Source organism: Culex quinquefasciatus, chromosome 1, assembly GCF_015732765.1.
Source record: "Culex quinquefasciatus strain JHB chromosome 1, VPISU_Cqui_1.0_pri_paternal, whole genome shotgun sequence".
Lineage (NCBI taxonomy): Eukaryota > Metazoa > Arthropoda > Insecta > Diptera > Culicidae > Culex > Culex quinquefasciatus.
Window position 1 is genome coordinate 9,145,675 of NC_051861.1, and position 127,823 is coordinate 9,273,497.

The window sequence follows — 127,823 nt, forward strand, 5'->3', positions numbered from 1 at the left end:
TTTGGCTTGAACAGCATGTTGTGCACTTGGAGAAGACTCTGCAGGTGACTTAGTGCCAGGACAGGAAGAATTGATGGAGGAGCATCATTGAAGAGTTCAAGTGTTGCATGGAGCCTGGGTTTCCGGAAAACAGCCTTCAAGCAACGATTTTGTGTAGATTGCAGCGGTTTTAGAGCGGTCTTGGCAGCATTTCCCCAAATCGACACCAGATATTGCAGCTTCGACTAGACGAACGCGTGGTACATGTCAACCAATTGCTTTGTTGGGACGTACTTTGACACCTTCCATAGAAGACCACACGTAGAGCTGAGGCTTCTCTGCAGGCATTTGATGTGAGGGTCCATTTCAGATGTCTATCGAAAATGAGGCCGAGATATTTGAATGTTTCAGCTTCCTCGATCCTTGTGCTGTTCACGATCAGCTCTCTGTAGGGGTCTAACGTCCGGTGAGGGTATGGAACAGCATAAAGTTGGTTTTGACAAGTTTAAGGACAACACGTTCTCAGCGAAGTATCCAAGCAGTTTGTTCAAATCTTCCGTCATTTTTTCAACGATGGAGTCAGCTTCAATACCGACATATGATAGAGAGGTGTCGTCGGCAAACAAGCGAGGCTTCCCATGGAGTTTCAGCTTGTATAAATCGTTGATGTAAACCAGAAAGAGAAGCGGCCCCAGATTACTCCTTGGGGTACCCCGACTGACATCCCTCGGACATCGCTGCATGCTCCATTCGTTACGACGTACTGTTTCCGGTCAGTCAGGTAGTCCTTGATCAGGTCGTTTGATTTCCCCCGAACACCATGGCAGTCCAACTTCTTGAGCAGCACGTCATGGTCGATGGTATCGAACGCTTTACGGAGGTCCAGGAAACAGACACCCACGATTTTGCGTTCATCGAAGGCCTCGTAGATCTCGTCCACGAGCTCGATAGCTGCTGTTAAGGTGCTGGATCCTGTCCGGAACCCGTACTGATGCGTGTATAACAACTTCTTTTGAGAAGGTAATCCGTTATACGTCCCACGAGTTGTTCCAGGATCTTGCTGAGCACCGAGAGTACCGATATCGGCCTGTAGTTGTTGACGTCGGTTTTGCTTCCGGCCTTGTGAATCGGGATAACTCGAGCTGTCTTCAGGCTAGGTGGAAATATGCCAGTCTTGATACAGTCATTGAACACGTCTCGTAGTAGTTGTGAAAACGCTTGGTGATGCGTTTTAATCAGCATTGCTGATAAACCGTCAGGTCCGCAGCTCTTGTTGGTGTCGAGCTCGTTGATTTTGATTACGACCTCACCAGCAGTTGTAGGTCTCAGGAAGATGGAGTCCGGCTTTGGTCTCAGAGTGCCGAACTTGTTGATTTCTCTTCTGCTGCTTATAGTCGAGGCAAGCTGGGGTCCGATTGTGCTGAAGAATTTGTTGAACGCGTTTGCGACAGATGGTCCATCTGCCGTCAGCTGTCCGTCAATCTGAAGTGTGATGTCATCTTTACCTTCCTGCTTCCTACCGATGAGTTGGTTGATGTTGCGCCAGGTTTCTTTTTGCGTTCCGTTGGAGAAAAGCTTCTCGTAATACTGCTTCTTTGCAATTTCTTTTGCTTTTCGAAGTTTTTGAGATATGGGCAAGCAGCTCCTTTTGGTGAGAATCATGTGGTCGTTTCCGACTACCAGCCAGGACGTTCTCTTTGATCTTGAGCAGCTTCCACAGATCAAAGGTCATCCATGGGCAGTCCCCCTTTATTCTGGCTCGACATTCGACTCGTCTAGTGTTCTGCTCTTTAAGACTGTTGTAGATCGTTTGTGTGTACTCTAGGCGTTCATTTGGCGTTCCTGCTTGCATGTTGGTCAGTGCAACCCCGAAGTCCTCGTTCAGCTTCGCGTGGTTAACAATGTTTTTCCAAAGAATCTTGTGCTGAGTTTTGGACTGGAGATTGAACGATGATAACACGATAGAGTGGTCGCCGATGTCAGTGAAGATCGTTTCATTAATCACCCTGGGCTGGAGAGACTCCGAGCAAACAACGTGGTCCAAGATGTTTCCACTGACTGGTCTTGTTGGAATTGTGTTGGTTACTGAAAAGTTATAACAATTCAGTAAGTTAACGTAAGTCTGGGTTTCTCCTGACTCTATCCGGTTAGCAGGAATATTTACGTCACCAACTAAAACCTTTTGGACATTTCCATCGACAAGCCAGGACTCCAACTTTTGAAGAAAGACAGTTGTACTATAGGACGGTGGTCGATAGACGGCATGGATATCGAACGACTCCCCACTGAGCTTCAAACGCAGGTACAGGTGATGAAATCCGTTGTCCTTCTCGTTCAGCAACTCCTCGTAGACCAAAGTATCTCTTACGTAGACAGCAAGACCTCCCCCTAGTGAGCCGTTTCGGCACGAAAAAACACCTTTGAATCCATCAAGAGCACAGCATCCGGTAATCCCATCGGTGAGCCATGTTTCCCCCAGTACCAGGACGTCGATTTTTCCCACATACAAAGCCAGAATCTCTCGAATTCGGTCGAATTTTTCTGGATTTCGTACGCTCCTGACGTTGAGTTGAAGTATTTTTAAGTTAGAACTACTAGTTTTGCAAATATTTTTATTTAAATCAGTTAAAGAATCATAAGATATATTGTGTGTAAAATACATTAAAAAAAGAAAATTCTTAACAAATCAGTTTACAATAAAGTTTCCATCAGTTGCAGTTCGTTTTCTTCGACGAGGGTTCTTGGAAAGACGACGATAATGGACTTCCGTCAGCCGCGCGCTTATTGGTTGTCTTCGACAGAAGTTGAAGTTGACTTTTGCAGGATACTTGCTCCACTTTGGATCCTTCTTGTCGGCGAATTAGAACCTTCCCATCACGTCCTGGCCAAACATATTTCAGGTTCAGAAAAGACTGCATTTCCTTGACTTCTTGCAGCAACTGCCTACCAAATGCTGTCATCTCGTCCCGGATTGTTACTCTGGAGGTTGAGCCGGCAAACACGTTCGCGACTGCTGACGCCAAGAGTACTCCATGGTTCCGCTTTTTCTCGAACAGCTTCTCCTTGTCGTTTTCCGTGTTGAATGTGGCCAGAATTGGTGGGTGGCCTTTGGCTTCCTTTTTAGATACAAGACGCCGAGCCTGCAGGACATCCTTCTCCCCACACACGAACCCCAAAGCGCCACACATAGTACGCACCAATGCCAGCGTGTTCTCGTTTTCGCAGGTTGGGAGACCCATAATTACAACATTCTTCGTCAGACGTGCCCGGTTTACGCGATCCAATTCGAGTTCCAGTTGATCCACTCGTGTAGACAGTTCATGATTCTTTGCGTACAGATCGCTAACGCACTCTTGAACCTTTGAGTTCCCTTGCTTGAGTTCGTGCACCTCCTGTTTGTAGGCTTCCAGATTTGCCTTCAGAACTTCAAATTCCTTCGATATGAAATTCTGCGACTCCTCGATGCTCTTGTTGGTATCAGCAATGACCTTCATCTGCTCCTGCATCTGGACGAGGGCACCCCGTACGTATGCAGTCACCTTGATCGATGCTTGAACCGATTCCGTAAGTGCTCTAATCTCCTTTAGGACCTCCTCGTTGCCGCCTGCTGACTGCATGTTTTTACACTCACTCGAACACAGATAAGGCTTCGCCTTCACAGTGTTGATGGAAAAGCCGAAAATTCTTTTGCACTTGAAGTGTACAAACCGCTTGCAGACGACGCACTCGATCAGCCTTTCGGCATTTACTTCTCGGTTACCGCAAACGTAACAGTAGCGATGATCTCCTTCATCGTCGGACATGGCCTGGGACAGCTAGAAGTGTGCGATAATTGGTGTTACGACGATAAATCCAAAAAGTAAATACGCCCGGAGATTCGGCGCGAGAAGCCTCATGCGCAAGAAGATTATAGCAAGCTATAATTTTACTGACGACGACTTGACTACTACAGAGACGTTCAATGACTGTTTGTTTGTTTCAACAAGGCTTTGTTCAAGACGGCGTTTGCTAGCTCCAAATTTTATCGCTGGTCACAGACGTAAATACCTCGAAAACTCCTCAAAATTTGCGATCCTCCATCTACGAACACGTTGGGACCCCAGCTGCCGCTCCCGGTCGTTGGATGGTGTAAGGCTTGACCACAGCCGGTGAGTTTTTCACGGTAAAATAATCAAATTTAATTTGGGCTTGGAACGAAGCACAGCCGAAGTGTTCTACACACACTGAAATGCCAGTTGGCAGTTTCAGAAAACGGGTACCTCGATATCTCAACATTGCTTCGATCAAATCAGCTCAAAATTTTGGCGAAGACTTGTTAAACCGGTCCCGTGTGCATGACGAAGGCAGATTTTCAAAAAGTTTATTTAAAAAAAAATAAAAATATTTTTCAGTTTTTCATATAAAAAATCGCCAGTTTTTGATTTTTGTATTTTTTTAAAATTTCAAAATTTCAAAATCGGGCTTCGTCATGCACACCGGACATGTCTTGGGAGTCTTCACCCAAAATTTCAGCCAATTTGGTTTATCCCATATCGAGATATCGTGGCACCCGTATATCAACTTGGTGTTCAGAGATAAACGCTCAGAAAGTTAGACAGTTGGCTTTGCGCATGGCAAAATTCTGAGCTGAAATCGTTTCTAACTCAGTTAAATCATGAAATATCTTCATGAAACTTTCAGGAGTGATTGAAAATCATCTTTTAAGTGGATTTAATAAATTTTCTGTAATATGATTTTTTTTTTTGATTTTCTACATGTATGTAACCCCTTAAAGTAAAATACGGGGCAATTTGAACGCATTATTCATGGTTTCAGAACAAAATATGATATTGATCGCGCAAAGCAGTAGGACCCATAGTACGTTGTGTTGATTGATTGCAGGTTCCCAGATGACCAACGGATAGCAGCAGAAATAAAACAATAGCTTGCACTACACTTCAGACCAACCGTCTAGGACGGTGGCTGGATGAAGAAGAGAGTGATCGTCAGATCTTTATTCGTCACAAAGGTTCACATTCGTATTGTTCTTCAGAATGTACACAATAAGGACGTGTCCATAAACTACACACCGTCCCAACAGATATTTTTATGAAAACTGACCAATTTTCTGTAAATCGCATCTCGCGGATTCTAAACGATTTTTGAAAAAAAAAAAGATCGAAATCCGGATGAGGCCTTTTATTGGGACACACTAATGGTCAGTTGCCTTTCCAAACTCACTGTGAATGTCTGGAAAAATCTTATTTTTTCTTGTTTCTATGGCAAGCTTTTTACCCAACTCTCCAGGATGTAACGGATGGTTCAAAAGCCGACCGAGTTGAATACACACGATGAGTGCTGAAAAAATCGAGTTTTACAAAGAGTCAAACACATAAATTTTTTTCTAACGCAATTTGTTTGTACAAATTTCAACGATATCGTTTTGATAGGATTTAACCACTTCAAATAACATTTTATCTACAGAAATAAAATATGTCCATCAAAGTTTATGGAGTTTTGACAAATATTCGGTATTTGTATGTGTGTGTGTGTGTGTGTATGTATGTGTCAAAATTCTTGCCAAGTTTTCTCAGTACTGGCTGAACCGATTTTGATCGAACCAGTTGCATCCGGCTTGGTTTAGGGTCCCATACATCGCTATTGAATTGTTTGAAATTTCGATAAGTAGTTCAAAAGTTCTGTATAAAAATGTGTTTTCACAAATACCCGGATCTCAATTATATGCATGTAAGCGATGTCCGGATCCATCATCCGACCCATCGTTGGTTAGGTAATTGAAAGGCCTTTCCAAAGATTCTAAAACTTTGAAGATCTGGCAACCCTGTCTTGAGTTATGACCACTTAAGTGATATTTATGTTCTTTTTTAAGCCGGATCTCACTTAAATGTATGTAAACTATGTGCGGATCCATCATCCAACCCATCGTTGGTTAGGAAATTGAAAGGCCTTTCCAATGAGTCATAAACATTGAAGAACTGACAACCCTGTATGGAGTTATTACCACATAAGTTATATATTGTTTTCTTTTTTTCTGGATCTAAAAAAAGATGAAACCGATCATATTACCCATTTTTAGTAAAAAGTGAGGAAGGCATCAACACTATGCATGGTGTAATGGTAAAAAAAAAACTGAACGGCACACTTTCAACGCTTGTTCTCGAGTTGATTGGATTCGATGTCACTTCCAAGATCTCCCTTCAACGATGACGACAGTAATGACCAAAACCAGTTCCGCAACTCGAGAATCAAAAGTGTTCCCCGGAAAGACAACTTTGGTGAAATTTACGCGCCGAACATTCCCGTTGGAATTGCGTTCGGGAACGACAAGTCATGATTGCTGATTCGTTTCTGAATTCTTGGAAAAGGCTCACGCTTGCTCACTTTGGTGTGCCAGAGGTGCCAAAAGAGCTCCTCTTTGACCGGAAAGGAGTTTTTTTTGATAACTTTCACGTAAAATTAGTTTTCCAGAAAATTGAATTTTGTCTCCAATATTTCACCTAAACTCAAAGAAACAAATTGATTTTTCGACTAGAAAATAGAAAGATGCAAACAGTAATTTAGGCAACACTGAACTGCAACCTGGGTAGAAAAAAAGTTCAATCTTGATGTCAACTCCAGCGGAAGCTGCATCTACGTCAGATCCGGCTTTGACAATTGCAATTTCTGGAATACCGGTCAGAGCTAATTGGATGTCTTTCGACGTAACTAGAGGGCGGACAAAGGGCTCGTGTTTGATCAGGTTGTGACTTTTTGTTCAAACGTAGCTTTGAACAGTTGGCATGGTTCAAAAGGTTCGACACACAATAAACAGTTACAGTTCTTGGGAATTGATTTCAATTCAATTTTCTCTTCAGTGAAATGAAAGGATTGAATGCCCTCAAATAGAATTCCCACAATAATAAGGTCATCAATGCAAAAATGATCCACATATTTCCTGAACAATTGTCCCTTCATTCCAAGGGAGCAAAGCTCACTGCCAGCGCTCCGGATTTCCCGTAAAACCTACACGAACTTGATCTTTCACTTAGGTCCTACCACAACGTCGAACGGCACGGTGCAGTTGCATCTGCACGGAAATTTCAAAATTGTAAAATTTGAATTATTTTAATAATACCGCATACCAATGGTTCATTTAGAAATTTCATATCTCATGCTTTTTAAAATATATGTTTTTTAAATGTCAACCTTTTCTCGCAAAGAGGTTGACGGCACCATCCCCCCTCCATCCTGGTTGAGTGACTGGATTGCAACGTTTGCTGTCAAAGTTACATAATAATGCACTTACACAGCACACGACAAAGGGAAATGCCTCCCGCACCCAATCTCAGAAGAAGTAGAATGCATTTGTCGACAGCAGCGTCTCTCCTCTGGATGTCGCCGAGTCAACTCAACTCCAGAGGCAAATTGCATTGTTTGACCTCTAGACGAGGGCTTGCTGGAGGAGTTTTTTCCTGCTGTTGTTGCTACGAATTGGGAAAAGGTTGAGCGTGGTTGGTTTGGGAAAATGGCAAAATTGTGTTACGGAAATGCTTTCAGGGTGGTTTTATTGGAGATGACGTTTTTGTAATAACTGGAAGATGTGGTGTTGAAGTAACGTTCGCCTTGTTTGCATTTGTACACAGCAAAAAATCCGATGGTAAAATCGCATGCAAAAGCATGCACATCACCTTCGTCAAAATAAACACTTAATATTACACACTGCATGTACAATTTTTGCAAACACAAAAAAAAAGTTGCAACCGACGAGATTCAAACCCAGCACCAACAGTAAGGACTGGCGCCTTAGCCCACTCGGCCATCAGACCGATGATAAGATGTCTGGATAAACGCATATATGAGCTTGACATTTCGGTCAAGTAGGTTTCCCATACTGATAGGATACATATTTCAGGGCGTAAAATTACATAAAATTGCATAAAATAATGCAATATTTATTTTACACCCAACACTTTTACACGCAGCTGAATTACTACTTTTTTAGCTGTGTATGCATTTATAGACAGTTAAAAAAATAAAGTTGACGATAATGACTTCTGGATATAGCCATGAATATATTCATAAATAATAGCCTTAAAAAAGGTTCAATTTCACCTCACAAATACAAAATTAAAAAAAATTGCATACAAGATACTAATTAGGTGGTTAAACATAACTCATTTTGCTGACGCAAAATCTGTCAGCAATCCCCGATTTAATATAACCATGATTTTGTTTACTGTTTATTTGGATATACACAAATATCACATAGCAGTATACTCAGTTTGCCAGTTTTGCGTTCATTGGAACCACCATTTTTGTAATACAGTCGACTCTCTGGCTGTCGATCTTCTCGATATCAATATTGCTCCAGTTGTCTATAAATTTTCCAGTCCCTTCAAGATAAGATAGGGGAGAGTGGGGAGACTTGATCCCCGGGGAGACTTGATCCCAAGCCTGTATCTCGTCAGCATGTGGGTAAAACAATTAGTTTTGTTCTAGAAAGTTGTGCGAAATTGACTAAAACTCATTGTAGAAAACAAAGAAAAAAATTAAAAAATGTTTGGGTTGAGTTACACACATTTTTCTAAGAAGTGCTGCAAAAAAACTTCCAAGATCTCTTTTTTCTTTGTTTTGATAAGTATAGAAAACACTCAAAAATTATTCAAAAAAATATTTTTTATACATGAATTGTTTGATAAACATATCAACTCCAAACCCCTTACGCATTTGACGTTAAATTTATCGTCATACTATTTTTACAATCAATTGTTTAAAAAAGTGCGTTAAGGGAGACTTGATCCCTGCATTTTTACAGTCACTGGAATCAGCCTCAAGATTAAATAATTTGGCTGGGTTTTCGTACATAGTTTCCTTTAGTATAGTTGTACATAACTAACTGCAGTTTGAACCATTTTTCAAAAGTTTTGTAAACAAAAATTACCAGCTTTTGTAAACATGCTCAATTTTGGTCTAAAAAAGAAAATTTAAGTTTTAAATATTTTACATGCTAAACTTGTTATGTTTTGAACACAAACGTACAGGTTTAATGTGAAATTGCTGTAACTTATAGAAAATTAACAGTTTGGACGAATAAGAAACATTTTGCTTAAGATTTCTTCAAAATGTTGAAAGGGGGATCAAATTACCCCCAACATTTAGAAAATGCCGGTTTAAAATATTTTTTTTAAAACGCTTGGCATGATTCGAAGAGTTTATCTGATGAAATACCCTTATCAGCCAAACATAGTTGAATGTTTAAGCTTTCAATTCATGCAAAAAGATCATAGTTTTGTGAGAAATTGACAGTTACAAAAAAAGGGATCAAGTCTCCCCATTCTCCCCTATAGTTTGATACCTCCCGCTCTCGATGGACCCTTCAATGTCTACAACGAGGGAGTCCACTGTAGTCTGCTTGACGTTACACAAAATGTGCAAATTACTTTTTACTTTTTTACTATTTTTCCTAAAAGCAGTGCACAGTAGGGTGACAAGAAAAAAAGTTTCTTTTTTTTAATCTAGAGAGATACTAAGTAACTGTGCAAATTTTGAGCCAAATTTTGAATGGGATACAACCGCAAAAACGTATGGGGAATCCCACCAAAAATGTGTCGGATCAAAGTCAAGTGTGAAAAATTTTATGACAAACAACTTTGTCCAAGGCCGTAAAACGATCCGAGTTAACCTGGGCGAGTTATTAGTGATTTTAAGAAGATGTTTTTGTATGAGATATTGCACACTTTGCACCAAATTCTCCACCCTTGCAAATCATAACTGCACACAAAATATTTGCACACTGAAAATCATACCCCTTCTCCCCCCGCTCGCCTAGAGTGGTGCGTGTCTTGACTGAGCTTTGTTGCTTTCGACCACTTTAGATCAGTTTCAAAATAGGGTGTGTGTCTTAGATAGTTTTTTTTCTGCTGTAGTTTGAGGTGTGCACTTTGTTGGAGAGCTTTTCACAATTTGCACGATTGTCTAAAAATCTCTGAAATCCGCAATATATTTTAAAACCAACTTTAACCATCTAACCCATAAACCCTAACCGATTTCGCTTAAAATTTTAACATCTTCTTATTTTTGCAGAAAGAATCCAATTAGAGGATATCCCTGAGTTCGATTTTTTTTATTGTCACCCTAATGCACAGTGGTTCAGATCGCAAAATTAAGCAGAAAATGAATTTTCCGAAAAATTGAGAAATTTCGGAGCTTTGTTGTCTTCAGAAGAGTTGTTGCAAATAAAAAGGGGAAACTTTCGGTTTGGTTGAAAATAAGGGTGGTTCACGATTAAAGTGATTTTTAGATTCTTTCTTTTCAGGAATATTTTTGGAATTTTTTTTGTCTTCTAGAAGTTGGTCCACTGTACATTGACAGCTTCGATTTACTAGTCAATTATAAGTTGAACAGAAAAAGATAAACTAACATGTTTGATTGAAATTTACCGGAAATTCGGGTCGATTTTGGGCCATTTTTTTTAAGTCTCAATATCATTGAAGTTATTTTTTATAGACGTTCCTCGTGGGGTCGTACATAATTAATTTCAGCAAAACTTATTGCGAATTTAATTTTCAAAAATGCTTAAAAAGGCCCCAATTTTGTAGGAAAAATAATTTTCCGAGAGTTTTTTTTTTTGATAATTTGATTCCTTTCAAAACTATGTCATAATCTAAAGAAAACTAGTTCAAATTGGTCCTAAAAATTTTACATGGATTCAGTAAGGATGAAGAATGTTCTTGTTTAAAAATGAGTTAGAAACCTATTTTTTTTTTTCAATTTCATTTTTTTTTTTATAAACATAAGAAAAAAATAACAACACTACATCTTATCAAATTAAATAAATTAAGGATGGTTTCAGCGACTTAAAAATTTTGAGAAGAATTCTACTTAAAGACACCATTTTAGATAACTATTTAGTGGTATAAATAATGAAACGGTAAATTTAGCATCAAAAGTAGAAAAACAATGCAAATTTAATGGATTATGATTATTTTCTACAAAATTTAAATAATAATGAAGATCTATCGATGGATTATTCATATGCCATTTACAGTGACATAAACTTTGACATTATAAATCATGGATTTTGTACGAGTATACAATTTTACTAATATATTTTTTGGTTCCTAAAGTAAAATTCCACCTTTTTCAGATAAAAATCATTTCCGTAACAGATTAAGGTGAAGCCGTTATCATTTTCGAAGAAAATTGATCATCACTATAACATATTCTGGATTCAATTCAATTTAACGAATTTCGCCACCAAAATGAATCATTATGTGCCGGTTGTTGCCTTCTTGAAGCCACTGAAAGATTTTTTGATCTAAATCAAATGTGCTTCAAAATTTACATCATTTTGTGGCATAGCCATTGAAGTCCTAGTTAGCAATCATTGATTAATGTCGATTTCCATAACTTTACAAGGAATGGGATAACCGTTACCAAAAGGAATCAGCATGTGTAGGGCACTATTCTAAACAAACTGTTGAAGAAATTTTGTCAAAATATTTAAAGCGACGCAAAATTTATATCTTTGAACGAAAAATCATGACAAGTCTTCACGTTAATGATATTTTATGTAGAAAAAAGAATGAAATATCTAAAGTGTCACATTTCGCGAATCAACAAGGGAGCAATTCTCTACCAAAACTGTAAATGGATTATACTAGTTGGCTCAAACTTTGTAAGGGCCTTTCCTACGACCAAGGAAACTAATTTGTTTGTAAATATTCGAAAATCTGTAACTTTTGAAGGAATTTTCAGATCAAATTGGTGTCTTCGGCAAAGTTTTGAGGAATATTCAGAAAAAAATAGGCACAAGGATAAACAAAAAATGCCGATTTTTATTGACTTTTTCGAAAAAAGATTCACAAAATAAGTAGTTTTTTAATGTTCAAGATTTTTTGATATGTTTAAGGGAACAAAAACCAGCAACTTTTGAACCATAGAGGAGTATGGTTAAAAAATTTGCCAACGAGTATTTCACGCAAACAAATTGTTTGAATAAATGTTTTTTTGAGAAATTGAATTTACAATCGAAAAGTACGTTAAAGTTTTTTTTACAAAGGGCCCGCTTTCAATTTGTAGCCACCGAAAGTTTGATTTCAGCGAATTATTTACAGTTTACAGTACTAGGTCGCCAATTTTGAAAAAAATTAAAGTTCAGAAAATTTGCTTAAATTTGGTTTAAAGAAAAAGAAACAGGAAAATTGGAGTTTTCTTAGTCTCACCCAAACAATCCACCATTTTCTAGTGTCAATATATCAGCAACTAATGGTCTGATTTTCAATGTTAAAATATGAAACATTCGTGAAATTTTTCGATCTTTTCGAAAATAATATCTTGAAAAAATTTGAAGATTTAAGATTTGAAGATTTGTGATATTGTGATTTGAAGATTTAAAATTTAGATTTGATTTAAAAACAAAATTTCATTTTGAAAAAGATTTGAAGATTTGAAAATTTGAAGATTTGAAGATTTGAAGATTTGAAGATTTGAAGATTTAAAGATTTAAAGATTTAAAGATTTAAAGATTTAAAGATTTAAAGATTTAAAGATTTAAAGATTTAAAGATTTGAAGATTTAAAGATTTGAAGATTTGAAGATTTGAAGATTTGAAGATTTGAAGATTTGAAGATTTGAAGATTTGAAGATTTAAAGATTTAAAGATTTGAAGATTTGAAGATTTGAAGATTTGAAGATTTGAAGATTTGAAGATTTGAAGATTTAAAGATTTGAAGATTTAAAGATTTGAAGATTTGAAGATTTGAAGATTTGAAGATTTGAAGATTTGAAGATTTGAAGATTTGAAGATTTGAAGATTTGAAGATTTGAAGATTTGAAGATTTGAAGATTTGAAGATTTGAAGCTTTGAAGATTTGAAGATTTGAAGATTTGAAGATTTGAAGATCTGAAGATTTGAAGATTTGAAGATTTGAAGCTTTGAAGATTTGAAGATTTGAAGATTTGAAGATTTGAAGATTTGAAGATTTGAAGATTTGAAGATTTGAAGATTTGAAGATTTGAAGATTTGAAGCTTTGAAGATTTGAAGATTTGAAGATTTGAAGATTTGAAGATTTGAAGATTTGAAGATTTGAAGATCTGAAGATTTGAAGATTTGAAGATTTGAAGCTTTGAAGATTTGAAGATTTGAAGATTTGAAGATTTGAAGATTTGAAGATTTGAAGATTTGAAGATTTGAAGATTTGAAGATTTGAAGATTTGAAGATTTGAAGATTTGAAGATTTGAAGATTTGAAGATTTGAAGATTTGAAGATATAAAGATTTGAAGATTTGAAGATTTGAAGATTTGCTGATTTGAATATTTGAAGATTTGAAGATTTGAAGATTTGAAGATTTGAAGATTTGAAGATTTGAAGATTTGAAGATTTGAAGATTTGAAGATTTGAAGATTTGAAGATTTGAAGATTTGAAGATTTGAAGATTTGAAGATTTGAAGATTTGAAGATTTGAAGATTTGAAGATTTGAAGATTTGAAGATTTGAAGATTTGAAGATTTGAAGATTTGAAGATTTGAAGATTTGAAGATTTGAAGATTTGAAGATTTGGAAATGTCCATTCTGGGGAATGATATTTTTGGGAGTGGAATCCTAGAGAAACCTCCTTGACAAATTTCACATAATCCACAAAACGTCTCGTCATCCCTGTGGCAATACACATTTCCTCGTTTTGAATCCATCTATCACGTTGAAAAATTGTCAATCCCGATATCGGCCCGTCCATATCGAGCCTAATTGAAGTGTGATTAATTACCTTCATGGGGCACTATCTGTCCCCGGTAGTCGTTCCCCATCAGCACGGCCATCACTGCTGTTTTGCAATGTCCAAGCCCTAGTCCTGGGCATCAACCTGACTTGTCGTTTATCATTTAATTAATTATTGAATCTCTGGCCAGCCAGTGCTGTTCGACATAAATCTCCTTCAAGATGCACTGCAGCTGCAGCTTCCAGAAGTAATCTCTGATCCTTCTAATCGGAGCTGGTGCTTGCGGATGACGTCGATAACGATGATGTCAGACTCAGAACCTGAATGCTCTCGGAAACATCCGGAAGATGGATCTATCCGGTATTACTTAAAGGGGGCCTCTTTCTCTTTGCAATAAATATTGGAAAGATAAACCCCGAACTGCACCATCATCGTCGTCTGGATCTGAACGTTTGGATGAGGGAGAGGAGGACTAATCCTGGCGATATCTTGCCGTACCGGTAATCATCTTCATTACAGTGTAGTGCAGATATGGGAATGTCAGGGTATTACGGTGATGTTGTCGGATATGTGCACTTGACCCCCTAGCATGACTTGCTCAATGTTTGGAAAGGAATGCATTCTTGCGATGTCGATTGCTGTTGAGCAAAAAATAATTTTTGGATCATCCCTAAAGTTTTCCAACCGTCGACGTGCCACCACAGCTAGGATGCTGAAGGGACGACATTTTCAATCACTTTGACTATTACTCTTGGAATGACCGAAGGATGTGAGTAAACTGTGTTCAACCCTGCCCTCAACGATGTAATTGACCATCCCAAACAGTAAGAGAAGAGAAGCTTCTACACCACCAATCACCCAATTGAGGACACACACGAGCTCAATTGAACGACAGCCCGGTGTCCAAGCACTGACAGTCCCAGATACGGAGGAGACCTCAGCCTTTCTTTATTTATCTAGATTACCGACGCATCTGTCTTGTCTTGCCCTGGCCACGGTCAACCGAACCCAGCAGATTCCGGCGGCAACAACGATGTTCAATGTCTTGCCAGGTTGACCTTCCTTCCGGACGTTGTCCGGAAATGGGGTTTTCGCCTGTCTTCCCAGAAGGACAACAACGACGATGATGTCGGTACAAATAAATTTCGTCATAAATCAATTTGTATGGAAACTTTTAATCGCATAATCCGATGATGGATGGAGTCGGACCACGGGACAGGATATTGTGGGCGGTTGAGTACATCCGGAATGAATTCTTGGGGAGGGGGAGGGGGACATGTAGGGTACAGCTGAGGAAATGAGACGCTGAATGGTGTAGCTCAGATTGAAAATAAAACATGAAAAATTGGGTGTAGAGTTGAAATTTATGCGTTGAACTATTACAAAAGTATTTTTCAATTTCTCTCAAGAATTTGCAAAAAATACTTCCACAACTCACGTGCTCTTCATGAAAACGCAAATTTATTCAGCGTCAAGTACTGCTGGCCCCCCTCACAGTCCCAACTGGCACTAATTTCTTTTCCGCTTATTTAGTGTCTACGTGCGGTGGTCAGTCACCTCTCCGCTGATGGTGTTGGGTTGTGCACGTGGCAGCAGACCACTTCTACGTGGCACACACAATTCATCCGGTACTCCACTGTCGAGACCCTTTGTCGGGGGCATTTATCCTACACTTTTTTTTTCTCTGTCCTCGCTCTAGAAAGAAGGAGTGCGATTTGCACTTTACTAGGATTAAAGGACTCTTGGTTGGGACTGGTATTGGATTCCTCAAAGGACAGCTGGTTTCTCGTGAAGACCTAGTTTATGCAAAGGAAGCCGTGGGAAAAGGGGACTTTGCATCTTCAATGCCTAGTAGAAAATTACATTTTGCAGCTTCAAAATTTCATAAATTTTCGTTTGAAAAAGTGATTTTTCTAAAATCTAAAGTAATAAAATCTCATTCAAAAACTCGAAATTTCCCAAATAACTCATTCACACAACGGCACAGCGCAAACACTATATTGAAACTCATTTTTCATTCACCACCTACACCAACCGATGAGAAAAGAGGGAGTTTGAGGGGGCGGGAAAAAGCACAGGAAACGGGAAAGTTTCATTCCTTGCGTCGGCGACTTGCAGGAATTTCTGAATAATTTTCAACTTCACTTGGGGGCGGCACGTGGCAGACTTGGAAGGCGGTTGGAAGGCACTTTTCCAACACTTTTTCTCTCCAGCACGGCACTCTCTGGTGGAAATGAGTTCAACTGGGGCGGTTCGAGAAAAAGGGGATTTTTCTTTAAAATAATGTATCAGTAATGTATGACCTAATATGATTCTAATTTCATAGAATCAATTCAACTCAACTCAACTCAACTCAACTCAACTGAACTCAACTCAACTCAACTCAACTCAACTCAACTGAACTCAACTCAACTCAACTCAACTCAACTCAACTCAACTCAACTCAACTGAACTGAACTGAACTGAACTGAACTGAACTGAACTGCACTGAACTGAACTGAACTGAACTGAACTGAACTGAACTGCACTGAACTGAACTGAACTGAACTGAACTGAACTGAACTGAACTGAACTGAACTGCACTGAACTGAACTGAACTGAACTGAACTGAACTGAACTGAACTGAACTGAACTGAACTGAACTGAACTGAACTGCACTGAACTGAACTGAACTGAACTGAACTGAACTGAACTGAACTGAACTGAACTGAACTGAACTGAACTGAACTGAACTGAACTGAACTGAACTGAACTGAACTGAACTGAACTGAACTGAACTGAACTGAACTGAACTGAACTGAACTGAACTGAACTGAACTGAACTGAACTGAACTGAACTGAACTGAACTGAACTGAACTGAACTGAACTGAACTGAACTGAACTGAACTGAACTGAACTGAACTGAACTGAACTGAACTGAACTGAACTGAACTGAACTGAACTGAACTGAACTGAACTGAACTGAACTGAACTGAACTGAACTGAACTGAACTGAACTGAACTGAACTGAACTGAACTGAACTGAACTGAACTGAACTGAACTGAACTGAACTGAACTGAACTGAACTGAACTGAACTGAACTGAACTGAACTGAACTGAACTGAACTGAACTGAACTGAACTGAACTGAACTGAACTGAACTGAACTGAACTGAACTGAACTGAACTGAACTGAACTGAACTGAACTGAACTGAACTGAACTGAACTGAACTGAACTGAACTGAACTGAACTGAACTGAACTGAACTGAACTGAACTGAACTGAACTGAACTGAACTGAACTGAACTGAACTGAACTGAACTGAACTGAACTGAACTGAACTGAACTGAACTGAACTGAACTGAACTGAACTGAACTGAACTGAACTGAACTGAACTGAACTGAACTGAACTGAACTGAACTGAACTGAACTGAACTGAACTGAACTGAACTGAACTGAACTGAACTGAACTGAACTGAACTGAACTGAACTGAACTGAACTGAACTGAACTGAACTGAACTGAACTGAACTGAACTGAACTGAACTGAACTGAACTGAACTGAACTGAACTGAACTGAACTGAACTGAACTGAACTGAACTGAACTGAACTGAACTGAACTGAACTGAACTGAACTGAACTGAACTGAACTGAACTGAACTGAACTGAACTCAACTCAATTTTTTTAAGTAAAACATCTCAAACATCTTCACCGCCAGCCAACGATTTACTCCAGTTCAGACCGGTCTCTCGCTCGGCACAATGCAATGTGCAGGAACTGCTGTTGTAGAGCATAATTCAAACTACGATGGCATCTGCACACTATTCCCTTTTCCGTCCTGGGGTTTCCTCCCCCACCCCGCACTTCAAGCAAGCAAAGGTGAGCTTTGAGAAACCTCCCCTTCCCCTCCTCCTTCTTCCTCAAACTTCTTCGTGAGTAAATTCGAGTCGGTGCTCGTTTATTAAACATCCATTTTAATTGCAATTAGCTTCTTTTAATGAACAACTTTTGAACTGTTTGGCGCGTGCAAGTTTGCTGGTGAAAAGCTCTCTGCCGACACTTGTTCCTCTTTTCGGAAAGTCAATGCGGTGGTAGACGTCAGTTCGACTGTTATTTGGCAAAAGATGACGGGGGGGGGGGGAATGTTTTCGTTTATTTTCGACGATGACAAACTAGAAGTGGCGCGCCAACTTTTGCCGCACCATAGTTTGGGTTGACTTGTAGTACTTTGGCGTTTGGGGCTGGGTACAAGTTTTGCTCCTTTTTTGGGAACCTGGGGAAATCTAGTGATAATTGTCACCTTGGGACGCGAAAGGAGCCGAGTGGAGGGCTTAGGCTGTTTCCTGGGGGTAGAATTTACTGATTAAATTTGTGCTCTGTTTGTAGCTTTTCCGGTTTGGAAAATTGCGGCGGAAATGAATGCGTAATTGAGCAGAAATTAGCTGTCGAGATGTTTTGAGAGTATATTTTCTCAGAAATTTGACTCATTGGTTGGATATTTCCTCACTTGCGAGAAACCTCATTATATCAATAAACGATAGAAATATAAAAAAAAAAAACAAATTCAAATGCTAGAAATAGGCTTCTTTCAAAAAACTTAATATTGAAAACAAATTTTCATTTTAACTCTCAAGAATTTTCCCAAAATATGGCAAAAGAAAGTAACAAAAAAAATCTATTTGCTGGCATTCAAGGTTTAGGTCACATTCTTGCACATGTTTTTTTTTTACATAAAACGTTGGAGTTCTGACACTCTAGAGCTCTGTACAGACCTTCAAAGTTTGTCATTTTTTTTATGGGCTCGAAGGATTATTCGAAGGTTTAATTGGACTTTGGATAATTGAATTATTAACAATTTTTTGTGTATTTCTTTTTTACTTTCCCAATTAAAATTGAGTTTTGACTACATTTTAATGAAATTTGAGAGGTCGATTGCCTATAAAATTACAAAATGCATTTTTGCCTTCCTCACTGAGGTAAGGCTATAACCCTGCTCTAAAAATGAACTTTTTATTAAAAGCTCGAAGACCCACCTTCATATATACATATCGACTCAGAATCGAAAACTGAACAAATGTCTGTGTGTGTGTATGTGTGTGTGTGTGTGTGTGTGTGTGTGTATGTGTGTGTGTGTGTGTGTGTGTGTGTGTGTGTGTGTGTGTGTGTGTGTGTGTGTGTGTGTGTGTGTGTATGTGTGTGTGTGTATGTATGTATGTGTTCAAAAATCTTGCCAAGTTTTCTCAGCACTGGCTGAACCGATTTTGATCAAACCAGTTGTATTTGACTTGGTTTAGGGTCCCATACATCGCTATTGAATTGTTTGAAGTTTCGATAAGTAGTTCAAAAGTTATGTATAAAAATGTGTTTTCACATATATCCGGATCTCAATTATATGCATGGAAACGATGTCCGGATCCATCATCCGACCCATCGTTGGTTAGGTAATCGAGAGACCTTTCCAACGAGTCCACATAACTGAAGATCTGGCAACCCTGTCTCGAGTTATGACCACTTAAGTGATATTTATGCACTTTTTTGAAGCCGGATCTCACTTAAATGCATGTAAACGATGTCCGCATCCATCATCCGACGCATCGTTGGTTAGATAATCGAGAGACCTTTCCAACGAGTCCACAACATTGAAGATCTGGCAACCCTGTCTCGAGTTATGACCACTTAAGTGATATTGATGTACTTTTTTGAAGCCGGATCTCACTTAAATGTATGTAAACGATGTCCGGATCCATCATCCGACCCATTGTTGGTTAGGTAATCAAAAGACCTTTCCAACGAGTCCACATAATTGAAAATCTGGCAACCCTAATTCGAGTTATGACAACTTAAGTTATATCTGTGTACTTATTTTTCTGGACCTAAAAAATAGCTGAAATATATGTCCAAACCACTCATATTACCCATTGTTGGTAAAAAGTGAGGAAGGCATCAACCACATAGGTGGATTAGGTTAGTTTTTTAATATTTCATCACTGTCATTTTGGCCGTCATCAACAACTAAAAATAAGACCAGCAAATCTCGATTCGATTTTTCCAAGGTTTCCAAGGATTATCGAGTGTAAAAACTAAAAAAATAGCAAAATACTAAAATTTTCAAGAGTCGCAATACGGGTATCGAACGAAGCGAAATTTTTAATGCATTTTCAGTTTATTGAAGTTTTTTTTTTGTAAAATACTTTGATAAAAAAATCATTTTTTTTGAATACTCAAATTTCAAATACATGAATATAAAACGATTTAAAATTTAGTTTGCATTTTCAGTGTTGAAGAATTTTTTCAATGAAAACTAAAATGTTCACAAAATTCCTTATATTTTAGTAATCAAAATTTAACAAAGTACCGTTTATTTTCCTAAAAGAGCAATTCTCTAAGAAATAGATTTTTTTTTTAGAATTTTAATTTTTGTATTTTTTTATCAGACTGAAACTTTTTTGGTGCCTTCGGTATGCCCAAAAGCCATTTTGCTTCATTAGTTTGTTGATATAATTTTCGTTTTCGTTTCCGATCTTTAAAAAAAAAATATTTTCAAAATTTTTAAACCAAAACTAACATTTTAAAAGGGCTTAATATTGAATATTTCGCCCCATTCAAAATGTTAGCCTTGATTCAAAAACTTTGAAAATGTTTTTTTTTCGAAAAGATCGGAAAATTTCACGAATGTTTCATACTTTAACATTGTAAATCGAACCATTAGTTGCTGAGATATCGACGTAAGAAAATGGTGAGTTGTTTGGGTGAGACTTGGAAAACATCAATTTTCATGTTTTTAAACATTTGCATGGCAATGTCTAGAATGTCTAAAATGTCTGTAACAAAAATGTGGGCTTTTAATTTGGTTGATGTGCACCGTTAATAAAAAAAACATTTTTTTAATACTCATATTACAAATACATGAGTATCAACGATTTTAAATTTCGTTTGAATTTTCAGTGTTTTAGAATTTTAAGAATGAAAACTGAATTGTTCACAAAATTCCATATTATTTAAAGTCATATTTTTTTTTAACAAAATAGCGTTTTTTTTGCTTAAGAGTACAAATTCCTGCATTTAAAAAAATACGGATTTTTTTATTTGACAAAAAAAAGCTTATAAAAGTGAAAGCAAGCAAAACAGTGTAAATGGGCCAAAGCCGAAGTGTAAACAAGGTGTCTGTCCTGCTGATGCCAACGGATGTTTACATTTAGAACGAGCAGGACGGACTTTTTATTTACACTTTGGCTTTGGCCCATTTAAATTATTTTGCTTGAAAAAGCATAAAACATTTTGCTTCGTTTGATTCCCATATGTTAAATTATGAAAATTTGAATATTTTTGAAAAATAATATTTTTTTTTTGTAGAAATATGTGTATTTAGCAAAAAAAAAACTCATGCGAATAGGAAAAAGAAAATAATTTTCGGGTTCTCTCATATTCCGCAAATGTCCCCAAGGGGCCACCGGTAACCGGTTCCAGATTGGCCAGTATGGGTCTGCAAACAACGGCATGACCGTAGATTGACATATCTTTCAATTCCATGAAGTTTGATATGTCGGGTGATAGGGTTTCTCTCATATTCCGGAACTGTCCCCAAGGGGCTACCGGTAACCGGTTCCAGAATGGCCAGAATTGGTCAGCGAACAACGGCATGACCGTAGATTGACATATCTTTCAATTCCATGAAGTTTGATATGTCGGATGATAGGGTTTCTCTCATATTCCGGAAGTGTCCCCAAGGGGCTACGGGTAACCGGTTCTAGAATGGCCAGAATTGGTCAGAGAATAACGGTATGACCGTAGATTGACATATCTTTCAATTCCATGAAGTTTGATATGTCGAATGATAGGGTTTCTCTCATATTCCGGGTATGTCCCCAAGGGGCCACCGGGGAACCAGTTACAGAATGGCCAGAATGGATCAGGGAACAACGGCATGACCGTAGATTGACATATCTTTCAATTTCATGAAGTTTGATATGTCGGATGATAGGGTTTCTCTCATATTCCGGAAGTGTCCTCAAGGGGCCACCGGTAACCGGCTCCAGATTGGCCAGAATGGGTCCACGAACAACGGCATGACCGTAGATTGACATATCTTTCAATTCCATGAAGTTTGATATGTCGGATGATAGGGTTAATCTCATATTCCGGGAGTGTCCCCAAGGGGTCACCGGTAACCGGTTCCAGATTGGCCAGGATGGCTCGGCGAACAACGGTATTACCAAAGATGGACATATCTTTCAATTTCATGGAGTTTGATGTGCAACATGATGAGTTTTCACCAAAAAAGTCAAGCTGGCCGTTCATCGGGTACCCGGGAACCGGTTCCAGGTTACCCGGAAGTGGCCACTCACACTCCAGAGTGGTTCTGGCAATCGTGTATTGTGTTTTTAGTAAGTTTTATGGATCAATTTCAACCATCATGAGATTATTGGTATCACATATATGTGAAAAACAGTAAAACATGAACTTTTCGGATGTTCCGGATTTCCGGAACCGGTAGGTCACCTGGCCCTGATATTAATATTTGTGGTCAAAGAACAGGTAAATACCTGTCGAATGCAACCCGGAGCATCCTGATTGGTTGAAATTTGCCGGAGATACTGGTCGTCAATGTTGGGGTTTCAAAACGGTCCTTTTTCGGTTGTAGCCGATTCTCCGGTTTCCCAGGTCGGTTTCAAAAAGGAAACTTTTTTTTTTTTTTAAAGCTTTCATTCAAAAGAACCAGAATCGGTCAAAAACTGGATTTTTGACGATATATTAAAGTTTGAGGTCGAAAAGGAATTGTGTGATTTTTTTTTAATACCAAGGGAAGGTTATTAAAATGCAAAAAGAAAAAGCAAACAAAATTTCAAATTATAAAAAAAATCAAAAATTTACAGTTCTATTGTGAAAATTTAAGATTTTTTACTAAAAACTGTCACAACAGACAAAAGAGAAAAAGCTAACAAAATTTTAAAGTCTTCTGATTCCCATATCTTAAATTGGGGAAATTTAAATATTTTTGAAGAAAAACTTTTTTTCTAAATTTGAGTATTTTACAAAAAAAACTCAAATAAAAGTAAAAAAGTAAATTAAAAAAAAAGTTTTTTTTTAAATTGCAGCTCTTTTGTGAAAATAAGAGTTTTTTTTTAACAAAAAAAAAACTCTAATGAAAGAGAAAAAGCTAACCAAATTTCGAAGTCTTCTGATTCCCGTGTCGTAAATTGAAAAGATTTGTGTATTTTAGAAAAATTTGGTATTTAGTGAAAATTTCAGAATTTTACAAAATAAAGGTAAAATATCGAATTTATCGAATTTATCGATAAACAACCTTGATGTTTTGGTTACAGTTGAAAAACATGGTTTTTGCAATTCCGTCGTGAAACTACTCACTTTTCCTGTCATTCTTGAACGACGAAATAACCTACTTTTCTGTAAAAAAATAACAGAATCGAAAAGCAACACTTTTCAAAATAAATGCTTAAAAGTTCTACTTTTCAGCACTCAAATGGGTGCTGAAAAGTTCTACTTTTCAGCTCTCAAATGGGTGCTGAAAAGTTGAACTTTTCAGCACTTGTTTCGAAAAGTAACACTCTTCAACATTTTTTTGATTTAAACGATTTATTGACAAAATACATGAAAATTTGACTTAAAATTTCATTTGAACCTCGTTGGATAAATGTACGACTCGTGCTGAAAAAATCCTCTTTTTGCAACTTGTTGCATAAACTACAATTATAGCATTCAAAATATTTCTAGAGTTTTTTAATAAGCTTACCGATTTTCCATGTTTTAAGGGCATTTTCAAATATCAAATGTGGGGACTTATTGTTGAAAAAAAAAACCAAATCTGGAGTTTTTTTTTAAAAGGTCCCAAAAAAAAAATTTCAGTTTTTGCTTTTTGGGTGTTTTTTAATACCCCTGACTCAAGGCGGTTTCAAAAACACCCAAAAAGCAAAAGCTGGAAATTTGGTTTATTGGACCTTTAAAAAAAAACTCCAGAAATATCAATTTAAAATTGCTGCTAGCAGCTTGTCAGTAATTCTTAGTATTTGTAAATATTTCTTATTAGTTTTGTGTAGATCAAAGTAGCTATTCTGGGAAATTTGAATTAATCCGTGACATATTTCCAGTAACCCTGGTAATTCCATACAGAATGGTCAGTAATCCTTGATGCTCTGCTTATTTTTGCAGCATTGATCTTTACTTTCACAGTGCCGTAAAGGACCTAATAAGCCTAACCAGCTATTCAAACGAGGTAAGAGTTTTCTAGTACATTGGGAATAATTTGAGCAGGAAAAGGAAAAAAATACAAACAAACCTTCGAAATAGTTTATAGATGGAAGACCGTTAGAGGAAGGAAGCACTTCTATTCATGAATGATTAATTATTGTACTTGTTTTACAATTGACAGTTAAAAAATATTTGCAGTTTTTCATGGGATCTGATCTAACAAAACAAAAAACTTACCATCTTTAACTCCGTTGACCAGCTGACCCAGCATCACCACCATCAGGCAGCCCACCTGGACCGTCACCGTCATCCTGGGGATCATCAAGTTCGCCATCCTCCGAAGCTTTCTGATCTTTCACAAAACACTAACTCTTTTTTCCTCTACTCTCTTTTTTCTTCCTTTTTTCCCCACAACTCACGCTGGCAGATGTTACATTTGCCAGCTGGAAGCTTCTTTTTTTTTTGCTCTCTCTCTCTCTCTCCGCCTTGCCTCCCTCACCTTACTTGGGGGCCGAAAATTTTCCAAACTTTTCCAGCTGTGCTCACGAGGATTACCATAACCTTAACACTTGCGCACGCTCCCACCACCCACCAGCAGCGAAAGGGAGCGAAAAAAGCTTACACATTTCCTCCCCGCCCTCGAACAACTTCTGCCCCCGAAAAGCTCAAACGTCACTCTCACTTTCGGTTCTCCTCCGGGGACACGAGCTTCCGAAGCTACTTTTGTTGCGAAACTTTTGAACCTCTTTTTTTTTTGCTTGGCTTGGCTCCGGAAAATGTCTACCTTTAATACTTTTTTTTCTTTCTTTTTGTTTTACAACAGGTGATTAAACTTCTACCTTTTCTCTTCTCTTACTAGCTTGTACTTGGTGGAAGTATTCGCGTCTATTTCACCGCTTTAGCAACTTTTTTTCCATTGTTGAGAAAACTGTTCCCCCAGGGTTTCCCTCAACTTTTACCGTTGAAGTGGATTATATTATTATAAATTATTCCGACAATACCATCAGTAGCAATTTCACGCTATGCTCAAGTCTCAAGTTCGCTTTTTTTTTTATTTTGAGGGATCTACCAAAGCTGACGATCCGTACAGGGTGGCTGTCGACGATTACGAGCCGCCGCGCCCGGGAGGGTCCACCGAAGTTGCCAGGGCAGTCATTTGCATCCGAGGGCGCCAGAGCCGCCCCTCGACGTCTGCTGCTGGCGTCGCTGGATTCGCAACGGAAAAGTTTTCCATAATACGTAACACCTGTAAATTGATAAACACAGAGCGAGCGGAGAAAAATTACGTTAGAAAAAAAGTTGGGAGCTGCAGAGCGGTATCGTGTTAAAAGGGGGAGCGAGGGGGAAAGGGGGACCAGACTGGCGGGGTCAAAATTTACATGGCGAGAAGTGGTGTTGAAAATTTGTTAATGTTTTGTTTTTTTTTTCGATAAATGTTTAGTGGTAAATTTGTAAAATGAACTTTGAAATCATCAATGGGACTTTAATCGCACCCTTTTAAATAATTTCAATAATTTAGTGTGATTAAGAGGCAGTATTTGTAAATTCTGCTCGGTTTGTTCTAGAGGTCGTATCGAGGTGCTCCGATTTGAATGAAACTTTCAGGGTTTGTTTGTCTATACATGAGATGAACTCATGCCAAATATGAGCCCTCTACGATAAAGGGAAGTGGGGTAAAACGGGCTTTGAAGTTTGAGGTCCAAAAAACATGAAAAATCATAAAATTGCTCGCATTTCCGTGAAATTTCACCAATTCCAACTCTCTTAGATGCATTCGAATGGTCTTTTGAAGCCCTTCAAAATGTGCTATAGACATCCAGGATTGGTTTGACTTTTTCTCATAGCTTTTGCGAATTACTGTAAAAAATTGATTTTTTCAAAACCTTAATATCTTTTTGCAACAGCCTCCAACACCCATACTCCCACAGGTCAAAAGTTAGGAAATTTCATGGACTATAAGCCTACGGTATTAACTTTTTGGCCAATCGCAGTTTTTCTCATAGTTTTACGATTTTTCTGAAACAAACATTTTACAACGTTGGTTTTTGCCCTGTAGACTTCCATAGCGGCACTTTTTGGTCTCAATGTTGCCATATTCGGAATCCTCAGGAAATTTTACATTAGATTGAGATGTTGGAGTTACGAATTTGATTAAGAACATAATTAAATAAAACATTTACGAAAAAAAGTTAGATTTTTCATACTCTGTGTTCAATACGTCAAATGCTGTATCAAGTAGGCAAATACCTGTTTTACCCATAATCCGACAAAATGCTAAATAATATTTTAATTAATTCTAAATGGCATTTTTTCCAATCAAATTCAAAATTCCAACACCTCAATCTAATGTAAAATTTTCTGAGGATTCCGAATATGTCAACATTGAGACCAAAATGTGCCGCTATGGAAGCCTACAGGGCAAAAATCAACGTTGTAAAATGTTTGTTATAGAAAAATCTTAAAACTATGAGAAAAACTGCGATTGGCCAAAAAGTTCATACCGTAGGCTTATAGTCCATGAAATTCCCTAACTTTTGACCTATGGGAGTATGGGTGTTGGAGGCTGTTGCCAAAAGTTATCAAGGTTTTTAAAAAAAAACAATTTTCAACAGTAATTTGCAAAAGCTATGAGAAAAAGTCAAACCAATCCTGGATGTCTATAGCACATTTTGAAAGGCTTCAAAAGACCATTCGAATGCATCTAAGAGATGCATCTAAGATGAAATTTTACGGAAATGGAGCAATTTTAAGATTTTTCATGTTTTTTGGACCTCAAACTTCAATGCCCGTTTTACCCCACTTCCCTCTTTCGTAGAGGGCTCATATTTAGCATGAGTTCATCTCATGTATAGACAAACAAACCCTGAAAGTTTCATCCAAATCGGAGCACCTCGATACGACCTGTTTCACATCGGTGAAAAACTCGCTCTTAATTATTATGTTTACTGTTTTTCGTAGAGTACTGTTTGTTTTTTTTTTCATCAAAGTATAAATATAAATAAATCTGCATTCATGTTAAGTAATATTAAAAGATTAAAATATAAATTAAGTTTCAAATCTCAAGCCAAATATTCCAATTAGAACCAACCAGAACGCAAGACGCTTAAATCTTTGTACCTTAATTTTTCCAAGTTTTACGTATTTTTCCAATCTATGTTCCAAAAATTCTGAATTTGTAAACAGTTTTTAATTACAAAACTTAACGTTACACAAAGCATAGCATCGCATAGCATTGGTGTCTACCCGTAGCTGCTACTTCGTTATTGACCAGGACCCCCAAACATTGCTCCGTGGACCACAGATGAAAAGTAGGAACCAATCATCACCCCTTCGCAATTTTCAAAGGTCCCTATCGTGCTGATCAATACCGACGCCGGCCACGACCAGTGGTAAGACACGGGGAAGTGGATGGGAATGTTAGCCGATACTTGAGTGATGGGACCGCCAAATCGACTGCGTCTCCGACAAAGTATCACATGAGTTTTGAGGGGTTAGTAAGATGGGTATGAGGTCAGGATTCACTGTGGTAGGTGATGCGACCATGAGCAATTTGTTTATCGGTTGAAATTTTAAAATCTTAGGCAGCCGGCTGCGGAAAGATACCTATCTAGGGATTTAAATATAGTATTAATTCGACCGCGATTCTCCAGAAATTCTCCGTCGGCGTGCCTTCCGATCAACGGTGATGTAGGAAGGGCTTCATTCATTAACATTATTTTATATCATAAGCCTTAAAACATATCCGTCGACGTGCCTTCCGATCCTCGATGATATTGGAAGGACTTAATCCAGCAATACGACTTGCTTATCTCAAAAAACAAAAATCGGATCGTTTCTATCGAAAAATATATAAAAAGAACAAAAACTCATCAGCCAACGAACGCGCGAACTAAAAAAAATGAAAAAAGAAGTAGAAGAAATCCAATCACCCCATGCACTCGAACAGCAACACAAAAGAGACGGAAAATAACACGAAAAAAAGGACTGCGCGTCCCCACAAGCACCGCACTACTCAAAACTTAACGTTACACAAAGCATTATACAAAGTTTACAATCGATTGTACAGTTTTTACAATCGATTTGAGTCAAAGTGTCAAAAGTAGTTTTGGTAAAATTTTGTAGTATTATGGAAGCAAACGAACTCAACATGGTTTTAAGACTTATTATTAAAATAATTTGAAACTTTTTATTTGTAAAAAAGCTACGATATCAACAATGAAGCAGATGAAGTTTTATATTTTCTGTATTTTACGTAGTAGGGCTAAAGTTTCGTTGTATTTAGGAAGAAAATACACTCAGAATGTTTTTGAAACTTATTATTTAGATGGTTTGAAACATTTTGACAGAATTTAGCAATGCTTTTACGATGAAGTTTCATCTTCAGGAATGTTTTTTTTCTATATTTTAATTTTTTTTGTAAATTTTTGTATTTTGGAAGAAAACACAATCCGAAGGTGTTTGAAATATATCATTTAAATGATTTGAAACATTTTTACGAAAGAAATCAATGATTTTAGCATGAAGCAGATGAAGTTTTGATGGAAAATTAAAAAAATTCGATTTATGCGTAGTTTTGATAATTTTTATTTAGGAAGAAATAATTTAAACTATGTTGTTTGATAATTTGAAACAATTCCATAACAACAATGATTTAACTATGACGCAGCTGAATTTCTAAAGGAATGTTTTAAACTTTTTGTATTTTACGTAGCTGTTTTTCAGAGAATAAATGAAATTCGAAATCACACAGTAAAAAAATCATGATAATATTTTATCTGGAAAGGGGTACATATTTTATTTCAGAAAAAATGTATAATTTCACCTCTGAAAATGTGTAATTTTACCACTTTTCTGGTATCATGCCAGAGGTAATATTCAACTTCCCAAAATAACATCTTCCAAATACATGACAAAAATATTGGTGTATAATTCCAAGGATTTTGATAACATTTAAGTAAATTTAGTGCTCATGAATTAATTAATTAATTAATTCATTCATTCATCAATTCATTTATTTATTCATTCATTCATTCATTCATTCAATCATTCATTCATTCATTAATTCATTCATTTACTCCAATACTCCAATTTTCCTTCACCGATTTGGGACAAACTTGGAGGGAACGTTCATATATAGATAGTGAACAAAAATCCCAAGTTTGATGCTGATTGGACCATCCCTCTATTATTGGAACCGATTTTCTCCAAAACTTTTGCAACTATTTGAACAAAATACTTTGTACAGGTTGCATTTTATAGAAAACTGTCCAAGGAAGTCAATAAAAATAAAATATTAACCCTTGTATGCCTCCTTATATTATATTTTGACGTTTTAAGTAAAAAAATCAGTTTTGACCAATTCCTTATATTTATATTTTGTTTATTTTATCACAATGGTGTTCCCTAAATAATTTTACATAAAAATCAATGTAGACCTCAAACTAAAATGAACTGTTGGCGAGATACAGCGATTTAACTGAAAAAAGTTTGATTATGCACAGCACTCGGAAGTAACGTCATGATTCGAAATCCGGACACTTAGTACCATATTATTTTCTTTTAAGCTGGCAAAAAATCATGTAACAAGTTGGAAATGTAGAAATATCATCAGGATTTAATATAAACAGTCAGTTTTAAGAGAATGCATGCAAAATATGTCTTTTCTAACAATTTTTCATCAGAATTTCAAAATTAAAATGACTTGTTGTGCTTCGAATCCCGGACACTGTTAAAAGCTGATTCGAAATCCGGACACTTTTGCTTCGAATTCCGGACACTCGATTTTGCTTATGAATCGCACAAATTTGGACTAAAATGTTAGATAATGGCATTCTTTAGGTCTCAAATAAGCTGTTAACATCAAAACAATCGATAGTTTATGTAACAAATTGCTAGAATTTAAGGAAATCAAAAACATAAATTTCTGCTCGGCTTTCCCGGTGCTCCGTGCGCCTATGAAATATTTCCGTTGAAATGTTTCGCAGTTTTGGTAAACATATAATTTTATTTTATTTAAATGTTTTGGCAATAACTATAGCGTTCAAACAAACTTTAAATCAAAGTTGATGTTAGAATTCATCAAAAAACACAGTTTTGACATTCATAATGCGAACTTATATCCAAATAATTGATAAAACAAGTTGAAGTGTCCGGGTTTCGAAGCGTCCGGGAATTCGAATCATGACGTTACATGGTGTACTTTTCAACAATGAGTGATGAATCCCGCATAGTTCGGTTTTTGGATGTGAGAAAATTATTTCGGATTTGAATTCATAGGACAGAGTGCTGGACAACATCAATTTTTTTCAGTGGAATCACTGTTTAGAGCCAATAGTTTATTTTAGTTTGAGGTTTACATTGATTACTGTATAAAATTGCCCGGGGAACACGATGGTGATGAAATAAACAAAATAAAAATATAAGGAATTAGTCAAAACTGGTTTTTTATACATAAAACGTCAAAATATAATATCAGGGGCCATTTAAGGGTTGAAATTTTATTATAATTGAATTCCTTGGACAATTTTCTATAAAATGCAACCTGTAGAAAGACATTTGCTCAAATAGTTGCAAAGTTATGATTAAAAGAAAACAATTTTTTTTAGAAAATCGTTAAAAAAGAGGGTGGTGCCAAAAATAGAGGGTTGGTCCAATAAACACCAAACTTGGGATTTCTGTTAACTTTCGATAGATGAACGTTCTCTCCAAGTTTGGTCTAAATCGGTTAAGGTCGAGTCCAAAAGTGTACCCAGTTGACCTGGAATGACGCATATAGCACCGTTTCTAAAATAAGGAATTTTTAAAGTGAACTTATGTTGGATAATTACAAATTTCAGGCCTGATTCAGTTTATTTAGGAGGTGCTCCTTAAAGAAATATTTTCAATTTGCAAAAATAAGTGAAATTTTGTCTCAATTTTAAACTTGCAAATAAAATAAATTAATAAACAATCTATTTTTTCATGTAACTTTTTTTAAAATTTAAATCATAATATTCAACTTTGATGAGGATACCAAACCGATTAGAAATCTGTTCAGTTTTGTTCCAGATTTAATTAAAAAAAACATTAATAAACCTTACAATGAAGTAATTTAGGTTAACGTAAATATTTTTCAATGGCATAAAATCAGAAACATAATTATAATTTAAATAACAAGCCATAGTTTCAATATTTGAATGAAAAAAAATGTTTTAAAATGCATTTTACCCTAGTTCAGTTGATTTGCAATCATAAAGTTTAAAAACTGTAAAATTTGATGAAAACAAAAATTGTAATGAAAAAAAATCGTTTTTTGCTAAAACTGTATCCAAACGCCGGTTAATGCATTGGAGGAAGGGGGAACAAATGCTTCTTTTATAAAAATTTTACTAGCTCCAATAAAAAATATAAAATTTTAAAATGTACTTTTTTATGATTTTTGAGCGTATCTATCTAATAACACCACGATCCTTTTCGCGCCAACCGTGTTCCATTGGGATTAGCCCCTCCAAAACCAAGTTACAAAATCCCACCAGCGAAAAAAGTAAGAGAAAAAAATTCAAGTCCTAAAACAGCACAAACCTCTCGAGTGGCTGACCGAGAAAAAAAACCAACTTAACTGCTGATCACTTTAACTCCTGGACACGGGAGGCTGAACTTCTTTCGGCACTCACCGAAACTCCCTTGAGGGGGATACCCGAAGAGTTAGCAAGACAGCCAGCGCACAGAAGGTCGATGAAGCAGCAGCAGCAGCGGCACAGATGACAGCCCGAAAAGGTTCACCGCACCCCGAAGGCACACCCGGGTTTGTGTTTGAAGCATTTGCATATTGGCCATATCGGCAATATCTAATTTAATCGATTTTTGCGTTTCTGTGGCCACGAAGGGATGAGCGAAAGTTGGGTAAAAGGATTATTGATTCGGCGAGCTGGGACAGGTTTGAATTTAAATTGCTGTTTTGTGAGCAGAAATGGATTAAGAGATAAGCTTGGGAAGATAAGCGAATGTTAACAAGATGAATGAAAAGAAAAATTCGCAATCGAAAACATGTGACGCAGGAGTAGGAAAATCTACCTCAATCATGTTGAAAGAAGGTGTAACGATACAAATCATTTCCACGCCTTTGAATAAATTACTTAATTAATTGCAAATGGCCCGTCCCCTAATACCTACAAAATAAAACAAGATCCCACGATAGCACGAAACGTAACCGGAAAAGTGATTTCTTTCCAAACAAGAAGAAAATGTGCGCCATTTCAGTCAGAAAAGCTTTTTTCCTCATGAAACAATTGCTAGCACCCAAAAAAAACCCCTCCATCGTTCCAGTGTGACGGTCGCGTGCTCGGGACATGGCGTTATTATAATTTTCTGTTTTATGCATATTTTTTACCCTCCACGTGGACGGCCGTCACCGCCACGGTTGAGAGCAAATTGAATCCATTCCGCAACGGTACGTGAAACAAAACGTGCGAAATGAAACTGTGACTACGTTTCTGCTGGTGCTGGGGAGGGACTCATGTAATGGGTTGTAGAAAAAAAAAATATCTACCTAGTGGGAGGAATGAATATTTACTTTTAGGAAAAAAAATACGGACCAGTTAAGAAAAAAAATGAGTTTTTAAAAACACATTAAAAAAACCAAAATTCAAATTAATTTGATAATAATAAAAAACACAAAAATCCAGACAGCTTCCTAAACAAAAAAAAAATCAACGGAATTCAAAGAAATGGAAAAGATTTGAAGTGGTTGTGAAAAAGTTCAGATCAAGATCTGGCTATCAATTTGAATCTTTTTGGAGAACAAGAGTAGAAGTCCAGAAGCCAAATTCAACGAGATTCAAAAAGGTTCAAAGAGATTCAAAGATATTCGAAAAGATTCAAAGATACTCTAAAAGATTCGAAGAGATTCAAAGAGATTCATAAAATTCAAAGAGATTTTAATTTAAAGTTTATTTTTTATAAAGAGATTTCAAGAGCCTGAAAAAGATTCAAATGGATTCTAAGAGATTTAAAGAAACTAGACATTGTAAGAATATCAGAGACATTCCAAGAGATTTATAGAAATACTTAGCGTTAAAAATTGTTTTAAATATTTAAAAGTGATAGGCTTAAAAAAATCTATTAAAAAAAACTTAAAAAATCAAATAAATTAAAAACGAATAACAAACTTGGATTTGAAGAGATAGCTTCAAAGAAATACTAGAAAAATAGTAAGATTAAATTGGCTTAAATCTTGACTTGAATCTATAAATAGATTTAAGCCAAAATTTTCGAAACGGTAAATTTAGTCTGTACAATCAACAACTGGCATGATACTGCCTCGGATTCGTTCAGCTGCACAGAAAAAAAATCATGATAATTTTACATCTAGGAAGGGGTACATCTTTTCTGTCAGAAAAATGTGTAATTTTACCTCAGAAATTGTGTAATTTTACCTTTGAAAATGTGTAATTTTACCACTTTTCTGGTGAAATGTCACTTTTTCAGTCCAAAATGTGGTAAATCTACATAATAAAATAGTTAATATGCAACCTTCATTGGGTTTTTAGCTATATGCGAGACATTGGCTATAATCATATGAAAAATCATCCAAACTTCATAAAATTACAGTATTTTAGAATCGGGATTGTTTCAGCTTCACAGAAAAAATCATGGTAATATTACATCTGGAAAGGGGTCAATCTTTTATGTCGGCAAAAATGTGTAATTTTACATCTGAAAATGTGTAATTTTACCACTTTTCTGGTGTAATGTCGCATTTTCAGTCTAAATTTAGGTAAAATTACATCATAAAAGAGCTCATATTCAGCCTTCCAAATTTACACAATTTTTTTCAGTGTATCCTTTGCAATTCAAATTTCATGATTTTTTTAAAACAAAAATACGATTTTTTCTGTATTTTTAAAATGTTTTTTCCCGAAAAAATAATAAAAACTATTGTTTCCACTAAACGAATATCAAATGATTGGGATTTTCCATACATTTCAAAAATTATAACACACATATTTTTTAAATACTCAAAGTATTCACAAAACTATTTTTTTTTTTCATAAAAATAAAAATAAAAATTTAAATTATTTTTTTTTCAAATATAGGTATCAAATGATAGAGTTTTTTTCATACATTTCGAAAGTGATAACACATATTTATGAAAATACTCAAAATTTTAACATAACCACGCAGTTTTTGAAAAATATTCAAAATTTATTTTTTTTACAGTATGGGTATCAAATGATCCGGATTTTTTTTATATATATTTCGATAGTTATAATATTTTTCTGTGAAACACTATAAAAATTTAAAAACTACGTAAGTTAAAAAAAAACAAATAATTTAAGTTTTTTACAACATGGGTATCAAATGATCGAGATTTTTCATACGTTTGAAAGGGATAACACATATTCATGAAAATACTCAATTTTTTCACAAAACCGCATAATTTCTGAAAAATATTAATAATTTTCTGTTTTTTACAACATGGGAATCAAATGATCAAAAAAATTTTTATACATTTCGAAAGCTATAGTATTTTTTTGTGAAACACTAAATTTTTTTTAACAAAACTACGTATTTTCTAAAAAAAATTACTAATTACTGAAGTTTTTTACAATGTGGGTATAAAATGATCGAGATTTTTTATACATTTTCAAAGTGATAACACATTCTTATGAAAATAATCAAAATTTACACAAAACCACGTAATTTCACGAAAAATAATCAAAATTTCAGTATTTTGTGATATGGGTATCAAATGATCGGGATTTTTCATACATTTCAAAGGTATTATTATTAATTTGTGAAACACTCATTTTTTTACAAAACTACGTATTTTCTAAGAAAAGACTAATAATTTAGGTTTTTTTGCAATATGGGTATCAACAGATCAGGATATACGTTTTGAAAGTTATAACACAAACTTTTAAAAATACTAAAAAATTTCACATAATTTTGTATTTACCAAAAAAAAACCAAAAAATTCTTTATTTTTATACAATAATTAGGAATTTTCATTTCGATAGGCATAATATTTTTTTGTGAAATACTAAAATTTTTCTCAATACTACGTGTTTTCGCAAAAATACTAAAAATTTAGAAAAAAAAAGTTACGGTACCCATATAATCAAAACTGAAATTTTAGATATATTTTCAATAGCATGTAGTTCTGCGAAAATTTTGAGCATTTTCAAAAGAGATTTGTGAGAAATGTATAAAAACTTCCTAATAATTTTATACCCATTTAAAAAAAAAACAGAAAATTTTGGTATTTTTTCTTAAAGACGTAGTTTTGTGTAAATGTTGTTAGTATCAAAATGAATGAAAAAATCTCCGATCATTTGATAACCATATTGTAAAAAACTGAAATTTTTAGAATTTTTTCTACAATATGTTGTTTTGTGAAAATTTTGAGTATTGTCGAAAAAAATGCTTTCGAATGTTTGGAAAAATTTCGATCGTTTGATACCCATATTGTAAGAAACTGATTTTTTTTTGTATTTTTCCGACAATACGTGGATTTGTGAAAATTTAAGTATGTTCAAAAATATGTGTTATAACTTTCAAAATGTATGAAGAAATCCCGACCATTTGCTACCCATATAGCAAAATCAATTATATTATGTTTAGATGTCTAAAAATTTTCAAAAAAAGTTTCAATTCTATATAAAGCTAGTAATTTTTCACGGCAGAAAATTTAAATTTCGCGGAATGCGAAATTCGCGGAAAACATCAACATTTTATTATTTTTTATACCTGTTTCAAATAAATCCAAAAATGTGTTAATTCAGTAAAATTGCGTACAAGAAAATTACCAAACAAACTTGCACAAATTATTCACGCGCCAAAATTTTTGTGGGCCTGATTTTGTAGATTTTACAGAATTTTCACCTGAATATACGATTAAGCTATTCTAAACTCACTGAAATTTTGTAATTGGTTTTGGCTAGAACTGTCACAAAGCAACGCAACTGGTACGTAAATGTCCAATTTTGAAGCTTTACGGTTCTCTTAAACGGTTGCCCTTTTCAGACTACAGTCTCGATTTGCCCCAGTTGACGGTTTTTTATTAATTCAAGAAAATTATTGAAACATGATCTGAAAAAATATCAAAACATTTAAATATTTTAATGAATTTTCTTCACGTAATTTGGTTCTTGTTATTTTACTAAATTTTACATAAATTTGAAATCAAAATAGCTTTTGATGCTTAATTTTTTATTTCATTCGAGTTTTGAAAGACATTATTCAGATCCTTTTCGAAATTTTCGCAAAAAAATCAGAGAGAAGAAATGGTGCACGTGTCATGATATGCTTGAAAAATATATTATTATTTATAAAATTTTATATGTGCATTCCACGTGTCGTAATTTATTATATTGAACATTTTTTTTTTTTTTCAAGAAATGCCGCTGAATTTTTAAATGCACGTTTTGTTTTTTAAACAGCTGCTACCAAATGGCTTGTGATTTTTTTGAATTGATTAAGCTAACTTAAATTGATTGGAAGCAATTTGTTAATTCAATATTTTGAATTTCACAGCATTCACAAATTTTCACAAACGTGGCTACCGTGAAATCGTGAAAAATCACGAGCTGTGTCAATAGAACCTACATTTTTTTAGAAAGATAAAAGATGTTAAAAAATGCATTTTCAACATATAAAATTCATTAATATAACAATAAAATAGAAGAAGTTAAGTTTTTTTTTGTAAAAAAAAGTAGCTCAAACGAATCTTCAAAAAAGTCAAACTGAAAAAAGGTGCAGTGGTAATGCTACAAAGACTCAAAAACAAGTCTGCTACCAGCCTTTTTCTCAGAACTCACAATTTATCCAATCACAACGCAGCCTTTTTTCCCAAGAAACCCCAAAAATAAAGTTTAAAATTATTCCCACACCAGGTAGCGCGCCACCAGCGACAGTGTTTGGGCTGAAACACGGAGAAACGAGCTAGCAAATTACCTCTCCGACAGTGCGACGTTTTTTTTGTAGTGGTGGTCCCAACCAAACCTCCCTCCGGAGTGGGTGGTAATCCAGGCGGAAAATATGAATTCTCGCTGGAATTGGACTAAAACAAGCTCAGCAAAAAGAGAGAGAGAAAAAAAAGATGAACAGAAAAAGCACCCAGGCGGTCTCTATTTGCATAGGAAAACCGCACCGAAGCAGTCAGTGTCTGGCTAGAAATGGAGCACACACAAAAAATATAACGAGAAAAATGGGTACATTTGCAAGGGCTGCAGCAAAAAAAAAAACAGAGGGGGAAAGCCTGAAACGTTGCACAGTTTTGAGGGAGCGTGTGAAAGTGACACGTGGGACGAACTTGGAGGGGACAAATTTGTTTTTTCGATGTTTTCAATTGTTCAATTTACTCGAGTGTGGAGTGTGGTTTACGTCATGTTGATAAATTTTGTTGAGTCGAGAAGGGCGCAAGTGAAAATAAACTAAATTGATACAAATTTTGCTATTTCTTAAAGCCAATGTATCAGATTGTCAAAGAGACTCTTTGGTATTTAGGATCCTAGAAGGAAATTCGAAGTTCAATCTAAAAGTTTTTTTTCCTGATCTACAATTGTATATGGCACTGTACCTTTTTAAGCATTAAATTAACATTTTTTGAGATTCGACTCCTGAGATCATATTTTGAAAAGTGCGAAGTTCAGATATTCTTTAAAAAAAAAAAAAATGCTGAATTATTTATGTATTCTCCTATTTTTCTTATTATCAATTCTACATTTTGTGTAAGACAAATCCGAAATGGCGATGATTTTTTATTCAGTTTATCACAGTTGACAAGATTGTGATAAAATGCATCAGTTTTACAATTAATCAATTGTTTAAAAATACGAACTTTTTCACGTACGCCCTTCTAAAATAATTCGAGCTAAAATTATTTCAAATGTGCAACTCTCAACCAAAACCGAAGATGGATTTAATTCATATTTTTTATTATCCTTATTTTTTTTTTTTTTTGGTGAGAAGCCATTTTGTGTCATTTTTTTCCCAAACACAAAAATGGAACGTAAATATTTGAAAATCTTTATCATTTGAAGAAATTATATGATCGATTTGGTGTTTTCGGCAATGCTGTAGGTATTGATGAGGACTAGGCTTACAAGCTAAACATGCAATTTTTACGAGGAATCCAAAAATACAAAATTTAACGGAAATTTCGTGGAGCGTAAAAAATGCTAAAATAACCTTTTTGCAATTCCACTGTGAAACTGTAAACTTTTCCTGCCCTTCTGGAGAAACGAAATGGCCTACTTTTCCCTACCAAAAATAACAGAATGGAAAATTAATACCTTTCAATAACAGTGCTGAAAAGTTCTACTTTTCAGCACTGAAATGGGTGCTGAAAAGTTGAACTTTTCAGCACTAGTATCGAAAAGTAACATTTTTCAATATTGTTTTGCTTTGAACGATGAATTTACCAAACACATGAATGTTTGACATAAAATTCCATTAAATTAGCGTTTTTTAGGAATTGCAAAAAATGTTGTAAGCAATTCGTTGCAAAACTTGATTTTTTCAGCACTCGTCGTATTTATCCAACTCTGTAAACCTCGTTGGATAAATGTACAACTCGTGCTGAAAAAATCCTCTTTTTGCAACTTGTTGCATAAACTACTATTTAAATCTTATGTTAAAAAACGAAATGATTTTTGTATTCTCAATTAAATATTAAACATCTATACTAAGTGAATTTTCAAATGAAAATTTTTGAGATATCACGGGACCATTAAAATGTGTTTTTTTTTTTCAAATTTCGTCTATGTATGTTATGTGTCGTGTAATATAACAGAAATGAACTATTTTTTAAAATTTAACTATTGAGCAGTTCTCTCAGATTTCGTTCATTCCATTTTATTTGTATTTTTTAATCCGACTTGTTTGGTGCCTTCGATATACCCAAAGAAGCCATTTTGCATCATTAAATTTTTCATATAATTTTCCATACAAATTTGGCAGCTGTCCAAACAAAAATGATTTATGAAAATTCAAAAATCTGTATCTTTTGAAGGAATTTTTTGATCGTTTTGGTGTCTTCGGCAAAGTTGTAGGTATGGATATGGACTACACTGAAAAAAATGATACAGGGTTAAACAAATTTGGTGATTTTTTATTAAACTTTTTGTCACTAAAACTTGATTTGCAAAAAACACTATTTTTAATTTTTTTTTTATACGTTTTAGAGGACATTAAATGCCAACTTATCAGAAATTCCCAGGTTGTGCAAAAAATCTTTGACCGAGTTATGAATTTTTTAATCAATACTGATTTTTTCTAAAAAAAAATAAAATTGTTTTTCACCAAGACAAACATTTCCAAAAGGGCGTAATATTGAGTTTTAGCCCTTTTAAAATGTTAGTCTTGATTTAAAATTTTTGAAAGTATTTTTTTCGAAAAGATCGAAAAATTTTACGAATGTTTCATATTTTAACATTGTAAATCGAACCATTAGTTGCTGAGATATCGACATTAGAAAATAGTGGGCTGTTAGGGTGAGACTTAGAAAACATCAATTTTCCTGTTTTAAAACACTTGCATGGCAATATCTTAGCAACTAAGGGTCGTATCAACAAAGTTCTACAAAGCAAAATATAGAGAATTTTCTCAGCTTTCCAAAAATATTTTTTTTAAAGTGAGCAAACATGTGCACTTATTTTTAAAAAAATGAAAAACTGCGATTATTTTCAAAAAAGTAACTCAAAAATGGATTTAACTTGAAAACGGTTATCAAAATTTCACTGAAGTACTTTTTGATTGCAAATTTGATTTTACATCGAAAAATGAAGTTGAAAATTTTTTACGACCAATATTTCGATTTTTTGAAAAAATCAGTATTGATTAAAAAAATCATAATTCGGTCAAAGATTTTTTGTACAACTTAGAAATTTCAGAAAAGTTGGAATTTGATGTCCTCTAAAACATATCAAAAAAAAAAAAAAATAGCGTTTTTTTGCAAATCAAGTTTTAGTGACAAAAAGTTTAATAAAAAAATACCAAAAATATTTTTACCGTGTATCATTTTTTTCCAGTGTAGTTCATATCCATACCTACAACTTTGCCGAAGACACCAAATCGATCAAAAAATTCCTCCAAAAGATACAGATTTTTGAATTTTCATACATCATTTTTGTAGGGACAGCTGCCAAATTTGTATGGAAAATTATATGGAGAATTATTATATAATTATGCAAAATGGCTTTTTTGGGCATACCGAAGGCACCAAAAAAGTTTCAGTCAGATTTAAAAATACAAAAATTAAAAATCCAAAAAAAATACCGATTTCGTGGAGAATTGCTCTATTATTTAAAGCATTAAGCAATTTTATTTTGAATAAACCAAGATAAATATTCAAATTCTTCTTCATATATGATACAATTTTAAATAAATTGATATTGCACAAATTTTTTCTTGCACATATATTTTGTTTAACGGAAAAATGGTAAAAAAAAACTTTTTCAAACTGTACATTGAAATTTCTAAAAGTAAAAAATAAGTAAAGCTAAAAGTAACAAGAAATGCAGAAAAATTAGATTTCAGTTAATTGCACTTAAATTTTTACAAAACATTTCAAAGTATTTCGAAAAAATACTCATTTGTCCCTGAAGATGAACAGATAACTAAATATCGAATTTGAAGCATTTTTATTTAATTTTATGAAAAAAAAAGAATCCAAGTACCCAGTTCATTTTTATAATAACATACAATAAATCAATAAACCCTTTTAAAAAAAAATTTCGGAATGTATTAAAAATTTTAAAAAATCCTCAATTTGCCATTATACAGCAATTCCCCACGAAAACAGCATGGAAAAAAACAAAACTGCTCGGATCGGGTTCAAAATTTTTCTGGGGGTTCCGTGGCCGAAATAATTAGACCCGTATTTTTTTGTTTGGCCATTAGGGTGACCTATGCCGTGTTAGGGTGGTCTGAAAAATGGCCATTTTCTTCGATTTTCGCAAAAACCACTTTTTTTTGAAAAATCACAACCCCTCACCATTTCAACCGATTTCAACTGTCTTACACGCAAATGAAAGGTGATAAATTGGCCTTTCAATGAAAAAATAGTAAAAAGTTTGGAAAATCTAGCCTAACATATGAAAAGTGCGTATGAAACTTTAAAATGCCGTTTTGACGGTGTCTAGACCAAAGAACCTATGTCTGAAAATATTTTTATCGGATTCCCCGGACATTTTTACATAACATACTAAAAAATGGGAGGAGTTCATTAACATTACAGGATTCCGAGATATGATTTTTTGAAAATAAAATCCGTGTTTTTCGTCGTGCCACGCGCAAAAACCGTAAAATGACGGAATCGGCAAAAAATCAACTTTTTCACTAAAACTGCGATAACTTTAAAATTTCAGCGATGACCTTTACATGTCTGGGTACCAAAAGTTGCGTCTTTTATTGCGCAATTCCCAGTAACTTGGACTTCGCACTAATTTATTGCTATCGATCGCACTATTGCGACTTGTCAGATTGGCTTGAGAATTTTAAAATTTCCTGGAAAATGATCAATGCGAGCCGAGGTTACTCGCTTGATTTTTAGCTGTCAATTGCAATTTTGAAGTGCAGATGTCCAGTTTGGTGGAAAATGCGACTGTAAATATAAATAAACAACAACTGGTTGCCTAGTTTTTCAAACTCTTGTTGTAAAAAGTGCGAGAAAAAAGTGCGGACCAAATCCAAGTTACAGTGCAAGGATCAATAATTACAAAAATTTTGGTACCCAAACATGTAAAGGTCATCGCTGAAATTTTAAATTTATCGCAGTTTTAGTGAAAAAAGTTGATATTTTTCCGATTTCGTCATTTTCCGGTTTTTGTGCGCGGCGCGTCAAAAAACACTGATTTTATTTTCAAAAAATCATATCTCGGAATCCTGTTTATGAACTCCTCCCATTTTTTAGTATGTTATGTAAAAATGTCTGGGGAATCCGATAAAATATTTCCAGACACCGTCAAAACGGCATTTTAAGGTTTCATACGCACTTTTCATATGTAAGGTTAGATTTTGCAAACTTTTTACTATTTTTCATTGAAAGGCCAACTTATTACCTTTCATTTGAGTGTAAGACAGTTGAAATCGGTTGAAATGGCGAGGAGTTATGATTTTTCGAAAAAAGTGGTTTTTGCGAAAATCGAAGAAAATGGCCATTTTTCAGACCACCCTAGCACGGCATAGGTCACCCTAATGGCCAAACAAAAAAATACGGGTCTAATTATTTCGGCCAGGGAACCCCCAGAAAAATTTTGAACCCGATCCGAGCACTTTTGTTTTTTTCCATGCTGTTTTCGTGGGGAATTGCTGTATAATTTTAAAATTAAAAATAAAATAATTTTTTTAATGAACATTTATATTTTTAGCATTACTCATCAACTTTACACTTTTAACCTTTGTGGTTAATTGTTAAAATTGTTATTTTTTATAAATTGATTTCCTAAAATCCTTGAATTTCACGCTGTCTGAAAAATCATGAAAATTTACTAACTCAAATGAGGACTATTCAGTTTAAAATTGGTACACAAAAAAAAACTTCCAATTTTCTAAAAAAAATCACTTTCGCAAAACACATAATAATTTTGATTTAATTTATTCGATTTGTTTAAGGGGACAAAACCCGCAATTTTTATGGCTATGAATTTTTGAAAAAAAATCAAATGTCCTAAGGAATGTGTTGATTTCAGTTTTTAATGTAAAATAAAATTTACAATCGATAAGTACTTTTCAAATTTGTTGATGAAGTGCATCATTCGCTAGTTATTTTTAGTCTCATCCGAACAACCATTTTTTAATTATAATAAGTTCAGAAACTAATTGTCAGACTTATAATGTGATAAAATAAACATTTCTGAAATTTTCTAATCTTTCAAAAATAAATATTTTTCTGGAAATTTGGAGCTTAAGACTAACATTTCAACAAGACCTTTCATTTTCAATATTACGCCCTGTTTAAATGTTATAAACCAAACTTTTATAAAAAAAATCAACATTGGATTTATTTTAGATAACAAAACTGTCATATTTTGAGTTGTAGTACAAGTTGGTCAAAATTCATTTGGATTTTTTGCAATTTAAAAAAAAATAATTGATAATTATGTATTCCATTAAATGTGGATAAAGTCAAAAAATGCCCTACAGCATTTATGTTGGACCATATCAAATGTTTGCACTGGTTTCAAACACTTGAATTAACCCGTAATCTAATCTAATCTAATCTAATCAGACCCTAGCGCAGCCAATCTTTCGAAGGGATCCTGGAGAGTGCCTTAGGTTAGATGACGCCTAGCACTCTTCTTGTCATTTATTAACATTTGCAGTGCGCCATTGCATTAGAATGCATTGAAACATCACAAGCGTTAAAGCGGCCAGGCCTACTGCGTTAAGCCGTATCGCAGAGATGATCCGTAATTGGGTTGAGTTTGAGTACTGAGTGTTCGAACAACAACACAATTCTGAATCGACAGGGGAGGAAGAAGCGTGGGGACACACCACCATACGCTCCGAGATTTTGGTTGTATTCGTTGGGAGCACCATGCTAAGAAGGTTTGGTACTCCGGGACCCTCTGGGATGGGACATTGTATTTCCACGAATGCCCTGGACACTATTTGCCGTGGTTATAGCGCCACAACTCGCTCTCTGTAATAGTATTCCTAATTCCAGTCCTAGCTTACCAAGTCGTCATGGCCTAGTGGTTAGCATTTTTGCTAACCAACCCAAAGGACGGGGGATCGAATCCCGCCTCGAGCGACTTTGATTTTTCGTTCATATTCATCATTTCAAATTCAGTGTACTAAACTTTCTCGTTGGGAGCAGATGGGTATCGAACCCAGAATCATTCGCTTACAAAGCGAACACCGTAACCAGTCAGCCACGGCCGCTCCCCTAAACACTTGAATTAACCCGTAATAGTTAAAATTTTATATTTTTTCAAATTTCATGTTTTGACTGTGAAAATTGGGCGCATATTTGATTAAGCATTGCTCGATATCGGAAGTTATGAAAAGGGGTCATTCATAAACCGCGTGGGCACTTAAGGGGGGGGGGGGGGGAGAGGGGGGGTTGGCGATTGCCCACGCTCCATACAAAAAAAAAATGGAATGAAAAAATTGTGAACGAGGGCGGGGTTGAGATTCCTCAAAAAAACTTCACGTAGTTTATGGATAGTCCCAGGGTACTTTACGATTGCAAATTTTGGTTTACATCAAGTAAAGAAAACCTTTTTTAACGATTTTTTCGATTAATTGTCAGCACTGTCAAATTAATTTTGTTCATCTTGTCTCATAGCTTTGAAGGTGCCATTTTAGACTCGTAAAATAATTAAAAAAATAACGGTTTTCAATTATTTAAAATTCAACTGTTTTTAAATATATTTTACTAAAATTTTTAAATACATTTTACTAAATTTTTTGTTATGAAAAGAGAGAAGTGATTCAAAAAGGTTATTATTATATTTATCTGTTTTGAGAGTAACAATGGCGAAATTTCTGGGAATTTTGTGTTGATGTCCATTATTGAACTTATGTGTTCACACCTATTTAGATTTCCGAAGCATTCTGGGATGATGCTACAACAATTGATTTTAGGTTTGATGTTACTATCAATTCCCATCAAATTTGATATATATAAAGCTCAATCAGTCAAAAATTCAATTTCTTCGCTCACTGAACCGTTCACAGCCCACATTTGCGACTATTTATATCAGGACACTCGTACAAAATAAGGTCACAACTGTACAGTGTGGTGTGTGGGTGGTAATGGCCTCCTCCACGCTCAGAACCCAGAACGGTGAAGCTGCGCAGGGAGGGAGGGAGGGGGGGGGGGAATGTTTCACTTCTTTTGTTTCCAATTATTTCTTTCATTCCTGGGCCCGGGATTTGTTTTTCTCATTCGCATTTCCCCGTCCAAAAAAAAGGAGCTTTTTGTGTGGTCGGAACACGACAACGGTTCTCTCTCTCTCTCTTCAACGAAACAAAAAAAAAAAGGAACGGAAAAATGATCGCATTGTTTGCTTTTTCCTTCTGTGCATTGCATTGTAGTATTGGAGGTATTATGTCCCACTCTCAACTTCGTCCCTCCCACGACTGCGACGAGCTGAAAACAATGGGTGCCAGGTATTTCGTCTCGTGGCTTCGGATTTCGCCGAGATTTTTCGTTCATTTTTTTTTTTCGTTCGATGAATGGGAAACCCCGGCAACAGCGGTATGAAAGCTTGCTGTCGAGCTTTAATTTTCCGGTGGAACAACTTTGGGTTTTCGTTTTTTTTTTTTGGTTTGCTCTCTTTCGAACCGATAGACAATGGCGGTGGGTGGTTGCTAATTAGCAGCTGTGGGAACTCTCAAGCTTTAATTTGTTGTGGCACTGGATTGATCAATGACATTTTCGGGGATTGTATTTATTTTGTTTGATGTTCTTTTCAAACAATTAAACGTAATTTTAATAGAGGGCAAAAGTGCTCTTGTCAATCTGATCAGAGGTACAAACTCCAATCGATGCCTCTCCCAACGCGATCAAATCAACGTGATGCCATTTCGACTTCATTCATCACGTTCCAGCTCATTCATCAATCGTCTTCTGCGGTCTCCGGCTTAAAGTCCCTGCTAATCCCGACCTGCCAGCACGAGGATCCGCAACGATTTTCACGTTGTCGTCACCGAGCGAGCGAAGAGCGGAGAAGAGGAGGGAGGGGGGAGACTTTTCCACCAGTCATTTGACTAATGAAAGGTCGATTTTTCTTCCTCGTTCAATGCGCACAAGGAGAAGCGATGAGGACCCCTCAGAAAAACCACGGAACTTCATTAGGTCGCCTCGGCGAGGCTCACCCCTGAGGCTGTGAGACTAGACTGTGGGAAATTTCCATCCGTTTTTTTACGAGTCCTCTGGGGTAATTAAACTTTACCCGCTGTTTTTTATTTGTGCTCTGGATTAATTGTAAAAAGTTTAACTCTAGACGGTAGATCCGCTTAAATTCGGTCAAATTAGAGAGATAGCTTGAGCTTGAGATTTTCAACGTTTGCCTCGTTTGTGCTTCAAAAATTGGTTTATTTACTTGACCCTCACAAATTATGGAATTATATTAGGTGAAATGATACATTTTCTTGAAATTGTATGATTTTTTACATGAAGTCAAGCTATTAGTGAATTATTTGTTTTTGCAAAATATTTAAAGGAACCAAGATTAATAAATTCAAAATTTCCAAGGAATTCCCAGGTTAACGTGCCACATTTGAATGAAAAAAGTGTTGAAAAATTGCAATAAACACCTATCCAGTTGTTTTAAATTTTGCAATCATTAGTTTCCAAAATACCTAAGTATTCAAGAAAATTTATTTTTTCTGCCAAAAATAAACTTTTTGCGGTGCTGTACATTGGAATTTCATAAAAAATTAAAATATTTTAAATCCAGCACAAACATGCTAAATATTTTTTTGCCCCTTGATTTTTTGGACCAATTTTGAAGGGAGTGGAGTGGGGGGGAGGGGCGACATAAACTAAGAAAAATATTTGCAACGGCCTAACTTTTGATTGAATTTTCTGATCAATTTGGTGTCTTCGGCAAAGATGTAGGTATTGTTGCAGACTATTGAGAAAAAATAGGTACACGGATTTTTTTGCCGACTTTTAAATATATTTTTTTTCACAAAGACTCAACTTCCCAAATTACACATTTTTTTGATTTTTGAAAGTTTTTGATATGATATGTAAATAAATGAAATTTATTATGATTTGTTAAAAAAAAAAACAGACTTTTCTTTTGAAATATTGAATAGTTTCCTACGATTTCTCAATTTTCTTGATGATTTCAAATTTTTGATTTTGATTTGAAATTGGATTTGGAAGCATTTTTTTTAACAATTTTATATTTTTGCTTTTCTTACTAAAGAAAGGTATAGGTTTTACTTTATGGCTGGACATGATTTTCATCTTCGTAAATATGACGATGCAGCATGAATTTCAATTGAAAAAATCGCTAAAAAATCCCTTTGCATCGATTTAATAGTTAGGACTCAACTATGAAATTATTAAAATTATCTATTTGTAAACATTTTTACAATTAAAGCTTTATCTGAAACTTAATAATTATTTTTATTGAAGAGATCACAAAATTTCCGATATATCGTCAATAGAAAATTAAAGGCTAATTAGGTGAAACTTAGAAAAAATCATTACCATCAATTCGAATTCTTTGTTAGGTCGTATTTATTTAACAATATAAATATTTAAAAACGATCGATTTTTTTTCATATATATATATATAAAGCTATGCTTTTGAAGTCAGATTTTTCTTGGGATCTATTGTGAACATAAGAGACAGATTAAAAAAGGATAGAAAACTAGCAACAATATTTAAGAAACAAAACTTTTTCATTTTTCGAATCTATTTTTAAATGAAAAAAAGTCTCTCAAATAATCCAACGATTTTTATAAAATACATAAAAACTTAATAAATATTTTAAGAAGTAGTATTTCTGTTATGAACCAATAATATTTGAAAGAAATTTACAGAAACACAAAATAAAACTAAACTTCCAAAATATTTTATACTTCGAATTTTATTTTTGGATGAACTGGTCATGTTTGAAAGAATGGAAAAACTCACAAAAATACTACGACAAATAAGAAAAGATTGCTTTAAAAAAAAAATAATAACTTGAAAAATATGATAGAAGTCAAATTTTTTTTGAAGAACTGCTCATGTTTGAAAGAATGGAAATCTTCTCAAAAAATGGTTTGGAAGTTGTTCTGTCAATGAGCATTATTCTAGGATTTCGGTCATTTGATTTTTTTTTTGTATTTTTTGATCCGACTGAAACTTTTTTGGTGCCTTCGGTATGCCTAAAGAAGCCATTATGCATCATTAGTTTGTCCATATAATTTTCCATACAAATTTGGCAGCTGTCCATACAAAAACGATGTATGAAAATTCAAAAATCTGTATCTTTTGAAGGAATTTTTTGATCGAGTTGGTGTCTTCGGCAAAGTTGTAGGTTTGGATACGGACTACACTGGAAAAAATGATACATGGTAAAAAAAATTGTTGATTCTTTTATTTAACTTTTTATCACTAAAACTTGATTTACAAAAAAAAACAATATTTAAAATTTTTTGATATGTTTTAGAGGACATAAAAAGCCAACTTTTCAGAAATTTCAAGGTTGTGCAAAAAATCATTGACCGAGTTATGAATTTTTTAATCAATACTGATTTTTTCAAAAAAACAAAATTTTGGTCGCAAAAATTTTTTATCTTCATTTTTCGATGTAAAATTGAATTTGCAATCAAAAAGTACTTCAGTGAAATTTTGATAAAGTGCACCGTTTTAAAGTTATAGCCATTTTTATGTGACTTTTTTGAAAATAGTCGCAGTTTTAATTTTTTTTAAAGTAGTGCACATGTTTGCCCACTTTTGAAAAAAATATTTTTGAAAAGCTGAGAAAATTCTCTATATTTTGCATTTTTGAACTTTGTTGATACGACCCTTAGTTGCTGAGATATTGCCATGCAAAGGTTGAAAAACTTGAAAATTGATGTTTTCTAAGTCCCACCCAAACAACACACCATTTTCTAATGTCGATATCTCAGCAAATAATGGTCCGATTTTCAATGTAAAAATATGAAACATTCGTGAATTTTTTCGATCTTTTCGAAAAAAATATTTTCAAAATTTTCAAAATAGCTATAACTTGAAAACGGTGCACTTTATCAAAATTTCACTATTGTACTTTTTGATTGCAAATTCAATTTTAAATCGAAAAATGAAGATAAAAAATTTTTAAGACCAAAATTTAGATTTTTTGAAAAAATCAGTATTGATTAAAAAATTCATAACTCGGTCAATGATTTTTTGCACAACCTTGAAATTTCTGAAAAGTTGGCATTTTATGTCCTCTAATACATATCAAAAAATTAAAAATAGTGTTTTTTTTTGTAAATCAAGTTTTAGTGATAAAAAGTTAAATAAAAAAATCAACAATTTTTTTACCGTGTATCATTTTTTCCAGTGTAGTCCGTATCCAAACCTACAACTTTGCCGAAGACACCAACTCGATCAAAAAATTCCTTCAAAAGATACAGATTTTTGAATTTTCATATATCAATTTTGTATGGACAGCTGCTAAATTTGTATGGAAAATTATATGGACAAACTAATGATGCAAAATGGCTTCTTTGGACATACCGAAGGCACCAAAAAAGTTTCAGTTGGATTAAAAAATACAAAAAATAAATTGACGAAAAAAGATCGATTCCGTAGAGAACTGCTCCTATATGAAAAAAGATCATCACAAAACGGATAAACCAAGGATAAACAAAATTTTAAACATTTTTAGAATTTTTGAGAAGTTTATAATTATAATTATTTGTTTATTTTTTTCAATTCGACGTTTTGTCATTTCAACTTTTTGTCGCACATCCAATTTCAAACATAAGAAATGTAAGAATAAAAATTCATCCAAACTAAAAAAGTAAATGTCAGTTTGCGAAATCCTAGAAAACCACTTGCTTTAAAAAAAACTATTTCTGAGTAAAACAAAGAAAAAACCATTTAATACAATATGTTTGAATATGTTTGAAAACAAGTTGCTCATGTTCGAAAAAACGAAAAAAAAAATAGGCAACAAGTTGAATTCAACAAATTAAGAAAACATCCCTTGATTTGATATTTTTTGATAAACTTCTGTTTACCCGCTTGAATATCAAGATCAAGATCAAAAAATTATCGAAAAGTTGAACTTTTCAGCACAAGTAGATGCAGAAATAAATGTGTAACTTACGTGTGCTTTACGTAACATTTTTTTAATTCAGTTGACAAAAAGTTTCTATACTGACAATTTTCTCTATGACCAATTCAGGGATGGAATAATCACAGAAAAAATCTCTTTCTCTTGTGAAAAGTTCACCCGCGAAAAAGAGAGGAGGTGAAACAGGCAAAAGAAAATCGCGCTCGAACATTTCGGAAAAAATCAATCAGTTGAAGAGTTTTTGAGAATCTCACAAAAAGGATATTTTTTCAAACAGAAACAATTTAAAATAAAAAAGGCTTAATTTGTTATCCAAATTGCGTTCCATTTTCGTGTCATACAAAAATGAAAAAAAAAACAAGTGACTTTTTTCTTACCAAGTAAAATTAAAAAGAGTGGAAATATAGCTATTTTTACATTCTCGATTTGTTTAACGATTGTTAAGAAACAGACTCTGAAATAATAAAAAAAAACAGGAATATTCGGATTTTAATGTCATCAAAATAGCAATTATGTAAACAAAAGTGTGATCCTCAATGGTCATACAGAACGATCAATCAATGTCAACCAAATGAAAAAAAAAAAAAAAACAGAAAATGATTATATAAAGATTATCAATCTTACTTATAATTATGATTCGACAAAGAAGAAACCGCTGATTTTATCTTATTTGCTAATATTTAAGGCAATCCTCTCAGACAAAAAAAATGAATCTCGCCAAATTGTTCACCTTTAAAAAGTGGCACTTTAAAAGGTTCTCCTTTTAAGATTCATAGTATGACCCAAAAAAACGGAAACGAAGATTCACCGATAAAGCATAGCCCAGAATCCGGAAGAAAAAATACGCCCAAGAAAAACGAAAATAAAAACTTTCTTCACAACTTTACGTTCACCCCGACGAATGCCGGTGACGGTTCCCAGACTCTGCTGGAAAGTTTCGTTTGGCCTGGAGGTCCTCAGCAGGAAGGAAATTTACGGTGGCGGGGGGAGGAGAACTTTTTTGACATTACACTAATTAATGGAAAACCTGCAAAACTGGGTTTTATTTGCACACTGAATGAAAAAAAAATATAATCTTTTACCTTTTCGTTGATTTCAACATTTTCAACTGTAAAAAAACAATCACAAAAATTTCAACCACAACGATTCTTTAAAACAAACAGAACCAAAAATTCAGCGTGGATGCCAAAGCAGCAAGGACATTTAATTTAAAACCCAGGACCAAAAATCCCTCGCCCAGCTTCCGGTAACCGCATAGCGCTACCCCACCGTCATCAATTTGGGCGGAAACTTTTGATCCTGGCTGCCGTTTCCGCAGTGCCCCCGGCCAAACGGTGATGCCTGCTATCACGGTCACGGTGAATTTATGACACACCGGCGCACGTTTTTCACCTGCGCGCGGGAGAGAAAACTTTCCTTGTGGAAAAGTTTGTGTGAGGAGGTAGCTGGAAAAAGGTGATCGAAATAATTTCTCCGTTGTGGTGAATGAGTTCGCTGTTTTTTTTGCTCGTGTGGTTCCCGATTCGCCCGATTTCCGGACTGTGGCAGCTGTGGCTAGGAGGGCAGGACCCCTCTCGTTCAACCTGGGACAGCTGTGCCATTCGGGCTAGGGCGTTTTTACTGGGTGACTGTTGAATTTAAAGCTTTGATTAGAGTGAGGGTGATGGAGAGCATGTCGTCGCCATCGTGCTAACTTGTCGTACGTGCATTTTGGGCCAAATTGAGTTAAGAACGCCATTTTGTGCAGCTCACAATGCCTCACCTTTTGACCTTCACAGATCCCCAAAATTCGATTTCAATCCTGAGATATTCAACAAAAACCAAAAAAAAACTCCGTGCATTTTTGTCACTTTACATATGAAAGTAGTTTCAATCTTGTCGTGCTATCTTGTCACTCCATGAAAATTGATGCAAGTGCGACAAAAGGCCAAAGAGATTTCAGGCCAGGAAAGTCAGGATGCGTTTGTCGCACGTACAAGCTAGACTACCGTAAACATTTGTAATTATAACTCGGGACTCCAGCAACCAACTTCAACCAAACTTTGGGACAATGCACAGAATGGTGAGCCAAACAAAACGTGTTTGTTATTGTTTACATTGCGTGCTCTCGTTTTTGAATATTCAAGGTCAAACATTAAAACGCGTTTTTCTCGGAACGTCAAAATGGCGGGTGCGACAAGATAGCACGACGACGTCGATGTTCTTTCTTTGATTTGATTGGGAAAAGGATGGGAAAAAAACTTTAAGAGTTTTTACATAAGAAACCATTTTTTTTTTTGTATTTTAATAAAATAACTGAAAAAATTAAAACACCTTTGTAGAATTTTTTTTAATGATGTTCGTAAAAAGTGCTATGATAAAAATTATTTTCATGGCAAGGAATTTTTTGTTCTATTGGCTTAATCTAAATCTGAATCAATCGTTACCTTAGCTCATTAAGAAAGCTTAAAAAATGAATAAAATCATGCTATATTTTTATTAGTTATAATGTGTTTGAGGCAAAAATGCCAAATTTTGGGCAATATTGAATGAAGGAACTATCATTAGTAAAAGTTGCGATTCAACAAAATTCCCGGATTTTTTTCCAAAACCCGAAATTCCCAAATCTGGGGAATTTCTAATTTTGTCCCGGGAATTCCTGAAATTATAAGAAATGGTCTCAGAATTCAGATTTAGTTGTTAAAAAATAAATAAACTGTTGAATATTTAGCAATCAATACGAATTTCAAAGCATTCAAATTTGTAGCATTAATTTGGCTTATTAGGGAAAATAGTTGATATTTAGTTTACACATTCACAAAATGCCTGTTGTTTTTTTCTAGCGCCTGCCTGTTTTTTTTTTTTTTTCTAGTGTCGAAGACTATACCTCTACGAACGTTTAAACAATTTAAATGATAATGATGCTATTTTATAGCAGAAAATGCGAAAACAAGCAACAATTGAAAAAAAATATGTTAAACCAAGAAAAATTAGATAAGCAAAATGTTACGATAGGAGGTGGTAGAATAAGCCAAATATTACCAAAAACGAACATAAACTAAACCAGATAAATGCAAATAAAAGTACTAAAAATGAAACAAGAAGTAAAGTTTTTCGTAGAACAAAAGTTGCTCAAAACGATCTTGGAAGACAAGGGAAAAATAAAAAAATTAAAAAAAAAGATGGGCAGTAGAGGGTTAAGCATGAAAAAAATAACAAATGATTCGGTATTAAGATGCTTAAACATGGCCTTGCAAAGAATAAGGAAAGGAAAAAAAAAGTAACTGTTGATCTGATTATCTGATCTGATTGTAAAAAATAAAACTCTGTGAAATTTTCTCATCTCTGTGCTGTTTTTTTCAGAAATTTAAAATAATGATAAACATTTCAAAAGATTATAATACATGCTAAGTATCCTTTACATGTGTTTTTTGTGAATTAGGAAAATACTGAAAACATTGGCAAATCGGATCAATATTTTCCAATATATCACTGATTAAAAATAAGTACTAATAATATACTATTCCTTGAAATGTGTTAAGGCTGGTACAAATATTTATAAAAGTTTAAAAAAGTCATAATTTTTAGAAGTTTTTTTTTGAATTTTGTCCGAAAGTTTTTTTACAACTTTTTTAAAGCCAGTTTTTTTTTTGCAAAAATTTGACAAAAAACGGTAAAAATGCACTATAGCCAGGGTTGCGAATGAGCGAGTGCTCACGGAAGGAGTGCTCGCTCCAGCTGGAGCGTGAGTTTTTATCAGGTAGCTCGTGCTCGCTCACGCTCACCGGAGCGTTTTGCGCTCACGTGAGCTGGTGAGCCAAAGTAGGTAGTTGTTTTTCCCTGTTGAAGCATCTGCCTGCTTGAAACGAAGTTTCTAGAACTATCTCAGCACAGGCAGCAAAAACAAACAAGAAAGTAGTCAAACAAACAAAAGTAAGCAATGAAATGGATTAAGTCGGAGAACCGAATTATACGTTCTATTTTAAATTAAAAATTAGCCAAGGGGCAGAATGATTCACTCTTGAGTGAGCTAACAAAGAGCTAACTCATTCTTAATGTAAACATTCATTGACGTGAAGAGATGCACTGATATGTACAAAAAATTGAATTAATTGACAAATTATGTTTATTTTAAGTTTTTTGAATCCGACCTCAAGCGGTTTTAAAACACTAAAAAAGTAAAAATAAAATTTGTGTTAAAACCAGCAGTAAGCATTATTAAAGTTGTAATAATCCCTCATATTCGGAACATTTTAGAGAATGTCCATATTCAAAAAATCATTTATTGAATCTGTAATTGAATATTTTCAGAGGCTTGGTAGCGGAAGTGTTAAATATAATTTACTTGAGAGAAGAGCCTCCTTTATGTGGTAAAACAAAACAATGACAATTTATATTATTTAATTCAAATGGGTTATTTCAAACATTAGCAATTTGGAAGTTTTTTTGTAAAAAGGAACTGTTTCAACAATTTTACCCTATTTTCTAGAATGAGAAAGAGAAAGATTAACTTTATAAAAAATGATCAGCCGTTTCCAAGCACTGAACGATTTATTAAACGGAATGACGTTTTTTAATTGTTGCTCATTCTGACCCGCACGCTGGAAAGGTAGTCAACAAACTGTTTAGGACCATAAAACAGTTTAATGTTATATTTTAATCAACCAAGCACATAACATTGAATCAAACTTACCACAGCATAAATCTTCTTGAATTAATTCATTGTTTTGTTAGTTTTTATAAGGTTTTCAGTCATTTTTGTTTACGCGCTCACACCTTTCCCCTGGCAATTGTCTCTGCTTGCCTTAACTATTATTAAGGTAAGGCCGATTAATTCGAAAATATTTACATTTTCAACTCTGACTGTAGGTCTCCAATGATTTGACCCTTGCGAATCCAATTTACTATTCAAAAACATAGTTAATTAAAATAAGCTATTCCAATTAATATATAAAAAAAGTTCCTAAGTGATGTTTTCCCTGACATGCTGCGCCTTAAGCAAAAAAATAAACTAGTATTGAAAAACAAAAACTTTCTCAAAAACGAAAAACGATTCAATTCGCGATGCTTCCAAAGTGAGCGCTCCGTGAGCGAAAAATGAGCGCGAGCGCGAGCGTGGGGCAAACGCGAGCTGAAAAAATCGGAGCAAACGTGAGCGCGGGCAAACGTGAGCTAGCTCGCGCAGCGCTCCTCCTCACGCATGAGCGAAAAGTGAGCGCTCACGAGCGTGTGAGCGCGTGAGGACCGCAACACTGACTATAGCTCACAAGTTGGCCCTTTAAGGACCACTTGAACATGATCAAACCCTAACAAAAACGATAAAAATTCCTAAATTGAGTTTTTGTCCTGATAAAAATGTACAACTTTGCCATCGAAACATCATTTTTCCCAAAAACAGATTTACAAATATATATTTGAAGCACTTTTGTATAGAAGGACAACTTCCTAAATTTGGTATGGAGATCACAATTATGCAAATAGCTTATTTAGACATAAGAAATTGATAAAAAAAATCAAAAATAAAAAAATCATAGAAAAGTCGATTTACTAAAACGATGAGAATTGCTCATATTAAAAAAGGGGAGCGAATGGCCAAGACGGTTTGAGCTTCCAGAAATATTAGAATTAAAAATATAGCTTTAAAAAGCAAAAAAATATAACTTTTAAATATAATTTTTGTATAAATATTTTTTAAGGAGTTCAGAAAAAAATTGTTTGGTTTTCTTTGGTATAATGAGGATGAACGTTAAAAACGGTATATGAAGGTAAAAATGTAACATTTTTATTCTTTTTGTCACCGACTTTGACAACTAACACAAATTTCTGTTGGAAAATAGTAGTTTTTGCAATTCCGTCGTGAAACTATTTACTTTTCCTGTCATTCTTGAACGACGAAATAGCCTACTTTTCTGTACCAAAAATAACAGAATCGAATAGCAACACTTTTCAAAATAAATGCTGAAAAGTTTTACTTTTCAGCACTCAAATGGGTGCTGAAAAGTTGAACTTTTCAGCACTTGTTTCGAAAAGTAATACTTTTCAACATTTTTTTGATTTAAACGATTTATTGACAAAAAAAATGAAAATTTGACATAAAATTTCACTCAGTGTGTGTTTTTTGGAACTCGTTGCAAAACTTGATTTTTTCAGCACTCTTCGTATTTATCCAACTCGGTGAACCTCGTTGGATAAATGTACGACTCGTGCTGAAAAAATCCTTTTTTTGCAACTTGTTGCATAAACTACTATTATGCAACAAGTTGCAAAAAGAAGATTTTTTCAGCACGAGTCGTACATTTATCCAACAAGGTTTACCGAGTTGGATAAATACGACGAGTGCTGAAAAAGTCAAGTTTTGCAACGAGTTGCTTACAACATTTTTTGCCATATCAAAAAACGCTTCTAGAATGGAATTTTATGTCAAACATTCATGTATTAATTAAATTCACCGTTCAAACCAGAAAATATTGAAAAATGTTACTTTTCGATACTAGTGATGAAAAGTTCAACTTTTCAGCACCCATTACAGTGCTGAAAAGTAGTACTTTTCAGCACTGGTGTAGAAAGGTATTAATTTTCCATTCTGTTATTCTTGGTAGGGAAAAGTAGGCCGTTTCGTTTCTCCAGAAGGGCAGGAAAAGTTGAAAGTTTCACATCGGAATTGCAAAAAAATACATAAACGTTTTGTTCTAAAACATTTCTTTTATGTTAAACATAGATATGTCACCTTAGAATAAAGTAATTAGAAGACAATTTCAAAAAATGGGTCTTTCTAAACAGTTCGAAACTACTGCATTTAAATGCTCAAAACTCTACATTTGGGTTGTAATTTTTTTTTTTAATTTTGTGGTTTATTAGGAAATTTGACCGATAATCCAACGACGCATCATAGACCTGGACTCAGTTTTTAAAGTATAAAATCTTTAACTGTTAGGATTACTTACGAATACATATTTAGTTTAGTTAAATTTAGTTTTGTATCGCATTTTTTGCAATTTCAGAAACTAGTTATGAATATAAAACAAATTTTAAATACGAACAAAATCCTTGGAAAACTACATCATTTGAAAATGGCACCTTAGTAGTCGTTTCAAAGGTCATCTTCCAACTGCTAGCACGACAAACAAATCCCTTCCGCCATCGGATTACGTCGGAAATGCTCTTGAATCGTTCTACCCTTGCATCCTTCGGTCCAAAGAAAGAAGACTCCAAATATGATTGCCGAACCGGAAAGGTTTACAGCTTCCGCCGCACACATTCCGGATCTCTCACCCAAGGGGTGGGGGGAGGCCATCGAGTGTGCTCATTCACGCGCTCCCGTTTTGGCTTCGCACCACCACCCAGAGATGCACTTCCGTGATAGATGTGCTCACATATTTTCCTGTCACCACCACCCCCGCGTCTCTGGTTTGCCCGGGAGCAAAATGCTCAAATTGTTTGCGGCCATAATTCCTGCGCGGTGCGTTCTGTGTTTGCACCCAGCAGCAGCAGCAGCATCATCATCTGACGGTTGTCGCCGGCTACGGTTTGGACCGATGCGTGCGTTGTTTGTCCTTTGTCTTTGGATTTGTCTCCGGTTCGGGCAACCGCTCCGGGTGTGGTCGGCCACCGCCGGCGGTCAAAGAGTGACGTGGCGAGCACTTTCAAAGATCGCTCTGGCTGCTGGCGGCGACGGCTGCTCTCACCGGAAGGAGAATTTCACCGCAGCTTTCACGGTGGGGTTAAATCGCGGAAAATGGTTGGAAGTTTTTATAAGATTTCGAAACTGCCAAATCCGATGAGGAATTGAGCGGATATTGCTTGTTGAATGCATAGTCGTCCTAATTCGAATTAGGACGACTTTTCGTTTTTTTTAACGAAAACAAGCGAAACAAAGCAATTCTCTGCGATTTTGGTCATTTGATTTTTTTTATATTATAATCCGACTGACACTTTTTTGGTGCCTTCGGTATGCCCAAAGAAGCCATTTTGCATCATTAGGTAGCTGTCCATACAAAAACCCGATTTAATCCCACCAGGGGTGAGCCTTTCTTACTAAAGAATATAACTTCTCTCAATTCACAACATCGACTTGATACAAAAAATCTTATGATGAAAGCAAGGTATTATTAATGATGTGTTTTCTAAAAGAAATTGAAAACACAATTTTCACCTATCGAATATTCTTAATCGTACAAATTCTTAGCTCCCAATGCGCAAGTGACGACACACACCGCGGTTTTGGTTTTCTAGTTTTGGTATGAGCCCAAAAACCGAACAAAGCAGGCGCAAAGCAAAACCGAGTTAACCGCACAGTGGGAAGCTTGCCATTCAGCGTCTACGAAAGTGAGAGAGTCAGAGATAGATATTTTTACAACCGCACCACTACACACTCAATCGCAATACCTTTGGTAGATAGCCATTGGCGTCGCGAGCATTGAAAACTTTGAAAACGATATAAAGCTTAGAAGCTTCGAAAGCTCCTATTGGAATCCAATGAACTCTGTTTAATAAAACGACACGACAAATGAAGCCTACTTAAAGGCGATTTTAGGAGCACACGGGAAACAAATTGATTGTACCCGGATGAATGTCCTATGTCAAAAAAGTTTTTGCATTAACATTGGACAGTTATGCAAAAACGGATAGAGCAAAAGAAACCGAAAAGCTACGATATCTTACATGTTGAAGGAAACATCGGTAGACAAGCTACTACGAACGAGTATAAGTCGAGCCGAAACATATGCGCCAGCATTCTCGCGCCAGTATTCGAAGCTCAACTTGACAACTTGTCGACTTGGCGACGAAGTGTCGAAAATCGATGCAGTGTGATTTTTTAGCGATTTTTCGGTTTAAAATTCATGCTGAATCGACATATTTACGAAGCTGGAAATGACGTCCTAGCTTAAAGTAAAACCTATACCTTTCTTTAGTAAGAAAGGCAAAAAGTAAATCGTTCTAAAAATTGATCGGAATTGCCGATCGATGTCAATTTTGTTTCAGATGCTCACTCATGGTCTGTACTATGAATGTAGCAAGAAATTTCGAATAAAATCAGAAATGAAAAATGTTGGCGAAGGTCACCAGGTGGGCTTTTACCTTTTTTTAGGGATTTTGTTTCTTATGGTAGGTCAATCAAACGGCTCTAACTCCAGAACCATATTATGAATCTGGATGAAAATTTGGGAGGTTGTAGAGCTCGAAAAATGCAATTTTTGAGATAAATAAAAGATATGAAAATGAAAAAATTGAACCATATTTTCATTTGAGAACTGTGTATTTTCTGGAAAAGTCTGGCCGCATCCGAAAACAGATGGATAATTCGAAATTTGCGCGGCAACTCGCCCAGGTTCAGCACACTAGCTTTCATCTGCATTTAGGAGAATCGAAATCGGATTTATGGGAGCTGAGAACGGCGCGACACAAAATTTTGCAAAATTTTACCACATACGAACATCACTCGACCTCCACGGAATTTATTTTCTCAAAATTCGAGGGTTCGAGATAGACGAGTTCTATCAAGGTGAATCGATAGAGCGTCGAAAATCGATGCAGTGTGATTTTTTTAGCGATTTTTCGGTTTAAAATTCATGCTGAATCGACATATTTACGAAGCTGGAAATGACGTCCTAGCTTAAAGTAAAACCTATACCTTTCTTTAGTAAGAAAGGCAAAAAGATTTATGAAAATTCCAAAATCTGTATCTTTGAAGGAATTTTTTGATCAATCTGGTGTCTTTGGCAAAGTTGTAGGTATGGATAAAGACTACACTGAAAAAAAATTGTACACGGTAAAAAAATTGGTGATTTTTAATTTCACTTTTTGTCACTAAAACTTGATTTGGAAAAAACACAAAAAAAATCTTCGACCGAGTTATGAATTTTTGAATCAAACTGACTTTTTCAAAAAATCGAAATAATGGTCGCAAACAATTTTCAACTTAATTTTTCGATGTAAAATCGAATTTGCAATCAAAAAGTACTCTAGCAAAAGTTTGATTAAGTGCACCGTAATCAAGTTAAAGCCATTTTTAGGTAACTTTTTTGAAAACACTCGCAATTTATAATTTTTAAATTGGTGCCCATGTTTGCCCACTCCTGAAAAACCTAGTTTCAAAGGCTGAGAAAATTCTCTGTATTTTACTTTTTTGAACTTTGTTGATTCGACCCTTAGTTGTTGAGATATTGCCATGCAAAGATTTAAAAACAGGAAAATTGATGTTTTCTAAGTCTCACCCAAACAACTCACCATTTTCTAACGTCGATATCTCAGCAACTAGTGCGTCCAAAACCGGGAATTCCCGAATCCCGGGATTTTTTATATGTTATCCCGGGAAAATCAAATTTTGGTCTGGAAATTGAAATTTAGTTGTGGAAACAGATGAACAGGTGAATACTAAGTAACCGGTAAGTATTTTAGAACATAAAAATTTGTATTTGCTAAATATCAGCATTAATTTGGCTTATTGAGGAAAATTGTCAAAATTTTAGTTTACTGATTCGAAAAATGCACAGCGCTTTAAATATTTTATTTTTTATTCAATAAAATTAAAAAAAAACTGGGTTTATATTCACATACATATGATCTAAAATCTAATCTAATCTAATCTAATCAGACCCTAGCGCAGCCAATCTTTCGAAGGGATCCTGGAGAGTGCCTTAGGTTAGATGACGCCTAGCACTCTTCTTGTCATTTATTAACATTTGTAGTGCGCCATTGCATTAGAATGCATTGAAACATCACAAGCGTTAAAGCGGCCAGGCCTACTGCGTAAAGCCGTATCGCAGAGATGATTTGTAATTGGGTTGAGTTTGAGCACTGAGTACGGAGTGTTCGAACAACAACACAATTCTGAATCGACAGGGGAGGAAGAAGCGTGGGGACACACCACCATACGCTCCGAGATTTGGTTGTATTCGTTGGGAGCACCATGCTAAGAAGGTTTGGTACTCCGGGACCCTCTGGGATGGGACATTGTATTTCCACGAATGCCCTGGACACTATTTGCCGTGGTTATAGCGCCACAACTCGCTCTCTGTAACAGTATTCCTAATTCCAGTCCACGCTCACCAAGTCGTCATGGCCTAGTGGTTAGCATTTTTTGCTTACCAATCCAAAGGAAGGGGGATCGAACCCCGACTCGAGCGACTTTGATTTTTCATAATTTCAAATTTATGTGTTCTTAACTTTCTCGTTGGGAGCAGATGGGTATCGAACCCAGAACCATTCGCTTACAAAGCGAACACCGTAACCAGTCAGTCACGGCCGCTCCTTCACATACATATGATCTAAAATTTGAAAAAAATAAATAATAATATTTGATTATTTTTCATCCAACACCATCATCTTGGGTAAATCAGGACAAATGTAACGAATTAAGACAGCTGTTCAAGCCAATTTTTTTCATAGTGTTTTGATTTTTTTCATTGATTCCGGTTAAAACAGGAACGAAACAAAAAAAAAATGGTCCGATTTCCAAATGTTTTGCTCTTATATCTGCTGTACCTATTCAGACCCTCGATTTTTAACCACTTGGCTGAAGTGGCTTAAATATAACTTTTAAAATATTTGTATTTTAAAAACATGAAATTCTTAACTTATGTAAATTTTTACTTTGACTGATACAATTTTATTTATGGTTTTTTCTTGTTATTTTTTGTAACATTTTCAAATAGATTTGTTTAGCTTTTCAAATCATGCCATGTGAAAAATATATAAATATGAGAAGCTTTCTTATCTTCCATCATAAATTAAACATTGCGGTTTATTTAAAATATAAGGCACACCAAAGAACAATATTTTTTTTAGGCTGTCAAAAAACTGCTGTTCTAGTTTCGATTGAATTTAGATTATGACGAATTAATGGTATTGCGTAACTCTATGATTTTAAGCTTGAAAACATAACAAATGAAATGAAAAACATAGATTTTATGACGATTCTCAAAATTTCCCGAGATCCCGGTAATTCTCGGGATTCAAAAAATATTTTTCCCGTTTCCGGGAATTTCTAATCTTGGGAAAATTGGACGCCCTATCAGCAACTAATGGTCCGATTTTCAATGATAAAATATGAAACATTCGTGAAAAAAATGGTAAATTGGACGAACTTTCCGGTAAAAATATTTACGAGACTAAAAAATCAAGTCTGTCACATAGAAAAAGTCAAAAACCATAAAAAAAATTTCAGCATTTTTATCTTAAATTGCTGTACCTTCATCAGGATTGGACTTGGGACGGTGGTCAATAAGGAGACCTTTAGGTGAAATTGTCTGGAGAATCGATTCCCGTATTCGGGTTTTGAAAATTTTTACGTTTAGGCCACTTTTCAAAAAAACAGTTTTAATAAATGATTTTTGTATTTTTTTAGGTGAGTTGCTTCATCCTGAATTTATCGTTAGTCTTTTTGTAACATCTTAGGCTATTCCACAAAAATTTTGAACGAAAAAAAATCGTGGGCTCACTTTCAAATTTGACTTTAAGTATTAAAAATCAACAAATCTCTTAAAAGTGGCTTGTTTTTTTTTCAGTGTATTTTTTTTAGAAAGCCCATTGAATTTCCTACAAGTTTTTTTCTGACCGCTTTTTGATACAATGCAACGGCTTTGAGATACAGAAATATTTAAATTACGAAATACAAAAATATTTGAAACACTTACCCCCTTCTCAAATGTCATTATCGAGTGAAATCGGATCCATATACACAAAAATGGCTTATATAAGCTTAGGATGGCATGTCTACAAAGTTTCATTGAAATCAGAGAGGAGCCGGTACAACCGATTTCCTTTTTGGCATGGAATTGGTCAAACAATGAAGTTGACAAATTTTTGAGATCAATATTTCGATTTTTTTAATCGATATTGGTTCAAAAATTCATTACTCGGTTAAAGATTTTTTTGCAAATTCTGGAAATTTCTGAAAAGTGGACATCAAGTCTCCTAAAACATAGGGGAAATATGCCCTTTCTAATCAATATCTTTTCACTTGCGCTAACGTTTTCAAAGCGCTTAAGATATGAAATTGCTTTCAACTACCGGCAACCTGTTTTTTTTGAACATTAGTTAGTCACTTACTTGAAAAATAATCCCGAAACATGTAAATAATTAGCAAGCGCCATCAAAAAAACAAACGTGCCAAGCCTTTTGACGTTTGACTTTTGACGACCCATTCCAACCGAAGGCCGAAGAAAACCGGACGAGAGGCGAAGGCAAATAACGAACAAAGGGTGGCCACCAACACCACCAGCAGCGCCTGTTGGAGTGAGCCAGCGATGCCAGGAAACTTTCTCTATGAATGCTACTTATCGTGAGTGATTGCTTTAAATTTCATTACAATTGGCAACACTAAGCAGACCCAAAAGAGCGCTGGAAGCAGGGAGGCCAGATACACAGATTTGTCTGTGTTTCACAGACATTTGAGCTCGTGTCAGACATTTTTTTAGGTACACAGACTTTTTAAAAACTTCATTAAATTGATATTTTGTTAAAATATCAATCGAAACTTATTTCGTTAGTCTTCAAATGCTTAAAAACACAATTTTTGATGGATTTCTATGACTGTAAATTGATTTATTTGAATTTTAGACAAAGACACAGACATACACAGACTTTTTCACAGACATTTTAAAAAAATCATGTGGCATCCCTGGCTGGAAGTAAAAAAAAACTAAGCTGAAAATAGAAGATGGGAGTGGCCCAATACATTCTCGTTTGATTAGAATACATTTTGAAAATATTTTTTTCAAATGCTTTTAAAAGGAATAGCATAACTTTTAATAAAAGTGAAAATAAACAGAAATGTTCACAAAAAGTTGCTCTACTCGTTGGTGCTCTTGGTTTTAGTAAATTTCAAGAAATAGATTATTCAGCATCATTCAAACACGACCGCTTATTAGGCTTAAAATGGGTATATTTTCCCTATCCGGAAATAAAAAAAATAAAAATAGTGTTTTCTTGCAAATCAAAAATCTTTTTTTTTACAGTGTAGGCGTTATAAAATTTTATATGAAAGTCGTCCCAGGACGACTCTGATTTATTGATTTATTCAGTTCTTTTTAATACACATCAAATTTTTAGAATGGCTTCTATGTGAAATGGCATTAAAACCCAAGAAAATATTTTTTTTCTTTTTTTGCAGGTCGTCCTGGCTTCAAATTAGTATGTGCTCAAAACTCTCATAACTCAGCGCCCACTGCACCGATTTCCGAGTTTCAAGCTTCGTTTGAAAGAGGTGAACCCACCGCGTCACCCAAATGCAAAAACCGCCATCCGGGCGTACGACACGACGCCAAGGACAATGACGACGTCGTCAGGACACACACACACACATCCTCCGAAGCGACGACGCTGCGCTGCACTGCTGTGGCAGCACTATATTTGCAAAAGGAATCATTTAGCCTCGGTTGGTGGTGGATTTGTGGCATTCACGCCATCTCGGGGACCACCGACCGCCACCAGCAGCAGTCGACTTCACAGAAAGTGGGCAATCCTTGGCGCGCTGCTGCTCAAGGGAGGGGGACTCAACCGCCGTACACAGAGAGTCGTCCTTTCATGTGGCAGGTTTACGATGGTGTTCCGATTCAACGAGCCGGCCGCAACCCGGAACAAAACCGGGTCTTGTGAAGGCACAAGCCAGCAAGTTGAAAGGATTAAAAGTCTCATTCTTTGTGCCGATGCAAAGTCGGGGCCCGGGCAAGGATGGTGCTGCCGAATGAGACATGCATGCACATTCAAATGATGAAGCCGGTTCTTGGTCTTCTTTGGGTTGAGAGTGGCTGAGGATCTGTTTCTCATTCCCATTGAAGTGCACCGGAGTGAACGGAAAAATGCGGTCCAGTTGGTTTGAACGGCAGAATTAGCTGACAAAGAGGCTTTATGATCATTCATTATGCCTGTTCTGAGCTTGCTCTAGAAATAAATGTGGTTCAGAACTAATTAAACCTGCACCTTCCAGAAATGTTCCTCCAGCATGAATTATTTATACCTTCTCCTAAAAATAACTCCAAACCAAATCTCACAAAGTTTCCGTTTTCCCATTAAACCAAGTTGGAGCTTTCCTTGAAGTAATCCAACTCACAAGTTCCTGTAAGGTGCGGGGAGAAGAGAAACTGTCTGTCTGGTTTTGTCATTTGCGTGCCATTCTTACGGTCGGTTCTGCCCGGAACAGACAGCTCTCGCCAACAGGCAGCAGCTTAGCAGAGAAGAGCAGAAAAAATCCCCTGAATGTATACTAAACGGAGGAGCGACATCTCTCGGCAAGCGGCGGCGGCGGCGGCGGCGGGACGATATTTGATGTCACAGTGTTACGACTGCTGAGCTGGCAGCACTGCCTGGAACGCAATGCGAGCACGGGAGCCCCGGAACGTTTGCTGCAATGTTGGCATGTTTTGAGGATATTGGAATTTTTGCTTCCGATATCGTTTTTTTGTACTGGGGTTTTTTTTCCTTCTTCCTCGGGATATGGAATGGAATATCGAAACTGTAAATGGATTCTTTTGATGGGAGGGAAGGGGAAGCAGAAAATTTCATCTAAGTTTTCTTTTTGCTTGATGGAGTGGAATGCAATTGGTAAGTTATGGAGTATGCAGAAATGCAAAAGTTTTTATTATTATTCGGAATACAATTTAGATTTGACTACACATTATAAATCAATGTTGGCCTTAGATTGCACTTACATATTGGTAGTTTTTGCTAATATCAACGCCTTTATATCAACGTTGTTCAACAAAAAGGTTATCGCAATTAGTTGTATCATCGGGTGATAACGATAAGTTTAGAAAAGTTAGTTTAAAAGTATAAATACTATATTTACAAAATATAGTTTCATTGGAATACAGTCCAGACTCAATTATCCGTTTGACTCCTAAACTATTCTAAAGTGAGTGTCCAGGTGGTTTATGGATGGTCTCCATTAGAATGGCTCGAGATGGTCGATTTTTCAGAAAATGTTTTTTTTTCTGTTGCTTTTAGGCCTCTAAACAACTCCCTAAAATTTGGGAGCGATTGGTAGCGTCCACACTTTGCACATTGCATTTTAATTTTGCATGGAAATTTGTACGGAAAACCCTTCTTTTTTACATTTTGATTTTTATTATTTTTATTTTCCACTAATTTTTTCAAGCCAACAAGCGTAAAAATTGAGAAAATTCTCAAAAAATTTCCTGAAGAAAGTATTGTGCTATCTTGCGTCTGTCAAAAGATACAGCGAGCTCAAAACTGGTCTAAAACGTGATTTCCGAGCATAAACACGTTTTAGACCAGTTTTGAGCACGCTGTTACTTTTGACATTAGCAAAATAGCAAAATACTTTCTTCAGGAAAGTTTTAACGAATTTTCTCAATTTTAACGCTATTGTGAAGGTTTGAAAAACGCTGAGAAAAATAAAAATGTTAAAAAGAAGGTTTTTCCGTACAAATTCCCATGCAAAATTAAAATGCAATGCGCAAAGTATGGACTCTACCAATCGCTCCCAAATTTGAGGGGGTTGTTTTGAGGCCCAAAAGGCAACAAAAAAACTTTTTTCTGGTTTGATTTGATCATCTTTTAATTTTTCCATATGGCGACGAGCCAGTCTAGTTTCCATATTACACAGAAAAAAATCAATTCCCGTAATCGTGAATTAAATTCACGAATGTGAGATCCACGAAGGAATTTATTCATGAGTATGGTGCATTTGCACCATAAACGTGAATATATTCCTTCTTGGTTCTCATATTCGTGAACTGACTTCACGGTTTCGAGAATTGATTTTTTTCTGTGTACATATCTTCATTTAGCATTTTAGTTTTTTATCAAAAATACGAAATTTGAGAAAATTGAAAATGTTTATTTAATTTTTCAACTATGCAATATTTTAAATCGAAAATGGTCGTTATCATTCGTTGAATTTTTAGTAACAATAACAAAATTGCGTCCGATTTTCAACATCGAAATTTCAAAATGTCATGAAGCTTTCCGAGCCTTCGAATATATATTTTTTTTAACAAACAAATCCTAGTTAAATATTTGATATGGTCAAAAATAAATGTCAGGGGATGATTTCTAGGATGAATTTTCAAAAGGTCCTATCTGCATAGGTTGTTCTGAAAATTTACTCTCGATTTGAAAAATTGGAAAATATTTTTATTTGAGCGATTCCAAAAATCACGATGATTTTGTACTCATTTTGGAGATGTAGAGGAAACTCGTTTTTTCCTGTGTATTTTTTAAGGCTGTTCTCAGCAATCAATGATCCAATTAGGAATATTTTTGAAGGAAATTTTACGATTTTTTCGAACACAAAAAAAATATTGTCAGAGATGGGCAAGCTTGGTCTGACCAAAGTTGTTGCAAAAAAAAAGTTAAAAAAAATGAAATTACGATCCACCATGGTTTGTGTGTGTTTGAAATGCAATATGCATACATTTGAAAAATTCTCTATGAAATCGTTTAATTTCGACCCTTTCTATCATATGTTTTTTTTTTATTTGACTCAAACTTTGTTGGGGCCTTCCCTATGACTCCCCAAGTCTCCACACAATTTTGACAGCTGTTCATACAAAAATAGTACGTAAATAAGCGAAAATCTGTAACTTTTAAAGTAATTTTGTAATCGATTTGGTGTTTTAGTAATGTTGTAGGTATTGATGAGGAATATTCAAAAAAATTGGTGCAAGGATTTTTTTGGTGATTTTTTAATAACCTTTTTTCACAAAAACTCAATTTTCAAAAATCAGTATTTTTTACTTTTTAATTTTTTTTTTTATATGTTTTAGGGGATGAAAAAACGCAACTTAAGAGTCAAAGCAAAGTAGTAAAAAAATGTGTTTTTGGATAAAAATTTAAACGATTTGAAATTGGCATTCGAAAACTACTTTCCAGTTTTTTTGAATGCACCGTTTTAAAGTAATAGTTACTTGTACTTTGATTTTCAAAAAAATGGTTGCTAGAATACAGCGAATAAAAGAAAAAGAAACGAGAAAACTTTAGTTTTTCAAGTCTCATCCAACCATTCCCACAATTTGTAACGCCAATATCTCAGCAACTAATGATCCAAGGGGGCAAATATTCAATATTACGCCCATTTGAAATGTTTGTCTTGATTTCAAAATATTTTTTTCGAAGAATCATAAAATTTCACAAATGTTTAAATTTTTAATATCTACTTTTTCAGTGAAATTTGGAGCTTTTGATAAAAAGAATGCCACTTAATTTTCAGGGCAATTTTAAATCATTGTTATCCGAGCATTCGTTGGTGAAGGTTGTCTGAATCAACATGACTCGTCGCGTCCCGGCGCAAAACGCCGGCAATATCGCCCTACCTGCCGCTCAAGCAGGCAAAAAAGTGGGAATTTCCAAAAGGAAGGTTGAGGCCTCAACTGATGGCCAAAAACCGGGGATTTCCAAAAGGAAGGTGCTTTTGGAAGTGACATCGAACAGCAAAAAGACGAAAAAGAGCGACGGTACTGTACCGATGGATGAGGAGGAGGAGAACTCTTCATCGCACGAGGAGCAGCTTTTGAAGAACAACAAGTTTGCTGGACTGCCTGACGAGGACCAGGTAGCGGAAGCAAAGGAGAATGAAGTGAAACAGCGAAAGGAGAAACTGCCTCCTTTTTATGTGCGGCAATCAGCAGCAACGATCGACTTTCGAGCGGGGCTGGTTGAACTCATCAAGTCTGGGAAAGTCCAAGGCAACATTCGTCTGTGTCAGGACGGATTTAAGGTGCTGGTGCAATCCAGGCAGCACTATCAACTGGTCAAGGATTACTTGACCGAAAACGAGGCGGAGTACTTTACCCATGATGTCGTCATGGATAAGCCGTACAAAATCGTCGTCAGAGGTCTGTACGACATGCCAGTGGAGGAATTAGCTGCCGAGCTAAAAGTTTTGAAACTGGATGTGTTGGCCGTGCACAAAATGAGCCGACGCAACAAAGACATCAAGTACCGTGACCAGCTCTACCTGCTGCATTTGGCTAAGGGATCGACGACGCTTCCTGAGCTGAAGGCAATTCGAGCGGTTTTCAACATTATCGTGTCGTGGGAGCGATACCGACCAGTGCATCGTGACGTCACACAATGCTTCAACTGCCTGGGTTTCGGGCACGGAGGTAAGAACTGCCACCTGAAGCGTCGTTGCGCCAAATGTGGTACCGATGCGCACATCACATCCCAGTGCATCCAAGATTCGCTGGTGAAGTGCCTCAACTGCAACGGTGAGCACTCGTCAACCGACCGAAAGTGCCCCAAGAGAGCTGAGTTCGTGAAAATTCGGCAGCAAGCATCGACGAAGAATCAGCCTCAGCGTCGTAGAACTCCTCCAGCCCTGGTGGAGCAAAATTTTCCACCTCTTCAACCGCGACGCCAGGTCCCGAACTTGGCACCGTTGCCGTTGGATCCCAGGAAGAGAGCTGAGATGAATCATCCACGGCCGGGTTCCAGCCAGGAGCCGAGACCGCCACCACCGGGCTTCAGCCAGGAGCCAAGACCAACCCAAGAACCAGCAGTTGAGGAAAATGGTAATGATCTTTACACCTCAACCGAACTCCTCAATATTTTCAAACAGATGTCCGCTGCACTGCGTGGATGCAAAACCAAGACCCAGCAGATTGAAGTGCTGACCTCGTTCGTCATCCAGTATGGATCGTAGGTCCCTCAAGCTGCTGAATTGGAACGCTTGCTCCATTAGGAGGAAGAATTTAGAGCTGGTGGATTTTCTTCGCGAGAAGGAGATCGACGTAGCTGCCATCACGGAAACTCATCTGAAGCCCGGTGAAAAAGTTTATCTGCAAAACTACAAGATCGCGACGCAGCTCGATAGGACCACCTCTGGAGGAGGAGGTGTGCTTGTCGCTGTTCATCGTGATCTCAAGCCACGCCGGCTGCCACACTTCAAGCTGGACATCATCGAGGCCGTTGGGGTGGAAATTCCCACTTCGGTTGGCCCAGTACTCTTCATTGCTGCATACTGCCCACGTCAGGTGAATGCCAGAGATGGTTCAGCAGCAAAACTGAAGAGCGATATCCAGAAGCTGACACGGCGGAGCGCAAAGTACATCATCGCTGGTGACCTCAACGCGAAGCATGAAGTTTGGGGCAACAGCAGGAGGAATCGGAACGGAGTGATTCTGCACAACGATCTGCAAAACGGATACTACAACGTTGTGAGTCCGGATCGTCCAACGAGGGTGGCTCGGTCTGGGAATCACTCAATCATCGACTTCTTCATTACCAATATGGCTGAGAACGTGGCTCATCCTGAGGTGTTTGAAGAGTTGAGTTCTGATCACTATCCGGTGGTTGTGGAGGTTGGAGCTTCCGTTACTCCGCAGCGGCAACCAACCCGGAAAGATTACCACAACGTTGACTGGCAGCAGTTTCAGCAAGTGGTCGACAGCAACATCGACTATGATCAACACCCGGAAACTTCTGCTGATATTGATCGTTCGCTGGAGGTGATCCAGCAGGCTATCAACCAAGCAGAGGCTGCCAACGTTCGGGAGGTTCCTGTTAATTTTAAGGTAACTGATATTGACGTAGATACTAAACACTTGATTAGACTTAGGAATGTTTATAGGAGACAATATCAACGGACTGGGGACTATGACAAAAGATTTCAGTTAACAATTTGAACAAAATCATACAAGACCGACTTGACAATATCAGAAATCAAGAATTTTCAAAACATGTAAGCCAGCTTGGGAATTATTCAAAACCATTTTGGAAACTTTCAAAAGTTCTTAAAAACAAACCAAAGCCTATTCCTCCTCTTATTGTTGAGGATTCTCCTTTGATTACATCCGAGGAAAAGGCAAATGCACTTGGGCTTCATTTTGTTAGTTCACATAATCTTGGCGCTTCCATGACCAGCCGTAAAGAAACATCAGTTGCCAATAGTATTTCAACAATCAATGACTCTACCTTTGAATTTCCTGCAGATTCCCATGTTTCTGGTGAGGAAGTCAAAGATGCAGTTAAACAAATGAAAAATATGAAAGCTCCAGGCTTTGATAACATTTTTAATCTAGTGTTGAAATTTTTTTGAAATTAAATATGTCTTTATTGAACTCTCTTATAATAATTACATTTCATTTACATTCTAAGTGGTATGGCTAAATGCTCTTCATCTTTGTTGTATTTTTTGTTTTATTATTAACTGTTCACATTCATTCATTTATTTCAAATTGTTTTACATTTTTGCATTTAATCGAATACATTTGGGTAAAAAAAAGAAAAAAATCACTTTAAAACTAATCCTAACTTAAAACTAAAAAAGCAAATTCATTGAAATATTCAAAATCAATAGAACGAGTAAACTACGAACTGTATTTCAAGATAAATCCTCCAAGCATTCTTACTTGTTCCGCACGAGTTTTGCAACCACGCAGTGTTGTTGTCATCTCGATGAAAATGTTCAGAAGTTCTTGTGGTGAAAACAGGTCAATACTGCCTTCATCCGTTGATGCTGGTTGGTTTCCCCTCGGTTGCTGACTGAAACCTGGAGGTGTTTTATTTTCTGCAACTTTTGGCCGTTGATTCAACGGCAATGGCTGTAGATTTGGAGCCACTCGAACAGATCCCGCTCCTGGCGACGCCAAAGCAGGAAAATCCACGTCCGTGTATGCTGGTGGTATTTTGCGACGATTTGGTTGGTGCCTCGTCGTCGCTTGCTGCCGAATTTTTACAAACTCAGCTCGTTTTGGGCAGCTTCGATTCTTGGTAGAATGGTCGCCGCCGCAATTGAAGCATTTCGCTTCGATGTTCTCGTTGATTGTTTCGCAAGTTTGAGTTTTGTGCTCACCTCCGCAGGTTGCACAACGACTCTTGATGAAACAGTTCCTTCCACCATGTCCAAACTGCAAACAGTTTGAACACTGTGTCACGTCACGGTGCACTGGACGATAACGTTCCCAAGTCACGATGATGTTGAAAATTGCCCAAACTGCTTTCAGCTCAGACGGCGTTGTCGATCCTTTCTCGAAATGAACCAGGTACAGTTGATCACGATACTTGATGTCCTTGTTGTGTCTCGTCATCTTGAAGACATCGATCACGTTCAACTTAAGAGTTTTGAGCTCTTCTTTCAGCACACTCACATCCATGTCGTACAGGCCTCGGAGGACCTGTTTCATGGGGCGTTTACCTGGATCGTCATGGCTGTAGTATTCAATCTTTGTGTTGTTCAGGAAATCCCGAACGTAGTTGTAATCCTTTCTGGTAGGTAGCAGAATTTTGAGTCCATCAGCACACAAGCGAATGGAAGCTCGTAAAGCACCAGATTTAATAAACCCGGTCAGCCACTTTCGCACCGAATCCGATGACGATGTTTTCACAAAAATGGGTGGCAACTTTTCCCGTCGTTCAAATTCTTCCTTCTCGCTCACGTCCACAGGAGGGTAGCGAACTGGTTTCAGACAATTTCTGAGCGTCCTTGCTCAAACTGCCTGGCTTTGCAGGTAGCGCTTCGGCATTCTTTAGCTTCTTCAAATCTGCCGATCCTACTGGAGAGGACCGCCTCTTTTTCTTGCCGTGAGGCATTTTTTTGCACTTTTTAGCACTTTTCAGGAGCTAATATCGAGGAGTACCTCACTGTTTGGTGGTCCACAAGGGAATAATCTAGTGTTGAAAAAACAGAGTGATCAGTTCTTTCAACATCTTGCCAATATTTTCAATAAATGTTTGCAACTTGGTTACTTCCCCACCAATTGGAAACTGGGCAAAGTCATACCAATTTTGAAGCCTCAAAAAGATCCAACATCGCCAACAAGTTATCGTCCCATTAGTCTTTTAAGTAGTCTGTCCAAACTCTTTGAGAAGGTCATCTATTCAAGGCTTTTGGATTTTACCAACGATAATAATATAATTTTGAACGAGCAGTTTGGCTTCCGCAAGGGACATAATACTGCTCATCAGCTTACGAGAGTAACTAAAATCATCAAGCAGAACAAGCTTGAGTCTAAATCAACTGCTATGGCTTTGTTGGATGTTGAGAAGGCTTTTGACAATGTTTGGCATGATGGTTTGATACATAAACTGTATTTATACGGTTTTCCAATGTATCTTATCAAAATTATCCAGCACTATCTTTCGGAGAGATCGTTCAAGGTTTTTCTGAATGGGATTGCTTCTGGATTATTCAACATTGATGCTGGGGTTCCCCAAGGAAGTATTCTTGGCCCACTTCTGTACAATATTTTTACATCTGATTTGCCTACTCTTCCTGGTAATGGTGTGTTGTCACTTTTTGCTGATGACACTGCCGTTATTTATAAGGGTAAAATAACCAGATATTTAGTTGGCCGTCTCCAGAAGGGTCTTGACGTTCTTTCCGAATACTTTGGCGACTGGAAAATTCGCATAAATGCAGCCAAAACTCAAACCATCATTTTTCCACTTTCCAAATCGGCCAGATTTGCCCCAAAGGATGATGTTTTGATTAAAATGAATGATGTTTCAATACCCTGGTCAAAGGAAGTTGTCTATTTAGGTCTCATACTTGACTCGAAACTATTGTTTCGGCAGCATGTAGATAAAATATTGAACAAGTGCAGCATTCTCATCAGGTGTTTGTATCCTTTAATTAACAGAAAATCAAAGCTATCTTTGAAAAATAAGCTAGCAGTTTACAAACAAATAATTTACCCCGTTATTGAGTATGCAGTACCTGTTTGGGAGTGTTGCGCTAGAACTCATCAATTGAAGCTCCAGCGTGTCCAAAACAAGGTACTCAAAATGGTTTTGAATGTTCCTGGCTGGACTAGATCAAGTGAGGTTCATGAATTAGCAGAAGTAAAAATGTTGGATCAGAAGATTCAAGAAAAATGTTTGAAATTCAGGGAAAAATGTGCTATATCTGAATACCCCTTGATTCAAGGATTGGTTTAGTTTATGGTAAGATTAAGTTAGTGTTAGGTTAGGTTATGTTTTCTTAATTTTTTTTTTTCTTCATTGTACCTAGTGTTACAAAAATGATAAATCATATACTTTTAAAGTTATGAATATGAACAGTGTTTAAATCACGAAAAGCAAACTAAAGCTGAAGAGCCACAGCTGACCACTTATTATGTAAACCAAATGTAATTATTATAAGAAAGATTCAATAAAGTATATTTAATTCAAAAAAAAAAAAAAAAAAGGCAATTTTAAAGAGCAATTTTCCTTGAAAATATTTGCAACAGCCTTACTCGGAAACGTTTCACGACGTCGAAATTTATGGGCAGCTAAGTGCTCTGAACTTAGGACAGTGCTGCCAGGTCATAAAATGCTCAAATTGAAGAACTTAAAGTTTGTATTTGTCAAAGAAGGAAGAAACTCGATGGAATTTCCTAATAAGCTGGAATTTCCATTTTTAGATTCAGCGGACAAAATTACATGGAAAAACATATGTTTGGACAATTTTCTAATTTCGTTAGGGTGGTCTCATATGGTTTTCCTTTGAAAATTAGACGTTTTCAAATGAAGATATCTCAATAGGGTGTAATATCAAAATCGATTTTCCAGCACAGCACTTTTTCAGTTCCTTTTGGGGTCCTAAACAACTCCCCAAAGTTTGGGACCGATTGGTTTAGTCCTCACTTTGCGCAAAGCGATTCAATTTTCCATATAAATTTGTATGGGGAAAATCATTTTTTTGGATTTTGGTATTTATCAAATCCACGTTTCATGCTATATCAAAACCGGACTCATATTCGGATGCTCTAGAATGTCCTCTACAACTTTGCCGAAGAGAGTATGGTGCTAATTTGCTCCTGAAAAAAGATATAGCGTCCTCAAAACTCGTCTAAAACGTGATTTTCGAGCAAAAAACACGTTTTAGACGAGTTTTGAACACGTTGTATCTTTTTTAGGGGCAAGCTAGCACCATACTCTCTTGGGGAAAGTTGTAGAGCAGATTCCAGAGCATCCGAATATAGTCCATTTTGATATAATATGAAACGTGGATTTGATAAATACCAAAATCAAAAAATGGTTTTCTCCATACAAATTTATATGGAAAATTGAATCGCTTTGCGCAAAGTGAGGACTAAACCAATCGGTCCCAAACTTTGGGGAGTTGTTTAGGACCCCAGAAGGAACTAAAAAAGTGCTGTGCTCACTAAATTTGGACAACTTTATTTTTTTCCATACAACCATATTACACCCTAATATCTCAAGTTTAAAGAAAAGAGCCCCTGAGATTTTTTCAGCGTTTCTAGTGCTAGTGCTCTCCTCTTTCAAATGCAACCTTGTGCCTAAAATTTGGCTTGCGCCTTTTCGAGATATTTAAGTTTTAAATTTGCATCTTTTTTACCTTAAAATGGCTGTAACTTTTGACCCTGAAGTCCAAATTGACATGTCAAAAAATGAAAATGTTCGTTTTTTAGAGCTCTAAAAGTGCTCTCAATATCACTTTTCTCTAAAAGTTAACCCTGAATTGCCACGTTCAAAAAACTGATTTTTGAAGGTTTGCTCAGATGCTTTCTATAAATTTGGTCATAGAAGGCGTAGATTACGAGATAAAATTTTGGTGTCTTCGACAAAGTTGCTTGAATTGGCCAGCCCAATAACTTTTTACAAGACATAAAAATTCCCAAAAATATTCCTGAAAAGTTACATTTTCAAAATCACCCTAATCGTGAACCACCCTTATTTTGAACCAAACCAAAAGTTGCCCCTTTCCATTTGCAACAATACTTCTAAAGACACCAAAGTTCAAAAATGTCACAATTTTTCTGAAAATCCATTTTCCACTTAATTTTGCGATCTGGACCACTGTGCATTGGAAAGAAAATCTCATTAAATATAAGAAAATTTTTGAGTTGGAAGTTTCATTTGCTTTATGTGACTTTGTCAATGTTTTTAAAAATGATTTTTTTTGGGGTCTGGGGTAAAAATAAGTATTCTGTAATTGTTGTAATGTCCTAGACTACGCCTCCACATATTTTCTAACATTTAAATGACAATGGTATCGTTCTCTAAAAACTAAAAAGATAAAAGATAATGATAGGAGGTGGTAGAATAAGCAAAACACAAACAAATATCAAACACAAACATATACTGAACATGATAAATGCAAATAAAAACACTAAAAATTAAACAAGAAAAACCAAAAACAAGAGAAGTAAAGTTTTTCGTAAGACAAAAGTTGCTTAAAATGACCTCCTGAACACGGGAAACATAGAAAATTACGAAAAAAAGATTGGGTAGTAGAGGGTTAAGTCTATTCTTCTGTTAAATAAAATAACAGTCCCTATCTCCAACCCTCTCCGGTCGCCTCATCACAATTTCTCAATCAACACCACCACAAAAAAAAACACCAGCTGAGACCAATCAAGCTGACAGTTTTCTTTGACGATAGGAAGAATTGAAAAATCCCATCACCAAACGACAACAGCCTCGACAAGGAGAAGCAAAGTCAAAAAGGCTTCCCATTTTTTTACCGCCTCCAAACATGTTTGCGTTTGCGTGTGCATATTGACTGACAAAAGGCAGCCATTTTCCACCCTGTTTGTTTCCGTTTCTTGATTCTATTTTTTTCTTTCCACTTTTAGTAGTATTTTTTTTGTGCGCAGTTCGATGTCGTTGTCACCAGCAAAAGCTCGCACTGAAATTGGAGGAAAAAGTGTTGAGTTTCCTTCCCGGTGAAGATTACACTGAAAAGTGTCATTTATTTAGCGTGTTACTGCTGTGCTGGTGAGAAAAAGGTTGCAGAGATGCAGGGAAAGCTGCTGAAGACATTTCTAGGTTTAAGGATTTAAGGTGATTTTGGAAATATCAAACAAAACAATGTAAATGGGCCAAATACGAAATGTAAACAATGGGTATCTCCTGCTCACGTCAATTGATGTTTACATTAGGGCTAAATAAATTAAATAAACTAAATTTTCATAAATCGGTGACATCAAGGAAAAATTGTACCAACTCTGCAAGAAAAATCACCATAATCCTTCTTCTATCCTTTCCACAACTCCCACGGTTTCCTCATCCAAAAAGGCGGAGAAAAGCTTTCTAATGTGTTCATTTCTCATATAATCACTTTTTCATCCTCTTCTCAGCTCGGAGCCGCAGCCGCTCACTCACTCACTCCACAGCGTCGAACACGTTTTGGCTCTCACGCGTTTGGTGCGCAGTTTTGCTCCACGTGTTCCTTCGCCCTTTTTTTTACCTCCCCCAACTTTTACCCTCCTCTGCGCCCCGGTTGATGAGCAGCAGCCAACTTTGCGTGATTTTGATGCTGGAGTGAAGATTTGGGGTGGCCCCGGAGCCGCAGACGACCTTGGGCACGCCTCATCCGCTTGTGCAACCATCAACTTGGATCTCCGAGATTCGGTAGGGTAGGGTAGAAAAACTCGTGATTAACCCTTTAATTAAGAATTTAACATAAAAATACTTTTTCCGAATGTTTTAATTTTCAAACAACGATGTTCTTAACAAAATTTCACGCTAATAAACCTTCTTTTTAATTAAATGACTTTTTTTACATTTTATCAATAACACTTTTTATTATTTCCAGATTGCTTAAATGTGAGCCAGGGTTTCCCTTTTTATATATTTAAAAATAAATTTGATACAGATGACTGTCTCTCTAGAGTTTTGCATTTTTTTTTTTTCCTCACAAAGCTTCATATAAATTTGCGGCCTGGAAAAAGGACAGTTGAAATGGACACGAGGACAATCCTCCACCAACATCATTTTGCACATGAGCAATTCTCTACAAAATCGGCCGATTTTGTGCATAAAATATTAATTATTCAATTATAGTGACAAATCTTCATAAAATTTTGGCAGCAGTCCATACAAAAATGGTAAGTAAATATTCGAAAATCTGTATATTTTGACGGAAATTTTCTTATCTGTTTGGTTTCTTCGTCAAAGTTGTGTGTATTAATGAGTACTATTTAAAAAATGTATGGTACACGGGAAAAATTGCACGATTTTTTTATTTTAATAGTTTCATCCAAATCGGAGCACCTCGATACGACCTCTAGAACAAACCGAGCAATATTTACAAATACTGCCTCTTAACTTGTTTCACCAAAAATCATTTGCACATGATCAAATAATCTGTTGAGCACTTTTCGATTGCAAATATTATTTTACGTTTAAAACTGAATATTAAACAAATATTTCAAGTACATTCCATTCCAAAAAACTCATTTTTTCAAAAAAATAATATAACTCGGCGCACGGTGTGTTTCCTAGACTAAACTTAAGATAAAAAATTCGCCATGTCTGATATTTGGCACCATGAAAGAAGGGCTCTTTTCTGATGTTTTGCAAGGTCCGGCAAAATATTTCGTCGGGCAATTTTTTTTTAGAAATTTTTTTTTTTTCGATTTTATTGGATTTTTAAAGAAAAGTCGTTGGAAATCGATAATTTCATGTTCATATCCATCAAACTTCTTATGAATGTGCCTCAAGCAACTCTAAATTACATATTTGACCTCAAATCAAAAGTTTCCAACCTAAATTTACCAGATTTCTAGCTTTCTTTGAAATAACCCCAACATCCAAGCTGGAAACCTCAAAACGACTAAATAAAAATCTTATCTTTGTACAATTTGTCATGACAATACAGGAACAGATTGCCCGGATACAAATTCGAACTTAAACCATTGATAAACTTAGAGTATTTCATTTTAAAGCTATTTATTACCCAAAAGGTTTCCAACATTATTTATTTATTCCTCTGCCATACAATCACATTGTTGAGAAGAGTTTTCTGAACAATTTCCATAAAAAAGTATCAATTTTGGTTCAATATAAGATTACCCCAATTTCGTAAAATAAAAAGTGACTTTCTCCAAAATTTGTGGATTTAATTTCCATTCAAACGATGAACACCGCCTACTGAGTTTTTCTATGGTTCCAATAAAATAATTTCAATAAATTTTATCAAAATTTTATATAAGTTTTATGTTTCAGCATAAAAAATTCATCCTTAAAAATATCAAAGTAGGCAGTGTTCATCGTTTGAAAGAGTTTGAAAGTATGTAATTTAGAGTCACTTGAGGCACATTCATAAAAAATTGATTTATATGAATATGAACATATCGATTTTCATCGACTTTTCTGAAGAAAAATCTTATAAAATCGAAAAAAGTTGCGCTAGACCCCCCGACGAAATATTTTGCCGGACCTCGCAAAATGTCGGGAAAGAGCCCTTCTTTTATGCCAAATATCAGACTTGCCGAATTTTCTATCTAAAAATACAAATGCGGCGGCAATTTTTTTGTCTATACAGCAGAAAATTACAAAAAATATAAAGTGTTTGGATTTTAGGAAATTTAATATTTGTGAAAAAAAAGTTAGATAAAATCGCCAAGTTTTTTTCCGTGTACAATTTGTATTCCGAAAAGTAATCACCTACACCTACACTTTTGCCGAATTGGTGTCTTCGGTAGTCGATCAGAAAATTACCTAGAAAGATATATATTTTCGAATATTTACGTACCATTTTTGTTAGACAGCTGCCAAACTTGTGTGGAGACTTGCATGGGTAAACCAATAATGGCTTTTTTGGCCAATTGAGCCAAATCAAAATCCAAATCACGAAATCGGCCGATTTCGTGGCGAGTTGCTCATGGCAAGGTTGTTAATCAACGATAACGATAATGGTTGTTAACAAAATACAGTATTTTTTTCGAAAAAAACTTATAAAATTTTCAAAGTTTTCAAAATGGGTATCAAAGGAAGCGAACAATTGTATGCTTTTTATCCATATTCATGTTTTTTTTTTGGAAAATAGCAAAATTTTCACAAAATTCCATAATTTTTTTCGAACGTACTCATTTTTTAAAATATGCAATATGAGTATCAAACAAAGCGAAATGTTGTATGCTTTTTCACTTTGTTACAGTTTTTTTTGAAAATACTAAAATGTTCACAAAATACCGCATTTTTTTCAAAAATATTAAAATTTTAAAATATGCATTCCTAATATACTGATTACACACCAAATTTCGCTTCGTTTGATACTCATATTGCAAATTATGAAAATTAGATTAATTTCTTTAAATACGGTATTTTATTAACAAATTTTGAGTATTTATTATTTGAAAGCATTGAAATTTTAACATGATTTGATCAATCAAGTCGATTTTAGAAAGATTTTAAAAATGAGTTCTCGTTCATTATCGGCGATGGGATTGGTGCCGATAGAATTATCGAAATAACGTTAAGGATGGAATCATCGTTATCGAGCCTCGATAATTTTATCGCTAACAACCTTTTATTTAATAATAACATTAGTTCCATTTTCAGAACGTGCCCGGGACAAGCTAAACTTGATAAAAAAAATCAAAATCCCGAGAAAAATTACAATGATTTATTGATCGATCGTAAGCCGGGTTACTTTGATAGGTTTGGGATATTTCCGCAAAATGAAGAGTAAAATTTAAAAAAAAAAAACGTACGGAATGGTATAGAATCATACTGAACGTGTTAGAAAAGTGTTCAAGAAGAAGCTTTCATAAAATTTTGAAAAGTATTAAAATTATTCAACTTTAGTTAAGAAAATATTGATGAAAAGCAGCATTCTAACATTCTCAAAGTGTCATAATTTTCTCAATGAGAATGATTCAAAATCGGAAAACGGAAAACTGAATTCATTTTCGGGTTCTTCAGATAATTTTTTTCTAGGAAACGGTGATATAAGTTTAAAAATAATGAATATCATGCGTTTTTGGAACATAATTCAAAAAAATCTCCAGGCATTTTCAGTAGAACGAATTTCAAATAAAATGATAAAACTTTTGATATCAGCATTCTTAGTCATGGTACATTTGACGTAATAATTAAATGTGAACACCTTAAATCTAGTTTTATCAAGAAAATTTATGGCTATCAAAGACAACCCGGATTTCAAAATAAGAATTTTCAACGCAATTTAGTGCATGGACCTCGTGTGGCCTAACCCAGTACATGTTTTAAAAATAATAGTCTTGAGACAACCCTTACAAGTTGCAAAAGATTTCAAGAAGAAATTGAAATTCTATCAATGTCACCCCATTTATAGCCACTTGAAAATTAAGAAGCAAACAAAATTGTTTTCCTGATTTTCCAACAAAAAATCTCTTTTTGCAATTCCGTCGTGAAACTATTTACATTTCCTGTCATTCTTGAACGACGAAATAGCCTACTTTTCTGTACCAAAAATAACAGAATCGAATAGCAACACTTTTCAAAATAAATGCTGAAAAGTTCTACATTTCAGCACTCAAATGGGTCTGAAAAGTAACACTTTTCAACTTTTTTTTTGATTCAAACGATTTGTTGACAAAATACATGAAAATTTGACATAAAATTTCACTCAGTGTGTGTTTTTTGGAATTGCAAAAAATGTTGTATGGAACTCGTTGCAAAACTTGATTTTTTCAGCACTCTTCGTATTTATTCAACTAAATGTACGACTTGTGCTGAAAAAATCCTCTTTTTGCAACTTGTTGCATAAACTACTATTATATGCTCTGTCAATTGCTTAATTTTCCGATCTCTAAAAAAATAAGTTATTTAATTTACGAAGAACATTTGATAGGGCCAAAAACTGTATGGAAAAATCACAAAATTGATTGAGAGTAAAAGACTAAAAACATAATTGTATGACTTTGATACAACAAGGGTTTTGCAACTTTTTAAGCGCAGCTGCTTCTGATAGAGACATAACATGTTCCGCACACGAACATTCTCAAAAAGCCAAGGATAACGGCAAAGAAATGACCCAGCCCTGAGGATTATGATCGGAATAGATAGTGTGTTCGTAGAGAATGTATTAAATTTTAAGTTTCCCGATATCCGATGAAGATTCCATTTGAAGAGCAGCTCTGAATGAAAGGAAAAAGCAGATCCCTTAATTTGGTCCAATTTTGAGGTCAACTATTTAGCATCCTTGAATGGAATCGTCAGAAAGTTATGTCTTTTTCGGGGAGCCTCGTAGGTTTTCCGGCAGTTGAAAAAGAAAAAAGGAAGCGATTCCATCCTAACGGAGCCCTGAATCCCTCGCGGCAAATGGTTTCGAGCCAAACGATTCCAAGATTAGGGCCAGAAGGTCTTCTTTTTGCGGGGATTTAGCATTTTAAAGTTTAAAGTTTTGACCTTCGGCCCGATTCACTCTGCTGATGAAATTCTGATTTTTGTTTCCGCCAGCCAGCCAGCAAATCTCGACGACAGTCCAAACAAAATAAGCGCCAAAACGAACAGATTGAGCTTTCGCGTTGTTCCCTCACGAGGGGCGTTGGCAACGTTGGACTTTTTTTTTTGCTGCGTTTGCTCGGAAACGCGCCACAAAGAAGCTCCCTGTCGGGGTTCTGACGGGAACAGTGGCTGAAAAAAGTGGGGTCAAAATTGAGGTTTGGGTAATTTTGTGGATTGAAAATCTAAAATGTAACAAGACAATGTTGCATGACATGTTTCACGGCAACGTGACACAACAATGTCACAAAACAATGCCGCAGCTGTCAAATTTTAATTTTGACCGTTCAAAACCAGCAACCAGCAACACTGTCCAGTGCCGTGTTCCCAGGGGGGATAAAAAAGCCCCGGTGCTCGCTCGGATTTATGTCGGATTTCATGTGTCACATTTTGCGTCTTTTGTGTGACGAGCTGTGTGTGCCTTCCGGTTTTGCCGCGGAATGTAGTGGCGTTTTTTTTTGCGCCACGTGGCAGTGAATCTGCGGTTCGTGTTTTCTCGCAAAACCGTACCCAATAGTGAACTCGCTGTAGTTGATGCTGGCGCAGATCATCAGCGAGTCGTTGGCACTGCGGGCTTGCCAAGCCCGTTACGGGTTTTGCGGTTTGCCCCTAGAGCACAACGCTTTTCGCGTTGACTAGTTGATAGATAAGGGTACGAAAGCTGTCGTATTTCTTGTTGAAATCCAGTTAATACCTGGTAAATGAGATCTTCCTTATTGCTAATTTTGGGCGTGACAAAATTAAAGGATGTTTTGGGCTACACCAGGACTAAGAGAAAATCCTGTCAAAATCTTACCCTAATCCCGCGTCTCATTTGCGTTCGATATCGTCGAAACGATGGCCAGCTCGATGTTTCTTCAAATTTCGCCAGCAATGTTCTAGGCCCCTAACCACCAGGTGATTCTGTGTCCCGGGAGACGCTACAGTACTGGTCAAAGAATTCTAGTGACATTTTGCTTTGCAATATCTTCAAAAGCAGTCCTGTGGCGCTCACATAAAATGTAGTCTTTTGACACTATCTTGTGAAGCTGTCTTGAGTAGCTGTTTTGTGACAGTGTCTTGTGAAGCTGTCTTGTGACACTGTCTTGTGACACTGTCTTGTGACATTGTCTTGTGACACTGTCTTGTGACACCGTCTTGTGACACTGTCTTGTGACTCTGTCTTGTGACACTATCTCGTGACACTGTCTTGTGACACTGTCTTGTAACACTGTCGTGTGACGTTGTCTTGAGAAGCTGTCTTGTGATGCAGTCTTGTGAAGCTGTCTTTTGACACTGTCTTGGAACACTGTCTTGTGACAATATCTTGGGACGTTGTCTTGAGAAGCTGTCTTACGACACTGTCTTGTAAAACTGTCTTGAGAAGCTGTCTTGTGACACTGTCTTGAGACGCTAACTTCAAAAGCTGTCTTGTGAAGCTGTCTTGTGACACTGTCTAGAGAAGCTGTCTTATGACACTGTATTGAGACGCTAACTTCAAAAGCTGTCTTGTGAAGCTGTCTTGTGACACTGTCTTGTGACACTGTCTTGTGACAATATCTTGAGATGCTGTCTTGTGATGCAGTCTTGTGACACTGTCTTGAGACGCTGTCTTGTGAAGCTGTTTTGTGAAGCTGTCTAGTGAAGCTGACTTTTGACACTGTCTTGTTACACTGTCATGTGACACAGTATTGTGACCAGACATGCATTGGCACTGCACGCGGTTAGCACGCGTGCTATTTGAACGGATAGCACTGCGCTTTCAATCATAGCACTCGCCCTGGCACTCGAGCAAAAATGGTAACTAGGTTGATTTTTCATTTGTTGATTTGAAATTTACCGTCATCACTGTCTGGAATGTGATGAAACTTACAACAACAACATTTATCTGTAAATTTGGTGCAGTGCCAGTGTTCAAGAAATGAAAGCAGAAGATCCATGGTTCAGATCTCTTCAAGGTAAACTTTTTTTTGCTGTAGCATAAAACGTAACAATTTTTTTTTATCAACGCAGATTATTGTCCTGAAATCAAAATGATGAGTTGCAAAGAATAATGAAGTTTATCGGAGGGAAGGACCCAAAAATCAGTTCCAGGTGACCTGGAGACTTGATAGGGACGTGGCCTGGCTGGCAGTTGATGGAAACAGAATTTGAATTTTAATTCTCTGAAGTTTTGCGAGCCCTGAGATTATTTTTTTAGGGAAGAATCTAGAAAAAGGTATGTTGCAGTTGTAATAGATTCCCGCCGTTGACCGATGATCAAATTTGCTTGAGAACTTTTATTAAAAAGACTCACTAAAAAAGAAAAAAACAAATCCTATGCGTGCTAAATGGGAGTGCTAATTAATAGCACTAGCACTGGGCTAGAGTAGTATGCTTTGAACTTGGTGTGAGTGCTAAATTTGAAGTGCCAGTGCAGAGCGTGCCAATGCACGTCTGATTGTGACACTGTCTTGAGACGCTGACTACACAAGCTGTCTTGAAAAGATGTGTTGTGTGAAGCTGTTTTGTGACGTATTCTTGTGACACTGTCTGGTTACGCAGTCTTGTGACAATGCATTGGGGCAATGTCATAAGATGTTGACTTGTGACCACATATTGTAACGTTACATTATTGTGAAGCTGTCGTCTTGTCTTGAGACACTATCCAAGAGCATTTGTCTTAAAATCCCAAGAGTTCTTCTTCCAAAGTTAGACATGAACATTTCAAGAATTTTTAGAACATTATTTCGTCAACTCCTGTACCCGATGACAACCGCAGCCACACCGCATCGCGTGAAAAGACACATCTTCATCGAATCGGGTCGTCCCTGCGACACTGTGGACGAAACCTCCGTGGCTGCCACTGCTCGCGAATAAAGAGCGGCCCGGCTAAACACGCGATGATGGCCAGATTAGGCCGGCAAATCTCCACTGCCTTTGCTGATGAGGGCCGGAGAACAACCACACAGAGACCTGTCTTATTAGCCGGCGATGCCTGGAACCCGCAGCTGATTGTAGAGTAGCCGGCGAAAATGGAACCTAATCCTAACCGGGATGAAAATTGATTTTCTGTTTCGACGGTGAAGACTCGCCACAGATAAAAGGACTTGTGAATTTTTTTTTACAAAATCAACCCAGCAAAGCCCTCGCCCAGGTGCGCGAAAAATCAGCCCGCCAGAAGGTGACCTTAATCCCAATTTAACTTTCAATCCGGGAAGTTTTGTCCAAGAATGAGACTGGCGGGTGCTTGATTCCGGATTCCGGCGGACGTGGTGTGGCAGGTGTGCCGCCATTTTATGACCCACTGAGGCGTAATAAAACGGGGAGGAAATGGCCGGCCCGTTCTCAACCCGTTTCCCCTCTCTGGAAAGAGTGAAGAAAACCCGCAGAAAGTTTTCACGGTCGATAAGATGGATGTGAGAAGGGTGATTGAAGGATTGTTGGATTTTAATTTTTTTAAATTATGCTAAAAAATATGTTTTGTCTGAATTTCTGTATTCATAAATGCAAGTACAACAAGTCATTACTTCAAGCTTAATTAGGCTTATTATTACAACTTCACTAAACAACATAATTTTTAATAGGGTCTTGGGGGACCCCAAAACGAACCGAATAAGGCTGACCTGGCCAAAATCGATTCAGCCAGTTCTGAGATAATCGTGTGAAAAAAAAATCGTTTTCACACACATTTCCACCGACATTTGCTTAAAAAATGATTTTGAGTCGATATTTATACGTGAAGGTATATCTAGGAGGTGTATTTAACAAGTTCAATTTTCAAGTGAGTTTATAGCCTTTCTTCAGTGAGGAAGGCAAAAAAAATCATCATTTTTTTGGAAAACATCTTACATATGGCCACAAAAAAATAAGTTTTTTAAGATTATTTATTCAGAGAGCAGATTTCTAGAGTTTTTTAATGATCCTTTAAAAATATAAAACACAATAGCTTATAGGACCTGTTCAAAAAAAACTCTAGACTTGCTAAATTATTTCTGATATGCTGTAAAAATTTCCTATATTTTTTTTTATTTTAGTATTACCCTAAATTAAAGACCACGGGTCGGATCCAGCCCATAAAGCCATTTTATACGGTCTTTTCTTCCTGAAATTAAGTTCTTAAGTTTTCAAAACGATTTTCTTACAAGTTGATAATTATTTTTTCAATATACGCCAACTGAACTGTTTTTAAAGTTCTGGTCAAAGTTCAAATTCTAAATTTTAAAAATAAATATCATAAAGTGCACAAATCATGACGTTCGCGATAACAGATACGTTACTATTATGAATTTGCAAAATTGTGCATTTTATTATTTCTTAATTTTCATGTTTTGTTTTTATTTTATACATGTCGATTTGCTAAAACATTCAAAACAAACGTGTCACAATTCCATTGTAGTAGAATCTAATATTTATTTATTTATTTTTTTTATTCAAATACCCTTTTTATAATCCCCAATTGTTTAAGATTGTCAAGGGGAAATGGAGCGCAGAATTTTTTTGAACTTGAATTTGCGTTCAGTGTAACGTTAACCTGTAATTCACATGAGAACAAATTTTCACATTTATGTGACATTTAAAAATTACAAACGGTAATGAAAACGTACTATTAATAATAGGATTAGGAATTATCTTTCATCTTTTAATACAAAATGGAAGCTTTTGTTAAAAAAAATTAAAACATAATACCTTCTAACAAACACTATGATTTTGGGTCGCATCATCATCTTCTATGATGAATCCTGACCAAACACCCTATCCTACTAACAAATTTTCAGGTTCCTGGCGCTTGTGGGGTGTAAGCACAGAGTAAATCAGCTGCCCTAGTAGCAACCTGCGCTAACTAACATTCCCGTCCCTTAAAATCGAGATCTACAAACTGACATGGCGAGCGCCGTTGGTGGCCAATGACTGTTACCTATTCGCAACTGATCTAGCTTAAGCAATCATGGTGTTTTATCTTTTCAGCGCATTCATACATGCTGTTGATAAGGGAAACACCACTAGATCGTCGAGGCATATAATCAGTAGTGCTGAAGGGATATTACGGTTCTGTTCAGCAACGGAGGGGCAACCATGGGTGATCTCTCATGCTCATTCTCATGCTCAAAATGGAAGCTTTTGTTTAAAAAAACAAAAACATTTTGAAAACATAGCAACTTCAAAATAGACTCAAAATCACTTAAAAACAATTATAACTGTCTTCGGCAAAGATGTGTAATTTTATGTCATAAATAACTCTTCAGAACATAGTAGGCCGCTTTTTTTGCTTTTTTCGACCGTTTTTGCAAAAGTGGCGTATATCTCGAGTAGATTGAGAGCTACAAATTTGGCGCCTTCGACATAATTTCATGAATATTTTTTCTCTACAACTTTGCCGAAGACACCAAAGCCCTACAACGTCATCCAACAAAGTTAGAGCTAGGTTGACACCCTGTATATCAATAGCTTCTAATAAAACATAATGTTGATATTTCAAAATCAAGCCTAACTTTACAAATGACCTGAATTTTAAAATTGCAGCAACAATTTTTTTTAAACATAATTAGATATCCATTATTTTTCAGTCAAATTTATGGGAAATTGGACGAGCATTCCGGTAAAAATATTGTCGAAACTGAAAAAGCAAGTCTGTATATAAATTGCAAAAAAAAAACACCAAAAATCCTATTTTTGAATATTTTTACTTTTAAAACTGCTGTATCTTTACAAGGATTGGACATAGGACACTATTGGGTTTTGAAAATTTCGACGTTTACTCACACAGCAGTTGCCCCGACCACTCTTCGATTTGCGTGAAACTTTGTCCTAAGGGGTAACTTTTGTCCCTGATCACGAATACGAGGTCCATTTTTTGATATCTCGTGACGGAGGGGCGGTACGACCCCTTCCATTTTTGAACATGCGAAAAAAGAGGTGTTTTTCAATAATTTGCAGCCTGAAACGGTGATGAGATAGAAATTTGGTGTCAAAGGGACTTTGATGTAAAATTAGACGCCCGATTTGATGGCGTACTCAGAATTCCGAAGAAAGATGTTTGGCCCTTTTAAAATGTTAGTCTTGATTAATTTTTTTTTCAAAATATTTTTTTCGAAAAGATCGGAAAATTTCACGAATGTTTTATGTATTAACATTGAAAATTGAACCATTAGTTGCTGAGATATCGTCATTAGAAAATCGTGGGCTGTTTGGGTGAGACTTAGAAAACTTCAATTTTCGTGTTTCTTTTTCTTTAAGCCGCTGTATCTCAACAACCAGAGGTCCAATCTTCGGTGTCTCTTAGACAATTTTATAGCAAATTTTCTGAACTTTTCAAAAAAAATATTTTTAGAAATGGTCACTCATGGTCACTATTTTTAAAAATCGAAAAACTGCAAATATTTCGCTGAAATCAAACTTTCGGTGGCTATATCTTGAAAACGGGGCCCTTTATCAAAAAATCTGTAAAGTAATTTTCGATTGCAAATTCAATTTTGCATAAAAAAATGAGGTCAAAAAAATTTTATGTATGAAATTTCGATTTTTTCCAAAAATCACAAGTTTTTCAAAAAATCATAACTCGGCGGCAGATTTTTTGACCATGTTTCTCTATGGCTCAAAAGTTGCGGATTTTTGTCCCCTAAAACATATCAAAAAATCTCGAAAATCAAAAAATACGTATTTTGGGAATTTGAGTTTTTGTGAAAAAAAAGTTAATAAAAAAATCGGGAATTTTTTTCCGTGTACCTATTTTTTTCTAAATAGTCCTTAACAATACCTACAACTTTGCCGAAGACACCAAATTGATCAAAAAATTCCTTCAAAAGTTACAGATTTTCGAATATTTACGTACCATTTTTGTATGAACAGCTGCCAAATTTGTATGGAAATTTATATGGACAAACTAATGATGCAAAATGGCTTCTTTGGTCATAGGGAAGGCCCCCACAAAGTTTGAGCCAAATCAAAAAATACAAAAAATAAAAATGGTCGAAATCGGCCGGTTTTGTAGAGAATTGCTCTTCAAATGCTTAAAAACACAATTTTTGATAGATTTCTATGACTGTAAATTGATTTATTTGAATTTTAGACAAAGACACAGACATACACAGACTTTTTCACAGACATTTTAAAAAAACATGTGGCATCCCTGGTTGGGACTAAACTTTTAGGATATTGGCCACACCCGGAGTGGCCATTGCCCTGAGGGAAGGTTCTCCCGGGAGGACTTTTACGGAACCATACAGATTCGGGCAATATGGGTATCAAAATTCATGGTTTTTGATACTGGCAATGAAAATGGCCATTTTGACAGGATTGGCCACACCCGGAGTGGCCATTGCCCTGAGGGAAGGTTCTCCCGGGAGGACATTAATGGAACCATACAGATTTGGGCAATATGGGTATCAAAATTTATGGTTTTTGATACTGGTAATAAAAATGGCCATTTTGACACGATTGGCCGTACCCGGAGTGGCCATGGCCCTGAGGGAAGGTTCTTCCGGAAGGACATTTATGGAACCATACAAATTGGGGCAATATGGGTATCAAAATTCATGGTTTTTGATACTGGTAATGAAAATGGCCATTTTGGCAGGATTGGCCACACCCGGAGTGGCCAGTGCCCTGGGAAAGGTTTTCCCGGGAGGACATTTATGGAACCATACAAATTGGGGCAATATAGGTATCAAAATTCATGGTTTTTGAGACTGGTAATGAAAATGGCCATTTTGACACGATTGGCCACACCCGGAGTGGCCATGGCCCTGAGGGAAGGTTCTCCCGAGTGGACATTTATGGAACCATACAAATTGGGGCATTATGGGTATCAAAATTCATGGTTTTTGATACTGGTAATGAAAATGATCATTTTGACACGATTGGCCACACCTTCCTACGAACCGAGGAATAAACATGTGTCTTTGGTGAGGTCACCGGATTAACACTTCTTCAATTGAAATGGCCAGATTCACCGCCTGCGGTAGAAGCAGTTGAAGTTCCACGAGCCGCAGTTGATGTTCCACATTTTCCGCAGGTGAAGAATCCAACCTGTGCGGTCCCAACAAATAGAATTCAACCTCGCTTATCTACCCGACAGCGACGAAAACAAGAAGCACTACATGGACGTTTGGCTTGGCGAGGATGTCAACGACTTGGCCAGGGCCACTGAAGACGAAGAGGCCGACGACCGGGTGTTGAACATCGTAGGGGGTTAGCCGGAGAAAACGAGCCAGCACTGCAATTCGATTACGCTACCCTTGAGCTGAAACCTGAGCCACCACTGGGAGATTCACCAATGTCGCCAGTCGCGTAAACGGTTAACACCGACAATCCCCCTAGTCTCCGTTACCGGATGTGGAATTCAGCAACGATACATCCATCTCTCTGCCATTGGAGATTCGTGGCCTAATGTACTGCCTGGAACTGATGCAGATACCGGTGGAGAATTCGTTGGTCTACACGTCCCAGGAGTGCACCAATACGCCGATCAAGATTGCGCGGTATGGACGGTGGAGAATGAGCATCGGAAGCGGTGGCCCTGAAAAGGCAGCCCAACTTGCAGGTCGTGTCCTACTTCATGCAAACGTTCGGCAGCATTGTCCGGCTCGCGACCCTCATTCCCGTGGTTCCCCAGCTACGAAGTGAGCGACGAATACTTTGATCATTGAAGAATGACCTGCGTGAGCTGGTCCATTTAATCGGCTTTAAATTTAGCCAGCGTTCAATCTCTTGTATTAAAATGAAATGAAAAAGCAACTTAATTTAGTTTTATGTTATAATTAAAATGTTATGAATTTGATGCCATTTGCAAAATGTCATGTCCAGTATCAAAACCATGAATTTTGATACCCATATTGCCTCAAGTCAAATGGTTCGTTAAAGTGGAACCTTCCCCAGTGTACTGGCCGCTCCAGGCTGTGGCAAATATACTTCCAGTATGGTCCCAACCCCATTGCCCCAAATCTTTCTGGTTTCTCGGTGACCGTCCTAACAATCTTCATTTTAACAGAATTCCTCCCAAGTTGGTGCAAAACCTGTGACTTTCAATGTATGCATGTGTGTGTTTGAGCAATACAATTAACACCGTGGATCCGTCTTTGACGAAACCTCGGTAGGCACTGAAATTGGTCAGAGGCTATCTGTTAGCTTATATACAGTTAAACCTCGCATATGCACCTCATATGGGGGTTTCTTATGCGAAGCACGCATATGCGAGGTACAGGGCTTATGGGATTTTGGCTATATGGGAGACATGGGCTATATTTTTATAAAAAATCAACTAAACTATACAAATTTATAGTGTTTTGGAATCGTTATGAAGTCAGCTATACAGCTACACCAAATTTACATGGTTTACGATGTTCATGATCATCCGAAACTTCGTCAAGTTAAGGCCTATGTGTTCAACGCCGTACAAGTATGAGGTAGGCGATTTGACTGTGGTTTTTGACCACAGATCATATCCGGATAACCTCAGGGAGGTTCAGGGACTAGTCTACCGATATGTGGTGATGTTCTGGGTCTTCTGTAGAGTCCCGGGAGGTACGACCGATGGGTCTACCGCCGTAACATGGCAGAGGTCGGTGGTTTTGACCTCAGATCATATCCAGATAGCCTCAGGAGTTCAGGGACTAGTCTACCGATATGTGGAAATGTTCTGGGTCTTCTGTGGAGTCCCGGAGCTACGCCTGAAGGATCTACCGCCGTAACAAGTCAGAGGTCGATGGTTTTGACCTTAGATAACATCCAGATAGCCTCAGGAGGTTCAGGGACTAGTCTACCGGTATGTGGTGATGTTCTGGGTCTTCTGTAGAGTCCCGGTAGTTACGAACGATGGGTCTACCGCCGTAACACGGCAGAGGTCGGTGGTTTTGACCACAGATCATATCCGGATAGCCTCAGGAGGTTCAGGGACTAGTCTACCGGTATGTGGTGATGTTCTGGGTCTTCTGTAGAGTCCCGGTAGTTACGACCGATGGGTCTACCGCCGTAACACGGCAGAGGTCGGTGGTTTTTGACCTCAGATCATATCCAGATAGCCTCAGGGAGCTTCAGGGACTAGCCTACCGATATGTGGTGATGTTCTGGGTCTCATGTAGAGTCAGGAGCTACGACCGAAGGGTCTACCGCCATAACACGGCAGAGGTCGGTGGTTTTGACCTCAGATCATATCAGATAGCCTCAGGGAGGTTCAGGGACTAGTCTACCGATTTGTGGTAATGTGCTGGGTCTTCTGTAGAGTCCCGGGAGCTACGGTCAATGGGTCTACCGCCGTAACAAGGCAGAAGTCGGTGGATTTTGACCTCAGAACATATCCGGATAGCCTCAGGAAGGTTCAGGGACCAGTCTACCGATGTGTGGTGATGTTCTGGGTCTTCTGTAGAGTCCCGGGAGTTACGGTCAATGGGGTTATCACCGTAGCTAGACCCAGCACATTACCACAAATCGGTAGACTAGTCCCTTAACCTATCTGAGGCTATCCGAATATAAACTGAGGTCGAAAACCTACGACCTCTATCTTGTTGCGGTGGTAGAGTCATCGGCCGTGACTCCCGGGACTCTACAGGAGACCCAGAACATCACCACATATCGGTAGACTAGTCTCTGAACCTCCCTGAGGCTATCCGGATATGATCTGAGGTCAAAAACCACTGACCTCTGCCGTGTTACGTCGGTAGACCCATCGGACGTAGCTCCCGGGACTCTACAGAAGACCCAGAACATCACCACATATCGGTAGACTAGTCCCTGAACCTCCCTGAGGCTATCTGGATATGATCTGAGGTCAAAACCACCGACCTCTGCTGTGTTACGGCGATAGACCCATTGGTCGTACCTCCCGGGACTCTACAGAAGACCCAGAACATTTCCACATATCGGTAGACTAGTCCCTGAACCTTCCTGAGGCTATCTGGATATGATCTGAGGTCAAAAACCACCGACCTCTGCCGTGTTACGGCGGTAGACCCATCGGTCGTAACTACCGGGACTCTACAGAAGACCCAGAACATCACCACATACCGGTAGACTAGTCCCTGAACCTCCCTGAGGCTATCCGGATATGATCTGTGGTAAAACCACTGACCTCTGCCGTGTTACGGCGGTAGACCCATCGGTCGTACCTCCCGGGACTCTACAGGAGACCCAGAACATCACCACATATCGGTAGACTAGTCCCTGAACCTCCCTGAGGCTATCTGGATATGATCTGAGGTCAAAAACCACCGACCTCTGTCGAGCTACGGTGATAACCCCATTGACCGTAACTCCCGGGACTCTACAGAAGACCCAGAACATCACCACACATCGGTAGACTGGTCCCTGAACCTTCCAGAGGCTATCCGGATATGATCTGAGGTCAAAATCCACCGACTTCTGCCTTGTTACGGCGGTAGACCCATTGACCGTAGCTCCCGGGACTCTACAGAAGACCCAGTACATTACCACAAATCGGTAGACTAGTCCCTGAACCTCCCTGAGGCTATCTGGATATGATCTGAGGTCAAAAACCACCGACCTCTGCAGTGTTACGGCGGTAGACCCATCGGTCGTACCTCCCGGGACTCTACAGGAGACCCAGAACATCACCACATATCGATAGACTAGTCCCTGAACCCCCCTGAGGCTATCCAGATATGATCTGAGGTCAAAAACCACTGACCTCTGCCGTGTTACGGCGGTAGACCCATCGGACGTAGCTCCCGGGACCCTACAGGAGACCCAGAACATCACCACATATCGGTAGACTAGTCCCTGAACCCTCCTGAGGCTATCCGGATATGATCTGAGGTCAAAAAACACTGACCTCTGCCGTGTTACGGCGGTAGACCCATCGGACGTAGCTCCCGGGACTCTACAGGAGACCCAGAACATCACCACATATCGGTAGACTAGTCCCTGAACCTCCCTGAGGCTATCCGGATATGATCTGTGGTCAAAAACAGTCAAATCGCCTACCTCATACTTGTACGGCGTTGAACACATAGGCCTTAACTTGACGAAGTTTTGGATGACCTAGAACATCGTAAACCATGTAAATTTGGTGTAGCTGTATACCTGACTTCATAACGATTCCAAAACACTATAAATTTGTATAGTTTAGATGATTTTTTATAAAAATATAGCCTATGTCTCCCATATAGCCAAAATCCCATAAGCCCTGTACCTCGCATATGCAACTCTTGCCACAAAACCGAATCAGGTGAAATGACTCGTATATGCAAAGTTGCATATGCGAGGCGCTCTTATACGAGGTTTAACTGTAGTTCACATGAAATGCGGCAACATGGCGTAAATTTTGCCTCGTCTCCTGCTTTCTTGGAACAGTCACGCGAGAATGTTGCACCACTGTTGCCACATTTCATGCAAACTATATAAGTTAACAGATAGCCTCTGACCAATTTCAGTGCCTATCGAGGTTTCGTCAAAGACGGTTCCACGGTGGTAATTTTATTGCTCAAAAACACACATCCACACAATGATAGACACAGGTTGTGCACCAACTTGGCAGGAATTCTGTTCTAATGAAGATTGTTAGGACGGTCACCCGAAAACCAGAATGATTTGAGGGCAATGGAGTTTGGACCAAATTGGTAGGATATTGGCCACAACCGGAGCGGCCATGGCCCTGGGAAGGTTCTATTGGGGACATTTATCGAACCAAACAAATTGGGGCAATATGGGTATCAAAATTCATGGTTTTGATACTGGTAATGAAAATGGCTATTTCTGTCAGGCCACACCCGGAGTGGCCATTGCCCTGAGGGAAGGTTCTCTCGGGAGGACATTTACGGAACCATACAAATTGAGGCAATATTGGCATCTAAATTCATGGTTTTTAAAACAGGAAATAAATTTTGAAAATGGCCATTTTTACAGAATTGGCCACACCCAGAGTGGCCATTGCCCTGGGGGAAGGTTCTGAAGTAGTTCCTACCGTACAATCACTTCAGGTGTGGCCAATCCTGTCAAAATGGCCATTTTCATTACCAGTATCAAAAACCATGAATTTTGATACCCATATTGCTCAAATCTGTATGGTTCCGTAAATGTCCTCCCGGGAGAACCTTCCCTCAGGGCAATGGCCACTCCGGGTGTGGCCAATCCTGTCAAAATGGCCATTTTCATTACCAGTTTAAAAAACCATAAATTTTGATACCCATATTGCCCAAATCTGTATGGTTCCGTAAATGTCCTCCCGGGAGAACCTTCCCTCAGGGCAATGGCCACTCCGGGTGTGGCCAATCCTGTCAAAATGGCCATTTTCATTACCAGTATCAAAAACCATGAATTTTGATACCCATATTGCCCAAATCTGTATGGTTCCGTAAATGTCCTCCCGGGAGAAACCTCCCCTCAGGGCAATGGCCACTCTGGGTGTGGCCAATCCTGTCAAAATAAACATTTTCATTACCAGTATCAAAAACCATGAATTTTGATACCCATATTGCTCAAATCTGTATGGTTCCGTTAATGTCCTCCCGGGAGAACCTTCCCTCAGGGCAATGGCCACTCCGGGTGTGGCCAATCCTGTCAAAATAAACATTTTCATTACCAGTATCAAAAACCATGAATTTTGATTCCCATATTGCCCAAATCTGTATGGTTCCGTAAAAGTCCTCTCGGGAGAACCTTCCATCAGGGCAATGGCCACTCCGGGTGTGGCCAATCCTGTCAAAATGGCCATTTTCATTACCAGTATCAAAAACCATGAATTTTGATACCCATATTGCCCAAATCTGTATGGTTCCGTAAATGTCCTCCCGGGAGAACCTTCCCTCAGGGCAATGGCCACTCCGGGTGTGGCCAATCCTGTCAAAATAAACATTTTCATTACCAGTATCAAAAACCATGAATTTTGATACCCATATTGCCCAAATCTATATGGTTACGTAAATGTCCTCTCGGGAGAACCTTCCATCAGAGCAATGGCCTCTCCGGGTGTGGCCAATCCTGTCAAAATGGCCATTTTCATTACCAGTATCAAAAACCATGAATTTTGATACCCATATTGCTCAAATCTGTATGGTTCCGTAAATGTCCTCCCGGGAGAACCTTCCCTCAGGGCAATGGCCACTCCGGGTGTGGCCAATCCTGTCAAAATAAACATTTTCATTACCAGTATCAAAAACCATGAATTTTGATTCCCATATTGCCCAAATCTGTATGGTTCCGTAAAAGTCCTCTCGGGAGAACCTTCCATCAGGGCAATGGCCACTCCGGGTGTGGCCAATCCTGTCAAAATGGCCATTTTCATTACCAGTATCAAAAACCATGAATTTTGATACCCATATTGCCCAAATCTGTATGGTTCCGTAAAAGTCCTCTCGGGAGAACCTTCCATAAGGGCAATGGCCACTCCGGGTGTGGCCAATCCTGTCAAAATGGCCATTTTCATTACCAGTATCAAAAACCATGAATTTTGATACCCATATTGCTCAAATCTGTATGGTTCCGTAAATGTCCTCCCGGGAGAACCTTCCCTCAGGGCAATGGCCACTCCGGGTGTGGCCAATCCTGTCAAAATGGCCATTTTCATTACCAGTATCAAAAACCATGAATTTTGATACCCATATTGCCCAAATCTGTATGGTTCCGTAAATGTCCTCCCGGGAGAACCTTCCCTCAGGGCAATGGCCACTCCGGGTGTGGCCAATCCTGTCAAAATGGCCATTTTCATTACCAGTATCAAAAACCATGAATTTTGATACCCATATTGCCCAAATCTGTATGGTTCCGTAAATGTCCTCCCGGGAGAAACCTCCCCTCAGGGCAATGGCCACTCCGGGTGTGGCCAATCCTGTCAAAATAAACATTTTCATTACCAGTATCAAAAACCATGAATTTTGATTCCCATATTGCCCAAATCTGTATGGTTCCGTAAAAGTCCTCTCGGGAGAACCTTCCATAAGGGCAATGGCCACTCCGGGTGTGGCCAATCCTGTCAAAATGGCCATTTTCATTACCAGTATCAAAAACCATGAATTTTGATACCCATATTGCCCAAATCTGTATGGTTCCGTAAATGTCCTCCCGGGAGAACCTTCCCTCAGGGCAATGGCCACTCCGGGTGTGGCCAATCCTGTCAAAATAAACATTTTCATTACCAGTATCAAAAACCATGAATTTTGATACCCATATTGCCCAAATCTGTATGGTTACGTAAATGTCCTCTCGGGAGAACCTTCCATCAGAGCAATGGCCTCTCCGGGTGTGGCCAATCCTGTCAAAATAAACATTTTCATTACCAGTATCAAAAACCATGAATTTTGATACCCATATTGCCCAAATCTATATGGTTACGTAAATGTCCTCTCGGGAGAACCTTCCATCAGGGCAATGGCCTCTCCGGGTGTGGCCAATCCTGTCAAAATGGCCATTTTCATTACCAGTATCAAAAACCATGAATTTTGATTCCCATATTGCCCAAATCTGTATGGTTCCGTAAAAGTCCTCTCGGGAGAACCTTCCATCAGGGCAATGGCCACTCCGGGTGTGGCCAATCCTGTCAAAATGGCCATTTTCATTACCAGTATCAAAAACCATGAATTTTGATACTCATATTGCCCAAATCTGTATGGTTCCGTAAATGTCCTCCCGGGAGAACCTTCCCTCAGGGCAATGGCCACTCCGGGTGTGGCCAATCCTGTCAAAATAAACATTTTCATTACCAGTATCAAAATAGTAGTTTATGCAACAAGTTGCAAAAAGAGGATTTTTTCAGCTTAAGTCGTACATTTATCCAACGAGGTTCACCGAGTTGGATAAATACGACGAGTGCTGAAAAAATCAAGTTTTGCAACGAGTTCCATACAAATTTTTTTGCAATTTCAAAAAACTCCCATTTAGTGAAATTTTAAGTCGAATTTTCATGTATTTTGTCAATAAATCGTTTAAATCAAAAAAATGTTGAAAAGTGTTACTTTTCGAAACAAGTGCTGAAAAGTTCAACTTTTCAGCACCCATTTCAGTGCTGAAAAGTAGAACTTTTCAGCATTTATTTTGAAAAGTGTTGCTATTCGATTCTATTATTTTTGGTACAGAAAAGTAGGCTATTTCGTCGTTCAAGAATGACAGGAAAAGTAAGTAGTTTCACGACGGAATTGCAAAAACCATGAATTTTGATACCCATATTGCCCAAATCTGTATGGTTACGTAAATGTCCTCTCGGGAGAACCTTCCCTCAGGGCAATGGCCACTCCGGGTGTGGCCAATCCTGTCAAAATAAACATTTTCATTACCAGTATCAAAAACCATGAATTTTGATACCCATATTGCCCAAATCTATATGGTTACGTAAATGTCCTCTCGGGAGAACCTTCCATCAGGGCAATGGCCTCTCCGGGTGTGGCCAATCCTGTCAAAATGGCCATTTTCATTACCAGTATCAAAAACCATGAATTTTGATACCCATATTGCCCAAATCTGTATGGTTCCGTAAATGTCCTCCCGGGAGAACCTTCCCTCAGGGCAATGGCCACTCCGGGTGTGGCCAATCCTGTCAAAATAAACATTTTCATTACCAGTATCAAAAACCATGAATTTTGATACCCATATTGCCCAAATCTGTATGGTTACGTAAATGTCCTCTCGGGAGAACCTTCCCTCAGGGCAATGGCCACTCCGGGTGTGGCCAATCCTGTCAAAATAAACATTTTCATTACCAGTATCAAAAACCATGAATTTTGATACCCATATTGCCCAAATCTATATGGTTACGTAAATGTCCTCTCGGGAGAACCTTCCATCAGGGCAATGGCCTCTCCGGGTGTGGCCAATCCTGTCAAAATGGCCATTTTCATTACCAGTATCAAAAACCATGAATTTTGATACCCATATTGCCCAAATCTGTATGGTTCCGTAAATGTCCTCCCGGGAGAACCTTCCCTCAGGGCAATGGCCACTCCGGGTGTGGCCAATCCTGTCAAAATAAACATTTTCATTACCAGTATCAAAAACCATGAATTTTGATACCCATATTGCCCAAATCTGTATGGTTACGTAAATGTCCTCTCGGGAGAACCTTCCCTCAGGGCAATGGCCACTCCGGGTGTGGCCAATCCTGTCAAAATAAACATTTTCATTACCAGTATCAAAAACCATGAATTTTGATACCCATATTGCCCAAATCTATATGGTTACGTAAATGTCCTCTCGGGAGAACCTTCCATCAGGGCAATGGCCTCTCCGGGTGTGGCCAATCCTGTCAAAATGGCCATTTTCATTACCAGTATCAAAAACCATGAATTTTGATACCCATATTGCTCAAATCTGTATGGTTCCGTAAATGTCCTCCCGGGAGAACCTTCCCTCAGGGCAATGGCCACTCCGGGTGTGGCCAATCCTGTCAAAATGGCCATTTTCATTACCAGTATCAAAAACCATGAATTTTGATACCCATATTGCCCAAATCTGTATGGTTCCGTAAAAGTCCTCTCGGGAGAACCTTCCATCAGGGCAATGGCCACTCCGGGTGTGGCCAATCCTGTCAAAATTGCCATTTTTATCACCAGTATCAAAAACCATGAATTTTGATACGCATTTTGCCCCAAGTCGTATGGTTCCGTAAATGTCCTCCCGGTAGAACCTTCCCTGAGGGCAATGGCCACTCCGGGTGTGGCCAATCCTGCCAAAATGGCCATGTTCATTACCAGTATCAAAAACCATGAATTTTGATACCCATATTGCCCAAATCTGTATGGTTCCGTAAATTTCCTCCCGGGAGAACCTTCCCTCAGGGCACTGGCCACTCCGGGTGTGGCCGATACTCTACCAATTTGTTCCCAATCATTTCGGTATTCCGGTGACCGCTCTGGCAACCGTCAATAACTTCTTGGACCTCCTCTCAAGTTCGTTCACCACCTGTTTCTTTCAACGTGTGCGTGTGTGTGTGAGCAATAAAATCCCAACGTAAGGTCTGTCTTTGATGAAAGTCTGATGGACACTAAATCCTCCAGAGGCTAACTTTTAGCTTAAATAGTTGGCACGGCATCCACGCAACAGAAACAGAATGTCACGCCGAGGGCATGCGACGGTAACGCTACATTTTCGAAAAATTTTGCATTGACACCGCAGATAGAGCTTTAAGACAAAGTCCTTTGTCAAAACAGACCTCGGATTCGTCATCAGGGACATAAGTTACCCCTAAGGACAAAGTTTCACGCAAATCGAAGATGGGTCGGGGCAACTTTTCCCGATTTCGTGTGAGTTGGTAGAGAATTACCCAATTAAAAAAACAGTTTTAATGAAAAAAAATATATTTTTTGGAGATGTCTCCCCATCCTTGCATTTTGCGTGAGTCTTTTTGTAACATCTTTACCAATTTCCTCAAAAATTTTGAACGAAAAAAAAATCCGGACATCACCCGTTAAATTTAACTTTTAAACTTAAAAATTGAAAAACCTAATGGAAAAATTTAAAACCTAATTCTTTAGTGTACTTTTTCAGAAAGCCCGTCCACTTTCCTACAAGTTTCTCTCAGACCACTTTTTGATACGATGCAACGGCTTTGAGGTACAGAAATTTTTAATTTTTAAATTACAAAAATATTCAAATAACTTACGCCCTTCTCGAATGTCATTCTCGAGTGAAACTGGCTCCAAATATACAAAAATGGCTTATATAAGCCTAGGATAACATGTCTCATTGAAATCGGAGAGGGTCGGGTACAAAAGTACCAGAAAAAATCCCGATTTGAGCCGGAATTGCTCATGTTTAAAACAATGCTTAAAATAGTTGTGTAAGGGGTAACATACATGTAGAAAAGCACAAAATTTCACATTACAGATTTTAAAATTGAAAAACACAAAAATATTTTTAAACTTTTTCAAAATCAAATCTCAATTTTTGGGTCCATTTGGTCAAAGCAATCGTTTTTTGTAACTGATAACTTCAAATTAGCTTTATCTCGGCAATGAAACAACCAAATGTCTTCAAATTGAAATGTTTTGCTATAAGATGAAAGTGTATATTTGAATGCCCTGAAAACAGATTGAAAAAAAGTTGAAGTACGTCCTCTGACCTTTTCGACCATTTGACCATGTATGTAACCACTTAAGCAAATTTTATGGTTGTCCAACCATCAATTTTCGTTTTTAAACATTGTTGAGCTATTTTTGAGAATTAGCCAAAAAAGTTTACAAAATCTTGCCGTTTCAAATTTTATAAAAAAATAATGTGAATTGAAAACGAGGTAATTTGAAATTTTCATTTGTACAAATAAGGATTTTTTACTACATTTATCTATAAAATTAACTGTTAAAATAAGTTATTTAGAGATACTGTTAATTTCAAAATGAGTTCCCTGTTTAAATTTTCTTCATCTTTTTTTCAATTAATAAACTCTATTTATGAAATATTTTTGAATCTAGCACTAGACCTTACTGGAGATATCTGTACCACATTCAGGTACTCACCCTTTGTGTTTAGGCAATACTTAAAGCAAGCATCCGTTAAGGAGAGAAAAAAATAACTTTTATGGCTGATTTGGTCGGCCAGACCCAGTCTCAAAAACATCGTTAAGTTGCCCACCCGGCAGGCTAAAAACTGCTTTGTGATTGGATGATTGACGTCAAACTATGGCTTTTTTTTTTGGCAAATTCATGAGTTTATTTTTAAGACGAGTTTTTCAAAGTTATTAATTTTAAAACAACTATAAAAGTTGAAGTTCAGTACCGAAATGCCGTCAAGGAATGACGCAGGACTACGCACCAGACAACTCAACGTTCCACCCCACGTCCTTCAAACGCTCCACTAGAGATGGCTTTTTCGTTGCCCCGTCGTCAAGGACAGCATCAGCTCCCTTCTTCGAAGCTCCCTTCAAAGCTCTCGGTAGAAGACGGGAAAATTCTGGGGTGTGGTCTGAGAAGGGGCACGATACTGACTACTTGAATTTTCCGAGTAACTCTTCGGACGAGAGAGACGCCTTCGGGGGGGCAACGAAACTGCCGACGCAGGACGTGTTTTGCTTTAATTAGGATTTCATTTGAATATTACTTGGGTGGGGTCGAGATTAGGGGAAATTTGAGGGTGGTTATCTTTTATGTTACAGTTATAAAAGCTGGAGGGTAACATTGAAGTTAATAGTAGAAGAAAACGTTGTTTGCTAAGACAATATTGATACAATACATAATTTTCAACATTATGAATAAAATAAAAGATGAAATGAATGAAATTGAAACATTCAACAACAAATTTGAGTTCAAAATTTGCAACATTTTCCACATTTCAGAAGCCAACAGCAGCTCAAAACGTGAGCAAGTTACCAAAAGGCTAAAATTTGCACACTTAGTAAACAGGAAGCTTTTCATTTTACTTTATTTTTGCTCCGTTGACGAACTTCCGGACAGTTTTTGGACAATAAAAAGCTTGATGACGGGCCCTTCTCAGTTTGTGCTTATTTTTTTACTGTCCTGCTAATTAGTTGATGATGAATGAAGCAAATCTGCCGACGGAAAGGCAAGCAAGAAGGATGTTGGTTTAGGTTAAGATGTGACATCCTTTTAGCACCGCAGACGGGTTTAAGGAACAGAATGTGGTAATTTTGAGACTTGCCAAAAAAAAGGATGTGGTGGCAATCGACGCTTTTTGCGATGAATAAATTTCACAAATTGAACAAGTATAATTTAGTTCCTTTTCGTTCCAAAATGATTTCACTGCAATTATTAATCCATCTGTCATGACGGCTTTGATGACTCAAATATGCTTGCTAACTAATCTGTCTGAAAATCCTATTTTGAGTGATTTGGCGAATGGTCACAAAACCATCCCCGGAAGCTTAATTTGCTTTCAATTTTTTACCACTATCAAATTGAAAGTAACATTTCAAAAAGTCTAAATTATTAAAAAAAAATAAGAACCAACATGAGATTAATCAAATTCTTAAAGCATTTCTAACAAAAGCCAATCATTAAAGTCAGTTAAATTGAAACCAGATTTGAATTCTTCAAACATTTATTACTAACAAGCCCTTTTGAAACCTTTCATCCCTCGCTAGACCTATTCTATTATTATCGTCCCGCGGCGACTCTCCGCTAATGACAATGATTATCACTTGCCAGATGGTGTCCCGGAAACGATTGCCACGTGTTCTATACGTGCGATGTATGTGTGTGTGTATGAATTTGTACTATAGTTGATGACAAAAGTTTTACGTCCCTCCCCCCTCTTCTGGGGAGTGTCACATAATCGTTCAATTGAACACACGGTGAAAGGCATCATCGCCGTGAAGCTATGCTCCCCAATGAGGGAAAGGGAAGAGCAATTATTGTGGCACTTAATCCTAACCGGATGGGAGAAGGGGAAGGGATAGACATTCCGCGGAATTTCTTCCTGAAGTTGACTCGAACAAACGATTTCAGCGTCATTTTAATATTAGTTTAAACGATCAGAATAATAAAAATAATATTTTCAATCAGAAATAGACAGGAAAATCGTGATGAAAAAAATATATATTTATTTTCTTAAATACAGCTGAAAAAAATAAACAAAAGAAAAACAATATAATGATACAAATTTCTTTAAAGTCAAAAAAGTTGAGACGCAAGTACTAACCATAAATAATAGTTTAAGCAACAAGTTGCAAAAAGAAGTTTTATCAGCACGAGTTGTACAACTCGGTAAACCGAGTTGGATAAATACGACGAGTGCTGAAAAAATCAAGTTTTGCATCAAGTTGCTTAGGGGAAAGTGGGGCAAATGTAACAAGCTAAGGAAATGCTCGTTATAACCCATCAAAAACGTTAAAAAATCTGTCGAATTTTTCTATAATCATCTTATTCTAGGTCTTGACTAAGACTTTGATAGAACAAATCCTGTTTTTCAATGTAAAAAAAATGATTTTAAAATTGTTGATTTAACGTACGTTCTACTCAACTAGTGGGGAACAATGCATGAAACAACATGTCAATTTGTTAACAATTTAACTGTTATCACTTAGATATATCAGATTAGAATGTATTTTAAACGTTTCATTCAATTTTAAATTCAATAATAATATTTTACTAATAATTTGGTCGCTTTTACGAAAAAAAAAATAACACTTAGATGATAAATAATAAAATTTCATAATATCACAATATTTGAAATAGACAATTTTTAAACAATTGTTCATCAGTTTTTAAGTACTTGCCCCATCTGGACAAGATTTTTTAAAAGCTCTCTACAAAAATAACCAAAAGTTAAATCTGATCTAGGAAAAACAGCATTTTGATAAAACGAACCCTAAGCCTTATTTTGTACTTTCCAATTATTATAAGAAAACAAAGGGTTTGAAAAAACTTCATTGAATCTTATGCCCCGTGGCGTTTACGTCGTTTTGGCGGTTATGTGGTAGTAGAATCAGCTAATTGCATTGCTAGCAACAAGTCTTCATACTGGAAATAATTAAAATTGTAAAAATTACGACCGTACGAGCGATTATTCCTCTTGCCCCGCCTTCCCCTACAACAGCTTTTGCAATTCCGAAAAACGATTCTTGAATGGAATTGTATGTCTAACATTCATGTGTTTAGTAAATTCGCCGTTCAAAACAAAAAATATTGATAAATGTTACTTTTCGATACAAGTGTTGAAAAGTAGAACTTTTCAGCACTGGTTTTGAAAGGTATTATTTTATTTTTGGTAGGGAAAAGTAGGCCGTTACGATTCTCCAGAAGGACAGGAAAAGTTGAAAGTTTCACAGCGGAGCTGCAAAAATTATTTTTAAGGGGTTACATACACGTAGACAATCACAAAATTTTATATTACAGATTATTTGATAAATCCACTCAAAACATGATTTTGAATCACTCCTGAAAGTTTTATGAAGATATTTAATGATTAAACTGAGTAAGAGACGATTTAAGTTCAAAATTTTGCCATGCGCAAAGCGGGCAGTCTAACTTTGTTGGCGTTTTTCACTAAACCCCAAGTTGATTTACGGGTGCCACGATATCTCGAGATGGGATGGACCAAATTGGCTGAAATTTTAGGTAAAGACTCTCAAGATGTATCCCGTATGCATAACGAAGCTCAATTTTTAAAATAAGCTTTTTAAAAAAATACAAAAATCAAAAACAAACGGTTTATTAATTTGAAAACACACAAAAATATTTTTATCTTTTTTTATTATAAACTTTTTGAAAATCGGGCTTCGTCATGCACACGGAATCGGTTTAACGAGTATTCGCCAAAATTTTGAGCCGATTTGGTCAAGACTGTGTTGAGATATCATGGCACCCGTTTTTTGAAACTGCTAACTTAAAATTGCTATATCTCGGCAACGATGCAACCAAATATCTTCAAATTGGTTTTGAAAGTAGGTGAAAATGTATATTTTAATGACATGAAAAAAGAATTTAAATAAAGTTGAGGTGTGTGCTCATACTAACCTCTGACTTTTTTGCCAATATACATGTATGTAACCCCTTTACAACTAAGCTCAAACACAGTGCAGTTTATTGCCATACTGTTCGAATGCAAATGAAACTTTTAGGCTCTAGTTAAATGCAAAGTGGTTCGCATACCTGCAAATTTAATTCAAACGGATGTGCGACATAAGGTCGAATGCCAATAGGTCGAAATGCATAAGGTCGAAAGTGGACAAAACGTAGAAAGGACAAAAGGTCGAATGAGAAAAAATTAAACAAATAAGTATAGTTATAAACTTCAAAAAAATCATTAAAAAAATATTTTCTTACAAACAAATCTGATTTTTTCTGTGAATTTATCCTTGGTTTATCCATCCTTTGAGCAATGATTTTTTTTGTAAAGAAACAGAATAACTTCCAGACCATTTTGAGAAGATTGACATTCTTTCAATGGACAATTCTTACAAAATAAGTAAATAAATATTTTGGAAGATTATTTTTATTTTTAAGTACAACCAATTCTCGATTGCCAAAATATTTTTGTGAGTTTTTCCATTCTATCAAATATGAAAAGTTCTTCAAAAAAAAATTCGACTTCTTAAATACTTTTTAAGTTTTATTTTATGTTCAAAAAACTATTCTGGACTGTCGTAATGGTTTTGTGATTTAAAAAAAAATCGTTGGAATATTTCAAAGACATTTCAATTCTTCCAAATTTAAATAGTTAAGAAAAATGAAAAAGTCTTGCTTCCTGAATATTGTTGCAGGTTTCATATTTTTTTTCAATCAATCTTTCATGGTCACAATAGATCCTAAATCTGACTTCAAAAACATAACTGTTTACATAAAAAAAATCGATCGAATTTATTTATATTTTTAAAGATAAACTCCCCCTTTTAAATAATAACTTAGTGATATTAATTAAAAACGTTTAAATCACCTTTACTAAGCTGCTTTGGGACCATCCATAAACCACATGGACACTTTTTTGGGAATCTGTTACCCCCTTCGTAGACAATTGTCCATACAAAAATCTTTTTGTATGGATCGTGGACAATCGCCATACCGCCCCCTGAAGTGTCCACGTGGTTTATGGATGGTCCCTTTGCAATATTGGTGTATTTAGGCTCATATCAAAAGTTTTGTTTTGTTAAAATGTATTTTTTTAATTCGACCATTTGCCCTTTCGACCTTTTGTCTATTCGACCATTTGTCCATTCGACCGTATGTCTTTCGACCTTTTGTCATACATTCGTTCTGTTTCGGTGGAGTTGCTGGAAGGCAGTTGGACTAACAATCCAAAGGTCGTCAGTTCGAATCCTGTGGTGGATGGAAGCTAACGTGTAAAAAAAAGGTTGCCTCAACAATCCAGCCTCCGGACACCTAGTTTCGAGTAGGAATCTCTCTCATACGCAGTTAATTGATAACAAATGCTATAAATGTGCCAAAACTATACAAATTTAATTCACATTTTCGGTCATTTTTCTTAAATTTATTGCCCCATTCAAGCCTTTGGACTCTAAGGTGCGAGCAGCGAGGATCGTTTATATTTTCTCTCTGAATCAAAATGGATAGTGCTTGCATTATATTTTATTTTTTTAATTATTGTTTTTTTTTATATCTACCGACAATGTTAATATTTTTTTCTGTTTACATTCTGAATCGAAACTTATTTTATTGTTTTTAAACTTTAAAAAAGGTTTCTATTTCAACTGATAATGTTTAAAATATAATTTACGTTCAATATTTTTGAGACGTTTTTTATATGGTTGAAATTATTGTTTTAATAAATATTTTTTTAATTTGTTAATAATTTTTTGGGTAAAAAATCCTATTCTTTGAAGTTCTTGAAAAGTCGGAAATTTGAAAATGGAATTTGAGGGGCCACTTTGTCTCTCTTTTTCCTTTGAGTAATATTGATTAAAATGAAAACAATTTTCCAGAAAATTTGTTGAAGAGACATCATATCATAAGAGATTGGTAAAGAAACTTTTTAAAATGTTTCATTTCTGAATTTAAAATTTTTAATCTTAAAAAAATAGAAAAAATACAATTTTGCTCAAGCCAACCCAACAACCCACCTTTACATGAGCTTCACACGATCTAAACAATCGCCAAAAATCCATTTGCAACCAATTTTTGGTCTTTAAAAAGAATTGGAAAGAAGAACTCTCAAAATTTAAGGGTTGTCAGTATGTCTTGTTTTATTTGACTTTGCCAATGTTTTTAAAAATGTCATTTTTAAGAGGTCAAATCTGCTTGTGTTTTTTTTCTAACATTTTCTTGTATGAGCGAGTCCACGAGCAAAGCATACCCATCTCGCATCGACCTCACCAATCTGCCTGAAATTTTCAGGCAGTTAAAAAAAATTAAGAAGCTACTTTTTTTCTGGTGTCATCTAGTATCCTTGGAAACGAACTTGATTTTTAATAAATGTGAATCGAAGATTTTTTTAACTTTCATTTTTAAAAGGGTTAAAATGAATGATAATAAACATTTTTATGCATGTTTCTATTGTGAAATTGTCTCAGGAACACGAATATGATGAAATTATCACCGGAAAATTTGTTCTAAGGGGTCCCCCGAGCAAAAATTTACAATCAAAAAAATCACTAAAAGTAAAAGTGTCTATTTAATATGTTAAACTGCTTTACCCAAAGCGTTCTCAGTCTCAGATGGTAGTCCCAGATGTCCCCTACAAGCTGCAGTTCGAACCGAGTTGATATCTGGATGGAACACTTTTTTATTTGAGTTTGAAAATTATGCTATTTTTTCACTAAAATGTCAATAACTCCTTTTAGATTTAACCAATTGGGATGTTTCTCCCTGCATTTTGTTGCTTTTTTTAAGCCCTTTCAGATGCATTTTAAATTTTGAAATTAAATTGAATTTTGCCTGAGTTATAGCCTTTTTAAAATTTTTGACGTTTTTGAACCTTCAAACTTTGTGTTCCGATTTGCCCCACTTCCCGTTGACCTAGAGTGCTCATATTTTGGCCAGATGCTAGTTTCATATGTACAAACAACCCCTGAAAATTTCAGGCAGATTGGTGAGGTCCAAACGACGTCCCATACAAAGGGGTATGCCCTGTTCGTGGACTCGCTCTTAAGTAACTAGAAGTATGCAGTTATTTTCGTAGTGTCTCAATTTAATTGATAATGGTGTCATTATAAATGTGAAAAACAAAAAATTGAAAATGGTTTAATACTACCAAAAACAAAGGTAAACTAAACAAGATAAATGCAAATAAAATACTAAAAATAAAACAGAGAAAACTAAAACAAAAGAAGTGAACTTTTTCGTAGAACAAAAGTTGCTTAAAGGAGACATTTTGAACACAAAACACTGCTCAAAGATAGTGTATGGTATTAATGTTTCAGCTACTTGTTGTAACTACTTTTCAAAAGCATTATTTTAACTATAAAAGAATTTAATGATAAACTGTTGCGTGAACATTCCGAATAAGAAAAAAAAACACTATAAAAACATAATAAAGTTAAAAAAAGGGTCATTCTTTGAGCACTATATTCAAAGTTGCCACCTTAGTTCAATAAAACATATGAAATATGAGGAAAATATATCAAACTGGTAATGTAAAGCTTTTTAAAAAAATGTGTTTTTTTAGGTCTAAAAATTTGCCGAGTAAAAAAATTTCCCTCTCAAGATACAAATTATCAAATATCCTCATAAAACTTTTGTATGAACAGCCCACAAATTTTTAAAGATGTATGAAACGATAAACTTATCATTAAAGATGGTTTTTTGTCCTCAAGAAATCAATAAACAAAGTTTCATCCAATTCAAACAATACAAAATTTAAGATAGGGTAAAAAATGTAAAATGCTAGTGAACTGAACATGAATTCCATTTCCATAGAATAATGTAGGTGCCTGGTACTTGACAATATTTTTTTTATTTAACCAAGTACTGGGCGGCCACATCAAACCGTTAAATCAATCCTGGTCAACCTGAACAGTGTTGCATTGAGAATAGCAACTTTATTTCTAGTTTTCAAAATTAGAAGATCAAGGCAAGGAAGTCCACCAAAAAGCATTCCGTTTCGTCACTCGAGATTTATAGAAAATATATAGCAAGAAGTTCCACTGAAAAAAATGTAGATGGAAATTGAGAATTCCATGTCAATCAATCTGTTCTTTCTGAAACAAGTTAGAAATTGTTAAAAAAAAGGTGCAGGTGGTTATGTTACACATGACCAGTATGACAAAGAACTTTGCAAGATGATTGTTGAAATTTTCGATAAGAATGTCCGGTCCAAATTTCCCCATGATTCCCTTATAATTACATAAGACAACTCTTTTGTGAATAGTTTTAAGACATAATATCAACGTCCTATCGAACTAAGGGGACGGAAATTGCAAATGGAGCTGCAATAGAAATCAAGGTGAAATCAATCGACTTTCCTCACCACTCGAAAGTTATCAAGATGCGGAAATGTTTTTGCAAGGCTGTTGCAAGCAATTGGCGGCAGCAAAGTAAATTTGAACAGGAAACATTAAAACTGCTCTTTCAAGGGCTTTAATTGAATTCGAAATAGTTATTCTATATTTCCAGAAACAGAATTTCGCCGCGGCACAATAAAAAGGCAATCGCAGTAATCGATTTATTACTTCCTGCGTAAAATAAGCGATTTATTTGAACTGCGTAACTTCAGATAATGGTCAGATGCATGTGCAGTATCAAAACCATAAAGTTTGATACCCATATTGCCCTAACTCTTATGGTTCGGCAAATGTCCCCTCAGCGGAACATCCGCGGCCTCCGGCCACTCCAGATTGTGGCCAATACTTCCGAAATTTAAAATTTCATGTCCAGTATCAAAAACCATAAAGTTTGATACCCATATTGCCCCAACTCTTTGGTTCGGCAAATGTCCCCTTCGGAACAACCGCGGAGCCTCCGGCCACTCCGGATTGCGGTCACGACTGCCGAAATGTTAAATTTCATGTCCAGTATCAAAACCATAAACTTTATCGCAACCACAACCAACTTGACCCAAAGGGAACTGGTTCTCGATCAACACGGAGACCCTTCTTGATGCCGTTAACCGGAGCCTTCCGGGATCAGCAGCTTGACCACATCGGTCCCTAACGTTCTTCCTTGATGGCCTGCAGCGACAATCCGTCCCGTTCCTGCGACGGCCCGAGCCATTTCGGCGACCTCTCCACGTCGTTGACCGGGGAAATTTCTGCTGTCCCTTCTGATTCTGCAACTGCCACTCGATGTTGACTCCTCGGCTGTCAGAAAATTATGAGCTTGAGTGGAGATGATTTTAGATACATCAATCTCACGTCTCTCGGAGAGGATGATCGGAAAAGGTTTGTTCAACCAATCAGCGTGAAGGAAAAGGAGGAAGTCTGCGAAGAGGGAAATCGCCACGTAACGATTTCGCTCCGCAAAAATTGGGTTCCGATCTTTTTATTCATTCTCTTTACACATACTACACACCACCTAGAGCACCAAACAGTGCGTTGCAAGTGTATTTGTAGCAAAAAAGCGCCATCGACTGTGGATTTGCTCGTGTGTGTGTGTGTGTGTGTGTGTGTGTGTGTGTGTGTGTGTGTAGTAAACCACACTAAAATTGTGTTCGCGGAACCACACTAATATCGAAAATCGATTTTCCCCAAGATCGATCGGATGAGCAAACTCGTGAAGGGTAGTTGCACGGCAGAAACCAGGCGCACACAAATGAAGCTCCCAGCCCGCGTTTGTGTGTATGCGTTGATAATTTGGTGCTCTTTCAAGCCCCAAACTTGCCACTCGATTTCCCTTCCGCACACACAAACACTCACTACCGTACCCAACCAGATTTTTAAAGAATACTCAGGTGAATTGGCCCTGAAAAGGGCCATTTTAACGTCTTATGACGATGATAAAACCATGCGATGATGACACTCCAAGTTGCCGGCAATTTTCCTCCCGCGCCTGCTCTGCCTCTCTTTCCAATTTTTCAATTCTCTCCTTCCTCTCGGCGGCTCTGCTGTGCTGCTGCTGCTTCTCGATCCTCCTCGTGCAAAGCTTCGGACTCGTTTGAGCTTCAACCGGCGGCACGGCGCTCTTTATAACCTCGCTTGGCTGTGACGGCTCGACGCTTTCGAAGCAGTGGCAGAGAGCAAAATTTGCTAAGTGCTAGATACTTGAATCTGATTAATGTGTTCGGGAAAGGTTGCGCTCAACCAATCAGCGACCGGGATTTTCCCGGTCTGAATTTTTATTTTTCATCTTAACTTTTGAGTACTTTAACAAAGTTTTATCAACTTTGTGAGGTAGTCTACTTGCAATTTAAGACTTCCCCTTTCGTTTGGTGGATAAAGCATGCAGATTGCTTGAATTGGGTGGAAGATATAAGCGTTTAAACGATTACACAAATCGTTACACTTTCGCTTCGCGAAATTTTGGATTGACACCCGTAGACAGTGCCCTTAGGACAAAGTTCTTTGTCAAAAAGTTGTCCCAATTTACCACATGTGTCACCAATTGCCTTGACTATGCTTATAAACAGTCCAAACTCAATCCATCACCAGCTGATTCCACCTCAAAATATCGGAAACAATAACAAAGCACGGCACGAATTTGCAGACAACTAAATATAAGCGCCAATCGTGCACCACCTGCTGCTACTAATTTTGCGGGAATTCCAGGTCATCACCAGGACACCAGAAATTGCCACTTCCCGCACCGTGGCGTGGAATCGCACATGCGAAACATCAATAATAGTCATTTCCAGGAGGCAGCCCACTTCCTGGTTGGCCGTGGGACTCCCCCGACGACCGAACAAGCACAACCTTGTGTGATGTGATGTGCGACATTTTCCCACTTTAATTAAAACATGACCGTAGTCTACCATCAGGCTCAAACTTGCTCGAATTCCCGTTTCTCGACCAGGGACGACGAGTGCTTCGTTTGATGAATGTTGTACATTTGTGGCAGGAATTTGTCTCAGTCAGTGGTGGTCGTCTTCTGCACGGTTTTGAAGATCGGAACCGACCTGATGGAAGGAAGTGCGAGCTTTGAGTGTGTCACTGAATGACATTGAGGGTACATTTTGTGTGAGAAACACGTGCCACCATAGTTCATTATGCATTGGAATATTCCCACATGTTGCTTCTATAATGCCACAAATGCATTTATTTACAAAATTGGAATCATTCATCTCATGAGAGCAATAATTACATGTCATCTCAATCAATTTCCTTAAGCTGTAATGTTACCCTTAAGGATATTCTACGACGCAAGAAAAAGGAAACCCATTAAAAACGACTCAGCGTTACCGTGTGCACGCTCATTGTTCAAACAATTCACCACTTCCATGATTGTCACGCGAGTGTTTGCCATGTTCATTAACAACGAAACGAGCCATATCTTTTTCATGTGCACGTGAAAAATTAAATGTGTAGAGCGTGTATGAGTGACGCGGGGCTTACGCGGAAAGACAATGAATCATGACACAGGCAGTTTGCTGCAGCATCAATCACACACATACTTCCCCCCCCCCCCCCCACAACCCCCCCTTGCACGAAACGTTAAATAGATAAAATTCGTGATATTGTCTGTCACGAAGCGCGTACACCACACCGCGTCTTCCGGGAACAAGGACAAAGACTCGTCGACATGAAAGGTGGAAAAGGCTTTTCCGTGCCGTGAAAGATGCTTTAGGCGAAATGAAATTTGAAATTTTCTTGGAGACAACAAAAATTGCATTAATGATGAAATAATATTCAAACTTTAGCCAATAATTACATCTTATCAGCAATTAATCATAAATGTTTGCGCAGATTGTGTTTCCAATTAATCACATTTAAAAGAAATATTCACCGATAATCGCCGCACCGTACTGAGTATAAACGTAAGCTAATAGAATACTGTTGATTCAAAGCATATCGACAAACACTTCAAACGTACCGGGCTAATTAATCTGTTCGGTTGTGCAACAGTGAGCGAGCCGCCCCCCGGGCGCAGCACACACGTTTATTTATTGGAGTTTTGAAATGTTGCTCGATAAACACCAACCCAGCAAAGCGAAAACGTTTACATGAAGAATTACAACCGCTATCGCGCAAATAGTGCATACCTTCGGGCGCTGCAGATTGCGCCTTGCGGTATGCAATTGCGTTATCAAATTGAATTGTTTTTTTTTGTGTTGTCAAAGTTGTTGTTTCGTTGATGTGGCAAAGTTATTGGTTAAACGGAATGTTATACCGATGCTGGTGGAAATAAAAATATTTAAGATTTTTTTTATAGTTAATATTTTTCCTTTTTCAATCTACAATACAGTCATCCCACATGTTCAGAACACCCACGAATTCGGAACACTGTTGTGATAATTTGTCAATAGAATGCCTAATGCAGCTTTTCAGTCACCCCTCCTACTTTTAGGTCCTTCATTTGGACATCCTTTTGCTATTTAACTCGAAAAAGTAGTACTTTTTGAACATAAAACTTCATTTCAAGACTATTTTGTCCAGAGCAGCAATGCACTGCCTCCAAATTACCTGTTCCATATTTGGGGGGTGTTACTGTGCCTCCCACAATTATGGGCCGCCTGAATTTAACTGATATTTTCACACACAAAAAGACACTTCCCCTAATAGTCATTTCCCCGAATTCCATTTACCCGAATTTCACATTTCCCCTACTCGTCCACATCCCCGAAAGTCATTTTCCCGAATAGTCCACAATCCCGAATGCCACTTACCCGATTAGTCATATCCCTGAATAGTCATTTACCTGAATGCCATTTCCTCGAACGCGTTCGGGGAAATAGCATTTTATAAGAAAAAAAATGATGGCAATTTTTTTCACATCAAACCACATATAATATTTCTTGAAAGGTTGGTATTGACCTTGAATGATCAACTGTCTTTTTGGATTCACTCAGAACAGACGTAGAATTTTAGGGGGGAAAGAGTGTTGAAAGGTTTGGTACTATTCATTAATATACAATGAATATTGTTACAGACTTTTTGTTATATATTCTCAAACCAAATACTTTTTAATTATAGACATGATAATAATAATGCAATAGAAGTTTTGTTATTTTTTATGATTCAGAAAACATACCGTGCGATTTTCGTAGTACAGAACCCCGTTCACACTGATCATTTTATTCACATTGCTAGTTTTGGATTTGGCGAAAAGTATAATCAACAAAAACTTTAAATAAAATTTTTACCAGCCTGAACCTATTTGTTCGATTTTTGGGTTCTTGAACACACAACAACTCGATTATCCGAAGGCCTCGGAAAAATTTCACTTCGGATAATCGAACTTCGGATAATCGAAACTTCGGATAATCGAGTCTGCACTGTAATTGGGTCATAAAATTAAGCTGATATTAGTGTTGACAATGATAAAGCTTATTTTTAAAGTACAATGACTCTTTTAACGACCGCAATGAATTTAACAAGGATTTTTAATTCAATTTTTAAAAAAACCACTTCCCGGCCCTTCTTGGCAGAAAAGCTCCTACTTGACAGCTCGTTCCAAGGGGACCATATTTGATCCATCGAAAAAATGTTGTCTTGTTAATAATTTTTTTTTGCATAAATAAAAAAATGTCATCAGAAATGGTTTTTAATCGTGTATCTTATCGTTGTTCAAAAAAATTAACAAAGGGCTTTACTACCCAATTTACAACATTTAATCAACAGAATACCCAAAAAAGCTGTTTGTTCGGTAAAATTGAGAGAGAACATAACTGTTAGTCATGGAAAAAGGCTTAAGCGAAAATAAAGATTAGGGAATATGAAAATTCGGGAAAATTTAAATTTAAATAAACGGCAATTAGCGTAAGTGTCACATCGGGGAAATGGCATTCGGGGAAATGGCCGATTAGGGGAAATAGCATTCGGGGATATAGCCGATTAGGGGAAATGATATTCGGGGAAATGGCATTCGGGGATGTGGCTGATTAGGGGAAGTGGTATTCGGGGATGTGGCCAATTAGGGGAAATGATTTTCGGGGAAATGGCATTAGGGGAAATGTCATTCGGGGAAATGAGCTAGACCCGTGTATATGGAGCCAATTGTACTCGAAAATGACATTTGGGAAGGGCGTAAGTATTTTGAATATTTTTTTGTATTTTGTAATTTAAAAATAACTATAACTCAAAGCCATTGCATTGTATCAAAAAGTGGTCAAAGTCAAACTTGTAGAAAACTGAACGGGCTTTTTTTAAAAAAAAGCACTGATAGAAAAATACACGAAATCAAGTCTGTCATTTAGAAATTGCTACAAACCATCAAAAAACCTATTTTTTCGACATTTATATTTTTGAAACCGCTGTATCTTCACAAAGATTGGACATAGGACAATGATCCTATGTAGACTTTTATGTAAAATTGTCTGGAAAATCGATTGTCACTATCGGTTTTTGAAAATTTTGACGTTAAGACCACTTTTCAAAAAAAAAAACAGTTTTAGTAAATGATTTTTATATTTTTTGTTTTAGGAGAGACATACCATCCTGCATTTGCGTGAGTGTTTTTTTTTACATTTTTGGGTATTTCCTCAAAAATTTTGAACAAAAAAAAATCGTGACATTTCCTAAAATTTGACTTAAAACTTAAATTTTTTTAAATCTCATGGAATTGGCGTGTTTTTTCATTCAGTGTATTTTTCAGAAAGCCCGTCCGATTTCCTACAAATTTGTCTTGGACCACTTTTTGAATCGATGCAACGGCTTTAAGTTACAGTAATTTTTAAATTACAAAATACAAAAATATTCATTTACTTACGCCCTTCTCAAATGTCCTTTTCGAGTACAATGGGCTCCATATACACAAAAATGGCTTATATATACCTAGGATAACATGTCTAAAAAGTTTCATTGAAATCGGAGAGAGTTGTGTACAAAAGTACCAGAAATATTCCTGATTTGAGCTGGAATTGGTCCATTATGAAGCATGAAGTTATTTCACTGGGTACCTTACAATCCAGAAACTTCGATACAAACAAATATTTTGTAGAAAGTATTCAGGATTATTTTCCATGTAATATCTAACTTAACGTAGCGCGCACAACATTGAAACAAATATTAAAAATTTGAGGAAACCTTTCCCAACATATTAAAAATTTCCCAGAAATTTTGCCATTTCAACAGCTAAACGGTTTTTGTTTGTTACAAACTTCTCATGAACTTACAGTTCGTGCTCCAGACAACATTTTTACCCAAGACTGTATTGAGATTCGACTGCACTGAAGAATGTTACAGTATTTATGATATTGCCCCTCTAAAATCCGACTTTTTTTTCAAACTCAACTGGCAGCACTTGAACAAGAAAATTGGTAATGTAGCCAGTTGAGCATGCAAATAAATGGTGGAGTTTTTAAGGGGCGATTTTAGAAGGGTTACATATAAAAATAATCACCACTAGGGTGACAAGAACCATTGTTTTTTTTTGGAAAATCTAAAGAGATATCCCCTGGCTCGATTCTTTAGGCAATTATAAGTAACTGTGCCAATTTTGAGCCAAATCGGTTAAGGTTAAGGGGTTACATACATGTAAATCGACAAAACAGTCAAAGGTTGGTGTCAGCACACACTTAGTTTTATTTATATTCTGTTTTCAGAGCATTAAAATATGTATTTTCATCTATTATCAAAACAAATTTGAAGACATTTGGCTGTATCATTTCCGAGATAAAGCTATTTGAAATTAGCAGTTTCAAAAAACGGGTGCCACGATATCTCAACACTCCCTTGACCAAATCGGCTCAAAATTTTGGTGAAGTCTCGCATGTGTGCATGACGAAGGCCGAATTTCAAAAAGTTTATTTTAAAAAAAGATAAAAATATTTTTGTGTTTTTCATATAAAAAATCGTCAATTTTTGATTTTTGTATTTTTTAAAAAAGCAAAATTTTAAAATCAGGCTTCGTCATGCACACGGGATATATCTTGAGAGTCTTCACCCAGAATTTCAGCCAATTTGGTCCATCCCATCTCGAGATATCGTGGCACCCGTAAATCAACTCGGTGTTTTGAGAAAAACGCTCAGAAAGTTTGACAGTCCGCTTCGCGCACGGCAAAATGTTGAGCTTAAAAACGTCTCTAACTCTGTTTAATCATGAAATATCTTCATGAAACTTTCAGGAGTGATTGAAAAATATCTTTTTAGTGGATTCAATAAATTTTCTGTAATATGAAATTTTGCGATTTTCTACATGTATGTAACCCTTTAAGGGGCCACTTTTATCGCTGAAATTTATATGGCGAAAATCAATAAAATGTATGGGGAAAAACATCACATCAGTATTTTTCTGCCAGGTAGAGCGGTTCTCTTTCAAAATTTCCCAAGGGTGAGATTCTTGTAGAAAATTTAATTTCCTACAACTTTGTCGAAGGGTGCAAGAAGATCAGAGTTATTAGTATGGCTAGTGATCTTTTACATTTTGTTGGTCTGAATCTGTTCTAACCGAAACAAACCAGAAAAATCTAAATATTGTGGTTAAAACTTGGTTAAAACGGCTGTCCCAATTCGTCCCATGTGTCCCGATTGACCCCAGTTTATGGTAATTTAAGAAATATTGTTTACAGGAAAGTTACTGGAAAAGTTATCAGTTGTTGAAGACACAAAATGTAACCCCCTGATTCAAAAATTAAAATCATTACAAAGTACTGAACAATCTTTTTCACAACATGTATTATATTTTAAACCAGGTTAAATAAAAAAAATCATTTATAAGCCCAACATTCATTTTTTATACTTTCCCCGTGTTTTATGCATTTTGTTATTTTTTTTTGTTAAACTTGTTAAATGTTAAATTTGAAGAAAACAATTTTTTTTTGCAAAAAAAAACGCTTTCTGCGGATTTTGGAATAAACTCTAACTAGCTACAAAAATTTTTAACGTACACGGAGAAAAAGAGCTCCCAAAACAAACGGTTTTGGAAATCGTACCATGGGATTTGAACACTTTGTTCGTGGTTCCCTTTTTCATGAACGCTTGTTCACGATTGTGGGAACTCTTTTTTCTCTGTGTAGTGGAATGCATTTTAAATTTATTTCAGCTAATTGCATTTAAATTTCCATTTAAATTTTGAATTTTCTTCAATTTTTATTTTTCCCGTAATTTTTCGGGCCAATTTCGAAGGATTTTAACATTTAAAAATATTTGTACAAGACTTATCAGCATTTCGTGAATATTGTAATAAGCAATATCTTCAAACAATTGTTCCAAAATACCTGTTGAATATCTTGTGGATTGTATGAAAATAAAAATAATGTTTAAATTGGACAATAAATTATTTCGAATTTCACAGCTTTTCACGGTATTTACCAAATTTCAGGGCCAAGGGCAAATTTCGCGACAGAGGGTATCCCTGATGTCGATTTTTTTATTGCCACCCTAATCACCACCCAATTCTGTACAGCTAGAAGTGTTTTGAAAATTCTCATTCATTAAATTATGTTTGTTTTTGTTCATATATCTCAGAGCAGTTTTCAAAAAGGACTGAAGGTTATCCGGCCATTTGAAAGAACCGTTCCAAGATTGAGTGATTTTTGAACTTGGTTAATTGTAGTATTAATTTTGTTTTTGTGAAATGAAAATGTAATTTCAGATATTTCAATGCTTATAAAATAAGGCAAAATTTGTCAAAATTGTCCCACGGTGTACTCTTTCAAGTACTTCAGGATAAAGAGTAGGTTTTTCGAGAAATTTTGAGAGCTACTTCGTCATATTTTGTGATTAGATCTATTGCAACTTTCTCTTCAACATACACTAAAATTACGCTATAAGTGAATGATTTTCTGAGCAAAATAAAAAAAATGTCACAAAAAAAGTTTCACAACTGATCATAAAGATACATTAAAGTAATATCGGAACACTAATATGAGCTTTTCAAAATGCTAAGCTAGGAAAATTTTACCAAAAGCCAATTTAATGGAACATTTGTAATTCGCAGAATATTTTCTCTAAATAAAAAATCAGCAATTCTAGAGTTTTTTTTATTTTCTTTTTATAAGGTCCTATGAGGTATTGTATTTTACATCTTCATAGGACGATTAAATTTCGTAGATATAAGTTTGAGTGCGCTCCCCATTCAGTAATATAGAGACCGCCAAGACCTATGGATTTGAAGCGAACCTTCTCGTTTTAAGTTTGCTTTTAATATTTTTAGAAATTTCAATACAAAAATAAAAAAATACTCAATTTTTTTAAATATCCTTTCCATCAAAATTTAGAAAAGGGGCGAAAAAGCCCTTCAAAAGTGCCGCTCATTTTAATGAGCTATCAAAAATGAGGGGCTCCTAAAAAGACCGGGTTTGCCCACTTCTTGTTTCAATAGAAAAAAAATGACAAACAATGCATTGAGTCGATAAGTATACATGAAGGTGGGTCTAGGAGCTAGAAAGTTCCTTTTCCGAGTGATTTTATAGCCTCTCCTCAGTGAGGAAGGCAAAAAGTTTGTAAAAATCACCTCTAGTAGCAAAAACTTGAAGTTTCAACCATTACTATAAAGGCCTACATAATTCCCATTCAAACCGATTTAAATCCGCTGCCTCCGCACCAAAACCACTAAGCCTTTCGAAATTACCCACGTGTGGGTGTGTACATGGTGTATACACAATAGCTCTGTAAGCTTTGGTACGAGCTTCTTTTTTTTCGCGGTGAATCCCAAACATGCATAAATCCCACACGAACACAAACTGCCAACGCCAGTTCTCCCAACCCCCAGTTCCAGTTCGGAAATCGATGCAGTGTTGGGGTGGGGGTTGAACATGTTTATCAGAATTTATAACTCCTGTGTTGAGCGAAACTTTACCGCTTAATTTGAAAAAAGCTGCTCCTGGCTGCGTTGTTTCCGGAATCCGTGTATTTGTGTGGCCTTTCTGCGCTTTTGTTTGGCGGTGGCCTTTTGTGTCGATTTCCGGACCTAGGATGATGTTGGTATTCCGTGTTTATTTCTTCGAAACAAAAGTTTTGCCGTTCAACTGCTCCAGCAAAATCCCATGACTGGACACTTTGTGGCGCAAAAACTCTTCCAAGAACTTGGTCACGTTTCGGCAAACTCTTCAAGGACGATGAGTTCTTCGTTGGTTGCACACAAACACACACGCACACTTTCGGCTTTCGCCACACAATCAATTTTCATCACACTTTTTAGCACACTTGGCGAGTTGCCGAATCACGGCTAAATTAATTTTGCGAGATGTCAACTCCCTCTTCGTGGCGCAGCTGAGCTTTTGTTTTTGTTTGGTGCAGCCTTTGCTGGTCTTGTAATCCTCGTTTACTGTAGCTTAACCTCGTTGCACACAAAGCCCTTAGCACACTGAGCTGAAGTTCACCGTACGATGCCTGTATCGACACAGAACAACCGATGCACCATTAAGCCCCATCGACTGTATCGTACTCTGGACCCATCGTATCGTACACCATCACGACGACCATCACTCTTGCACGGGCTCACTCAGTCGTCAACAAGCCGATTTCCACCACACTGCTGTCACGGGGCTCAGGGCCCAACCCTAACCTCCGTCACAGGCCCTGCGATTGGCCATCGTCGTGCAAGTGTAGCAGCATCCATCCACCAGGTCAACCCTTCAACCTGACCGGGACCAGAAACACCGACGTCATCGATTTAATAACCATTCTTCTTGGCCGCGACGACGACGACGACGACGACCTTCCTCTCCGGACTCTTCACAGCATCCTCATCCGCTCAGGATGGGCGCGCTTCGCACGAGGGGACAAAAAATGAACCATAAAAACACTCCCTCCGCGATTCACTCGGTTTCCAGAAGATCGCAACTTCCCGAAATCTAGATCCTCGACCGCGGTCACTCTCGTCCCGGATCAATCCCGCCGCGAAAAAATCCGTAAAATCCGCGCGCGATCACAAAAAAAACACCTCCTCACCTATCGAAACTACACCACGGTTCGAGCGCCCGAAAAATCCCGAAAAAAAACCCGCCAACGCATCCGACGGGCATAGATGTCACGCTGAAACTGCCGTGACCAGGACGAACCCCACCGTACCGGAACCGTCGCCCGACAAAAAGAAACCCGAAGAGCGCTCTCTCCCTCTCTCGCATCGCTCCGGAAGCTCACGCTCACCAACCATCAGCTGACGACGGACGGGGGCCTCTACTGTGCAGAACCAACCTGCACCGACTTGTCCACCTGTCCAACAACACCCGGAGAGGGCGCTGTCAGCGAGCCTTCGCTCCCGAAAGTAGGCAACGCACTCTCGCGCGTGAGCGCTTCCGCTCTCTCTCTTTTCACAACTCTCTGAGAGGTTCTGCTGAAAAGGACATGCGCAGTTGGCGCGGGTGAGAGTGAAGGAATTCAGCAGCAGCCGGAACGGCGAGGTCGTAGCTGTCACTCTGTGCAGCCCGAGGAAGGGTTTTGTAATGGATTGTTTTGTAAGGATGGGGGGCCGAGGGGGGGGGGAGGCATTTTTTGTCTGCTGGAAAACGTGTGGTTGAGCGACACTAGCGCCGCGTACGGGTTCAAGCGAGAGTTGTCGGTTGCGGATGAGTGCGCTGAGCGGTGAGAGACTGTGGGGGTGAGTGCTCATCAGCTGACGGTGAGTGAATGAGACGGGTATTGGATGTAGAAGTCGAATTGACGCAAATAAAAAGTAATAAAAATTATCAAATATTCAAATATCTGAAAAACAGATTTATTTTACAAATTTTGGACAATCGTTGGTATTTTATTTGATGAGAAATTTTATGAGGTTATGAGGTTTCGTTACAATGTATAGAAAATATTGGAAAAATGCTACCCGAGACTAGGAAGCGAGGCGGTACAAAATCTTTAAAAATGATACATCGTTTGAGGATGCCAACTAACCTTCAAATTAATTTATTTTGAATTTTGTATGGTTTAATTACGGTTTTAAAAAATATTCAACCAAAGTTAGATAGTTGTTATCATTTATTCAATATTTTGTAAAAAAAATAATATAAAATATTATAATTGATATTTGAACTTTGATATCCCCATTAGAAATTAATTTTTAAGATGCATTTTATGTATTTTCAACGGTCTCAGCACAGGACCAAAATGAACTGGAAAACAAATAATTTGTTGTTTAAGTTGTGTTTAACAATCATTGAAAAATTTGACCCGTAAACTACTCCAAAATGATTTAGAATGTTTAATTCCAAGGTGGCTGCAAAAATGGAATATTGAAAACAAAATTTATTTCATGGGTCAAATTTGACTGAAATAGGATCGCAGAACTGGAATTTGATGTTCAAAGTAAGAAAAGAAAAATAAAAATAGAAAAAAATGTTCATGATTATCCGAAGATTATTTTTCTAAATATTTTTGTGAGATTTTCCATTCTTTCAATTTTGATTGTTTCTTTTAACACCTTTGGGAGAAATGCCCTGGCTTCAAGTTTCAAACAAGTTTTCGTGAGCTTTATCTTCTTGTATACCAGACATATGTGTCATGGGCGATCTTTCATTACTTCTCGTTATATATTCTTGTTGCTGGTGTTTTTGATAAAAAAAAAACCTAACTCAATCCACCTATGTGGTTGGAGCCTTCCTCTCTTATTATCAACAATGACTGATATGATGGAATGGTACAAAAATTTCATCTATTTTTTAGATCCGGAATAAAAAAGTACATAAATATCACTTAAGTGGCCATATCTCGAGACAGGGTTGCCAGATCTACAATGTTTTGAACTCGCTGGAAAGGTTTTTTGATAACCTAACCAAAGATGGGTTGGATGGTGGATCCGGACATAGCTTACATACATTTAAGTGAGATCCGGATGTATGTGAAAGCACATTTTTATACATAACTTTTGAACTACTTATCGAAACTTCAATCTGTATAAAACTCGATCTATGGGACCCTAAACCAAGTCGAATGCAACAGGTTCGGGTCAAATCGGTTCAGCCAGTGCCGAGAAACATGAGCTAGTTTGTTGGTCACATACATAAATACACACACACACATACGCACACACACACATACACACAGACATTTGTTCAGTTTTCGATTCTGAGTCGATATGTATACATGAAGGTGGGTCTACGACGTCTTTATACAAAGTTCATTTTTAGAGCAGGATTATAGCCTAACCTCAGTGAGAAAGGCAAAATTGAGTTGACATATTTTACCGGTACTGTAATTCTCACCAATTGCTTTGATTGAGCCTTTTATCTAATTGTCAAAAAATTAAACTATCGCAAAGTTTTGTGATTTATCTTATAAAATATTCTTAAAAATTTAACATTCAAACATTGCTTTTCAAATGGTGAAAGTTAAGTTATTGAAACTTTTTTAAAATGAGAAATTTCAAAATTATTAGATTTCAATGTGTTGAGTGAGAAAGAAAAATTTAGTATTTTTCATTAGCTTATTCCTGAAAATTCCTATGCAAATGCTAATTTATCAAAGACATCAAATCAAGATACTGATTTTTGAACATTTACACAAAAAAAATATCTGAAGCTTTTGTTTCAAATGGGTTAATATCATAATAGACACAAGTTACTGATGATTTGTAAGTGATATCTTATTTTTGTAAAATCTTTATTAGGTTGTTACTTTTTTTTGAAATCAAAAAATCAAAGAAACTTTTCATGCAATTAACTAATAACAAATAATTTTTTGTTTTGCATTGATATTCATTTAGAGCATGATTGAACCAGTTTTAAATTATATTAAAAAAATCATATTTTTTTGTAAAGTTTTAATGTACACTTTTGCAAAAAAAAAGTTTTTGCAAACAATAAGTATTTTATCAAAACTTATGTTTTTTTTAAATTAAACATTGTTAAATTGGTCTAGTGTAAAATGCATTTTTTTACACTCTTTTTCTTGAAATGTTTAAACCATTGCGTGTTATCTATTTTTCCATTTTTTTATTTAGTATCGCTCTTGATTTACGCTAACATTAAAAAACAATAAACTGGTTTCATGACTTATTAGAAAATCATTGCTCAACATCTGGCATATTTGAAAATGTTTGACTAACGAACATTGATAAAATTAAAAATTATCACTTATTAATTGCCTTTTAAACGCAAAAATGCTCAGTAGCTCATCAAATTATGAACGAGGGTTTATGAAAAGTGAATTCTTTTTTTTTCAGAAAATCTCAAAAACTTTTCAAGTTGCTGATTAAAATCACACATTTTTTGGCATCACATTTGTCACCATATTCAAATGTATTCCTACCATCTTTTTTTAACTCTGTTGCTTATTGTACTGAAACTTAAAAAAAATCACTGTCGTATGCAGGATAGACTGCTTGTTCACAAATCCACATTGGCCGTTTTACACTACCGTAAACTGGGTGACATTGATAGCCCGGAGTGACTTTGATAGGTTTTTCAAATGCCCATCAAATTTATAGCTCAACATTTTTGAGAATTTTGGGTATATTAGCACTTAGGGCTACCTTATTATCGAACATATGTGCAAAAATATGACTGTTATATTGGTTGTATCAAAATTAGTGGCCCAATCAAATTTCTATCAATGTCACCCCGGGCTAGTCTGAAGTTCTTCAAAATATAATGTGCGAATAATTTCTGTGATTTGTCATTTTTATAGAAATTATTTTATTTACAATAAGAAACAATTTTAAAATTCCAGAAAATATCGTGAAGTAATGTACGTTTAAGAAGAAACTCGTTCCAACACCCAAACCAGAATAACCCTCTAATTTAGCGGACTGAGCATCTGAAAAGGTGTCAGTCAAAAATGTTCAACTCAGTACCGAAAAAAACACCTTCAACGCAGTCCTGTCCACAGCACAAAAATGGGGTTGCACTTTTTAGTCCAGTGAAAACGCCAAAACAAATTCAAATCCTCCAACCAGCGACGTGAAGAAGGTGCCAAAATTCCACCACACAAAGAGCACAGACCAGAGCGTTCTGTGAACAACTTAAAACATTAACACGAAAGCATGCTCCGTATCATAAAAGAAGGTTTCCAACCGGTTATGGAAAGTTGAGACCTTCCCGTGAAAAACCAGTTTTTTTTTCTCTCTCTCCAAAACCTTCTATTTTGGGTCCTCCCACTATGAATATACAGGAGTTGGCTGGCTGGCTGGCGGTATTTTCATAAATCTTTAATGCCATTTTTCAACCTTCGTCACGGGACAGAACCGACTCCTGACTGGCCGGGCCGGACCGTATTTCCGTCTGTTTCAGGGCAGCCGCACTAGTCAGGTCGTCTGTTTTTTTTCGGTGATTTTTTCTGCACCGTTTTCCATTTTTCCATCCTTTTCGAGGTAAATTTTAGACCCAACACACGGGCGAGAACACCGCCGCGGTGATAATCATTGCAAAAATGGCCTCCGGATGGGGGAGCGAGCTGAAGAATATGGTAAATGCGCAATAAAATATTCATATTTGTTATGCTTTTTCGATGAAATGATTAAATTTTAAAAAATACAACTTTAATAAAATGTGGGAAAATTTAAAATTTTATCATAAAAAAAAACAATTTTCGCGGAATTTTTCTAACTAACGTGTAACAATTATTCGATCATAAATTTAATTATGATTATCATACAAATGTTTGTGAAAAATTTCCAAGAAGGGTGCATAAAGCCTTCAACATTAAGCTCAAATAAAATCACATAATAAGAGCATAATTATTTCTGATTCGGGGAAAAATTTAAAACCATATTTAAACGAGAAACGAGGAAATTAAATGTTACAGCTTTGCTTTTTCGTGGTACACTTTATTCACAAAAATCAAATTAACAAATAATGTTATAATTATTGTGCACAAACGAAAAAAAAACAAAAAAAAAAAACAAAAAAAAAAAAACAAAAAACAAAAAACAAAAAACAAAAACAAAAACAAAAAACAAAAAACAAAAAACAAAACAAAAACAAAAACAAAAAACAAAAAACAAAAAACAAAAAACAAAAAAACAAAAAACAAAAAACAAAAAACAAAAAACAAAAAACAAAAAACAAAAAACAAAAAACAAAAACCCGATTTAATCCCACCAGGGGTGAGATAGAGCCTTTCTTACTAAAGAATATAACTTCTTTCAATTCACAACATCGACTTGATACAAAAAAACTTATGATGAAAGCAAGGTATTATTAATGATGTGTTTTCTAAAAGAAATTGAAAACGCAATTTTCACCAATAGAATATTTTTAATCGTACAAATTCTTAATCAAACAAGCGTTTATGACAAACGCTAGAATAGCTAGCTTCCAATGCGTGACGACACACACCGCGGTTTTGGTTTTCTAGTTTTGGTACGAGCCCAAAAACCGAACAAAGCAGGCGCAAAGTAAAACCGAGTAAACCGCACAGTGGGAAGCTTGCCATTCAGCATCTACGAAAGTGAGAGAGTCAGAGATAGCTATTTTAACAATCGCACCACTACACACTCAACCGCGAGAACCTTAGGTAGATAGCCATTGGGGTTGCGAACATTGAAAACTTTGAAAACGATATAAAGCTTAGAAGCTTAGAAAGCTCCTATTGGAATCCAATTAACTCTGTTAAAATAAACTTACGAAATCACGACCAAATGAAGCCTACTTAAAGGCGATTTTAGGAGCACACGGGAAACGAATTGTTTGTAGCGGGATGAATGTCCTAAGTCAAAAAAGTTATTGCATAAACATTGGACAGTTATCCAAAAACGGACAGAGCAAAAGAAACCGAAAAGCTACGATATCTTACAAGTTAAAGCAAACATCGGTAGACAAGCTACTACAAACGAGTATAAGTCGAACCAAAACATATGTGCGCCAGCATTCTTGCGCCAGTATTCGAAGCTCAACTTGACAACTTGGCGACTTGGCGACGAAGCGTCGAAAATCGATGCAGTGTGATTTTTCAGCGATTTTTCGGATTAAATTTCACGCAGTATCATCTTATTTACAAAGGTGAAAATGACGTCCTGCCATAAAGTAAAACCTATATCTTTCTTTAGTAAGAAAGGCAAAAAGTTTAGTAAGAAAGGCAAAAAGTAAAGCCGATCGGTGTCGAATTTGTTTCAGATGCTCACTCATGGTCTGTACTATGAATGTAGGAAGAAATTTTGGATAAAATCAGAAATGAAAAATGTTGGCGAATGTCACCAGGTGGGCTTTAACCTTTTTTTAGGGATTTTTTTTCTTATGGTAGGTTAATCAAACGGCTCTAACTCCAGAACCATATTATGAATCTGGATGAAAATTTGGGAGGTTGTAGAGCTCGAAAAATACAATATTTGAGATAAATAAAAGATATGAAAATGAAAAAAAATTGACAATATTTTCATTTGAAAACTGTGTATTTTGTTGAAAAGTCTGGCCGCATCCGAAAACAGATGGATATTTCGAAATTTGCGCGGCAACTCGCCCAGGTTCAGCACACTAGCTTTCATCTGCATTTAGAAGAATCGAAATCGGATTTATGGGAGCTGAGAACGGCGCGACACAAAATTTGGCAAAATTTTATCACACACGAACATCACTCGACCTCCACGGAATTTATTTTCTCAAAATTCGAGGGTTCGAGATAGACGAGTTCTGTCAAGATGAATCGATAGAGCGTCGAAAATCGATGCAGTGTGATTTTTTGGTGATTTTTCGGATTAAAATTCATGCTGAATCGACATATTTACGAAGCTGGAAATGACGTCCAGCCTTAAAGTAAAACCTATACCTTTCTTTAGTAAGAAAGGCAAAAACAAAAAACAAAAAACAAAAAAAAATCGAATCAATCATGAATTGACAAATCTATGACTTAATAAAACTCACAATTTCACTTCCATCCAAACCAAAACCGCACCAAATTACCTCCAGAAATTGCTCGTTTCCACTCAATTGCTCGGAACCCCCAACCCCGGGGTGCTCCTATTAAGAGTTTAAAAAAGACCCAAA

The 127,823-nt window shown here is 36.6% G+C and overlaps 1 protein-coding gene and 1 long non-coding RNA gene across 2 annotated transcripts; both read right to left on the bottom strand.

The window, feature by feature from the left end:
• Window positions 1–2,059: 2,059 nt before the first annotated feature.
• Window positions 2,060–4,332, bottom strand: LOC119765480. Its single transcript, XM_038249415.1, has 2 exons — window positions 4,027–4,332; window positions 2,060–3,794 (listed from the first exon to the last, which is right to left on the bottom strand). The coding sequence occupies exon 2, from the start codon at window positions 3,780–3,782 to the stop codon at window positions 2,688–2,690; it is 1,095 nt and encodes a 364-aa protein (XP_038105343.1). The 5' UTR covers window positions 3,783–3,794; window positions 4,027–4,332; the 3' UTR covers window positions 2,060–2,687.
• Window positions 4,333–24,321: 19,989 nt separating this feature from the next.
• On the bottom strand, window positions 24,322–120,938 carry LOC119765319. Its single transcript, XR_005276642.1, has 2 exons — window positions 119,768–120,938; window positions 24,322–25,113 (listed from the first exon to the last, which is right to left on the bottom strand). It is a non-coding gene; the product is annotated as an uncharacterized LOC119765319 (long non-coding RNA).
• Window positions 120,939–127,823: the final 6,885 nt, after the last annotated feature.

Coding starts and splice junctions, on each gene's coding strand:
- LOC119765480 (XM_038249415.1), bottom strand. CDS start 3,782: ATGTCCGACGATGAAGGAGATCATCGCTACTGTTACGTTTGCGGTAAC.